Source organism: Pelobates fuscus, chromosome 11 (genome assembly GCF_036172605.1).
Source record: "Pelobates fuscus isolate aPelFus1 chromosome 11, aPelFus1.pri, whole genome shotgun sequence".
NCBI lineage: Eukaryota > Metazoa > Chordata > Amphibia > Anura > Pelobatidae > Pelobates > Pelobates fuscus.
In genome coordinates this window covers 71,270,289-71,405,647 of record NC_086327.1, presented here as the reverse complement: position 1 = coordinate 71,405,647, position 135,359 = coordinate 71,270,289, and the positions used below count along the sequence as shown (strand labels likewise).

The 135,359-nt window shown below is 45.5% G+C and overlaps 1 protein-coding gene across 1 annotated transcript; it reads right to left on the bottom strand.

Moving 5' to 3' along the window:
* Positions 1 to 14,743: 14,743 nt before the first annotated feature.
* ATG12 (autophagy related 12) lies at positions 14,744 to 71,742 on the bottom strand. Its single transcript, XM_063437083.1, has 4 exons — positions 71,550 to 71,742; positions 50,076 to 50,212; positions 43,784 to 43,846; positions 14,744 to 15,194 (listed from the first exon to the last, which is right to left on the bottom strand). The coding sequence occupies exons 1-4, from the start codon at positions 71,689 to 71,691 to the stop codon at positions 15,135 to 15,137; spliced, it is 402 nt and encodes a 133-aa protein (XP_063293153.1). The 5' UTR covers positions 71,692 to 71,742; the 3' UTR covers positions 14,744 to 15,134.
* Between the last annotated feature and the right edge of the window lie 63,617 nt (positions 71,743 to 135,359).

The following is a 135,359-nucleotide window of genomic DNA, read 5'->3' as shown; positions in this document are numbered from 1 at the left end:
AACCATCTAGGGGAAACCACGACAGGGCAATGAGCTAAGGGAATATGAGAGTTTAAATAACCCCTTTGCAGATCCGATTGGCTGTACCTAGCATTTGACCCCAAAACCTTCGTGTTCGTCTTTTGCGTCATGTTACCCGCACGTCGATGTAGTCTTTACTGTGGATGGACGTGGGGCTATATAATTGCATGGGTCCGCAGAGGCTGGCATCCACCGACATGCTGCAAAAGCCAGGCGTGATAGCAGAAGACCGCCGAGCGGCACTCCCCTCTATCTTCGGAAGGTAATTTTCACAGTTTTTGTCACTTGGAGACGAACAATACGTGACATTACCCCCCCCACTTGAAGACCGCCCACCGAGCGGGCAGGACCAGGTTTGAGAGGAAATTTGGCGTGGAAAGAACGGATGTTGCAGCTAGCGTGTATATCAGAAGCAGGAACTAAAGAACGATTGGCAGGTCCATAACCCTTCCAATCAACCAAGTACTGCAAAGAACCACGAGAAAATCTGGAATCAATTATGGAGGAGACTTCGTACTCCTCCCGTCTAGCAATAACCAAAGGAGGGGGTGGGACAAAAGGGACAGTATACCTATTGCAGATAAGAGGCTTAAGCAAAGATACATGAAATGAATTGGGTATATGCAAAGAGGCAGGAAGTGCAAGAAAATATGAAACAGGATTGATTTTCCAAACAATACGAAAAGGACCAACAAACCTGGGTGCAAACTTCCTACTAGGAACCTTGAGTTTGATATTTCGCGAGGAGAGCCATACCTGATCACCCACCTGGAAAACAGGGTTGGCACCACTCCACTTATCAGCATGAAACAAGCAGCAGCAGTTTCAAGAGCCATGTGGACCTTAGTCCAAGTATCACGTATACATGTGAGATGCTCATCCAGAGCAGAATAAGCAGTGTCGTAGAACACCGCAGGAAGAACAGTAGGATGATGACCGTTGTTGACAAAAAATGGACTATGTCCAGATGAGTCATGTGTAGCATTATTCCTGGCAAATTCGGCCCAAGGTAGTATGCCAGACTAGTTTTCCTGACAATTCCTTAATAAAACATCGCAAATATAATTCCAACGACTGGTTGGCCACTCTGCCGCACCATTCGTTTGAGGATGGTATGAAGACGAAAATGATGATTCAATATCCAACTGTTTAATTGCTGTTTAAATCATGACACAAATTGGGAACCCCTGCCTGACACAATATTGTGTGAAATACCATGCAGTCTGACAAGTTTGCGTATAAATATATGAACCAGCTCTTGGGAAGAAGGTAACTTTTTGAGCGGAACAAAGTGTGCCATTTTAGAAAAGCGATCAATCACCATTAGGATGGTGGTATAGCCTTTAGAAATTGGGAGTTCCACAATGAAGTCCATAGACAAATGAGACCATGGGACACTGGGTATTGGAAGTGGTTGTAATAACCCCCATTGTAGTTTATGGGGAACCTTAGAAACCGCACAAATAGTAGAAGCCTCCACATATTCTCTGTCTTTTCTAAGAGAAGGCCACCAAAATGATCTGGAGACAGCTAATACAGTTTTATTAATACCCCGATGTCCAGCTGTCACATTATCGTGGAACACTCTTAGTACCTCCTTGCTTTCTCGCAACGGAATGAACAATCTATCTTGAGGTTTATCACTAGGTGCCTGAGACTGAGCCGCCATGAAAGCACAAAAAAGAGGAGAAGACAAGGAAAGTAGATGCAATGATACACTCAGGTGGAATGAAAGGGGAGGTCTCTTGTTCTTGTTCTGACTATGTCAAATTGCCTAGATAGGGCGTCAGCCATAACATTCTTAGGACCTGGTCTGTACGTGATAATAAAGTTAAAGCGTGACAAGAACAATGACCATCTAGCTTGTCTAGAAGACAGCCTTTTAGCATCTCCAATGTATGCCAAGTTTTTGTGATCAGTTATGATCAGGAGAGGATCCTTGGAAAATTCCAAAAGATGTCGCCATTCTTTCAGAGCTAGTATAATGGCCAACAGTTCTCTGTTCTCTGTTACCAATATCATAGTCATGCTCCTCTGGTGACAACTTTCTAGAAAATAACCCACAAGGATGCAAAGGGGTATCCTGACTCCCTCTGAGAAAGAACAGCCCCTACCCCTGTCTCAAAGGCGTCTACCTCTAGTATGAAGGGTTTGCTAGTGCCAGGGTGTACCAATATGTCGGCAGAGGCGAATAATTTTGCCTCTCTAGCTTCTTTAGACCATATAGTACAGTTAACTCCCTTACGTGTCATATTGGTTATGGGGGCTATCACAGTAGAGAAACCTTTGATGAATCTCCTATAGTAATTAGAAAACCCAATATACCTTTGAATGGCTTTTAACCCATTAGGTAATGGCCAGTGTAGAACGCCTTCTAGTTTGCAAGATCGATCTGAAATCCAAATATTATATCCCAAGAACTGTACCTCTGTCTGGTGAAATATGCATTTCTCCAGTTTGCAAAATAGCCCATTTTTAAGCAAAGTTTGCAATACTTGCTTCACATGCCTATGATGAGTCTGGAGATCGCGGGAATAAATGAGAATATCATCCAGATATACTAATACAAAAGTATAAATGTAGTCTTTGAGAACATCATTAATGAAATCCTGAAATATGCCTGGAGCATTGCATAAGTCGAAGGGCATGACAAGATATTCAGTGACCACTTCTCGTGTTAATGCAGTTCTCCATCCATTCCTTAATCCTTACCAAATTGTAAGCACTCCAAAGGTCGAGTTTGGTAACCATCTTAGCGCCCTGGAGTCTGTCAAACAATTCTGAGATAAGGGGAATGGGATAAGCATTTTTGATGGTGATCTTGTTCAATGCCCTATAATCAATACATGGCTGTAAGTCTCCATCTTTCTTGGATACAAAAAAGAACCCCACACCTGCAGGTGAAGATGATTTACGTATGTGACCTTTTTGTAGAGACTCTTTAATGTATTCCCCCATAATCCTACTTTCCTTTGGTGACAAGGCAAAACCACGGCAGGGCAATGAGCTAAGGGAATATGAGAGTTTAAATAACCCTTTTGCAGATCCAATTGGCTGTACCTAGCATTTGACCCCAAAACGTGCTTGTTCATCTTTTGCGTGACGTCACCTGCACGTCGACATTGTCTTTACCGTGGATGGACGTGGGGCTATATAATTGTGTGGGTCCGCAGTGGCCAGCGTCCACTGACATGCCGCAAAAACCAGGCATGATAGCAGAAGGCCGCCGAGTGGCACTCCCCTCTATCTTCGGAAGGTAATTATCTCAGTTTTTGTCACGTGGAGACGAAAAATACGTGACACTTACTAGCAGTAAGCAGCACTTACAGTAAATTCCCCAATTTCCCATAACTTCCACCCCAGCTAGCTAAATATATAAATTAATAAAATAAATGTAATCCCCGAGGGTTTAAAAAAATAATAATAATAATAATAATCAGATCACAGTAAAATGTAGTCCCTGCCAATTAATCACTGAAGTCAGTGATCAATTGGCAGGAAAGGGGTTAATTTTTTATTTAAAATGGGTAAAGTGGTGTGGGATTTTAAACTAATTTAATTTTTTTTCACTCAGGGAGAAGATCAGTGCTGATCTGTCTTCCTGCACTTCACACTGAACGTGGAAGCGCAGGGTTGCAGACGAGGAGTCCCTGCAGAACATGTGCTCGCTCTGACAGCCTATCACAGCTGCAGGGACAGCGCAATCGGGTGCTCCCGGTCTGCCTCGAATACCGAGGCAGACTGGAGGAGTGTGAACCCCACTATCGCAGCGATCTGGGGTTAACTTTAGTAAATGACGGAAATGTTCTGTCATGCGTTCTTACGGTAGGTCTGCCATGACGGAAGATTTCCGTCAAGCGTCGTTAAGGGGTTAATGATGGGGCACAGATGTAAGTAATTGTTTGCACTATATACAGTTAGGTTGAGAAATATTTTGGACACTGATGCACGTTTTCCTATTTTGGCTGTTTACCAATCTCAAGTTGCAGTTAAATAACGAATGTGGGCTTAAAGTGCAATGTCTCAGCTTAGAGTTGATGTTGTTCACATCCAAATTGGAGGAATGGTTTAGGCATTACAGCTCTTTAATATATGCCTCCCCTCCCCTTTTTTCTTTTTTAAAGGACCAAAAGGACTTGTACAACTGACTCAAAATCTGTTTCATGGACAGGTGTGGGTCATCGCTTTGTTATTGCTTTATCAATTAAGCAGGTAAAAGGTCTGGAGTTGATTCCAGGTGTGGCATTCACATTTAGAAGCTGTTGGTCTGAACCCACAACATGCAGTCAAAGGAGATCTCAATGCAAGTACAACAGGCCATCCTTAGGCTGCAAAACAAAAGTCTATCAGAGAGCTAGCAGGAGGTCTTGTAAGAGGTAGTCTAAGGTCTTGTAAGCTGCACTTCTGCATGTATGAAATGTGCATATTACTCAACCCACAGCCATTAATGTCTAAACTGTTGGCAACAAAAGTGAGTACACCCCTAAGTGGAAAAGTCCAAATTGGACCACACAAAATATTGACACTTGAGGTGCCTTGTTGAACTTCCAGTGACCAGTATGAAAGAGTGCGAGAGCGATAACACCAGATTTAACACACCTGCTCCCCATTCACACCTGAGACCTTGTAACACTAACGAGTCACATGACACCGGGGAGGGAAAATGGTTAATTGGGCCCAATTTGGACATTTCCACTTAGGCAGGGCCGGATTAAGAGCACAGTGGGCCTGGTGCTGACAATTATGATGGGCCTAATTACGGAATCTTATCGACCAAAAAAAATATAAAACAGTCATACCTCCCAAGCGTCATGTATCTGATGGAGATGGTGCTGGAGGGAAACTCATAGGATGCAGCTATAAGAAAACACATACTATGCTAATCTCTCTCTAACTTATGCTTTCATCTTTCAAGTAAATCCATAACCCCTAACAGCAGTGTTCAGTGAAGCAGGAAGTCAATGGGTAGGGTAAAAGGGTGTGCCACTGGCGCGAATCATGTGACCAGACCCGCCAAAAGGGGGTGAACATGCTCAAAAAGGGGGCATGTTTGTCCAAAGAATTGGAAGGTCAGCCTGGCATGAATGCATGTCAGGCTGCCTGCCAATCCTGCAGGCTGTCCAACTAAGGGCATACTATGCAGGCAGCACCCTGAGCTTGACATAAATGCGTCTAATGATGCACTCACTCCATGCTTTCTAAGGACTGTACCCTAGCACTCGCTGGTCCACTTGTCTCCTTACCTTCTTACTAGCAGGCAGAAGTTCCTGGTATATAGTCTGAGACAGAGAAAAGGTGTATGTAGTGAGTATAGAAGAAAGGGGACATGCCACAGTGTTAGAGAGACCAACGTCTGCATTACCTAAACTAATTTTATTGTCAGCCAGTCCACACAAGTTTTGTTTCCATACATCCCTCTTAAGCTTCCAAACTTAACCCCTTAAGGACACATGACATGTGTGTCAAGATTCCATTTTATTCCAGAAGTTTGGTCCTTAAGGGGTTAAAGGGACACTATAGTCACTAGAACAACTACAGCTTATTGTATTTGTTCTGGTAAGTAGAATCATTCCATTCAGGCTTTTTGCAGTAAACACTGTCTTTTCAGAGAAAATAACTCCAATGGCCGCTCCTTTAACCCATTAAGGACACATGACGTGCGTGACATGTTATAAATCCCTTTTATTCCAGAAGTTTGGTCCTTAAGGGGTTAAAGGCTGCTAGAGGTGCTTCCTGGGGCAGTACTGCCATTAAGTGTCTCCACCCTCTGCATGCAGACACTGAACTTTCCTCATAGAAATGCATTGATTCAATTTATTTTTATGAGGAGATGCTGATTGGCCAGGGCTATGTTGGACTTGTGCTGGCTCTGCCCCTGATCTGCCTAGTTGACAGATACTGGGGACACAGTGAGACATGGGGACACTGAGAGACATGGGGACACAGAGACCCGGGGACACAGAGATATTTAGGGAAACTAGGAGAAATGGAGACACTGAGACACTAGGGACACTGAGACACTAGAGACATTTGATTAGTTATGCGTGACATCACATGATGTAAATAACAAGGAGTGACATCAGAGAAAATTCTGTAAAATCACCAACAAACTACTCACAGTTTGATTCTGCTGTATAGATGGATTGCTCCCAGTGTCTCAGTCTCGCAAGTCACCCAGTGTCCCTATGTATCACAGTGTCAGTGTCCCCATGTCGCCTAGTCTCCCAGTGTCTGTGTCCCCATTTCTCCCAGTGTCCTAATGTCTCAGTGTGTCCCCATGTCACTAGGATACTGGGGACACAGTGAGACATGGGGACACTGAGAGACATGGGGACACAGAGATATTTAGGGAAACTAGGAGAAATGGAGACACTAGGGACACTGAGACACTAGAGACACTGGGAGACATGGGGACACTGAAACATTTGAGGACACTAAGACACTAGGGACACAGAGACATGGGAACACAGACACTGGGAGACTAGGGGACACTGGCTGGGAGAAAGACACTGGGAGACATGGGGACAGTTGTTGACATAGACATGGGGACACTGGGAGACATGGGGACACTAGGAACACAGACACTGGGAGGCATGGGGACACTGAAACATTTGGGGACACTAAGACACTAGGGACACAGAGACATGGGAACACAAACACTGGGATACTAGGGGGCACTGGGAGACTAGGGGACACTGGCTGGGAACCATCACTTGGGGACACTGGGAGACATGGGGACAGTTGTGGACATAGACATGGGGACACTGGGTCATATAGGGACATGGGGACACTAGGCACACTGAGAGACATGGGACACAGACACTGGGAGACATGGGGACATAGTGTCTCCGTGTCCCAATGTCCCTATGTCTCACAGCATCCCCATGTGTCCCAGTGTCCCCATGTGTCTCAGTGTCCCCATGTTTTCCAGTGTCCAAAAGTGTCTCAGTGTTCCTAGGTATCCCAGTGTCTGTGTCTTAGTGTCTGTGTCCCCATGTGTCTCCTAGTGTCTGTGTCCCCTAGTGTCTCAGTGGCCCCATATATCTCCTAGTGTCTCAGTGTCCCTGCTGCCTTTCCCCCCATCCCTCACTTACCTGAGCTGTAGAGCTGCTGTCTTGCTGCTCTCCCATGGATCAGTGAGTAGTAGAGAGAGGCAGGGATATGCTGTAACTTCCTATCCCTGCCTCTCTCCACACACAGTGACCCCTACTGGCGGTGCTGGTATTGCAGAGTAATCTCCATTTATTCTGAGAAAAATACCTGCATTTGTATTGCCGGTATTACTGCAATACTGGCACGGCCAGGCAGCTTCAAATACCGGCTGTGTCAGTAAAATACCAGTCAGGTGGCAAACCTAAGAGTAGTGTGTAAAAAAAAAAAAAAAAAAAGTTTTATTTTTTTTTTAAATGGCCGTATTCCATGGGCCTGGAGCTGCAGCTCCATCAGCCCCTATGTTAATCCGGCCCTGCACTTAGGGGTGTACTCACTTTTGTTGCCAACGGTTTAGACATTAATGGCTGTGGGTTGAGTTATTTTGAGGGGACAGCAAATTTACACTGTTATACAGGCTGTACACTTACTACTTTACATTGTAGCAGTGTCATTTCTTCAGTGCTGTCACATGAAAAGATATAATAAAATATTTACAATAATGTGAGGGGTGTACTCACTTTTGTGAGATACTGTATATACCAATCCAAATAGTGACCGCACTCCAAGGCCTTGATTTAGAAAATATAAAACAACTTTTAATTCATGGTATGTAAAATAATCTAAATTTCAGCTCCAATTCAGAGCTTTCATCAGGATGACAAAATAATAGAAATGACTACAAAGCAAATCTATAAAGTGCATAATCAATGATAAAATCATGTACGTACCGCCTGCATGTGTGGATGCTCATAGGTATTGGATACACACATGGCTGTGGGGCTCAGGCCTCACCATCGACCTGTTGGCGGAGGCTGATCGGTTGCGTTCCACTACATTGCCGTGGCAACTGCTGGAACGCATACAACTGATCAGTATCAGTGGCCCTGCCAGACCGACTGCCAGAGCAATCATTCCCAGCCAGCCAAATCCTCACTGGCTGGGGATGAAATGAGCAATAAGGCCCCCACTATACATGCTGGAGATAAGCACATAGAGTGGACTCTTCGGTCCTAATAAAAATACAAGTGGATACAGTAGAGCTTCTGTTGCAACATAGAACACATAGCAATTACAGCAGTAGCATATCAACGTAAAGGATGTGGTAAATGTCTGACAAGATACAAAGTACATACATCTTAAGCTACAAGTTATGAATCATAAATTGGTGATAAATGTTCACAAGATCAAAAGCCTTAAGTACAGGCATATTTAAATCACCACATAGGGTAATAATAACAAGGGAAACTAGAATAGCCCAAAATTGAACTAAAAAGAGAAGAGATGACACAAAAAACATGCTAAAGCAGAGCCTGGCGTCAGCAGAAAACTTACCAAAATTGGTGAAAAACCGAAGAGTAATGAGTGAGAGCTGGAATATGTTGTGGTGTAAAAAGTATGTCACCAATATTTGTCATAAAGTGCATCTCTAAACCAAGGCCAACACCAATCTATAGCATAGAAGGAGACTAGACAGTAGTTGAAAAGCAAATCTGAGGAAACCAACTCAGTGTTCATAGGAACTCTGAGGAGACAAACATTAGGAACACCAGAAACGAGTAACTAGAGCCAAGTGAACATCTGTGCATGTCACCTTGATGTATTATAGAATAAGCATCATAGCCCTTCCATTTGAGAATTTAATTGACAAAAATACTGAGAAGGAAACCTTTTCATTAAGACCTCTGGGCCACACTGTATCAAGGGTCCTTATCCAAAATACCTCCTTTTGTAGTAACAGTTTTTTACGATCCCCACAACGTGATGTGGTGTATATCCATACGTTTTAGAGAGGGTAATGGGTGTAACATTGCTAGAAAATATGTGGCTGCAGGGAGTTCCACTTTATTGTCTCTGTAAGCTATTCTTATTCTGGATCTTTGATTTCTCATCCTTTCTCGCAGGGGTAGGTCAGTCTACCCCCACATAAGACAGTCTATAGGAGCTTTTGTGCTTGTAAACCACGAAATCCAAAGTGCATGTGAGTCTATGTCATATTTTATACTGCTTACCATTAGGTGGATGTATAAATATGCTTCCCTGGGATGATATGCTACCCCAAACACCTATAACATCCCGTGTTGACTGATTCTTGTAGAAGAGGGATCCGACCATGAAATCCCATAAACTTTTACCACGTGTGTCACTGTCCTCAAGGGGTTAAGAGAAAATAGTCTGTAATTTTGTTGTCACTAGATTACTTTCTTTGTTTGGTCCCTTGATTGTTTTGCATGACTAGTTCAATAATGTACTGATTAACTATATACAGATTAATGCTAAATTATAACACCAGGCTTCCCCAAACTCCGGCCCTCCAGATGTTGCTGAACTACATGATTCTCAGCCTTTTTCATTCATAGTTCAGTACATAGTTGTAGTTCAGCAACATCTGGAGGGCCGGAGTTTGGGGAAGCCTGATAACACTAATGCAAAATATATATTTATGATTTCTGACTCTATACTGATAAAATGTGTATATTGAAATTATGTTTATAATTTATTCAAATCTATCCATATTTGTTATTATACATTTGTCAGAATTGTAATATGTTTGTGCGATGGCCTTGAGTCAAAGAAGGAATTGTGGGCCATAAAATTGTGATATTGCCTCTTCTTGTTTACTTAGTCATCATATCCTAATATTATAAATAACTACTTGGCACTATTAGATAATTATTATTCATACACCTTTAATACTGTCTCAATGTATATTCATAAGCAGTTGGAAATTATTATTATTATGATATTTATAGCGCGCCGTCAAATTCCGCAGCGCTTTACAATGGGTGGACGAACAGACATGTAGTTGGAACCAGACAAGTTGGACACACAGGAACAGAGGGGTTGAGGGCCCTGCTCAATGAGCTTACATGCTACAGGGAGTGGGGTAAAATGACACAAAAAGGTAAGGATAGTATTAGACTAGTGACAGTTGCAGAAGAGGAATCAGTTGGGAGCTAATAACAGTTTAATTGATACGCTTTTATTAAGTTTTTAACGATTTTTTTAAGGAGTGGAGACTGGGTGAGCATCTAACGGAGGAGGGAAGCGAGTTCCACAGGAACGGTGCAACCCTCCAGAAATCTTGAAGGCGAGCATCAAAGGTGTGAGTACGGACAGAAGATAGACGTAAGTCTTCAGAAGATCGTAAGGGCCTAGACAGGACATACTTGTGTATAAGAGAGGATAGATAGGTGGGAGCAGCATTATGTGGAGATTTGAAAGCAAGAACCAGAATTTTAAATTGAGCTCTAAATTTTATAGGAAGCCAATGTAGGGACTGACAGAAGGATGAGGCATGGGAGGTGCGGGCGGACAGGAAGATTAGCCTCGCCGCCGCATTCATTATGGACTGTAACTGCGCAAGTTGGGAGCACGTAAGGCCACTGAGAAGCGGATTCCAGTAGTCAAGGCGAGAAAGGACAGTGGAATGGACCAACACCTTAGTCGCACCTGGCTTTAAGTAGGGGCGGATGCGCGCAATGTTTTTGAGATGGATATGAAAGGATTTGGCGATAGATTGAACATGAGGCTTGAAGGAGAGGGTGGAGTCAAAGAGAAGACCTAGACAGCGAGCCTGCGTGGTGGAGCTGATGGCAGCACCGTTGACTTGGAGGGAGACAGACACAGGAGTAACAACACTTGAGGGAGGAAAGACCAGAATATCAGTTTGGGTCAAGTTTAGTTTAAGGAAGTGGGCAGCCATCCAGTTAGAAACAGCAGAGAGGCAGTCAGAGACACTAGTCAAGAGGGACGGGGAGAGATCAGTAGAGGACAGGTAGATTTGCGTGTCATCCGAAAAAGAAATGATAATCAAAGCCAAAGGAGCTAATCAGTTTACCAAGGGAGGCAGTATAGATGGAGAACAATAGGGGACCAAAGACTGAACCTTGGGGGACACCAACAGAGAGGAGTTGGGGAGAAGAAGAAGAGCCAGAGAAAGAAACACTGAAAGAGCGCTGGGAGAGGTAGGAGGAGCACCAGGAGAGAGCAATATCTTGTAGACCGATATTGCGGATGAGAAGAAGCTGTTGATGATCAACAGTGTCAAAAGCCGCAGACAGGTCAAGGACAATTAGGATAGAGTAGTGACCACGAGATTTTGCAGCGAGTAGATCATTGGATACTTTGGTCAGTGCCTTTTCCACAGAGTGCTTAGCGCGGAAACCAGACTGAAGCGGGTCTAGCAGAGAGTTGAACTCGAGGAAGTCTGTCAATCTAGCATACACAATTTTTTCAAGGATCTTGGATGCAAAAGGCAGTAGCGAGATAGGACGATAGTTGGATAGGGAGTTAGGGTCAAGATTGGGCTTCTTTAGTATTGGGGTTACAGTTGCATGTTTGAAGGGCGATGGAAATATACCAGAGGAGAAAGAGAGATTGAGAATTTTAGTGAGAGGTGGAGAAAGAGAAGAAGACAGAGTACGGATGAGATGCGAGGGAATTGGATCTAGGGAGCATGTGGTGGGGCGGGAGGACTGGAGCAGAGCAGAAACCTCTTCCGATGTAGAGGGTGCAAATGAACATAGAACAGCAGAGGGAGTGAAGTTAGGGGAAGTATTGTAAGGGGAAGAAGAAAGATCTCTTCTCTGATTGTAGAGATCTTGTCAGTGAAGTGAGTTGCAAAGTCTGAGGCGGTCAAGTTAGTAGGTGGAGGAGGAAGAGCAGGGCAAAGAAGAGAGTTAAATGTGTGAAATAGTCGTTTGGGTTCGCGGGAGAATGTGGTTATGAGGGTATGGAAGTAATTAACTTTTGCAGAGGAAAGAGCCAAGCTGTATGAGTTCAGCATAAATTTATAGTGGAGAAAGTCAGATGCACAGTGAGACTTTCTCCTACAGCGTTCAGCAGTTCTGGAGCATTTTTGGAGGTATCGAGTGAGCTTGGTGTGCCAGAGTTGTTGTTGGGGGGGCCTGCGGCCATTTATATAGCTCCAACTTGTTCCGGATCATTTACATGCGTACAATATTATATAGAAGGTAAAACTTAACAATAAATGAGACAAATACAAATTGGTACGCAAACAATAGCTTGAGGAGCACCCTGCTTGAATGCGCTTATAATCTAAAGGAGGTGGGTTATAAAAACAAAATAGGAAGCAACAGGGTGGAAAGGCAGCAGAGTTGGAAGAGGAGAGTGGCGTGTGAACTCTGTAAGAGAATGAGATGTAGGTTTGTGAAGTAACCATTACCCTCTAGGACAAGCATAGGCAACCTTTGGCACTCCAGATGTTTTGGACTACACCTCCCATTTTTTAATCCTACTTCCCATCTCTACTTTCTTTTATATTTTACCTGTCTCTTTCAACTATATCTCTTACCTATCTCCAATCTTCTGATCTTTCTTTCACCCCCTACCTTCCACTAGCTTATATTCTATTTTTAATCAACAATTTAAATATACATAAACCAAGAAAGAATTATTACACAAACAAATATCTCTAAATCTCTAGATAATGGTCAGTATATTGGTTCTTTTCGGTCGGTATCTTCTATCTTTCTGTTAGCGCTTCCCAGTTTAGGTTTTTACTTCGTATGTAGGCTCTAGTTCTTTTAAGAGAACTATAAATCAACAGTTACGTTTATAACTCCTATACTATTTTTTCAGTATACGGTTAGTCAGATCAGGAATAAAGTGTCCAAAAGTGAACTGCAGTATTTTAAGGTAGCCAATATAGCAGTAATACAGACTATATTCTTGAGATAAATCGAAAAAGTAAAATTGTACTAGTCTAGTAGAAACGCTGTGAACAGGAGATATTGTAGTCTTGTAGATACTTTTCTATATGTGCCAATTCATTTGTAAATGCTTCTGCATAATTCCTTATCACAGAAGAGGCTCAGAGCGTGGATATTACTATACGCTTAGAATCTGAGCCAAGATTTGCTATCCTTCACCTTGCGATTTTTCGAAGCTATGTTGGACCCAGACTGGAAGCTCACTCTGTTATATTGCGCCTTCGCTCACCTGCCACGTGGGCCTCGGCGTGTTGCAGTCACGTTGAAAATTGCTTTGTCTCCCAGATTTCTCAATCTCTCGGGTCTCTCTTTTAATTAGCTCGATATACCAGCAAGGGGTGTCAGCAAGATAATCCATCTCATATTTGGTCAATTGTTTCCTCAGCAGGCTAGGCTAGTCCGTCCAACTTTCTCGGTCCTCTCCTCACTACAAACTGCAGTTCGCCATCTCCACTAGCTACCACATCTATTCATATCACTACACCTGCGCTTGATATCACGTGGACGCTCAGTGTCGTGCATCCTACGTCATCATGCTCTGTAGGGAGATGAATGATTCGATTGTAAGAAAGGGTATTAACCACCGCATGGTATAATTAGAAAAATGGATGAACAGTAAAACCCACGAATGAGTTGCCAAAGTAATGAACAAGCCATATAACTGGCTTGTAAGCGTAAGCATTTGTACATTTAATTGTATGCATTGTATTAATTGTATGTATATGCCAGTTTGTGGCTCTAGTTGAATGGAGAACCCACATATGAATGGATAGGTTAGCAAACAGTTAAACCCACGACATGCCAAACGTGCTTAAAATATTAAAGCAAAGCGCGAGCTGGCATGAAAACCCCCCATGGAGTAAAAAGGAACGTACATCAAATATGAGAACCGAATGGAGCCGAACGACAGCAACGTATATGCAATTAAAGTTAGCAAAAAAAACTAACATACACATATAATGTAACGAATGTACTAAGAAATGTGAAAGACAGAAAGCAAATCCCCGTGGTGTTTATGCCCGAACGTGGCAACAACACAAAACGTTTTTTCCCACGTGTACATATGTAAACGTGCAAGGTCTCGTGGCCATAGCAGGAACTAACAGCAGTAGAGTCTGAGAAGGCCGGAACAGGAGCAGAGATCAGTAAGCAGCAGCGCGGGAGGGACCCGACTCTCAAGAGGTAGGAATCAGATATAATGGGGAGCCATTACTCAAAAGGTTACCACTAGCTCTCAGTGGACTTTATGTGTGCACAGTATGTTGACATACCTCCCAACATTTTAAATGGACAAAATGGGAAACTTTAAGGTTAGTGGTGCAAATGGGAGTCTGGACAGAGACAGGGCTGTTCTAATAAATTTAAGGCGACTTACTAATAATGTATACAACTAAAATGTAATTTAGAACAAGAACAATAAATTTTATTTACACAGACTGATTTCTAAATACAGCTAATGTACCCACAGTAATGTGTCATTAAACTACAATAGCTGTAGAGTTCTGTTATACACCAGACACACCAAAATATGAGCCCATAGAATAGAAGATCATTAGGATAGAAAACAAGCTCAGAGGGCTTTGGACCCATAATAGGGACTGTCCTTCATAAATAATGAAATTTGGAAGGTATGTATTGTTGCACTGATGACTATGAATATAATTGCAGTCTTTATAATAGCTTCTAATAATTAGCCTTCCCAACAAATAATTTAACATTAAAGTTAAATACACTAGAAGGAATTTTACATCTAAACATTCAAATTAAAACTATATTAAGTGCAGACATGGAAAAAAACATCTTTTCGCAACAAAGAAAAAAGTAAATCCAACTGAAAATAATTGTGTATGAAATTTTAAATTGGAAAACGTAATTGATTTTTGCTTTTATGATCCATACTTATATCACATACCATTCAAAAAACCAAACCACTATATATTTTGCATCTATAAATGGACAAGAAACATTGCACTTACGCATTACAATTTATAAGGATCATTTGCTCTTATTTTACTGAGACAGGCTAACAAGTAGAGTCAATAGATAACGTTTGTCATTCCAAGTAATTTGTGAAAAATGATTTGTTGCAGGTCATGCTCTGAACGTTTTAGTAGTTTGGTGTGGCTCTTCATTTCATCATGATGCATGGTTTAAAGAAGGATCATGAGACTGAAGTTCATTAAGTCCTTTTCCTAAACCAGAGGATTTCAAATATGATCCAGGAATTGGTCATCCCCAAGCTTGCGTTTTACAGTAATGTAAAACCAGTTTTCCATCACTTCCAAAACACTGTAGAAGAAAAGTTTAGAAAGGTATGGTTATTACAAATTAAAACTAGAGTTTATTAACTAAAACCTGAATTGTTATAGACTAGCATGTAAATTTCAGGTTTCAGACAAAATTATGGAAATTAGCAAAAAGAAGAAAAAAAGAATTAAGATCTTCGCTGCTTCCCATCTACGCTTTTACTTCAGCATAACATTTGCAATCCCCTTGTTGATTTACCACAATAAAATTTGTAGCGAGAATTTGGTTTACAAATCTGAGTGAGGGAGAGAGAATACATAAAGTTTAATGGTGTATTATGGGTAAATGACACATTATGGAGACATCAGAATAAACCACAAGACAAAAGATCAAATTGTTAACGAATCTCTCCAGAATATTAATTTTAATATATTATATAATATTAATTTAAATAACACACACATTAGGGTCCTGCAGCCTCCAGCAGTCAACTAACAGATCAAGACATAAACTAAATTAAACATGCTATGCAATAAGGGAAACTAAATATTTTCGACTTTTTCAGAATGTGTATAGGGAGGTTGGGAGAGTCTCAGCCAGTGGAAATGTAGCTAGCAGTAAGTGCATTCGGAATGTAATCTGAATCTGACCCGTGGGATATTGCTTTGTATAGCATCATATAACATGAAGCACATCCTGTCAAAAAAAAAAAAAAAAAAAAGTACATAAGAGGTATAAACCCTTAAAGGGACACTCCAGGCACCCAGACCACTTCTGCTCATTGGAGTGGTCTGGGTGCCAACTCCCACTACTCCTAACCCTGCAAGTGTAATTATTGCAGTTTTTCATCAACTGCAATAATTACCTTGCAGGGTTAACTCCACCTCTAGTGGCTGTCTACTAGACAGCCACTAGAGGTCACTTCCTGGTCCGTAGCACAGGAAACATGTGCTAGAGCGTCGCTGGACGTCCTCACGCTGTGTGAGGACCTCCAGCGTCGCTCAAAACCCATAGGAAAGCATTGAAATGATTTGTCAATGCTTTCCTATGGGGAGACATGGATTCTAAAAAAGACTGGACATACCCCATTTGCAATACCTTTGGTTGTCTACTTTTGCAAGGGATATGCCATCATGGGGGTAATTTTCATTCCTGGGCTAACATACGGTCTCAAAGGCAACATAACCAATCTGGCGAATTTCAATGTGAAAAAACTGAAACGCAAGCCTTATATTTGACTCTGTAACTTACACCATAAAACCTGTACATGGGGGGTACTGTTATACTCAGGAGATTTTGCTGAACACAAATATTAGTGTTTCAAAACAGTAAAACGTATCACAATTATAGTGTAAGTGCCATTTGTGTGTGAAAAATGCAAAAAAATTAACTTTCACTGACGATATTATCGTTGTAACACATTTTACTGGCCTGGGTTGTCAGGCAGGTCCCGCAAATATATACCCGCATATCGACCTCCGGTAGACGGGGATTGGACTTTCTGTGTGATGCAGGAGAGCGGCTGCCATCGTCAAGTCTGTGGGTTCATCTAGTATTCGTTTTATCTCCCTTTGTACGCTCTCCCAGTAGGGTTTTATTTTCCTACAATCCCACCAAATGTGTTTTAGGGTGCCGGGGTCCTCCCCGCATCTCCAGCAGGTGTTTGGCATTGTCGGGCTGTATCGGGCGATCTGGGATGGAGTGCGATACCAGTGTGACAGGAGCTTATAATTCACCTCCTGGTATTGGGTGCTGGAGGCGCTTTTGTGTTGTAGGGTTAATATTTTTTCCCATTGTTCGTCCGTGAAGGTCTCCTCCGACCAGTCCTCCCATTGTCTTTTGCATAGGTTGTTGGCAGTGCGGTGGGATGTCTGCAGGTTCTGGTACAGAGCGGACACCCGTCCGTCCGAATCAGGTGTTTGTGTGCATAACTCCTCGTACCATGTTAGTTCTCTGTGTATCTTGTTCCTTCGAGGCAGGTTGTGATAGTAGTGCTGCAGTTGGAGGTGGTGGAATTGATGCATTAGTGTGGGCGTTTCTGTTACCGCGATTTCCCTCAACGGTCGTACTCCCGTATTGTTCAAGACTGCGTGGATCGGTATATATCCTTCCCGGTCTTCGGCCAGCCAGGCTGTTGGTGGGAGACTGTCCCCCAGGTTTGGGTTGTATGTGATAGGTATCAGGGGGCTGGGCTTAGGGGAGATCTGCTGTTCTTTCCTCATTGCAGACCAGTGTGTCAGGGTGTGCGTGAGTGGTGAGGCGTCCCCGAGGAGTGTTCGGGCGTCTCTATCAGCGTTCCAAATCAAGTTATGCAGGTTTTTGCCTGCTGTGTCCCTCCACAGCTGGACCCATCGTTTGTGTGGTGTGTCGACATGGAGTTCTTTAAGTCTCTGTAGGACAGTTGCCTGATGGTATCCGTTGATGTCGGGCAGGGCTAGCCCGCCCCAGCTCCTTGGAAGGCACAGTTTGTCATAGCTAATTCTGGCCCTTTCCCCCTTCCAGACATATTGTATGAATGCTTTCTTAAGCGTCTTAAAGAATACATGGGGAATGGTTTGCGGTGTCGTGTGTAGGATATATAATATCCGTGGCAAGATATTCATCTTTAAGACCGCTATTCGGCCAACCCAAGATATGTGCGGGTAATTCCATCGGCTGAGGTCCTCCGTGATGTGTGTTAGGAGCGGTGCGTGGTTTTGAGTGTATATGCCTTTGGATGTGTGCGTTATCCAGATTCCTAGGTATCTCATTCTGTCCTTGCACCAGTGGAACGGGAACTGTCGCCTCAGCTGTTCGCAGTCTTTATCTGGAACCGTGACGTTGAGGAGTTCGCACTTGGCCAGGTTGAGTTTCAGTCCGGATAACCGACCATAGGCAATTCTTCCATAAGAGGTGGTAATGAGCCTAGTGGGTAGTCGAGGAAGAACATCATGTCATCCGCGTACGCGGCTACTTTATGTTCCTGTGTGTTATGTCTTAGTCCCGTTATCCTCTCATTTCATCTGATGTTTTCCAGTAGGGGTTCCAGCGTGAAGGCGAATATCATGGGCGAGAGCGGGCATCCCTGCCTCGTGCCGTTTTTGATGTCGAATCCGCCTGTAAGTGCTCCATTCACCCTGACTCTGGCGGTCGGACTGCTGTAGAGCGCGGCGATGCAGGGGAGCATACCCATGCCCATACCTGTGGCGCGTAGCGTCTCCAACATAAAGACCCAGTCCACCCGGTCGAAGGCTTTCTCCGCATCTGTGGATGTCTTGCGTCTGGCCAGATGTTGGATGGCAAACAGTCTCAGAGTGCAGTCTCTTGCCTCTCTCCCTGGTATGAAGCCTGTCTGGTCTGGGTGTACTAATCGCGACATCTGGGTTTGCAGTCTCAATGCCAAGATTTTGGAGAAAAGTTTGATGTCCGCGTTAAGGAGCGATATGGGACGATAGTTGCCTACATGTTCGGTGTTTTTTCCGGGTTTGGGAATTACTGTGATGATAGCTGCCAGTGCCTCCCTGTGAAAGGGGTGTCCTTCTCTTATGCTATTGAGTGCATTGGTCAGGTACGGTAGTAGTATATGTCCAAATTTCTTGAGGTATTCCACCAGGAAGCCGTCTGGTCCCGGGGCCTTGCCCGATTTCGCTGTTTTTAGTGCTCTTCGTACCTCTTCTTCGGTGATAGGTGCGTCCAATTCCTCTGCGTCAGCCGGCGCGATGGTAGGTAGTCGTAGGTTGGTCAGGTATTCAGATGGGTGGGGTCGTCGTCTGGTACGTCCAGTGTGTGTGGAGGTCTGTCTCTTCCGTTAGAGGATATCGTTAGTGAGGTGTCGTCTCCCTCCGTGTCAGTTTGTCATCACATGCGGAGCGTGTGCTAAGTGGGTTACCTATGAAAGACATGGGATCCGTTTCGCATGGGAGGCGGCGCTTATATGTGTGGGGGTTTCCTCCGATGCTGGCTGAGCTGTCCTGAGTGACGGGAAAGCTCATCCATGGGCTACTGGCGTGTTAGGCGCGGGGTGACAGCTATTGCTCACGGGTATTCGGTCAAGCTTCATAGGTGTGTGTGTCGGAGTTGGGTGGCAGCCCAGTGCGCTTACACTGTAAGAATTTGCATTAGTTTGTGTACTCATTTCAGCAAATGGTACAAGTAGTAAGCATGACATTCATATACATTCCATGTTACATTCTCCTTCCCTCCCTTCCTCCCCCACCCTCCTTCTTTCCTCCCTTCCCCCCTAATATTGGTACGTTAACCTTTCAATTTGTTGTAGTGTGTGGGTCCCCATTTCCCCGGTTTACTTTCTGCGTCCTATCAAATCTCTTCCCCCTCCCTACCCCCCGCCCCGCTCCGCTACTCAAGCAAACAAGATTAGTTACTTTTTGTGGTTCCATGTCTGGTCCTTTTCCCCTCTCTGCCTACTCCTACCCCTTGCTCCAAGTCTACTCCCCATTCTCTTTCAAACTTAATGCGCCCTAACCATCTGCCGGCCGCCTATTCCGAGTGATGGGTATCCTTCCCTCATGTCCCCCTCTCCCCTATCTCCTCGCCTCTCCCATAGCTGGCCTGATGCTGCTTAGGTTCCCGTCCTCCCCCCCACCCGCCAGCATCTCTGGTCCCGGATCCCGTTATGTCCTTGCTCACGCTTTCTGTGTCTTCAAGCAGTGTGATAATGACACGTGAACCCGGCTCGGGGGTTATGTGTTCGATTCAGATTGCGATCAGTGCATGCATAGTGTCCACATGCATCAGTCCCAAATTACCCCCCTGTCCCGTTCCCCCCCAACCTGCTGATGTTCCCTGGGGTTAGTCGGGGGAGCGAAAGTTCAAGGTGCTAGTCGTGGTTCAGTGTCCCAGTGTCTCTCTCCGCAGGGCGGAGGGTGGTGCTCGTGGCTTCGTGCGTCTAGGAGGTGTCAGAGTTTTTTCTGCGTGTTTGGATCATATGTCATTGTCTCTGTCGTCGAGTGTCTATAGGTCCAAGTGTGTGTGGTACTTATCTGTGAGTCCTGCGTCTTGGTCCCGGTCTGCTGCGGGAGAACGTACACCTCTGCTGATTGGAGTCAATAGATCAGACTCCTGTCCATCTCTGTGGTCTAGTCTGCTGCAGGACGTGCTTGGTGATGTACTGGCTGCGGGAGTCTGTGTGCCTGGCGTCCTTGCGGCGAATCTTCCCTGCGGCGTCTGTGTGGTCTGGGTGCCATTTGGCGGTTCACCTGCTCTGGTGGTCCCAGGACCCAGTCTGTCACTTCAGTGTGAGGTAGACCCATGGTCTGTAGGAAGGCGGGTACCTCTTCCGGCCAACGTAGGGATTTCCAGTCATTGCCCTGCTTGGCGGTCAGGCAAAAGGGGAAGCCCCATTTATATGGTATATTCCGGCTCCTCAGTAGCTGTGTTACTGGTCTCAGGGCTCTTCTGGCTTCAAGCATGAGGGGTGACAGGTCTTGAAAAAGTGACACATCTGCCCCTCTAAATCTCCATGTTTGTTTGGTTCTAGCTTTGTTCATGATAATTTATTTTATCTTGTATTCATGTAGACAGCATATGACGTCTCTTGGTGGGTTTTCAGCAGTGCGGGGTCTCAGGGCCCTGTGTGCCCTGTCAAAGTCGAAGTGCTGTGGTGCGTCAGGGCCCAGGATTTCCCTGAATAGGTCTGTCAGCATAGCGCTGACATCTTCCTCCCCAGGGGCTTCAGGCATGTTGCGGATCCTTATGATGGATCTGCGCCCTCTATTGTCCAGGTCTTCAGCCTGCCTTCTAATCTGAAGTAACAGGGCTCCCTGTCTTGCAATGGCAGTGTTCGTGGCCTCCATTCTAGCTGCAGCCACTTGCTGTGTGTTCTCTAAGGCCTGTATGCGGCCATCTTGGGCGGTGAGGTCCCTCTGCAGCGTGGCCACCTCTGATCTAATGGCCTCATGCAGGTTGGCTGACAGGGCTTGGAGGTCTGATTTTGTGACCATGGCTGTGGTGAGTGCCCTAATATCTGCCCTGATGTCTGCTAGGGAGGGTTCTTGCGGTTCAGGTACCTGTATTGTGGGACGGCCGTCGGCCATCTTGGAGCCCGGTACCGCGCGTGGTTGCCTGGCTGGTGTTCTCAGGTACCAGTCCAGTGTACCAGCGTGCTGTGCCTGTTGGGGTCCTGTGTCCGTCGAGTGTGTGTCTGATCTCTTATTTCGGCCCATCGGTAGGTTATTCTGGTGTGCAGTTGCTGTTTAAAATCTGAGCGGGACGGAGCTCCTCTGCTATGCGGCCATCTCTGTCGGCGTCCAGGCCACGCCCCCCCAGGAAAGAGGACTTTGGACCACTGAGCAACAGACCAGGTCTGTTTTTCTTTAGCCCAGGTAAGACGCTTCTGATGTTGTTTGTTGTTAAAGAGCGGCTTGACAAGAGGAAAACGACATCTGAAGCCCATGTCCAGGATCCGTCTGTGTGTGGTGGCTCTTGATGCACCGACTCCAGCCTCAGTCCACTCCTTGTGAAACTCCCTAACACTTTTGAATGGCCTTTTCCTGACAATCCTCTCCAGGCTGCGGTCATCCCTGCTGCTTGTGCACCTTTTTCTTCCACACTTTTCACTTCCACATAACTTTCTATTAATGTGCTTTGATACAGCACTTTGGGAACATCCAGCTTCCTTCGCAATTACCTTTTGAGGCTTTCCCTCCTTATGGAGGGTGTCAATGATGGCTTTCTGCACAACTGTCAGGTCAGCAGTCTTCCCCATGATTGTGATTCCTACTGAACCAGACTAAGAGACCATTTAAAGGCTCAGAAACCATTTGCAGGTGTTATGGCCTACTTAGCTGATTAGAGTGGGACACTGTGATCCTAGAACATTGCACCTTTTTTCAATATTCTAATTTACGGAGATTGTGGATTTGGGGTTTCCATGAGCTGTAAGCCATAATCATCGCACTTATGACAAATCACGGCTTGAACTATCTCTTGCTTTGCATGTAATGCATCTAATCTCATATATTAGTTTCCCCTTTTACGTTGCATTACTGTGTCAGGATATTTATATCGGCAGACATTTTGTGCCAAGATAGAAATTAAAAGTGTATATTGCCTGAGTCATTCAGAACAGAGCGGACTCCATTTTGGATCTTCAGGCTAACAAAGACACATCATTTCTTCTTGCTTTCAGTAACACTAGCCACTAGCCTGAGCTAAGGAATGCATTATGTAAACAAGCCAAGTGATAAGCAATGAAGCAGGGGGATGGAATGCTCTGTCTAACCCCTTAAAACCGGAGGGCGTACAATTACGTCCTTTTTTAAGCGGCTCTAAATGCCGCCGGGCGTAATTGTACACCCTCCATTTTTTTTTTTTTTTACTTACCGGCGATCGCGGTTGGGGGGACTCCCAGGGAGCCCCCCGCGGCACGTCAATCCTCCTGGGGGCCCCCCCGGCCATGAGAGAGTGAGGTCCTTGCGAGGACCTCACAATCACATGGCCGGGATAGCTGCCTGCTGCATTGCCAGCAGGGGGACTAACTGTAATGACAGTTAGTCCCCCTGCAGGCTGAAATCAAATTAGAAAAAAGTAAAATAAGTGTAAAAAAAAAATATATATATATATACTTAGATCATATATATATATATATATATATATGTTATATATATATATGATCTAAGTATATATATATATATATATATACACACACATACACCGTCTAGGTGTATTTTAATATTAATATATATATATATATATATATATATATTTTAATATCAAATTACACGTAGACTGATACTGATTAAATATATATATAATTATTGTTATATATATATTTATATATAATATAAAAAAAATATGTAAATACGTAAAAAAATAAAATTTAAAAAATAATTAAAAATAAATTAAAAAATATATAGATGTGTTTTATTTCGTTCTAACTGTATTGTGATAATATATATATATATATATATATATTTATATCAAAATACACTTAGAACGAAATAATATATATCTATATGCATAAATATATACGTATATAGTTAGGACCCACCTAGGGGGGTCTGCCTTGATGTTGGCAGGTGGGCTCATTCCTCTCATGGCCATTGGAGGTAACTAAAAGACCTCCATTTGTTTAAAAATACATAGGGATAAAGGAGAGAGCGCAAGTAACTTGTTTTTCTTTGTTTTTTTACTATATATTGGGGCTAATGTATACTGTAGTCATTGCAGCCGCCCAGTAGTGATGGGAGTGAGCACAGGACTTTTCTTTCTGCATTTATATACGTATATATCACTATATATATACCTATATATAAATAAAAATATTTAAAAAAAATTATATATATACATACGTATATATATATATATATATATATATATATATATATATATATATATTAATTCTACACATATATTTATGTAATATTTTTACATAATTAGGTCTCTTAATTAATTACAATTAGCGGGACCTGCCTGACAACCCATGCCGAAAGTATAGGGAATTTAATTTGCTAGCACTATATTTAACCCTATAACTTTCCAAGACACCATAAAACCTGTACATGGGGGGTACTGTTTTACTCGGGAGACTTTGCTGAACACAAATATTAGTGTTTCAAAACAGTAAAATGTATTACAACAATGATATCGCCAGTAAAAGTGACGTTTTTTGCATTTTTCACGCACAAGCAGCACCTACACGGACGATATTATTGCTGCAATACTTTTTACTGTTTCGAAACACACATATTTGTGTTCAGCGAAGTCTCCCGAGTACAACAGTACCCCTCATGTACAGGTTTTATGGTGTTTTCAAAAGGTACAGCGTCAAATATAAGGCTTGTGTTTCATTTTTTTCACATAAAAATTCGCCAGATTGCTTGCGTTGCCTTTGTGACCCTATGGTAGCCCAAGAATGAAAATTACCCCTATGATGGCATACCATTTGCAATAGTAGACAGGTATTGCAAATGGGGTATGTCCAGTCTTTTTTAGTAGCCACTTAGTCACAAACACTGGCCAAAATTGGCGTTTTTTGCATTTTTTACACACAAACAAATACTAACGCTAACTTTGGCCAGTGTTTGTGACCAAATGGCTACTAAAAAAGACTGGCTATACCCCATTTGCAATACCTTGGGTTGTCTACTATTGCAAATGGTATGCCATTATGGCTGTAAATGTATTTACTGGGCTACTATACAGTCTCAAAGGCAACGTAACCAATCTGGCGTATTTCAATTTCAAATGTAACACGCTATATTTGACCCTGTAACTTCCCAAAACACCATAAAACCTGTACATAGGGGGTACTGTTTTACACGTGAGACTTTGCTGAATACAAATGTGTATTTTATTGCAGTAAAATCAAACAGTATTATGACATTGACAGTTAAAATGTCATGTAGAACTAAAAAAAAATAACAAAATTTCTTATTTTCTCCCATTTTTTTCATATTAAATTATGTTTCATAGCTAAATATTTGATATTAAATGAAAGCCCTGTTTCCTCTGAATAAAATGATATATAATAAGGGGGGTGCATTTAATATGAAAGAGGTGAATTACGGTTGGAAAGACAAATAGCGCAAATGCCAGGTTTTGTTTACGTTTTGTTCTGTTCACAACTTGTACATTTGTCTCAGTCCTTAAGGGGTTAAATGTTAATAGAATAAAAATAATTTTAAACACAGACACTAGTGACAGAGAAGACTACGTAATTCATTTTACTTTCTAAATCTTACAAGGTCCCATTGTAAGTAAGGGGTGAAATTGAGTTTAGACATGTCAATTTTAGAAATTACGATCAAAGTGGTTGCCACAAAGACTGAGGCAAACGCTTTGAACTGACAGCAAATTTAAGTTATGGTAGTCATTTTAGATAAGCCAAATGACATCAAAATCGTCATCAGGAAAAGTGAACTCTTTCCTGGATAGGAAAGTTTAATTAGGCAATTGCACCCTCTATGGACGAACAATTTAAATTGCAATCTGCAGGTTGACCACACCTTCAGAATCCTATTGGTTCTACCAACTAATGAAGTACAGAGAGTCTGCAAAACAGGAACCAGCTATTCCAAAAGCTTAGCAGTGATTTAGCAAGGGAATATGACAAGCATAGCAATCCCTTGTAACAGATTCCCCCAATAAGAGACAGCACTCCAAACTGAGGATAAAGTAGAACTCAGGTTTAATGACACACACTCTGCTTTTATGCAATTCTCACCTGCAAGGGAGACGCCCACATCCAATTATACATTATCCAATCACACAATGGTTACATCCCACAGATTCCCTCCCCTTAGCCTGAGAGGTAACCCAATTATATGTACAATTTAAACATACATTTTACCCAACTTTCATAACTCTAAAACCATACATCCAATATTAATAACAGTTACATATTATTAATCAGACATTCCAAATACAAACATACCCAAAAATCATAAAAATCCATCCAGCCATTCGGGAGATAAGTATAAGTCACTTTTGACCGACCGCAGGCACATTTTCATGCCCAAAACAGTAACATGGATTTGGGCTGTGCGGTCGGTCTATTTTACACCGAGAAAACGACTAAGTCCCATTCGAACGAGCGTTCGAATCTTCGAACGGGACTTAGTCTCCAGCCGCAGCGTCGAAGAAGGTATGGGTCAGCAGTGTTCGTGCAATTGGGTAGCCGCAAACAGTTCCATAGATTTGGCTGCGTTCGACCAAGTTAAAATGGCTGCCGCCACGTGTTCGTTTGTCGAATGGCGGCCACTTCGAATGCAGATGAAGTGCCAAAGTCGTCGAAGTGCCAGTTTAAAAGTTGTAACACTGCTCCCAAGTATTTAAAGGGCCAGGAACAGCATACAAAAATCCATTGTGCCCAAATACACTTCTTACAGGGTTAATACACCCCAGGGCCATAGTCGCAGGGCAGGAGGCTAGCAACCAGGCTTCTCCAGTTCACAGTGGCGAGGTTGGTTCCGCCACACTGGTTTTATTTAATTAATCTAAATTAATTAAAATCTAAAAGCATGATATATGACTGGATAAATCACGGTCAGATTTCAATATTTAGAAATCTTAGTTAACTAAAGTATATATAGTTATAAACATTCCATTCTTCAGGTGGAATTAAGAATAATTATATATTAATGTGATTATCACGTGTTAGCATACTGCTGTTTGTATCCAGGTGTATTGATTTGCTCTAAAATAAGATAAGATATCTTTTTAGGCAAATTAAAATTCGGCTTATAGAATCTGGTAGATTAATCATTTCCTGGAACCATCCAATAAGAATAATGAGCTGGTTTGAATGTTATTTTAATTGAAAATTACATGAGAATAGGATATTATATGCCTAGGAGGATCTAGCCAGCATTGAAAGGGTTACTCAGTTGATCTAACCGTTAGCCAAGGTTTTACGACTTTTCGCTGGAAGTTTAGCTTTCTGTGTCTTCGAAGTACCCTCATAAATCAGTTGATGCTGTTAGCTGGTGGATTGTTTTAACATTGGCATTGTATTGCATACTTATGTTATACTAAATATTCACTGATTATTATCATGCATGTTGCCTAATATTATTATTTTATTTGTCACAATAAATTATATCTATTTTTATAACAAATTGTGATTTTATTTGTATGGAATACATTTCACTTACATGATAATGATCTCTAAGATCTAAGAGAATTGAAATAGTGGGCAATTCTCAACTGTATAATATTATCATCCCATAAATATCCCCACAACTGAAATAAATGAACTTTTGCACGATATTCAAATTTTTCGAGTATCACCTGTATATAGATATACTTATGTATATAGATATATTATTTTGTGAGTTTATATATATATATATATATATATATATATATATATCTCAAAATACAGTTAAAAAATAATATATGTGTAATATCGTTCTATTTTTTTTTTTTACGTATTTACATATATGTATTAAAATACACTTCGACATTATATGTGTAAAATATATATATATATATATATATATATATATATATATATATATATATACACACACACACACATACACATACATACATATACACACACACACCATTGTCCAATGCTTGCACTCCAGTAAAAATAGCCCGGTGCTTGTCAGCAAAAATTGATAGAAATAGGCAGGGCCGGACTGGCCCACCGGGATACCAGGAAATTTCCCGGTGGGCCGTCGGCACCTGGGGCCGGGGTGTCCTGGGGCCGCATGGAGAGCTTGGATGGCGGCCGCAGGGGAAGCTCTTCTTGCGGCAGATGGGGGAGCAGGCTGTTCTGTCTCTGCTCCCCCTCCCTCGCGCGCTAGAAAGAGACCGGGGCTGTCTCATTAAGCTGCGCGCGAGGGAGGGGGAGCAGAGACAGAACAGCCTGCTCCCCCAGCGGCCGCAAGAAGAGCTTCCCCTGCGGCCGCCATCTAAGCTCTCCATGCGGCCGCAGGACACCCACATGTCTCCCCGGCCCTAGGTACCAAAAAGTATGTATGTCAGTGGGAGTGCGTGTCTGTCGTGGTGTGTGTGTGTGTGTCTGTCGTGGTGTGTGTGTCTGTCGTGGTGTGTGTGTGTGTCTGTCTGTGTCATGGTGTGTGTGTCTGTCTGTGTCATTGTGTGTGTGTCTGTCTGTGTCATGGTGTGTGTGTCTGTCTGTGTCATGGTGTGTGTGTCTGTCTGTGTCATGGTGTGTGTGTCTGTCTGTGTCATGGTGTGTGTGTCTGTCTGTGTCATGGTGTGTGTGTCTGTCTGTGTCATGGTGTGTGTCTGTCATGGTGTGTGTGTGTCGTGGTGTGTGTGTCTGTCGTGGTGTGGGTGTGTGTCTTGGTGTGGGTGTGTGTCTGTCGTGGTGTGGGTGTGTCTGTCGTGGTGTGGGTGTGTCTGTCGTGGTGTGGGTGTGTCTGTCGTGGTGTGGGTGTGTCTGTCGTGGTGTGTGTGTCAGTCGTGGTGTGTGTGTGTGTTTTTAAACAGTGTTTTACTCACCTTTTTTTTCCCAACGTCGTGTTTTTTTTCCCTAAGATCATCAAGCTTGATTATCTCAGCCAATCTGCACTGACACAGGAAGCGTCTCTAGTGACCGTCTGTCACTAGAGGTGTCACTAGGAAGCAATGTAAACACTGCCTTTTCTCTGAAAAGTCAGTGTTTACATTCAAACGCCTGCAGGGACAGGCTATAGACACCAGAACCACTACATTAAGCTGTGTGTGTGTGCACCTGCTAGTGAGTGAGCTTGCTTGCATGTGTGTGTGTGCCTGCTAGTGAGTGAGCTTGTGTTTTTATGTCAATGAGCTTATGTATATTGAGGCTGTGTATCAATGAGCTTGTGTGTGTCAGTGAGATTGTCTGTGTCTGCATGTGAGTATGCTTACTGTATAATTAAATGTTTTACTCTGAAAGGACCAATATTTTATATTAGAAAAAGCTATATATATATATATATATATATATATATATATTACTCAACCATCTGGGGTGGCAAGACATAGCCCTACATATTACATGCGACAATATATGGCGCAATGTCTTATGGGGCTGGCATAGTTTTTTTTTTCAGGGCTGCTTTGTATCCCCAGTCCGGCCCTGGAAATAGGATAGGAAAAGCACTCTAAGGACTTCATTTAAAGGATGAAAAAAATAACTTTATTCAGCAACTGCCATGAGTGATCAACGTTTTGGTCCCAGTCGGGAAGCGGTCTGGAGGAAAGCCTGAAATCGAAACAAGTGATCAGCTGATATATTTGTGACACCCGGAACGTGAATGCAGGTGATAAATTGGCAAGTGGCCGCTATCCATGTGAGTTGCCTTAAAAATCTCAGAATTCAAAAAAGATGATGACCGACCTTTATTAACAAGTGGCTAGGTTGTCAGAAAAACATCTCACTGAGTGACCGGCCCCCAGGCAACGGCCACGATTGGGTATAATTCAAACATGGCCGATGTAGTGGAGAAGCTAGTGTAACGGATCCCCCAGGCATAAAGGGGTTAAACCGCCGTTTAGAAGATCTTCCCCTTCCAGAGACACAGGCACAGCTACTGCAGAACACCAAACTCCCGAACTGGATACAAAATAGCACTCCAACTCCCGAACTGGAACCTCACGAATAGCTGCTAGCAGACGAACAGGAAAAGCTCCCAAGCGGCTTACACTCCTGGCAGTCAGTCCCTATCAGCATACAGTGAATCCCCCCAAGAACGAGACAAGGCTCCGTGTTGAAGGTCAAGCAGTGGTCTGAGGTGCTGGCACACCCAGACTGGTTTTTATTGCAGTCAGGTACAAACAGAACACACCCAGGGGGAGGTATAAAACAACCAATAACATAATAGTACAGCCCACAGTTTCCCTCCCCTCTGCTTGGGAGATAATCGAGTTTCCTACTAGATCTACTCAATTATCTCCAAGCTAAAACGTACACATTTTTATAACTTTAAAACCATACATCACATTCACATAAAAATAAATATCCACAATCAATCCATTCAGGGGAACAACATATTAAAAAAATGGCATGAATCAGACCAGGGGTTCAAAAGTTAGTAAAAGTATCTTTTGTTCCCCTGGCTGGCAGCATAGCAATCTGGCTCAAACAGGTTTTACAGGGGCCTCTATCCTGGAGACAAAGGGGAAAGTAATCCAATTATCCCGGGCTAGAGGCAGACTCCATTGAGCACATGGTTGCAAAAAGACATAAAACACTTAAAAATACATAAAGTCACCTTTTACACATAACACACAGACATTTCACATATCCCCAGGTAGCTGGGATCTGAGCGCACAAAACTACCGAATAGCGCTCAGATCCTATTCACACAGTTCAATTGCCATGGAGCTAAAAGTCTTTCATTATATGAATGGGCTCCATGGCATAGCTATCTGGGGTATCACCACTCACACAGGGCAAGTACCGAATGACCCCACTGTATTTAAAGGGCCAGAATGAGTGACATACACTCTGGTATGGCCCTTTAAGGGCCATTTAAAGGGCCCAATCTCCCAGGGCCATAGTCCAAAGGCAGCAGGCGGGCAGCCAGGCTTTTCCAATGCAATGTGGCGAGATTGCTCTCGTCACAGCTAGGTAGGGACATAACTTCTCTAGGCCATGGACCCCAAAGCCATTGATTTCCACAGATGGCTGCAGCATCTGTCCAGAGTGTAGGTGAATTGTCGGAAAGAGGAGGAATGAACATGGCTTGCCCATTCCAAGATGTGAGAAAAATGTGCCACATGAGTAAGTCAACTGTTGCGTGAGTGTCTAACGTGATGCATGATTCGTCTGAGGTGAGTAGGCGGGAAATGAAAGATCTACCCTGTGGAATGATCCTCATGGCAAAATTGAGCAACCTCAGCAGAGATTGAAGTTCTTTCCGGTTGCAAGAACCTAGCTGTAAGTACAGCTCAATATTCGTCAGGGTGCGCTCAATCTTATCCTGGGGAAGACTTGCTTGCATGTGAATCAAGTCTAGTTGACTCCTCAGGAAATGCATAACCGTGTCTGTACCTATGTTTTAAGGGAGACTGGATACCCAGGGACTCAAAAAGAGCCAACATGTGTTTAAGGGGGTTAGGGGGTAGTGAGTCATCTAAATAGTGAATTACAGTCAGACATCTGCACACACATTAAGTAGTAACAATATTGTTTATTTAGACATGCATATCTAGGCAGATCGGTCACACCTTAGAGTACTTTGCCGCAGTTGGTGGGGTAGGGGGTTAGGGGGTAGTGAGTCATCTAAATAGTGAATTACAGTCGGACATCTGCACACACATTAAGTAGTAACAATATTGTTTATTTAGACATGCATATCTAGGCAGATCGGTCACACCTTAGAGTACTTTGCCGCAGTTGGTGGGCTGCATACATCTTGGTCATTTATGTATGTCTAAATCTCCAATGTTTTACATATATAGTACTTAGTTAGGTCTCCTCTTGTATTATTTTGTCTTGTATTTTCAGTTCATGTACAGTCTTGTCCTGTCCTGTTCTTGTTTTCCTCATGTATACAAGACATGTTCTGGGTTCTGCTTTCTGTCCTGCTCCGGTTCTGGGTTCTCCTAGTTTTGTCTTGCTTTCTTGTTTGGTGTCTATTCTATTCTTGCCTATTTTCTGTACTGGATATATGTCTGCTGCAGATCCTCCCTATCCAGTTCCTGGGAGGTCTGCTTATTGTCATCTGGCACCTGGGATCCGCAGAAGCTGCATCAGGGCCCTGGTATGTGGCCGCACAAATGCTGGTGCTCAACACCAGGGGGCGTGCGGTTACCCTGCACCAGGCCCTGATAATCCATTTCCACACAGTGACTCCTACTATCAAGATCAGGCATACTGGGTCCCGGTCACCGGACCACCACCCCTGACCAGTAACTTGAAAGCGTTGACAATGTCTGTTTTACTGAGCCATGCTCCTGTCCCAGCTGCCTAAATGGCCTAGATGGCATTGTCAATAGTGGCATATTGCAGGAAGAATTCATCGGAGGGTATGAGGGAATTGAGGCTGGGGATAGCGGAGGAATGTGGTGCTGATAAATCGATGATCAGTCTCTGTTTATGTGAAGTTTTTCCCGTGACAACCCCAATAGGGTTAGTTCTCCATGAAGTGAAAGGTGGGGAAACAAACGGCCCGAACACAAAACCCTGTTCTAATTCAATTCTTATGAGATCACTCACTAACTCTGGAGCTGTAATTGCTGTTTGTAGATTATTACATTCCAGTATACCAGATGGCAAGTGTATGATACCTATGTGAAATCCCTCAGACAACCCTTCGGTGAGAAAATGAACCAAGTGTTGTGAGGGGTGGTGTTGTAACAGCACAGCAAATAACGTGACGTTGATGCAAGTGTGGTACGGTTTAGGAAAGTTTTATTTGGACACGTGGTTTTTGCGTGAGCCCGTAAACAGTGAGCACAAACGTGTAACAATCTACAGCAACTAAAACCACAAGTGCCCGCATTAAAATTGTTGCATATTTGGGATTTGCCCAGGAAAACTATGTCCCTACCCAGCGTATCCTTCAAAATTCTGGTTGGTTGTGCAGAGTTTGGGCCTGAGTGGCCCTGCTCAACTTCTGCTGTATTAGGGCAAAAGTTGGTACTATGTGCTGTGGATGCACAAACTGCACAAGCCAGAGTCTTGAGGCCTGCAAAATGTCTGCAGAATAACTCGGTTTAACTACAGCATAAATTGAAGTAAGTTGGACACTGAGTCAGACCTGCAGACACATTTGCAGAAAAGGAACGGTGGTAGTCATAAAAGGCTGTTCAACCGTATTTGTGCCCCAGATCCACCAGCATGTGCATATATACGTCCAACTCTTCTCTTTTCTCAGGATATACAGAGCAATACACATCCCTATGAATCCCCAAAACACAAATTCAGATATAGACAGTTTCTAGTTTAGCCTAGGATCTCTTGTCCTCAGCACCACTGAAATGTCCCCATATGCAAAGGTCCTGTTCTCAAGGACATCCTGGGAGGCAATGAGGAGCGAGACTAGGTTAACATCCTTGCCTTACAGAATGTCCCTTTTGAGATTAGCCAGGACTATATGCGATGGGTTGATACTCTCAGGGACCCTAAATGTGGCAAGAGAGTTACCAGGCGTGACAGCTGATCCTGCTGAATCAGGAATAGCAGGCCCTGCACGCACATGGGAAGAATTTCTCCAGTCTATCACTTATAGTTCCAATAGAAGGTCATCATAGCATGAAGAGCCAGCATCCGAGTCCCACTAGGCCCTTTCCCTGCATCAGAGTTGTCTGTGTTAGTTTTGAGTAGTCTGAATAACTCCGCTTTCCTGACAGTAGCTGGGAAAGGAATCCAACTTCTACGGAGCTCTGCTGTGAGGCATGGAATAGTCCATGATCTAAGTGAAGATGGACTAGTCACATCAGTTCAGTGGGCAGGGGTACAGGACCTGGCAGGGGTACTAGGAAGGGACAGCTCCTCTGGTACTTCAGGAACTTGAGACATACTGAAAATATATACATACACTGTAATTACCATGAGTGGGACAATGTGGCCTGGTACTGGCTGGCTAGCTAGCTAGATGCCAAGCCGCAAAAAATTATACTACCACAAAGTGACAGATGAGTCCCTACTAGTTGGCAAGCAGCATGAGAGGCTCTAACTATGGCATTGGCCTGAGGGTAATTTGAGGCCACTGAAGCGGTGTGGCGGGGTGTTGGTATCTCAGTGCTAACTAAAGCATAACAATGTTTTGGGCCGATGGGCGTATACCTCTGAGTATGAGGATGGGTGTTGGCCTTGTGGGACCACTAGCCTATGCTTTAAGACCAGAAAACATAACCTATTTGGACACCCAAATACCTTATAGCCAGTACTATCTGCTAACAGGAGTAAGGTATAGGAATTGTAAATGTCGTAATGATTCTTGCAGAAACTAGAGAAAAGAGGGTGTAGATGATACGTGCTGCGACCTATAGATAAGATGTAATGAGTATCTGAGCATATTAATATATGTGAGTGGGCCAGACCATGGGCCGAGGAATAGTAAAGGAACCTACCCCAAAACCTAGATGCGAGGAGTGAAATTTGACAGAAGCTGATACGAAATGGAAGCACCTGTATAAATGCTACAGTCTGGTCTGACCAAGGATCTGAAATGTTAATGCAATATCAGAAAGGGTTATTTAACCCCTTAAGGACACATGACATGTGTGAAATGTCATGATTCCCTTTTATTCCAGAAGTTTGGTCCTTATGGGGTTAAATAAGCCAAACAACCAAATTACCAACCTAAAAGGACAAGTTTGTCAAAGCAGGAACAATTTCTTTGACTAATCTTCCCCAAACGCACCTGTGGGAAGAACATCATTATGACAAAAAAAATGTCAGCTCAAATGGCATGATGATATACTATAAATAGCCAATCTAAATAGAAATAATCATATACCAATATTTGTAGACCTGTAATAACATTTGTAACCAGTAGGGGGCACCGTGAAGTAGGGATCGACCGATATTGATTTTTTTCGAGCCGATACCGATATTCTGTAAACTTTTGGGCCGATAGCCGATATAATTTGCCGATATTCTGTACATTTACCATTTTGGAAAATAAAAACTATTTCTAAAGGTAAATGCACAAAATATACATGCCACGTGTAGTGGATGCAGTGTGTTTAGACAGGGGAGCTGTGTGTGTTTGTGTAATGTGTGTTTGTGTTGTGGATGCAGTGTGTGTTGTGGATGCAGTGTGTGTTTGTGTAGTGTGTGTTGTGGATGCAGTGTGTGTTTGTGTAGTGTGTGTGTTTGTGTATGCAGTGTGTGTTTGTGTAGTGTGTGTTGTGGATGCAGTGTGTGTTTGTGTAGTGTATGCAGTGTGTATTAGTGTAGTGTGTATATAATGAAAGCAGAGTTTTTGTGTAGTGTGTGGGTAGTGTGCGTAAAGTGAATGCAGTGTGTGTAAAGTGAATGCTGTATATACTAAATGCAAAGTGTGTGTGTCTGTTTGTGTAGTGTGTGTATATAAGGAATGCAGAGTGTGTATTTGTGTAGTGTGTTTATATAATGCAGAGTGTGTGTGTTTGTATAGTGTGTGTATATAATGCAGTGTGTTTGTGTAGTGTGCATTATATAAACACACTAGACAAACACACACTGAATTATATAAACACACTGCACAAACACACTGTGTATATAATGCAGTGTGTGTTTGTGTAGTGTGTTTATATAATGCAGTGTGTTTGTGTAGTGTGTTTATATAATTCAGTGTGTGTGTATAGTGTGCATTATATTATATACACACACTATACACACTGCATTATATACACACACACACTATACAAACAAACACTACACAAACACACTGCATTATATACACAGTGTGTTTGTGTAGTGTATGTGTATATAATGGAGTGTGTGTGTGAGGGGGCATTTTTTATAAAAAAAAATTTATATTAAAATTATTATTTTTTATATTTAATTATTATTATTATTGTTGTCCCCCCTCTCTGTTTCATACTTGGCCAGGGAGGGGGGTATAGCAGTCCCTGGTGGTCCAGTGGCTTTGGCTGAGCTGTGGGTGGGAGAGGGGGGTGCAGCAAGCGTTTACTCACCTCCGAGCAGCTCCTCCAGTTCCCCAGTGTAAGTCTCGCGGCCAGCGTGCCGCGAGGAGCGTTGCCATGGTAACCCATGGCAACACTCTGACGGCCGCGGGTCTCGCGAGAGTTACACTGGGGAGCTGGATGAGCTGCTGGGAGGGGAGTAAACGCTTGCTGCCCGTCGGGCTTGTAATTAGCCTGGCGGTCCTAGGAGGTATTATCGGCAATATCGGTATCTATATTGGCCGATACCGATATTGCCAAAAATACAGAATATCGGCCGATTAGATCGGTAAAGCCGATAATCGGTCGATCCCTACCGTGGAGCCAAAGTGACAGGTATATCTACTATTCATCTGAACTCATGTAAGAGAGGAATTAGTAACACATGTCAATGGGGAAGAATCGTGCGAACATTCTATGCCTTTACCCAATCGTTCGCATGTTTCACAACAATCTTACTGGAAAGGTTAGTATGAAACATGGTGAACGATTAAAACGTGCAAACGTAGTGAAAGGAACCGAACGATGTTTGCAAGAACAGAAACTCGTACCCATAGGAGTAAACTAATTATATGAATAGTGCCGAAACACCTACAAAACATACGAATGAAATAAGAAAAGGAATAGACCCAAACCGCGATGACGCTGAACGACCTTACGGTAAGGGTCTGACTTACGGTTGAAAAACTAGCCTCACCCAGCAAACCAGAGGTGGCAGCAGGCTTGTAGCGTTTGGTGAGCGGTTAGGTAAGTAGGACAAACAGGAGTCAGGAACCAGGACCACGAGGAAAAACAGGTAAGATACAGCAAAATGGCAACTTGACCGGAAGTAACCCCTTCAACTTGCCAGACCAACAAAGGTAAAGTGGGAAAGGATTGGCCTCCCACAACTACAGGCCCAGCCTTAAATATATACATACATATATTTATATATATATATATATATATATATACACACACACACACACACACACACATACATACATACATACATACATACACATATACGATCTAAGTATATATTTTAGTTTAAACAGTTTTTAAAACATTTTACTTTTTTCAGGCAGCAGGGGCACTACATGTAATTACAGGCACTCCCTCTGCTGGCACTGCTGTGGACGGGACCTCGCGATCACATGGCCCAGGAGGGACGGAATGGCAGCAGGTAAGTCCCCCCACTGCAATAGCCGGGTTTAGAGGCGGGTCCCCTAGGACGGCATAGCACGCCCGCCATCCTTAAGGGGTTAAAAAACAAAACAAAACAAAAAAACACCAAAAAATATACAAATCCAATGGCCTTTTTTGAAGATACAACAAAAGAAATGTGCAAACGTATAATCTAAATATATATTTAAGGCTGGGCCTGTAGTTGTGGGAGGGGCTTGAATCCCCTTTAAAAGGGCTGGCAATCCTCTCCCACTTTCCCGTTGTTGGCCTGGCGAGTTGGAGGGGTTACTTCCGGTCAAGTCGCCATTTTGCTGTATCTTACCTGTTTTCCCTCGTTGTCTGCTACACACAAAAGGAATAGCGACTGGTTATATAAATAAACAAATACATAGAGTGTGCACCACAAGAGATTTAAGTAGAAAATAAATTACTATATATATCAATGAAAATAATTATAGTTATAAGTTTAATATGATAGATAATACATAAATAAGCAGAACAGATCAACTCCAAAGGCAATGTTAATACATTATATAGATACAGAAAGTACCCAAAATAGCAACAAAATATGTGCAATGCTGTACAAACAACTGCAACTAAGTTGCTATCCAAAGGTAACTGTATACAAATGAGCAGGATCAAAAGGATACTGATAAAAATCTCCTAAACTCCTAAAAAGGGGTCATGTCTACTAAATGGTGAAAAGGGGAAGCAGCGTTACAAACCTTCGAAGGAGCAATGAAATCTAAAATAAAAATAAAACTCTGCAAAAATAAAACCACAAAGCACAATGTAAACCAGAAAATAAAAATAGATAGCAGCAAAAATACACAATGATGAACAGACACTCCTCACGTACTGACAGGGTTCTGTTCCTACGACCCGGTTGTAGAACGACTTGGTCAGTAAGTGAGGAGTTCAGGGACTCCCTGCTCTGCTGCGTTCTTCTATGTTCAGGGATAACGCAGCAGAGCAGGGAATCTATCAAATTCCCACGATGGCTCGCACTTACCAACCTGCGAGAGAGCTGGTCTTAACTGCGAGCCATCGTAAAACAGGTAGGTCGCAAAAGGAGAACCACCTGTACTTATCCGTCGGGGGCCCCTCCACGGATATGAAGTGATGCTATTGATAGGGATACAGAGGTGTCAAAAAGATCTGGATGTTTAAGTTGCCAGCGACCTTGACCTTGAAGCCTGATGTCACACTCACAGATGTACTTGGAGCTGCACTGCAAAATCCGACGGTAAGCAGGAACAGAGTCTCTCTTGCCTCTGTCTCCTGCAGCTGTTAGAAGAGACTCTGTTCCTGCTTACCATCGGATTTCACAGTGCAGCTCCAAGTACATCTGTGAGCTAAGTGCAGAGGAGAGAGCCAGACCCATTCTGCATCCTCTGAATTAGTCCGGACAGAGCCCTCCTCAGCAGCAGCCGACTCACCTTATCCTGGAGACACAAAAGTGAAGGCAGGTAGAGAACTGGGGTTGTGGCTTGGAGCTCTCTGAGATATACCTAGGTGAGGAGCCAAACCATTTAACTTTTAGGTGTCTGCCTGCCTTTCCTGTCCAGACTAGAGTATATCCCATGTGTAGTGCACTGCCACTAATCTGGAGGGAAAAAGTATATACTTTTTTTCATTTTACAAAAAGTTAAATTTATAAACAATTTCCTGGTTGTTTAGCTCAGTGGAGCTAAACGTAAGAGGCAGGTAATTGCCCAGAGCACCTGCTTTGTAAAGACTTCTCATTAGGAAGTCTGTAATTGGAAAGCCACAGAAAGTCTGAGCTGGGTTGGGGAGGGGGGGGGGGGGGGGGGGGGGAGGGGCCTTACAAAGGTTTCAGACAAGAGATCTTCATCTTTTGTGAGCAGTTTTTAGATATACCTCCAATTTAAAAACTGCTTAATTAGATGCATGTTTTCATAGGGTAAATATCTACTAAACAGTGATTTTATCTGGACAGTGGAGTATCTCTTTAACATTTACCATTTATCCTCTTGTTACAAGGCTATTTTTTAATTTAAATTTATTTATTTTAATAGTGGCCTTCATTTTAAAGCCTTTAATTTTTTAATTCATTTCAATTCAGTCGGTCCATGTTGCAAATTGCCACATTGTAAAATATGTTATTATACATGTAATAAAGATAAAACTTTCGTTAAACAAATACAACAAATACATACATATGTAAAAATGCAATTCTAAAACAGGTCACGAGCTGGTAAGCATTATGGAATACACAATACAAGTGTAATTTAATTTTTGAGATTTGATGTGCACCTGCCGAAACAAAAACAGGTTTTAAAAAAAAAAAAATATGTATTAATTTATCGCATTACACATTTTTCAAACTACATTTTTATTGCATTGCCAGGATTACAAATATTGAGTAATTAAGCTACGAATCATAGGATGTTATAGAAAGCGGTATTCTTCAGGTTGGAAACCTTTATATATATATATATATATATAGGTTCACTTCATGATTAACAACTAGAACACAAAGTGCACTGCAGTCAGTAAATCATGAATTCATACTGCAGAATTATTACTCATTTTAATAACAGGATGGCACACCAATTTAAGACTTCAACATGAACACTATTTAATAAAACAGAAAATGAAAATAGAAGGAAAAAAAAAAAGAGTAAAAAACACTTCAGACACCATAACAACTTCATCTAAATTAAGTTGTTATGGTGCGAGGGACTACTGTCTCACTCTTACCTCAAGGTGTTAAACTGTTCTTGAAGCTGGCTTGGAATAGATAAGTTTCTTTCCAAGCCAGTTTTGTGAATGGGGAGTCACTGATTGGCTGAGAGTGACAGCTGACCACTGACCAACAAATCAACCGCGGCACTCTGCACTTTCTGAAAGTGAAAGTTCAGAAGCTGGATGGCAACAGGGGGGATGGGGGGAGTTGAGATCAAACCGTTTAACCCCTTGAGGTAAGAGTGTGCTGGGGGCCTCCTCACATAATTTAGATAAGGTTGTTATGGTGCTTTAAGGTGACAAACCGTCCCATTAACCCCTTAACACCGCAGCCAAATGTACAAGTTGTGAACGAAACAAAACGTAAACAAAACCTGGCATTTGCGCTATATGTCTGTCCAACCGTAATTCACCTCTTTCATATTAAATGCACCCCCCCTTATTATATATCATTTTATTCAGGGGAAACAGGGCTTTCATTTAATATCAAATATTTAGCTATGAAACATAATTTAATATGAAAAAAATGGGAGAAAATAAGATTTTTTTTGATTTTTTTCGTTCTTCATGACATTTTAACTGTCAATGTCATAATACTGTTTGCTTTTACTGCAATAAAATACACATATTTGTATTCAGCAAAGTCTCACGTGTAAAACAGTACCCCCTATGTACAGGTTTTATGGTGTTTTGGGAAGTTACAGGGTCAAATATAGCGTGTACAGTGATCATCAGTCAGTGTGGTTTAATATAAGAACAGTGACTGAGTCACACCACACAAAAACAAAAGTTTTAGACTTTAGAAAAACAGACTTTTCCAAAATTAGAATATGTGTAAAGGAGTCAATATCAGACTGGAGCAATTTAAATGGAGTCCAAAAGAAATGGGATTATTTCAAAGTTGCACTACTGAAGGCAACAGAAAATTGCATTAGGCTTGTCAGTAAAAGCAAAAAATTCAAGAAACCACTGTGGTACTCCACAGATGTAGCCAAAATAGTAAAAAACTAAAAGTTAGCATTTAGTAATTATAAAAAAACCCAGAGTGAGGAAGACAGAATGACCTATAAGATTAGGCAGAAAGAGGCTAAGCAAGTTATAAGAGCTTCCAAATCACACACAGAAGAGAAAATAGCACAGTCAGTAAAAAAGGGGGACAAAACCTTTTTTAGATACATAAATGAGAAAAGAAAAGTAAAACAAGGATTAGTTAGATTAAAAACAAAAGAAGGAAGGTATGTAGATGAGGATAAAGGTCTAGCTGACTGCCTCAATGAATATTTTTGTTCGGTATTTACAGATGAAAATGAAGGAAAGGGACCTCAGTTAAGAAAAAGGATAAATGAGTCATTTATTACACGTGAGTTTACAGAGGAAGAGGTTCTATTTCAACTGTCAAAAGTAAAGACAAATAAGTCAATGGGACCTGATGGAATACACCCAAAGCTATTAAAAGAGCTTAGTGGTGTACTAGCAAAACCATTAACAGATTTATTTAACCAATCATTGATAACAGGAGTAGTCCCAGAAGATTGGAAGTTAGCGAATGTTGTGCCCATTCACAAGAAAGGTAATAGGGAGGAGTCGGGCAACTATAGGCCAGTAAGCCTAACTTCAGTAGTGGGGAAAGTGATGGAAACCATGTTAAAGGATAGGATTGTTGAACATCTTAAAACACATGGATTTCAAGATCAGAGACAACATGGGTTTACTTCAGGGAGATCATGCCAAACTAATCTTATTGATTTTTTTGATTGGGTAACTAAAATTATAGATCAGGGTGGTGCAGTAGACATTGCTTACCTCGATTTCAGTAAGGCTTTTGACACTGTTGCACATAGAAGGCTTATCAACAAACTACAATCTTTGAGTTTGGATTCCAATATTGTTGAATGGGTAAGGCAGTGGCTGAGTGACAGGCAACAGAGGGTTGTAGTCAATGGAGTATATTCGAAGCTTGGGCTTGTCACCAGTGGGGTACCTCAGGGATCTGTACTTGGACCCATTCTCTTTAATATTTTTATTAGTGATATTGCAGAAGGTCTTGATGGTAAGGTGTGTCTTTTTGCGGATGATACTAAGATATGTAACAGGGTTGATGTTCCAGGAGGGATAAGCCAAATGGAAAATGATTTAGGTAGACTAGAAAAATGGTCAGAGTTGTGGCAACTGACATTTAATGTGGATAAGTGCAAGATAATGCATCTTGGACGTAAAAACCCAAGGGCAGAGTACAGAATATTTGATAGAGTCCTAACCTCAACATCTGAGGAAAGGGATTTAGGGGTGATTATTTCTGATGACTTAAAGGTAGGCAGACAATGTAATAGAGCAGCAGGAAATGCTAGCAGAATGCTTGGTTGTATAGGGAGAGGTATTAGCAGTAGAAAGAGGGAAGTGCTCATGCCATTGTACAGAACACTGGTGAGACCTCACTTGGAGTACTGTACACAGTACTGGAGACCCTATCTTCAGAAGGATATTGATACCTTAGAGAGAGTTCAAAGAAGGGCTACTAAACTGGTTCATGGATTGCAGGATAAAACTTACCAGGAAAGGTTAAAGGATCTTAACATGTATAGCATGGAGGAAAGACGAGACAGGGGGGATATGATAGAAACATTTAAATACATAAAGGGAATCAACACAGTAAAGGAGGAGACTATATTTAAAAGAAGAAAAACTACCACAACAAGAGGACATAGTCTTAAATTAGAGGGACAAAGGTTTAAAAATAATATCAGGAAGTATTACTTTACTGAGAGGGTAGTGGATGCATGGAATAGCCTTCCAGCTGAAGTGGTAGAGGTTAACACAGTAAAGGAGTTTAAGCATGCGTGGGATAGGCATAAGGCTATCCTAACTATAAGATAAGGCCAGGGACTAATGAAAGTATTTAGAAAACTGGGCAGACTAGATGGGCCGAATGGTTCTTATCTGCCGTCACATTCTATGTTTCTATGTTTCTATGTGTTACATTTGAAATTGAAATTCGCCAGATTGGTTACGTTGCCTTTGAGACTGTATAGTAGCCCAGGAAATAAATTTACACCCATAATGGCATACCATTTGCAATAGTAGACGACCCAAGGTATTGCAAATAAGCGAAGTCCAGTCTTTTTTCGTAGCCATTTGGTCACAAACACTGGCCAAAGTTAGCGTTTGTATTTGTTTGTGTGTGAAAAATGCAAAAAACGCCAATTTTGGCCAGTGTTTGTGACTAAGTGGCTACTAAAAAAGACTGGACATACCCCATTTGCAATACCTTTGGTTGTCTACTATTGCAAATGGTATGCCATCATAGGGGTAATTTTCATTCTTGGGCTACCATAGGGTCATAAAGGCAACGTAAGCAATCTGGCGAATTTTAATGTGAAAAAAATTAAACACAAGCCTTATATTTGACGCTGTAATTTTTGAAAACACCATAAAACCTGTACATGAGGGGTACTGTTGTACTCAGGAGACTTCGCTGAACACAAATATTTGTGTTTCAAAACAGTAAAAAGTATTGCAGCAATAATATCGTCCCTGTAAGTGCTGTTTGTGCGTGAAAAATGCAAAAAACGTCACTTTTACTGGCGATATCATGGTTGTAATACATTTTACTGTTTTGAAACACTAATATTTGTGTTCAGCGAAGTCTCCCGAGTAAAACAGTACCCCCCATGTACAGGTTTTATGGTGTCTTGGAAAGTTATAGGGTTAAATATAGTGCTAGCAAATTAAATTCCCTATACTTTCGGCATGGGTTGTCAGGCAGGTCCCGCTAATTGTAATTAATTAGGATACCTAATTATGTAAAATTATTACATAAATATATGTGTAGAATTAATATATGTATATATATACATATGTGTATATATACGTATATATATATATATTTTTTTTTTAATATTTTTATTTATATATAGGTATATATATAGTGATATATACGTATATATTTATGTATATAGATATATATATTATTTCGTTATAAGTGTATTTTGATATAAATATATATATATTAATATCAGAATACAGTTAGAACGAAATAAAACACATCTATATATTTTTTAATATTTTATTTTTAATTATTTTTTTTATTTAATTTTTTTACGTATTTACATATTAATTTTTTTTATATTATTTATAAATATATATATAACAATAATTATATATATATTTAATCAGTATCAGTCTACGTGTAATTTGATATTAATATATATATATAATTCTATATATATTAATATTAAAATACACCTAGACGGTGTATGTGTATGTGTGTATATGTGTATATATATACTTAGATCATATATATATAATATATATATATGATCTAAGTATATAATTTATTTATTTTTACACTGTTTTAAAACATTTTTATTTGATTTTCAGCCAGCAGGGGGACCAACTGTCATTACAGTTGGTCCCCCTGCTGGCAATGCAGCAGGCAGCTATACCGGCCATGTGATTGTGAGGTCCTCGCAAGGACCTCACTCTCACATGGCCGGGAGGGCTCCTGGAGGGCGGACGTGCCGCGGGGGGCTCCCTGGGAGTCCCCCGAACCGCGATCGCCGGCGTGGGACCGCCAGCGACCGGGTAAGTTACTAAAAACCGGAGGGCGTACTATTACGTCCGGCGGCGTTTAGAGCCGCTTTTAAAAGGACGTAATAGTACGCCCTCCGGTCTTAAGGGGTTAATATACCATATGCATGTATGTATACACTTATATACAAATATAAAAAATTAAAATAAAATACAGCCGAAACAATTACCTCATACAATGTTCCTACTTCTTGGTCAGGGGATGGAGAAAATGACTGATTAACGTAGATAAACTGAAATAAAAACATATACAGTTATAAAAATAAAAAAGAATACATATGAAAGTTGAAATTGTGACGGTCAACATTATAGCAATATAACAAATCAAGCAGAATCTAGAAGTATGATATGTGTATTTGGCACATTAAAGGGACACTGTAGGCACCCAGACCACTTCAGCTAATTGAAGTGGTCTGGGTGCTGTGACCCTTTTGCACTTAGTGCTGCATTTACATTGCAGCTCTAAGTCTGCCCTCAGTAGCTGACTAGCTGGCACTTCCGGAATCCAAACGGACTTTTGGTCCATTATCTTGAATAATGCTTTCCTGTGGGGAGGTCTAATGCACGCGCAGCCATTGCTGCGCATGCGCATTGGGTCTCCCCCACCGGCTGACGTCGGCAATGGAGGAGGGTGGCACGAGGGAGGGACCTATTAACCTATAGTCCCAGGAAAACGGCTTTGTTTTCCTGGCATTATAGGACCCCTTTAAATGTGACAGGCACATTTAACATTGAGTGTTTGTATGGTGTGCTTTCCTACGCGCTCCTCCCCATCCTGCCTAGGTAACAGGGTGTTCGTTTTAGTTTCTTTGTCTTGATGTATGACTGCTAGCGCAGGTGCCAATTATAGTAGTGATGGTCAGGATTATAGTTGATCCAGCACGCAGAATTGTATCACACCTAAAGGCTAAGGATAACGTCTAACCGGATCTTAGAATGGCCGGACTTAACGTACCCGAGAAGGGACACAGAATGAGACACAACGATAAGGAAAGCCAGAAGTCAAGGATACAAGAAATCAAGGAAGTCAAAACAAAGCCAAAGTCAAATACCAGAAAAAACACGATCAGGAACACACTCATTCTCTGATAACCAGCTAGTGGAAACCACGACAGGGCACTGGCAAAAAGGTAATTTGGGTTTAAATAACCCTCTTTAGGCTGTAATTGGCTGTCTCCGACCTCTGACCCCAAAATGTGCATGCACGTCTATGACGTGACGTCGCACGCACGTTGGCGCCATCTTTAATGTGGGCAAAGGTACGTTTATTATAAAATCCTGAACCGCAGTAGCCGGCGTTCCTAAGAACGTCGCACCCGCTGGGGACCGGAACAGAGGGAGACCGGGCAGCTGGCTAAACATCATGGGAGTAGTAGCAGTTATGAAATACCTGGGACAGACATTTAAGTCCACCAGTTACAATTAAATAAACCACCCTCTGTCCATTTCATTATTTTTTTCCCAAACGTCCAAGCGGAAGTCATAACTAGTAGGATGTGTTTGTCCATTTCTCACAGGTCAGGTAGAATTTCTCACCCCTCCTAGCTTTATAAAGGTCCACCACAAGCTCCCCAGTATTTGCCTACCTCAAAAAAAACAGGTCAGGTAGCAGAACTCTACCTAACCTTGGCAGAATTGGTAAAGCTATTCCCTATTTCTGTGTTTTGGATACACATGGCGAGGGAGCTGCAGCTCCTGTCAGCTCCCTCCTCCTCCGCGCCGGTCCGTGCAGCACCTCGGTCAGAAGAGCTGAACGGACGGCGCGGAGGAGGAGGAAGCTGACAGGAGCTGCAGGACAGGTAAGTTACAGCTCTGCCAGCCCCCCTCCCCCCCACTGAACTACCAATGCCACTGGACCACCAGGGAAGGAGAGCCCCCCTCCCTGGCCAGCTAGCAAGCAGGGAGGGGGGAAGAAAAAAAATAAATAATTAATAATATAATAATAAAATAATTAAATTAAATAAAAAAGAAGAAGAAATAATTAAAAAAATAAAATAATTAAAAAAAAATAATAATAAAATTGCCCACCCCCCACCAAGGCTCTGCAACACACACACACACACACTCCACTCATACACACACACACACACACTCCACTCTCACACACACACACACACACACACACACACACACACACACTCCACTCTCACACACACACACACACACACACACACACTCCACTCTCACACACACACACACACACACACACACTCCACTCATACACACACACACACACACACTCCACTCATACACACTCTGCACTCTCTCACACACACTCTGCACTCTCACACACACACACTCTGCACTCTCACACACACACACTCTGCACTCTCACACACACACTCTGCACTCTCACACACACACACTCTGCACTCTCACACACACACTCTGCACTCTCACACACACACTCTGCACTCTCACACACACACTCTGCACTCTCACACACACACACTCTGCACTCTCACACACACACTCTGCACTCTCACACACACACTCTGCACTCTCACACACACACTCTGCACTCTCACACACACACTCTGCACTCTCTCACACACACTCTGCACTCTCACACACACACTCTGCACTCTCACACACACACACTCTGCACTCACACACACACACACACTCTGCACTCTCACACACACACTCTGCACTCTCACACACACACTCTGCACTCTCACACACACACTCTGCACTCTCTCACACACACTCTGCACTCTCACACACACACTCTGCACTCTCACACACACACACTCTGCACTCACACACACACACACACTCTGCACTCACACACACACACACTCTGCACTCACACACACACACACTCTGCACTCACACACACACACACTCTGCACTCACTCACACACACACTCTGCACTCACTCACACACACACTCTGCACTCACACACACACACACTCTGCACTCACTCACACACTCTGCACTCACTCACACACTCTGCACTCACACACACACTCTGCACTCTCTCACACACACACTCTGCACTCACACACACACACACACTCTGCACTCACACACACACACACTCTGCACTCACACACACACACACTCTGCACTCACACACACACACACTCTGCACTCACACACACACACACTCTGCACTCACACACACACACACTCTGCACTCACACACACACACACTCTGCACTCACACACACACTCTGCACTCACACACACACTCTGCACTCACACACACACTCTGCACTCACACACACACTCTGCACTCACACACACACTCTGCACTCACACACACACTCTGCACTCACACACACACTCTGCACTCACACACACACTCTGCACTCACACACACACTCTGCACTCACACACACACTCTGCACTCACACACACACACACTCTGCACTCACACACACACACACTCTGCACTCACTCACACACACACTCTGCACTCACACACACACACACTCTGCACTCACACACACACACACTCTGCACTCACTCACACACACACTCTGCACTCACACACACACACACTCTGCACTCACACACACACACACTCTGCACTCTCTCACACACACACTCTGCACTCACTCACACACACACTCTGCACTCACACACACACACACTCTGCACTCACACACACACACACTCTGCACTCACTCACACACACACTCTGCACTCACACACACACACACTCTGCACTCACACACACACACACTCTGCACTCACACACACACACACTCTGCACTCTCTCACACACACACTCTGCACTCTCTCACACACACACTCTGCACTCACACACACACACACTCTGCACTCACACACACACACACTCTGCACTCTCACACACACACACTCTGCACTCTCACACACACACACACTCTGCACTCTCACACACACACACTCTGCACTCACACACACACACACTCTGCACTCACACACACACACACTGCACTCACTCACACACACACACTCTGCACTCACTCACACACACACTCTGCACTCACTCACACACACACTCTGCACTCACTCACACACACACTCTGCACTCACTCACACACACACTCTGCACTCACACACACACACTCTGCACTCTCACACACACACACTCTGCACTCTCACACACACACACTCTGCACTCACACACACACACACTCTGCACTCACACACACACACACTGCACTCACTCACACACACACACTCTGCACTCACTCACACACACACACACTGCACTCACTCACACACACACACTCTGCACTCACTCACACACACACTCTGCACTCACTCACACACACACTCTGCACTCACTCACACACACACTCTGCACTCACTCACACACACACTCACTCACACACTCTGCACTCACTCACACACTCTGCACTCACACACACACTCTGCACTCACACACACACTCTGCACTCACACACACACTCTGCACTCACACACACACACTCTGCACTCACACACACACTCTGCACTCACACACACACTCTGCACTCACACACACACTCTGCACTCACACACACACTCTGCACTCACACACACACTCTGCACTCACACACACACTCTGCACTCACACACACACTCTGCACTCACACACACACTCTGCACTCACACACACACTCTGCACTCACACACACACTCTGCACTCACACACTCTGCACTCACACACACACACACTCTGCACTCACACACACACACACACTCTGCACTCACACACACACTCTGCACTCACACACACACACACACACACTCTGCACTCACACACACACACACTCTGCACTCACACACACACACACACACACTCTGCACACACACACACACACACTCTGCACTCACACACACACACACTCTGCACTCACACACACACACACTCTGCACTCACACACACACACACTCTGCACTCACACACACTCTGCACTCACTCACACACACACTCTGCACTCACTCACACACACACTCTGCACTCACACACACACACACTCTGCACTCACACACACACACTCTGCACTCACACACACACACTCTGCACTCACACACACACACTCTGCACTCACACACACACACACTCTGCACTCACACACACACACACTCTGCACTCACACACACACACACTCTGCACTCACACACACACACACTCTGCACTCACACACACACACACTCTGCACTCACACACACACACACTCTGCACTCACACACACACACACTCTGCACTCACACACACACACACTCTGCACTCACACACACACACACACTCTGCACTCACACACACACACACACTCTGCACTCACACACACACTCTGCACTCACACACACACTCTGCACTCACACACACACTCTGCACTCACACACACACTCTGCACTCACACACACACTCTGCACTCACACACACACTCTGCACTCACACACACACTCTGCACTCACACACACACTCTGCACTCACACACACACTCTGCACTCACACACACACTCTGCACTCACACACACACTCTGCACTCACACACACACTCTGCACTCACACACACACTCTGCACTCACACACACTCTGCACTCACACACACACTGCACTCACACACACACTCTGCACTCACACACACACACACTGCACTCACACACACACACACTGCACTCACACACACACACACTGCACTCACACACACACTGCACTCACACACACACTGCACTCACACACACACTGCACACACACACACACACTGCACTCACACACACACACACTGCACACACACACACACACTGCACTCACACACACTGCACTCACACACACACTGCACTCACACACACACTGCACTCACACACACACACACTGCACTCATACACACACACACTGCACTCATACACACACACTGCACTCATACACACACACACTGCACTCATACACACACACACTGCACTCATACACACACACACTGCACTCATACACACACACACTGCACTCATACACACACACTGCACTCATACACACACACTGCACTCATACACACACACACTGCACTCATACACACACACTGCACTCATACACACACACACTGCACTCATACACACACACACTGCACTCATACACACACACACTGCACTCATACACACACACACTGCACTCATACACACACTGCGTGGTGTGGATATGGGGAGGGCATACACACACGCTGCACTCATACGCACACACTGCATTCATACACACTGTAAATAAATATCCAATTAATGTAATTTTTTTAGGATCTAAATTTTATATAGAAATTTACCAGTAGCTGCTGCATTTCCCACCCTAGTCTTATACTTGAGTCAATACGTTTTCCCAGTTTTTTGGGGTAAAATTAGGGGCCTCGGCTTATATTCGGGTCGGCTTATAGTAGAGTATACACGGTAATTTAAATTCCAAAATAATTTCAGAAGCAAACAGGTTTCCTGAAATGCATTAAAAACATTTTTTTTGATCAAATACCAGACTAAACAGTCAGAAATCATACCATTTGTTCCCCTGAATCCAGCTTCAGATACTTTTTGATGAAGTCCATCAGGCCTTGGATTGTTCGTGTTTTCTCTATGGTCCATTTTTTATTTTTCATTATTGGTGTATCTCCAACAGCTTTTAAAAGAACATCAACTACAAGAAATAGGAACAATTTAGATCTACTAATATTTAACAATTTTACAAGATAGATGTGTATGTATGTATATATTTTATTTTTAAAGAAACACTACTGCAAGCATCATTACAACAACCTCTTGTGGTGGTGTTGGTGCCACAAGTACTCTGCTGCCTGGAGTAAATTTGTGAAATCTTTTTAGATCAGCAGTACAGGACAAAGCTCACTGGCTGAAAGCATTAGCTGAGTGCTTTCAACCATTGAATGTGACCTTGCATTAGCAAGGCTTAGGTCAATAAAGACAACTTGCTTTTCCAGTATAAAAATACCAGATGAAGCACAGGGGACCAACATAAGTTGTCAAACGGTTCTAAAACAGTTTCACAAATTAGACAGTGAGAGCGCCAGGGCATTCAGATGCTGGCATCACACAGAAGGCTTGCCCTGTTTAGGAAGGCATTCGCAAGCAGGACAAATAAATATAGAGTAACACCTGCAAAGATGAGGAAATTGCAGTCTCAATATTTTACATTAAATGCATCATATACAGTCAGGTCCATAAATATTGGGACATCAACACAATTGTAATCTTTTTGGCTCTATACACCACCACAATGGATTTGAAATGAAATGAAGATGTGCTTTAACTGCAGACTTTCAGCTTTAATTTGAGGGTATTTACATCCAAATCAGGTGAACGGTGTAGGAATTACAACAGTTTGTATATGTGCCTTCCACTTTTCAAGGGACCAAAAGTAATGGGACAATTGTCTGCTCAGCTGTTCCATGGCCAGGTGTGTGTTATTCCCTCATTATCCCATTAACAAGGAGCAGATAAAAGGTCCAGAGTTCATTTCAAGTGTGCTATTTGCATTTGGAATCTGTTGCTGTCAACTCTCAATATGAGTTCCAAAGAGCTGTCACTATCAGTGAAGCAAGCCATCATTAGGCTGAAAAAACAAAACAAACCCATCAGAGAGATAGCAAAAACATTAGGTTTGGCCAAATCAACTGTTTGGAACATCCTTTAAAAAAAAAAAAAAAAAAAAGAACGCACCGGTGAGCTCAGCAACACCAAAAAACCCAAAAGACCACGGAAAACAACTGTGGTGGATGACCAAAGAATTCTTTCCCTGGTGAAGAAAACACCCTTCACAACACTTGGCCAGATTAAGAACACTCTCCAGGAGGTAGGTGTATGTGTGTCAAAGTCAACAATCAAGAGAAGACTTCACCAGAGTGAATACAGAGGGTTCACTACAAGATGTAAACCATTGGTGAGCCTCAAAAACAGGAAGGCCAGATTAGAGTTTGCCAAACAACATCTAAAAAAGCCTTCACAGTTCTGGAACAATATCCTATGGACAGATGAGACCAAGATCAACTTGTACCAGAGTGATGGGAAGAGACGAGTATGGAGAAGGAAAGGAACTGCTCATGATCCAAAGCATACCACCTCATCAGTGAAGCATGGTGGTAGTAGTGTCATGGTGTGGGCATGTATGGCTGCCAATGGTACTGGTTCTCTTGTATTTATTGCTGATGTGACTGCTGACAAGAGCAGCAGGATGATTTCTGAAGTGTTTCGGGCAATATTATCTGCTCATATTCAGCCAAATGCTTCAGAACTCATTGGACAGTGCTTCACAGTGCAGATGGACAATGACCCGAAGCATACTGCAAAAGCAACCAAAGAGTTTTTTTAAGGGAAAGAAGTGGAATGTTATGCAATGGCCAAGTCAATCATCTGACCTAAATCCGATTGAGCATGCATTTCACTTGATGAAGACAAAACTGAAAGGAAAATGCCCCAAGAACAAGCAGGAACTGAAGACAGTTGCAGTAGAGGCCTGGCAGAGCATCACCAGGGATGAAACCCAGCGTCTGGTGATGTCTATGCGTTCCAGACTTCATGCTGTAATTGACTGCAAAGGATTTGCAACCATGTATTAAACAGTGAAAGTTTGATTTATGACTGTTAATCTGTCCCATTACTTTTGGTCCCTTAAAAAGTGGGAGGCACATATACAAATGGTTGTAATTCCTACACCGTTCACCTGATTTGGATGTAAATACCCTCAAATTAAAGCTGAAAGTATGCAGTTAAAGCACATCTTGTTTGTTTCATTTCAAACCCATGGTGTTGGTGTATAGAGCCATAAAGATTAGAATTGTGTCGATGTCCCAATATTTATGAACCCGACTATCTCTGTGACATGTGAATTATTCAATGCATTAGCCTACGTTTATAAATTTGTGACAAGTTCACTTTGAATAGACAAATGTCATCTCAAATTCACAAATATATTAAATTATATATAAAAATTAAAATGAACAGATTCTCAGGAAACAAATATTTGCTAAGGAGATCATGAACAAAACCTAAAAGACCATATATAATAAGCAGAATAGTCAATTAAATATGTCTATGAGAAGATGCCAATTGGCCCAGCCTGGTAGTTTGCTGTGCATGTGCTATAGCTTCTCAATGCTTTGCTATGGAAAGATTGATGATCTCAGCCATACATCCAATCTAAGAGGAGACAAGCACGGCGTGGAACACATTTCTCATGCGATCAGAGGGAAGACTGTCACTTAAACACACACTCTCACTGATAAACACACACATACATATTTTCTCATAAACTCAAAATTATTACTGGTATTTTTTTTTTTTAAACTAACACCACCCAGCTATGATTTTGTACTCTTCCTTCAGTTCTTGCTCGGCTCCCTTGTGTGCGGTTTAAGGATGCCGGGACCAGAGAGATTTTATATCCTGGCATTACTGCAGGGGGAAGGAGCAGAGCAAGAACTGCAGGAAGAGTAGTTTCCTTGCACGTCTGGCTACATTCTACCTGGGCCCTCTGACCGTCCAAATCCTTGCTCTCTGGACTGGCCGGCCCCCACCATGCTCCCTGGGTAGGCCAGCCGCCTCCGCTGAAAGGTAATGGACTCACAAATCCCAAAGACCAGGAGAAAAAAAAAAATTTCTTAGGCGCCATGGCAACCTGGGATTTGTCAGGTCCTGCCTTACATGTATACATAATGCAAAATTAAATAGAATCTTTTTTTATTCATTTGTAAAAAAAAAAAAAAAAAAAAAAAAAAAACTACTTTTTTCGTTTCACATTTAATAGTTTTTACACACAAGTGCAACTAAAGAAAACAAAGTCAAAATAGATTCACTAATTAGTCCTGATTGTTAAAATGCCCAATATGTCTAAAATGTATTTCAGAAGCTATAAAAACAAATACTGTAAGGAGTGAATCATGGTTTTAAAGCTAAAATTTTGCAAAATTTGGCATGCTGAGATTACAACTTCTATAGCAGCTCATGATTGCAAATTACCTCTCAAAGGCCACATCTATTTTTAAATATGAGCGGCTCACCAATTCATATTATGAACAAGTGCATACTATTTGCCGTGAAAGGGGGAATGTTTGGCGTAAACTTATCAGGGGGTAGTACCCAGTCATCTGCGTCACGGGCAACGCGGTCACGGATTCCGGAACCAAAACCCAGACAGACCACAAAGAGAGAGAACACAGAGAGAGAAACTTGTAATATCGGTCCTTAGAATAGTCAGGCTATACAAGCAGAGAATGCGTCCAAGCTATGCGTCCAAGCCAGGACAAGTGAGGTAGCTTCCATTCTTTTAGGTTTTTCTTGACGTTGTTGAGCATCTGAGTGAAGTTGAGAGATCTTGGGATATCCAAGTCCCCAGGTATTTGATTGCTCTGTCGGACCAGTGAAAGTGGAAGTTCTGGCGCAGAACATCAGCTCTTTTTCCCAGGATATTTATAGTTAGCATGTTGGATTTAGTGAGGTTGATCTTTAAGTTAGATATCTTGCCGTATAGTTTAAATTCTCGCATGATGTTGGGGAGGGTTCTCTCAGGTAAAGAGACGAAGATCAAATCGTCAGTGGTCACTTTATGTGTCGAGGGTCCTGCTTCAATTCCTCTAATATCTGGGTTTCTCCTGATCACCTGGAGGAACGGTTCTAAGGCTAGGACAAACCGTAGTGGCGATAGCGGGCAGCCTTTCCTTGTCCCGTTGCAGATATGGAATGCATCCGTATAAGCTCTGTTGATGCAACCTTCTCTTATGGGTCGACATACAGCGCTTTGATCCACTTGTACATGTTCGGTCTCAGTCCCAGAGTACAGAGAATGCTAAATAGGAAGTCCCAGCTTACTCGGTCAAAGGCCTTCTCTGCATCAGTAGGAGTGCGTGATGGATCAGGGATAGAGTTCTGGAGGTACTGTCCCTTGCCTCCCTGGTCTGGAGGCAAGGGATGGTAGGTAAGGTGTCAACACAGTTGCCAGGATTTTGGCAAAGAGCTTTAAAATCGCAATTCAATAGGGAGATAGGCCTATCTAGAGTGGGGTATGGAGTAGTCGGTCGGTCGAGTGCATGGCCCTCCACCAGTCAACAAGGGGAGCAAGTGGGGAAAGGTATTGTATGTTCTCAGGTGCGTGTCTTCAGCTTGTCAGGGCTGACGTTCCAGGCTGTCATCGCAGTGGGTGAGGGCAGGCAAGTTGTCAGTACAGAGATCCTGGTTAAGATGGAACCCCAGCTGCGCGGGTGGTCATTTGGCGATGTCGTCAGTCCCTCTGGGGTAAAGCCAGAGGCCAGTGTATCTGGCAGTTAGAAGTCTGAGGGGCTGGCCACTTCATGTTCAGTGGGGGGATGGGTAGAAGTTTCCCCAGGTGAACGAATTCCGTGTGGGTGCGCACCACCACGGGTCCCCCTGGTACGGTCACTGATAAAAGCGAGCGGTACCTGGTTCCTGCCAGGTCTGCCACGTGCAGTGCCATGCCCCTGAGTATGTCCTTCTGCCGTGTCAGAGAATCTCCTACTTGAGCGTGGGCCGACCGGAGTTGGTTGCATGTGGCCTCTATGCAGCCCACGCGGTCGTCAAGGCCGTCTAGGGGGGTCGTCAAGGCCGTCTAGGGGGGCTTGAATATCCAGCCGGATAGAGACCTGCAGTTTGCTGCTGGCGGCAGCCAGGTCAGCTCGTGTGGGTACGGCTTGTAGAAGTCTGCCTCAATCTCGGTTGTCTGGAGCAGGCGACATTTCCTCTGGGAGGAATGCCGAAGAGTGAGTCCGTGTCTAAGGCTTCCTCCGATGGAGGTTTGGAGGCCAGATCCGACGTCGTGGAGAGGTACTGGCGTAGAGAGGGGGTAAGAGACTCCTTTTTGGGAACGGAAGCCCGATGCATCTTGCCCATGGTGGTGAGTAAGGATAGGATTTTTGCCTAAATAACACAAGGAGGTTGAGGAAAGAAAAGTTAAGCAGTCATCTTCGACTGCCGCCAGGCTCCGCCCCCCTCTTCTTTGGTTGAGTACATGCCTCTTGTGGTCATCAGACTGCTGATAGAAGTACTTCCTCCTTAAACCATCTTCAAATAGTCTAACACTTACGATGATTCCCCTGGCACTGGTCTGTAGCTCTCCTTTTACAAATAACAATTATTTATTTAGCGCCACCATACGTGGCAGAACTGTACAATAGGTTAATGACAAATTTTTAAAAGAGACACTATAGGCACCCAGACTACTTCATCTCATTGAAGTGGCCTAGGTGCAGCATCCTTGAATCCCTTAGTCCTGCAATGTAAAACATTGCAGTTTTATAGTAACCCCATTTTTACATTACAGTACTAAGATTGCTTCTAGTGGCTGTCTACAAGACAGCCACTAGAGGCGCTTCCAAGAGATCGCAGGAGTGCGATCTTAACCCCTTAAGGACCAAACTTCTGGAATAAAAGGGAATCATGACATGTCAGACATGTCATGTGTCCTTAAGGGCTTAAAGGACCACTATAGTGCCAGGAAAACATACTAGTTTTCCTGGCACTATAGTGCCCTGAGGGTGCCCCCACCCTCAGGGACCCCCTGCCGCCGGGCTCTGGGGAGAGGAAAGGGATTAAAACTTACCTTTCTCCGGCGCTGGGCGGGGAGCTCTTCTCCTCCGATCCTCCTTCTCTCCTCCCTTTCGGCTGAATGCGCATGCGTGGCAAGAGCTGCGCGCGCATTCAGCCGGTCTCATAGGAAAGCATTATCAATGCTTTCCTATGGACGCTTGCGTGCTCTCACTGTGATTTTCACAGTGAGAATCACGCAAGCGCCTCTAGCGACTGTCAATGAGACAGCCACTAGAGGCTTTGAGGGCTGGATTAACCCATTTATAAACATAGCAGTTTCTCTGAAACTGCTATGTTTATAAAAAAAATGGGTTAACCCTAGCTGGACCTGGCACCCAGACCACTTCATTAACCCCTTAAGGACACATGACGTGTGAGACACGTCATGATTCCCTTTTATTCCAGAAGTTTGGTCCTTAATGGGTTAAGCTGAAGTGGTCTGGGTGCCTAGAGTGGTCCTTTAAGACAGCCCTGCTGTCAGCATGCATTGCCGTCAGAGCCCACCCTGCCATGAGCCACTTAGGGACTTAGCTCGTCCGTGAGAGAGCCCGTCCTGACGTCAGCCATTTTCTATCATTCATAGTACAGGAGTGAGAGAGTGGAGCTGATAGTTAAAAGATCTGTTATTGTCAGATAGGTAAGGAAATAGAAAGCTCTGTTAGGTAAGGGCACTGAAATGCTCTATAAGGGACATTAAAAGACTCTGTCAGGGGCAAAAAAACTTTTAACTGTATTTTTGAAAAAAAGTGTTCAAATCTTTTTGCTCCAAGTCTAACTCAAAAATCCTGCATAAGATCAGTTCTTTCTAAGAGCATTATCAAAATCAGCATCCTTTTCAGTCATGTTGTGAGATCTGAATTTTTTTAAAAGGGTTCACATTTTTTTTTTCCCTAGCAATAAACCACCATGAATTTGGAAAGCTGGTTAAAGCAGGGAACTCTTCAGGGAAAATTATTACTACTTCTACTTGTTCGGCACTTATAGAAACTGAGAAAGAAGATACAAGTAAAAATCCTGAAAACACGCCGGTCCGTTCAGCTCTTCTGTGAGCTCACAGTGTAAATCTCGCGAGAGCCGCGGCTCTCGCGAGATTTACACTGGGAGCTGACCGAGGTGCTGAACGGACCGGCAGAGGAGGAGAGAGCTGACAGGAGCTGCAGGAAGGTAAGTAACATCTCTCTGCAGCCCCCACAGCCCCCTCCTACACAGTGCCCATCCACTGGACCACCAGGGAAGGAGAGCCCCCCTCCCTGGCCAGCTAGCAAGCAGGGAGGGGGGACGAAAAAATGTATATATAGCAATAATAATAAAAATAATAAAAATAATAAAATAAAAATAATAATTAAATAAATAATAATAATTAAATAAATAATAATAAAATAAAAAAATAATAATAATAAAAAAATGTAATGAAACAAAAAAAAATATTAAAATAATTAAAAAATAAAAATGCCCACCCCCCACCAAGGCTCTGCATCACATTCTGCATTACACACACACTGCATTCACACACACACACTGCACTCATACACACTCACAGCACTCATACACACACACTGCACTCATACGCAGCATTCATACACACACACACAGCATTCATACACACACACTGCACTCATACACACACACACACACTGCACTCATACACACACACTGCATTCATACACACAGCATTCTCATACACACACACTGCACTCATACACACACACTGCATTCATACACACACACTGCATTCATACACACACACTGCATTCATGCACACACACTGCATTCATGCACACACACTGCATTCATACACACACACTGCATTCATACACACACAGCATTCTCATACACACACACTGCACTCATACACACAACATTCATACACACACACAGCATTCATACACACACACAGCATTCATACACACACTGCACTCATACACACACTGCACTCATACACACACACACACACTGCACTCATACACACACACACACACTGCACTCATACACACACACACACACTGCACTCATACACACAGCATTCTCATACACACAGCATTCATACACACACACTGCACTCATACACAGCACTCATACACACACACTGCATTCATACACACACACTGCACTCATACACACACTGCACTCATACACACACACACTGCATTCATACACACACACACTGCACTCATACACACACACACTGCACTCATACACACACACACTGCACTCATACACACACACACTGCACTCATACACACACACACTGTACTCATACACACACACACTGCACTCATACACACACACTGCATTCATGCACACACACTGCATTCATGCACACACACTGCATTCATACACACACACTGCACTCATACACACAGCATTCATACACACACACTGCACTCATACACACAGCATTCATACACACAGCATTCATACACACAGCATTCATACACACACACTGCACTCATACACACACACTGCACTCATACACACAGCATTCTCATACACACACACACTGCATTCATACACACACACAGCATTCTCATACACATACACTGCACTCATACACACAACATTCATACACACACACTGCATTCATACACACACACTGCACTCATACACACACACTGCACTCATACACACACACTGCACTCATACACACACACTGCACTCATACACACACACTGCATTCATACACACACACACACACTGCATTCATACACACACACTGCACTCATACACACACACTGCACTCATACACACAGCATTCTCATACACACACACACTGCACTCATACACACAGCATTCATACACACACACTGCACTCATACACACAGCATTCATACACACACACTGAACTCATACACAGCACTCATACACACACACTGAACTCATACACACACACTGCACTCATACACAGCATTCTCATACACACACACTGCATTCATACACACACACACACTGCACTCATACACACACACACACTGCACTCATACACACACACTGCACTCACACACACATCATTCTCATACACACACACTGCACTCATACACACAACATTCATACACACACAGCATTCATACACACACACTGCACTCATACACACACTGCACTCATACACACAGCATTCTCATACACACACACACACACTGCACTCATACACACACTGCACTCATACACACAGCATTCTCATACACACACACACACTGCACTCATACACACAGCATTCATACACACACACTGCACTCATACACAGCACTCATACACACAGCATTCATACACACACACTGAACTCATACACAGCACTCATACACACAGCATTCATACACACACACTGAACTCATACACACACTGCACTCATACACAGCATTCTCATACACACACACTCACACACACACACACACACTGCACTCATACACACACACTGCACTCATACACACAGCATTCTCATATACACACACTGCATTCATATACACACTGCACTCATACACACACTGCACTCATACACACACTGCACTCATACACACACTGCATTCTCATACACACACACTGCATATAAATATTCAATTAATATAATTTTTTAAGGATCTAATTTTATTTAGAAATTTACTAGTAGCTGCTGCATTTCCCACCATAGTCTTATACTCGAGTCAATAAGTTTTCCCAGTTTTTTGGGGTAAAATTAGGGGCCTCGGCTTATATTCGGGTCGGCTTATACTCGAGTATATACGGTATGTCATCATTTTGAGCAAAACCATGCAGACATTGCCTTTTTTTAAGTGAAAGCTAAAGAAGTATCAGAAGAGTAAACAATTTATGAGCAAAAAATTTCAACATGCTAATGAAAAAGCCACAGAGGCTTCTTACGGAGTGAGTTACCGCATAGCACTTGCAGGAGAAACACGCACAATTGGGGAATCACTAATAAAACCATGTGCAAAAGAAATAGTGTCATGTATTTTAAGTGAGAAGTGGAGTAAAAAAATGGAAGCTGTGCCACTTTCCAACAACACAGTTTTGCACCGTATTCATGATCTTGCTGAGGACATCCATACTGAACTAATTTCTTGACTGTGTCAACGTGATGGGTACTCACTGCAATTAGACGAGTCTATTGAGTCAATGCCTTCTTATGGGGTCGGCCTTATGCGCTTGCGGCACATGTGCATTAGGTTCCTGCATTGGATTACGGCTTTTTTAACCTTTTTATCTGCCGGAGTGGGTGACCAAAGGAACTTTGTATTCCGAACACTAGAGATTTTCTTGAAGACTTTTTTTTTACCACCTTTCTGTTAAACATCAAATCATTTTCAAAAAGTCTAACACATATTATGATTCTCAAGGGCAGGCATTGGTCTGCAACTCTCTTTTTACAATAACAATAATTTACTCCAACATATTTAGCAGCACTGTACAATAGGTAAACTAGACAAAAATTAAAAGGCTTATACTAACCACCAAAACTATCCTGCTGCAATGGCTATAATTGTAGGAATATTGCAAGTGTCACGGAGGTAACATTTCTACTTCCCTCTATTATTTAGAACAGTAAACTCTTCCACAGCGTTTACTGAATGGGGAGCAATTAAAGGGAATCTCCAGTGCCAGGAAAACGATCCGTTTTCCTGGCACTGGAGGGTCCCTCTCCCTCCCACTGTCCAATCCCTGGTTACTGAAGGGGTAAAAACCCCTTCAGTCACTTACCTGAGGCAGCGGTGTGATGTAATTCCAGTAAAATACAAGTTTAGCAGGCTAAGATTGCCACAAGGCATATGTATGTATATGTGTTTGTAGTATCAGTTAGTTAATTACACGTAGCTAAGATACTGTTATCACTGTACTGACCAGGTGCAGGAATGTAAGAACTGGAATTACGCGTCCCTCTCCTTTGTATCAGATGAGCCACGTGGTTAGACCGGATGGATGAGTTTAGACTCTATTCATTAAATAGGTTAAGGGTATGTGTGGGTGTAGTTAATTGTGGGAGGAGCTACAGTGCTATATAAGGAATGTACTCTATGTATTCAGTACTCAGACTTTGCTGTATTTTGGTGACGCTAGTCCCTCTGAGTCCCGATCGGTGATCCAATAAAGAATCTCTTCCTTCCTGAAGAAACCTGTGTCCATCTCTCTGTGCTTGGCTTCCGTCAGTTTCTCCGGTATCATTTGGTGCATTGGCCGGGAAGCTCATCGTTCAACGGTAGCTGAGAGGCAGAGGCGTGAGACGGTCTATCTTTGCCCACGTTCTCTACGGCTGCACCCCTGAACTTCTGCGTGGACCTCCCTTCGTCTCGGCGCCACTGGTCTGTTGTCCAGGAGATCATCGGCCTCTACGTGAGAAGTGCTGGGGTGTCCCCGTCGATGAGTGTGAACTCAGGTTCAGGAACGAGGAGGTAAGACAACTGCTGTTTTAGACGGCAGGACCCACTAGGGGTATACCGATTGTGCGGTAGGCCCAAAGGGGTTTTGAATCTGTGTATCTGCCCCCTCTGTCGGAGGGAAGGAGCGAAGGCGCACCGCTCGATCGAACGCTCTTTAGTCAGACCGTTTGATTTGGTTAGTCAGGCGGGGTCCTGGTGTAAATAGCCCTAGCCGGACACCGGTGTCTTGTCTAGACTAGCGTTCTAGGGTGTATATTACGTTCGCTAGGTCGGAGGGACCGGGAGACTAAGCGGCGCCTGTGTAAATTCGGTTCGCTAGTTCTCATCCTATCTGGGCTAAGTGGGAAGGCGTGTAAATTTGGAACCCACTAGACTTTTGATAGTGCGACTAAGAGGCGCCTGTGTAAATTCGGTTCTCTAGCTCGCTATATATGTGGTGATTGGGCAGTGTGGCTAACCAAAACGGGTGTATATAGTTTTAGGTAGTCCATTCAAGGTACTGGCCAATAGTTTAGTTGGGAATTGTAAATGTGTTAACGATTGTTTTAGTAAAGTGTATATCTTGTTAGATAGCGCGAGCTCAGCCGTCTAGCGAGAGTGTTAATAGTGTGTTGCTGTATTATAGTGCACGGTACCATAACCCTGTATATTTACTGACATTATATAATAAGTACTAATCATTGTCGTCCATTGCATGTTTAACACCATAACCACTAATAATTGTATTGTGACCTTAACTTGTGCTTTGACCTATGCTAACCGTACTGTAACCGCTATTTGTAAAAGACGATGTTACTGGGGTGTGTTATAGACGGGTAATTCGTATATAGAGAATTATAGCGTGGGTGACTGTATAGTTACGCCAAAGGGCATAATATTGATTATATAGTGACTGGTGTAACAGCTGTGTGTGTACGGGAATTCCCTGAGTGTTTATTGTTATTGTGTACGTTTCACTTGGTAACCGTACCACGTGGTGCTGTTGCCAGAGGAAACGGGTGTGACTGTTGAATAGTACGCGTGTATAGTATTCGTTGTCGACGACGTTCCATTGTTAAGTATGGGTGCGTCGCAGTCAACGATTCCGGATCCCTTAGGATGTATGGTTAAGAATTTTAAAAAGGGATTCAAAGTTTGTGATTTTGGGGTAAAGATGTCTCCTGTACGTTTGGTCACTTTGTGTACTAGGGAGTGGCCTACTTTGGTTGCGGCATGGCCGCCACGTGGCAGTTTGGATCCAACTCTGGTACAGCGCTTACACGTGGCTGTATCGGGTAGGCCTGAACTTTACGGCCAGTTTCCTTATATTGACTGTTGGAGACAGGCCGTAAATGACTCGCCAAAATGGCTCCAGACATGCCACGAGGAGCAGTGTCGCCTCATGGTAGCTAGGACTTGCTCGTCCACTAGGACTGGTGTTAGGCCCATTTTGGACACGCCCCCTGAGTCCGAGATCCCTTTGCCGCCCCCTTACTTTCCGTTAAGAAGAAGTGACGCAAACGCAGGAAGTCCTGCACCCCTCCCCTCATTACCCTCATCCACTTCCGCTTCCTCCTCCAGTACAGGATCCACCCCCCCTCGTACTAAATCTCCCCTTCCGGAACCAGAATCCACCCCCATTAGAAACGAATATCCTGATTTGGCGCCACTTCAGACTTCCGGTCAAGCTTCATCTAGCTCGGCTCGAAGTGTTTTATTTACGACCTTTTCCCAAAACCGACCTCCCACATCCCCATACCCTATCTCTCCCCGACCGGAACCCATGACTGACGCCTCTCTACGTAGCCCCATCCAAACCCGACAGTTGACTGGTGCCCAACAATTAAAGCACTATCAGATGCCTCTTCGTCTGAATCCCGGGTCAGCTTATATCGATGCCGCAGGTCAAATGGCACACGCTGACCCAGTCTTCGTATATGTCCCATTTACCACAACCGATCTTTTAAACTGGAAGACCCATAATTCCTCGTATACTGAGAAACCACAAGCTATGACTGATCTGTTCACCTCAATAGTACAGACGCATAATCCGACATGGGCTGATTGCCAGCAGTTACTAATGACTTTATTTAACAATGAGGAAAGGACAAGAATAAATCAAGCAGCCATTAAAGCATTAGAGGATAGAGCCCGTGCTTTGAACCAAGCCAATCCAGCAGCATGGGCCGCGACACACTATCCCAACACCGATCCCGATTGGAACGTAAATGGTGCTGATATGGTTCAACTCAGAGCCTATAGAGACGCTATAATTGCTGGCATGAAAGCCGGAGGAAAGAAAGCCATTAACATGTCGAAGACAGTTGAGGTGATCCAGAAAAGCGATGAAGCGCCCAGTGTCTTTTATGACCGATTATTGGAGGCATACCGCTTGTATACCCCCTTTAATCCGGAAGACGCAGACAATTCCCGAATGGTTAACTCCGCCTTTGTCAGCCAAGCATACGGAGATATTAAGCGCAAGCTACAAAAGTTAGAAGGGTTTGCAGGTATGTCCATCACCCAACTAATGGAGGTAGCAAATAAGGTCTATATGAACAGGGATACAGAAAGTAAGAAAGAGGAAGAGCGCAAGATGCGTAAAAAGGCTGATATGCTAGCGGTAGCGATCGCAGGCGTAGATAAACGGGGCCCAGATAGAGGCAATAATAGATGGAGTAGGGAGCCTTTGAGTAGGGATCAATGCGCGTATTGCAAGGAAGAAGGGCATTGGAGGAACGAATGTCCGCAAAGAGAGCAGTACGAGAGAGACCAACCCAGGGCAGGCTACGGAAACTTTAGAGGTAGAGCGAGAGGTAGAGGAGGCCCCGGAGGGAGTAATGGTTATAGAGGGAGTAATGGGAACAGAGGAAGTGTTAGGGAAGACAGGTATATTCCAGCAGCGCAAAGGTCCCGCGATAGAGAAGGTAGGGACTTTGTAGGATTGGCTGACACTGTCATGGAGGACTATTGATACCGACCGGGCTCCATCCCCCTTGGTCGAGCGGAGCCTATGGTCGATGTATCAATAGGGGGGAAAAGGAGTGCGTTCATGATCGACACTGGTGCTGAACATTCAGTGGTGACTAATCTAGTTGCTCCTCCATCTGGAAGGACTATTACTGTGATAGGAGCAACTGGAAGAAGTGCTGAAAAACCGGTTCTTAAAAGTCGACTCTGTACATTGGGAGGCCACGTAGTAAAACACCAATTCCTTTATATGCCTGAATGTCCAGTCCAATTGCTGGGACGTGATATGCTATCAAAATTACAAGCGCAGATTACGTTCCTACCAAATGGAACAACATCCTTAAAGTTTAATGGACCTTCAGGTATTATGACTTTATCCGTACCAAAGGAAGAAGAGTGGCGACTTTATACAGTGTTGACTAGCCAAAACCCTAGGAGTGATGAGACATTGTTTAACATACCAGGAGTTTGGGCAGAGAACAACCCACCAGGACTGGCCCGCAATATTCCACCAATAAAAATTGAACTGAAACATGGGGTTTATCCAGTGAGCCTAAGACAATATCACATTCCGCAGAAGGCTAAGAAGAACATCCAATCCTATCTGGATAAGTTCATACGGTATGGTATCCTAAAATTCTGTACTTCCCCCTGGAACACCCCATTGCTGCCTGTTCAAAAGCCCGGTACAGATGAGTATCGACCTGTACAGGACTTAAGAGCAGTCAATGATGCGGTTGTTAGCATACATCCAGTTGTACCCAATCCATATAACCTGCTTGCTTTAATTCCGGGCGGGGCTACTTACTTCACAGTCTTAGATCTCAAAGATGCCTTCTTTTGCCTCCGAATTGCCGCAGAAAGCCAATGTATTTTCGCTTTCCAATGGGAGAACGCTGTAACGGGCTCAAAACGCCAAATGACTTGGACAAGACTGCCCCAAGGGTTTAAAAATTCACCTACCCTATTTGGTTCAGCTCTAAGTCAAGATCTACTGGATTTCGAGTCTATCCCAGGAGAATGTGTATTGTTACAATATGTAGATGACTTGTTGATAGCAGCAGTTACAAAAGAAAAATGTCAGCAAGCAACGCACGATCTACTACATATTCTCTGGAAGGCAGGATACAAGGTGTCCAGGAAGAAGGCTCAGTTGTGTTTGCCAACTGTCAAGTATCTGGGATTCCATATCTCTGAAGGTCAAAGGATTATGGGGCCAGAGAGAAAAGAAGCTGTCTGCCAAATACCAATACCCAAGAATAGAAGACAAGTGCGAGAATTCTTGGGGGCAGCAGGCTTCTGTAGGATATGGATTCCCAGCTATGCGATACTGGCAAAACCTCTGTACGCAGCCATCAAAGGTACAGAGCACGACCCCTTCTTATGGACCCAAGAACAGCAAACGGCATTTGAAGATGTGAAGAAGGCTTTGATGAGTGCCCCAGCATTAGGTCTACCTGATCACACACGACCATTCTACTTATATGTACACGAGCAAAGAAGAATGGCTGTGGGAGTATTGACACAGTACTTGGGATCATGGCAAAGACCTGTTGCCTACATGTCTAAGCAACTGGATGCAGTGGCCAGCGGACTTCCACCTTGTCTAAGAGCCGTAGCTGCAGCCGCCCTGCTAGTAGCTGAAGCCGATAAACTCACTCTGGGTCAAGAACTTTATGTACGAGTCCCACATGCAGTACAGACGTTGTTGGATTACAAAGGAAATCATTGGTTTAGTAACAGCCGTATGACCAAGTATCAAGCAATGTTGTGTGAAAACCCAAGAGTGCATTTAGAGACTGTAAACACCTTAAATCCAGCTACCCTTTTGCCGCAACCTACTGAAAGTCAACATGATTGTTTGGAAGTAATGGATGAAGTATTTTCAAGTAGACCAGATCTTCGTGATTTTCCCATCCAGAACCCCGATGTTCAATATTACACCGACGGCAGTAGTTATGTGAAAGAAGGGATCCGCTATACAGGATATGCAGTGACAACAATAGACAAGGTGATAGAAGCTCGGCCACTGGCGAAAGGAACATCAGCACAAAAGGCAGAATTAATAGCACTAACACGAGCGTTACAATTGGCTGAAGGTTTAAGAGTAAATATCTATACGGACTCTAAGTATGCGTTTTTAACCACTCATGCCCACGGAGCTTTGTATAAAGAAAGAGGACTACTGAATTCAGAAGGCAAAGAAATCAAGTACGCAGCTGAAATCCTACAACTATTGGAAGCAGTGTGGGAGCCGAAAGAAGTCGGTATCATACATTGTCGAGCGCATCTGAGAGGAGATGGTGATGTAACCAAGGGAAATCGGATGGCAGATAGTGCAGCTAAGCGTGCTGCTGAATCAGGAAGACAGGAGTATGTGGGGCATATAGCTGCTCTTATACCAACTCCACTGTCCCAATGGACTCCAGTTTATACAGCTCAAGAAGAGGAGTGGTTAAAGACTGAACCGGGAAAGTATTTGGAGAACAAGTGGTATCAGCTAGAAGATGGAAGAATAGTCATACCAGCATCACTAGCGGTAGAAATTGTCCAAAATTATCACAACGGGACACATTCTGGGAGAGACAGTACTGAAGAATCTCTCAGGAAACATTTCTACATACCAAGATTGTCCAACTTGACTCAGGCCATTGTACGCAGATGTGTAACGTGTGCTAAGAATAATGCAAGACAAGGACCAGTAAAGCCACCAGGAGTCCAGTTTATGGGGGGACTCCCCATGTCCGATCTACAAATAGACTTTACAGTAATGCCTAAATCGGGTGGACATCGTTACCTGTTGGTAATTGTGTGCACCTATTCAGGCTGGGTAGAAGCATGTCCTACTCGTACAGAGAAAGCAGGAGAAGTTGTAAGATTCCTGCTACGAGAAATAATACCCCGATATGGACTACCCTGTTCTATAGGATCGGACAATGGTCCAGCTTTTGTTCATCAGTGCCTACAACAACTGACTCATATGCTTGGTATAAAGTGGAGGCTTCATACTGCATATAGACCCCAGAGTTCTGGTAAGGTAGAGAGAATGAATAGAACTATAAAGAACCAGTTGGCTAAAATGTGTCAGGAAACCCAACTTAAGTGGAACGTTCTCTTACCCATAGCTTTATTGCGAATCCGCAGTACCCCTACCAGAAGGATGGGCCTCTCTCCTTTTGAAATCATGTATGGGCGACCACCTCCCGTACTTGGTAACTTAAGGGGGGACTTGAGTCAGTTGGGAGAAGGAATTACCCGGCAGCAGGTTGTAGAGTTGGGTAAGACTATGGAGGAGGTACAGAAATGGGTACAAGATAGATTACCTGTGAATATTTATCCCCCTGTTCATAGTTATCATCCAGGAGACCAAGTGTGGATTAAAGAGTGGAATAATGTACCGTTAGGGCCCAAGTGGAGAGGTCCTTATGTTGTTCTTTTGTCTACCCCTACAGCGATAAAAGTAGCCGAAGTAACTCCGTGGATACATCACTCCAGGGTTAAACCAGCAGCAGTCGATTCTTGGCAAATTACAGCAGATCCAGAGAATCCCTGCAAGATCCGGTTGAAACGCACTACTCAGTCGGAGTAACGAGGAATTATTGTGGATTACAAATTTTATTGTTACAGGTGTGAGTGAGAAGGCCATAATAAAGCCTGTCCGCTTACCAACACATAGTGTATAAGCCAGGAAAGTCTCGAAGGGACACCTGTGAAGACGAGCAGAACTCCATTCCCTGCAGCCCTCACATCCTGGAAGCTGAGGTTCCATCGCACGGACGAAGACTGAGGATGACGGCGAAAGATGTGCTTTTGATTGTGTTTATTTATATGTGTTTTTATATTCAGGAAGGTAGAGGTACCGACACTCCTAGCTGTGAGGTATGCATTAAGACTACGAGAACAGGTAACCATATTTCCCAAACCCTAATTTGGCATTCACAATACGAATGTAAAGGAGAGGTATCAAGATGTAGATACCTAAATATAGACTATAGTGTGTGCCATTTAGGAGTAGGAGAACCTAAGTGCTTCAGTCCAGAGTATCAACCTCGTACAATTTGGTTGACTCTCAGGAATGGAGATCCTCAGGGGACCCTAATTAATAAGACGGTGTTAGAATCCGTACATTCTTCGGGTGTTCTGCTATTTGATGCATGTAAGGCGATATCAAGTGGTAGAAAACCGTGGAATGTATGTGGGGATCTTAGATGGGAGAGGACGTATGGGTCTAATGATAAATATATTTGTCCCAGTAGTAAAAATAAATATGTGAGTCCTAGATGCCCAAATAAAGACTATAACTTTTGTCCATATTGGTCTTGTGTGGGGTGGGCGACTTGGGGACAGACAGTAGATAAAGACATGATAGTGACTAAGTTGCCGACTAGCCCTTATTGTAAGTCTATGGAATGCAACCCAGTCCATATACTTATTAATAACCCCGACAAGTTCCTAGATAAGTATGGAAATTTATTTGGGTTTCAGATATACGGGACGGGTTTAGATCCTGGGACATTATTGTTTATAGGAATAGAGACTGATACGGTATCCTCCCAGACTCATCAAGTATACCATTCCTTTTATGAAGAGATGAGTATAGATAATAAGATCCCCCATAACGCTAAAAACCTGTTCATTGACCTAGCTGAAAGTATTGCCGGTAGTCTTAATGTTACCAACTGCTATGTGTGTGGAGGTACTAACATGGGAGACCAATGGCCTTGGGAAGCAAAGGAGGTAATGTCCGGTTCTGAGGCAGTTGACCAACTAATATCTACACAAGCCGATTATCATTTGAGTGTTAGAGGTAAATCTGAGTGGAGATTAAAGACCTCCATCATAGGTTATGTTTGCATAGCAAGGAAAGGAATAATGTATAATACTTCTGTAGGAGAATTAACTTGTCTAGGGCAAAAAGCTTATGATGATGATACTAAAAATACAACTTGGTGGTCGGCTTCAAATGTCTCAGAACCATCTAACCCGTTTGCTAGATATGCCAGTTTAAAGGATGTGTGGTTTGATTTATCCATCACATCTACCTGGAGAGCCCCAGCAAATTTGTACTGGATCTGTGGTAAGAAAGCCTATTCGGAGTTGCCACAGGACTGGGAAGGGGCATGTGTGTTGGGTATGCTCAAACCATCCTTCTTCTTGTTACCGATTGAAACAGGTGAGACTTTAGGTGTTAAAGTGTATGATGTGAATCATAGGAAGAAAAGGGGACCCTTAGAGATAGGCACCTGGGAAGATAATGAATGGCCTCCCCAGCGTATCATAGATTATTATGGGCCAGCCACGTGGGCAGAAGATGGTACCTTTGGTTATAGAACCCCAATTTATATGCTCAACCGTATTATAAGATTACAGGCGGTGGTTGAGATTATTACTAATGAGACCTCACAAGCACTCAATCTTCTAGCGAAGCATAATACCAGGATGAGGACAGCAGTGTACCAAAATAGATTAGCCTTGGATTACCTTTTGGCAGTAGAGGGAGGTGTATGTGGGAAGTTTAACCTGAGCAATTGCTGTCTTCAAATAGATGACGAAGGGCAAGCAATAGCTGAGCTTACTAGCCATATGGTTAAACTAGTGCATGTGCCTACTCAGGTATGGAAAGGGTACAATCCAAGTAGTTGGTTTGGTAGCTGGTATGAGTGGTTTGGAGGGCTTAAGGCAGTGGTAGGTGGAGTCCTACTGATTTTACTGTTGTGTCTACTCCTACCGTGTCTTATACCCTTAGTAGTTAGGTCTGTGCAAAGCCTGATAGGAAGTATAGCAGAGAGGAAGGCTGCTGCACAGATAATGGCGATATATAAGTATAAGGCTCTAGATCAAGGAGAACCAATGCAGGAAGATGAGTGTTAAAAGATTCACATCATAAGATAAGTCTGGTCTGGTTCATGGTAACCTGAGGTATATGCAAACCAAGGTTAAGTGATGCCTCAAGTAATTGTGAAATATCAGAGGCATCAAAGGGGGGAATGTGATGTAATTCCAGTAAAATACAAGTTTAGCAGGCTAAGATTGCCACAAGGCATATGTATGTATATGTGTTTGTAGTATCAGTTAGTTAATTACACGTAGCTAAGATACTGTTATCACTGTACTGACCAGGTGCAGGAATGTAAGAACTGGAATTACGCGTCCCTCTCCTTTGTATCAGATGAGCCACGTGGTTAGACCGGATGGATGAGTTTAGACTCTATTCATTAAATAGGTTAAGGGTATGTGTGGGTGTAGTTAATTGTGGGAGGAGCTACAGTGCTATATAAGGAATGTACTCTATGTATTCAGTACTCAGACTTTGCTGTATTTTGGTGACGCTAGTCCCTCTGAGTCCCGATCGGTGATCCAATAAAGAATCTCTTCCTTCCTGAAGAAACCTGTGTCCATCTCTCTGTGCTTGGCTTCCGTCAGTTTCTCCGGTATCAGCGGCAATGTCCCTCATCGCTGTCTCCGCCTCCGCGACGCACCTCCGATCCATTGCGTCGGCCGGTGGGTGAGACTGATCTCGCCCACCGGCCGAGGGGACCTAATGCGCATGCGCGGCAATGCCGCACATGCACATTACGTCTCCCCATAGGAAAGCATTGAAAAATAATTTCAATGCTTTCTTATGGGGTTTTGAGCGACGCTGGAGGTCCTCACACAGCGTGAGGACGTCCAGCAACGCTCTAGCACAGGTTTCCTGTGCTAGAAAACAGGAAGTGACCTCTAGTGGCTGTCTAATAGACAGCCACTAGAGGTGGAGTTAACCCTGCAAGGTAATTATTGCAGTTTATGAAAAAACTGCAATAATTACACTTGAAGGGTTAAGAGTAGTGGGAGTTGGCACCCAGACCACTCCAATGAGCAGAAGTGGTCTGGGTGCCTAGAGTGTCCCTTTAATTGCCACTTCCATAGAAACGACAGTACCACTTACAGTTTTAAGCGTTTGAAACCAGCAAGTTTAAAGGACAAGCCAAATAAGCGAGGCTGCGGGTGGATAATCACACAATACAGTATTATAAAAGAAACAAGGTTATAGTGTTGTGTGTAGAGACTCTCTGCTCTAATCTTTCTTTTTGTAAAGTTCTATATTATTTTAAACTACTCGCTCACTTTTACGTTTACTTTCGCAAATCGCTTCCTCCGTCTGTGCAGACACTGTAGGCAAGTTCAGCTGTTCGGCCGTAGTAGATGAATTGTTATTGCCTGCTCCATCTGCATGTGGACTAAGTTGTTTTCCTATGTCTTCCTCCATGTTTGTAGTCCAATAACACTTCGGGGAGGGTAAAACGTCAGCAGCACAGCGACAGGAAATCGCGTCAACAGCCAGGCGCGATATCTCTGAAAAGAATTATGGGTAGTGTACATAATGTGTTATGGAAATTGAGAGTACTTGTGAATGTACGGCGTATACTGATATAAAAGGGATCAGTGGGAATTTGATAGAAAATCGGCACTTAGTTTTATGTGAACGCATACTGTGCGTTCGAATAGAAATCTGAATGGCTTGTAAAGAGCAATGGCAGACCGACCTGGCAATTTCTGTGTTTTTTGCTCGGCGGCTAATCAGTGCTATTCCTTTTAATCTGTTCCCGATTTCCAGTAACATGGACATTACTGGTCGGTCAGTCCAAGGGGATTATACATGAAGAGCAATTCTAGGTAGAATTTCTACCCATTAAAGCGGCACTGTAATCCGTCCTGAAAAAAAAAGAATATTTGATGAAGATAGAATCTTTATGAAATACGCATATTGACCGAGTGGAATTTTCACTGAAATTCTAACCCAATCGAGATACACAGGGACAAAGTAGGGACTACTTTGTCTCTGTATATTTCCTGCACCTGACATGTCTAGAAGTGTGGGTCCCCCAGCCATAACCAATGACAGCTGTAGGGAATTGACTTCTATCTATAGAGGATTGGGTTTGTTCCTCCTTTACCTTAATGCTGTAGTTCAGCTGTGACATCAGCTTCTGGTGCTGAATAGGACCCGCTGGAAGAAGATGGTGGTGCCTGTGAAGGACAGGTTCAGATAGGTAAACCTTTGCCTGCCCCCGCTTGCCACTGGACCCCCCAGCGGCATGTCACCGTCTGGGATCTTTGCTAATTCTGCAAAGTAACCAGGCAGTGATAGTACCGCTTTGACATTGAAGGCAATTGTCCAAGTTTTGAACCGAAACCTAGAATATAAACTATATATTTTTTCAACTGTTTACCTCGTTCGTTTTAAAAGCTCCTATATAATTTTGTTCAGGACAAATACGACTTTCATTTTACATCAAATACTTATAGATGAAAAATTTAATATCAATAAAATCTAAATAAGTGTGAGAAATTAAGAAATTACGCTTTTTTCCCCAAGTTCTGCATATCTGTGAATGTCATACTACCGCTAGCTTTTACTGCAATAAAACGCATTTGTGTTCTGTGATCAGGGCCGTCTTTAATATTGATTGGACCCTGGGCAAAGCATTTGCCTGGGCCCCCTGGTACCCTCTCCCCAGGTGTGCAATCCCGTCCTCCACCCCAACGCAGTGGCAGTCCTAATGTAGAGAGGTGCAAGAATTTTTTTGAGCCTCCCTATCGCACAGGTGATTAAAAGGTAGTTCCCCATCTGTTGTGCAACTCCAGCAATGCATTGACAGCTGGGGCTCTACCATTTACCCATGTTTGAAGGTTTGTATTTAGCACTAAGCTGTTTTTATGTGTTTGAATGTAAACAGGTTTTTGTATGGAATGTATGTGGTGTTGGCGTACTTGCATGCATGTATTTATGTGTAGTGTTTGGTTTTTGAATGCAGGGGTGTGTTTACATATAATTTTGGTGTGTGTTTGTACGTAGTGTTGGAGTTTGAATGCAGGGGTGTATTTGTATGTAGTGTTTGTATATGTGCATACATCTCCGCATTCACACACTCACACACATAGATATTTATACACACACACACACACACTGAAAAACATGCAGACACACCGATATACACACTGGCACACATGTAGATATACAGACACATATACACACATGCAGATACACAGACACACACAAAGACAGCATACAGATACACACTGATACACATACAGACACACAGATATACAGACACATATAGACAGACAAACTGACACATACATACTGACATATGGATACCGACACATACACTGACAGACATGCTGACACACACACAGACACATACTGAGACATACTGACATACATTCACAGACACACACACAGACCTACTGACAGACACACAGACAGACATAGTGGCACACACACACAGACATACTAATACCCAGGCAGACATACTGGCACACTGACACACACACAGACAGACCTACTGACAGACACACACACACAGACCTACTGACAGGCACACAGACAAACTGACACACATACACATACCTACTGACACACACAGACCTATTGACAGACACAAACACAGACCTAGTGACAGACACACACACAGACCTAGTGACAGACACACACACACACACAGACCTAGTGACAGACAGAAACACAGACCTAGTGACAGACAGAAACACAGACCTAGTGACAGACAGAAACACAGACCTAGTGACAGACAAAAACACACACCTAGTGACAGACAAGACACACACACACACAGACTGACACACACACACCTATTGACAGACACAAACACAGACCTAGTGACAGACAGACTGACACACACACAGACAGACTGACACACACTGACACACACAGTCCTACTGACAGACATAAACACACACATACTGATGGGCAAACTGTAAATACACATGTAAAGCCCCCCTCCAGTTTCCTACCTTCCCTGGGGTTCAGTGTGCTGCCTTGGGTGGTTGGGAGTTGGGGACTGGCTCTCTTTGCTCAGTCCCCCTCCTCGCTGCCTCCTGGCTCAGCCTCCCTCCCGCGCGGGTCATCATCTCTGAGGGAGGAAGTGACTCCCGGACGTCACTTCCTCCCAGGCTGCCGTAAAGCAGGAGGCCCGGTCGTGCTGTTAAATGGCCACAGCATCCGACCGGGCCCGTGCTGAAAAGTGCTCACCGGGTGGCCCTAAGTGTATTGGCCACCCGGTGAGCACCCTTAGAGTATGGGCCCCGTTGCAGCCGCAATACAAGCACCGCGGGCCCCTGGGTAGGGAGGGAATTTTTCTTATGCAGGCTATGGGCGGCGGGGCCACGGGGCAGCTGCTTTGGGCCCCCCAGGAGTAACTGGGCCCGGGGCAGCTGCGTTAAAGACGGCCCTGTCTGTGATGTCCCATGAGTACAAAGATGCCCAAAATGTACAGATTTGCAGGATTTTTGGAAGTTCCAGGGCCAGGTATGACCTGTAGTTTTCATTAACCCCTTCCTGGCGTGCTATGCTAAAAGGATAGATTTGACACCCTTAGCCAAGATACTTACCCTCTGCACCAATTACAGTCAGGGGACCTGCCTCCCAATCCATACAGTCCACCCACACAAATCAAGCTAATCCAAGTAATTTGATTGTGGTGACACTGCATGGTGTGGTGAAAACTCGGTTGTAAGGCAGATCCCCCAATATATAAGTAAAGAGAAACTATAGTGCCAGGAAAATGAAGTTGTTTTCCTGCCCCTATAGCTACCTATAGGGTTCCCTCTCTTAAACCCCTTCTGTCCCCTGATTCCAGCGTTGATGTCCCTTGCAACTGCCTACAAGCTTCCTGGTACACCCACAATCTTAGTACAGACAAACTCTTTGGTACACACACAAACTTTGGTACAGACAAACTCTCTGACAAACACATATGCTTACTACAGACAAGCTTACTGACACACATGCTCACTGACAAACACATGCTCACTACTAACAAGATTACTGACATAAGCCTACTACACACAAGCTCACTGACACACATGCTCCCTACAGGAAAGCTCACTGGCACACACATGCTCACTGACACACACATGCTCACTACAGACAAGCTCACTGACACACACATGCTCACTGCAGACTCACTCACTAGCAGGCACATACACACACAAGCTCACTCTCAGTCATGTGTTGCTGAGTAAACCTACCTGGCACTGAATGCTCTGGGAGCACTGGAAGGTAAAGTTCCCACTTTTCAGCTTCTTCCTGTCGACGAGGTCAGCTGCTTAAAGGGACACTATAGTCACCTGAACAACTTCAGCTTAATGAGGTTGTTCAGGTGAGAACTATAGCTCCCTGCAGCCTTTCTCATGTAAACACTGTATTTTGTCAGAAAATACAGTGTTTACATTGAAAGCTTCACTCTGAAAGGTTCACTCTGAGTTGCAGTCACTCAGAGTGAACCAGAGGGACTTCGGAGTTGATGGAGGTATAATATGCCTCCATCCACTCAGATCTGCTGTCAGCAGAGCACAGGGCAGCAATGTGCACAGCATCCTGTGATTCAGTATCTCCTCCCTCTGCATGCAGACACTGAACTTTCCTCACAGAGATTCATTGATTTAATTCATCTCTATGAGGAGATGCTGATTGGCCAGGGCTGTGTTTGAATCATGTTGGTTCTGCCGCTGATCTGCCTCTTTGTCAGTCTCAGCCAATCCTATGGGGAAGCACTGTGATTTGATCGGGCTACCACATGTCAGCAGACTGCTTTTTTCTGAGTCTAACAGCATGCAGATTTACAGCTTCAGGCTTGAATACAGTAAGATTTTTACTATATTTATGGAGGCATATGGGGCCCAGGGGGACTAGATGGGGGTGTTAACACTTTAGGGCCAGGTATACATGTTTGTGTTCCTGACCCTTTAGTGATCCTTTAAGTCTGGGGACTAAGCTTGAGGACAGGGGTGAAACTTGAATGCAGAGAAGAGCAGAAGAGACACAGAAAGCTCCCTCCCTACAGTGCTCCCTCCGTGTGACATTGTAACACTGTTATCTGACATAAATCTCTGAATCACACCGCACACCCTGCAGTTTGCCTGGCCCTGGTTGTAGTTGCAAAACATCTGGGGGGCCAGAGTTTGGGGAATCCTGCTTTACAGCATTAAAAATAACCTCTCAAGACCTATATTGTACAAACTTGTCTTATGCCTTCCATGTACTGACAAAATTTATATTTTCATCTACAGGGCACTACAACTCCCACCGGAAGCTTGGCTCCGACTGTCTCTCTATCATGGTAGTATTACAAAGCTGGTGATAAAACCTGATGGTGATGTGTCACTGAAGATGCTTGGTGATGCTGGCTTTATGCCCCCGGGGAAACTCACGGGAGCTTAGCTCTGAGCTGGATGTCCTCCTAGAGACCTCTGTGTTGGACACACAAGTTACCATGACTCCCTTACCTTTCTGTTTAATAGACACTCTCCAGTTGAAGCAGTCTTTCAATGCATATATTGCACACAGCATGGGTGGACCAAATGATAGTATAATTTTTTTCTCATCATTGCACTAAGATGAAGGTTCTAGTTTCTGAATACGCAGCACCATGTTCTGAGTTACAATGCCTTGTGTTCACCAAATGGCTTTACAACTCAAGCTTGGCACCTCCTATTGCTCACCTGTACGACATTGCAGACCCTGTAGCTATAGCTTGTCTGCCTAGTCCAAATGGCTTCTTGCAAAACAAAGTACAGTTGAAAGAAGTTACCTGGCTTGGTTAGTGTAAATACTGTATCTTAAATATAAGGGGCAGTTATAATAAAACAATGTAACAAGCCATTTGTATGTTGACAGGACTGCTTAAAGGACCACTCTAGGCACCCAGACCACTTCAGCTTAATGAAGTGGTCTGGGTGCCAGGTCCAGCTAGGGTTAACTAATTGTTTTATAAACATAGCAGTTTCAGAGAAACTGCTATGTTTATCAATTAGTTAAGCCTTCCCCCTAATTCTCTAGTGGCTGTCTCACTGACAGCCGCTAGAGGCGCTTGCGTGATTCTCACTGTGAAAATCACAGTGAGAGCACGTCAGCGTCCATAGGAAAGCATTATGAATGCTTTCCTATGTGACCGGCTGAATGCGCGCGCAGCTCTTGCCGCGCGTGCGCATTCAGCCGACGGGGAGGAACGGAGGCGGAGAGGAGGAGGAGAGCTCCCCGCCCAGCGCTGGAAAAAGGTAAGTTTTTACCCCTTTCCATAGCCGGGGGGGAGTGGGTCCCTGAGGGTGGGGGCACCCTCAGGGCACTCTAGTGCCAGGAAAACGAGTATGCTTTCCTGGCACTAGAGTGGTCCTTTAATTAAAAGCAAATAAAATGACTTCCTACTTATTTTCATTATTGTATTGGTGGCTTCTGGCTTCACACTTCTCATAGGTACTAGATGTTCTGAGAGCTCCATATGTTCAGAACTTGAACTAAAAGTTCATCCTTCATTGTATGTGGGTCGTGTGGACTTGCCACACAAAGGGAGTATCTGATCTTGTTTGTGTTTGGCAGATACCTTGTGGGACCACTGCGGCTACTCTTCCCACCAGAACTGTATTAACCTTAAGACTTCCACCTAGGGTTTGGACATGGGCTGGTAGGGACCTGTTTGGTCCTGGAACTCTTTCTCCCTGACTTCTTGAACCAGGAGTACATCACCTGGCTGAGCCCCCTCACTTCATTGAGGGAGCATTTGTGGTCTGCACCTCCTTCAGCTACTTAAGAGCTCCCTAGTGCTCTTGGTCATTGATGGAGCACTGGAAGCTGTTAAAGTGGTCTGCATCTGATATTGGTGCCGAACACAATACTAAACCACCAGGGATCCAGCTTGCTTTCCACTAGACAATGTGAGGATATTTATATGGTGATGATCTTAACATTATAAACATTATCAAATTGATATATTGGCACTGTTCCCCTTAATTTAATGCTAAGAGCTACTCACTATTTTAACGCTTATAGACCCTGGAGTACACTTTATTGGAGGATTTGTATTTCATACATTACAAACCAACTATAAAAATTTAGTTTATTGTGACAATGTAACATGCATGACAATCAGTGAATATTTAGATATAACAAATATACAATACAGCAGTTTACCAGTTTTCAGATAGTTCAATAGCAGTGGCGTCGCTGGGGGGGGGGGGCAGAGGGGGCCATGGCCCCCCCACGTCATGCTGTGCCCCCCTTGGGCCCCCCCAAATGCCAGCAATCTGCTGGCCATGTGTTTAGATTCTATTCCTTCAGGCTGTAACAGTCTGTGACAGCCCGATGGAATGCAGGAGAGAGCACTGACAGGATCCTCAGCACAGGCCCCACCCCCAAACAAAGCCCCGCCGCCGTTAAGCAGCAGCCCATGCTGCTGCTGCTGCAAAGGCCAGAAGATGGCTGACCCACAGCAACAGGTAGGCTTGGGGGATGTTTGTGTGTGTGTGTATGGACTCAGCAGCATCTCCTCAGAGCAGCAGGGAGTGTGACAAACTGCCTTTTAGCATTGGAGAGGACTGATCGCTTGCCTCCTGCCCTGCGACTATGGCCCTGGAAGGTATTGCCATTTGAGACTTGTATTTGGGCACAATGGATGTTTGTATGCTGTTCCTGGCCCTTCGAATGCAGTCATGGCAGCGGCCATTTTAATCCAGTTGAACGTGGTGAGCTGTACCTTCGACATTGCGGCTAGAGACTAAGTCCCGTCCGAAGATTCAAACATATGTTCGAACGGGACTTTGTCATTTCTGGGTGTAAAACAGACCTCTGGTAGACAATATAACACCACGGAAACAACCCCGGTTTCACTTCGACAAAAGTCGAAGTGAGTTCGACGATTCGAACGCCGCCTTCGGATGGGACATATAACTTTTCAGGGCAGAAATAGACCGACCGCACAGCCTGAAACTGTGGAACTGTTTTGGGCATGAAAATGTGCTTGCGGTCGGTCATAAAGGACTTCCAGCTAACTCTTCTTTTATGAAGATTGAATGTATAGTTTTAAAGTTATAAAAATGTATGTTTAAATTGCACGTTATAATTGGGTTACCTCTCAGGCTAAGGGGAGGGAATCTGTGGGAGGTAACCATTGTGTGAGTGGGTAATGTTTAATTGGATGTGGGCGTCTCCCTTGCAGGGGAGAATTGCATAAAAGCAGAGTGTGTGTCATTAAACCAGAGTTCTTCTTGACCCTCAATACGTAGCCTTGTCTCGTTATTGGAGGGAACTGCTATATCACACTGGGGATTGCTATGCTCTGCATACTCCCTTGAGCTTTTATCACTTAGCTCTTGTTCCTGATACCCTCTCCTGGAATGCTGGAGGCTCATTCCAGGGTGGACGGAAGACGGCGCGGCTCCAGTTAAGCTACGGCGGTTGTGGAGTCTGCGGTGGTTGTGGTGTCCAGTGCAGTGCATGTCCTCGGCGCAAGCTAGGAAGCGTCCATCAACGGAAGGTGTCCGTTACAGGGAGCACTGATTGTCCCAATTTATTATACACACAACCCTGTATTATACAGAGAGCACTGACTGTCCAGGGATATTATACACAGACAGTAATTGATAGCTGTGCATGCAAAATGTCCTTGGAATTTTTTTTCAAATGTTGGCAATAGTGTTGTCGCGAACCCGAAATTTTCGGTTCGCGAACGGCGAACGCAAACTTCCTCAAATGTTCGCGAACCGCGCGAACCGCCATTGACTTCAATGGGCAGGCGAAAACCAACAGGGACTCTTTCTGGCCACAAAAGTGATGGAAACGTTGTTTCAAGGGGACTAACACCTGGACTGTGGCATGCCGGAGGGGGATCCATGGCAAAACTCCCATGGAAAATTACACAGTTGATGCAGAGTTTTAATCCATAAAGGGCAGAAATCACCTAACATTCCTAAATCACAATGGATATGGATTGACACCTGTCCTCATAGACCCTGATGCACATGGACACAGAGCAGAATAGGGACTGTTCCCCCTACATAGGGTCACTTGGCAGGTATGGCGTGGTCGTGGGAGGAGGAGGAGGATGACTTTCACCTCTTCCCCTGTTAGATTCCCGTTGTGCTGTGACATCACCCTTATACGCTGTGTAAACCATACTTTTTAATTTATTTTGCAAATGCTGCATCCTTTCCGACTTGAAATTCGGTAACATTTCCGCCACTGTCTGCTTATACCGGGGGTCTAGTAGCGTGGACACCCAGAACAGGTCGTTCTCCTTCAGCCTTTTTATACAAGGGTCCCTCAACAGGCACGACAGCATGAAAGACCCCATTTGCACAAGGTTGGATGCCGAGCTACTCATTTCCCGTTCCTCCTCCTCACACAGAGCAGAATAGAGACTGTTCCCCCTACATAGGGTCACTTGGCAGGTATGGATTGACACCTGTCCTCAAAGCCCCTGATACACACTGACACAGAGCAGAATAGGGACTGTTCCTCCTACATAGGGTCACTTGGCAGATATGGATTGACACCTTCCTCAGGGACCCTGATACACACTGACACAGAGCAGAATAGGGACTGTTCCCCCTACATAGGGTCACTTGGCAGATAGGGATTGACACCTGTCCTCAAAACCCCTGATACACACTGACACAGGGCAGAATAGGGACTGTTCCTCCTACATAGGGTCACTTGGCAGATATGGATTGACACCTATCCTAAGGATCCCTGATACACACTGACACAGAGCAGAATAGAGACCGGGGGTCTAGTAGCGTGGACACCCAGCACAGGTTGTTCTCCTTCAGCCTTTTTATACGAGGGTCCCTCAACAGGCACGACAGCATGAAAGACCCCATTTGCACAAGGTTGGATGCCGAGGTACTCATTTCCCGTTCCTCCTCCTCACACAGAGCAGAATAGAGACTGTTCCCCCTACATAGGGTCACTTGGCAGGTATGGATTGACACCTGTCCTCAAAGCCCCTGATACACACTGACACAGAGCAGAATAGGGACTGTTCCCGCTACATAGGGTCACTTGGCAGATATGGATTGACACCTGTCCTCAAAACCCCTGATACACCCTGACACAGAGCAGAATAGAGACTGTTTCCCGTCCTTAGAGACCATGATACACACTGACACAGAGCAGAATAGAGACCGGGGGTCTAGTAGCGTGGACACCCAGCACAGGTCGTTCTCCTTCAGCCTTTTTATACGAGGATCCCTCAACAGGCACGACAGCATGATAGACCCCATTTGCACAAGGTTGGATGCCGAGCTACTCATTTCCCGTTCCTCTTTCTCACACAGAGCAGAATAGGGACTGTTCCCCCTACATAGGGTCACTTGGCAGATATGGATTGACACCTGTCCTCAAAACCCCTGATACACACTGACACAGAGCAGAATAGAGACTGTTCCCCGTCCTCATAGACCATGATACACACTGACACAGAGCAGAATAGAGACCGGGGGTCTAGTAGCGTGGACACCCAGCACAGGTCGTTCTCCTTCAGCCTTTTTATACGAGGGTCCCTCAACAGGCACGACAGCATGAAAGACCCCATTTGCACAAGGTTGGATGCCGAGCTACTCATTTCCCGTTCCTCTTTCTCACACAGAGCAGAATAGGGACTGTTCCCCCTACATAGGGTCACTTGGCAGATATGGATTGACACCTGTCCTCAAAGCCCCTGATACACACTGACACAGAGCAGAATAGAGACTGTTACCCCTACATAGGGTCACTTGGCAGATATGGATTGACTTCTGTCCTCAAAACCCATGATACACACTGACACAGAGCAGAATAGGGACTGTTCCCCCTACATAGGGTCACTTGGCAGATATGGATTGACACCTGTCCTCAAAACCCCTGATACACACTGACACAGAGCAGAATAGAGACTGTTCCCCACCTACTGAGACCATGATACACACTGACACAGAGCAGAATAGAGACTGTTCCCCCTACATAGGGTCACTTGGCAGGTATGGATTAACACCTGTCCTCAGGGACCCTGATACACACTGGGGGGAGCTACTGTCCTCCCCAACCCCTGCGCGGTGGGTGGGGGCCATAAATCACAATTGGGGGACCTACTGTCCTCCCCCCTCGACCCCCATCCCTGCGCGGTGGGTGGGGGGCATAAATCACAATGGGGGGGACCTACTGATAGGAGTGGAGTATTGTTCATATCAGTTTAATACCGTCTCCTATCAGTGGACGTGTATATGGCAGCCATTTTAGGAACCGCACACCTGGGACCCGAGCAAGGTCACCTCGTTCAAGCTGCTCTGGTTCCTTGATGAGCCAACTGCCCGCGAGTTAACATGTCCCGTGGAGAAGCACTCTGTCCTGTAAAGCCTCACCACAAAAAATTTAAATAAATAACAGCACTCGGAGTGGTGAGTTTAGTAAATGTTCATATCAGTTTAATACCTTCCGCGTCTCCTATCAGTGGACGTGTATATGGCAGCCATTTTAGGAACCGCACACCTGGGACCCGAGCAAGGTCACCTCGTTCAAGCTGCTCTGGTTCCTTGATGAGCCAGCTGCCCGCGAGTTAACATGTCCCGTGGAGAAGCACTCTGTCCTGTAAAGCCTCACCACAAAAAAATTAAATAAATAACAGCACTCGGAGTGGTGAGTTTAGTAAATGTTCATATCAGTTTAATACCTTCCGCGTCTCCTATCAGTGGACGTGTATATGGCAGCCATTTTAGGAACCGCACACCTGGGACCCGAGCAAGGTCACCTCGTTCAACAGGCGACATGATTTGGCCCTGTAAAACTATCCTGGATATTCTCTACAATTTCTATGGATATGGCAGTGATTTCTGTAACAGGGAGATGGAAGAAGATGCTTGGTCGGTCCTCTTACTTGAAATTTGGGGCACTGCGCGGGCAAGCTAATGTGCCACCAGATAGGAGTGGTGAGTTTAGTATTGTTCTGATCAATTTAATACCTTCCGCGTCTCCTATCAGTGGACGTGTATATGGCAGCGATTTTTAATTGTGGAATCACCTCCCCTTTTTAGGCCAAGGTTGGAAGATGCTTAGACCACTGGTATATTGGTGCCATCTTGGAGGATTTTTTTTGGTTTGGTTTTTGAAGCCACAGTGCTGCACCAGTGGGCCTAAAAATTAGGCATGTACACATGCCTGAAAAATTTGGTATTGTTGCAGCCGCTGCTGTAGCAGCGGCCAGAAAAATTAATGTTTGTTTCACAGGCAGAAAGTGCCCTAAAACATGGCGGCTTGAACCCTAGTTGGTGGCAGATATGTCACGCAAGTCAAACGTCATTCAGAGCTAAAATACAGCAGCGTGTGGACCATTTTTAGCCCAAGGCAGCTCATCTCATCAGGCCTTTTTTAATCGAATGTATCGCCCAGTGTCAGTCCCTTCGGGATCCATCCCTCATTCATCTTAATAAAGGTGAGGTAATCTAGACTTTTTTGACCTAGGCGACTTCTCTTCTCAGTGACAATACCTCCTGCTGCACTGAAGGTCCTTTCTGACAGGACACTTGAAGCGGGGCAGGCCAGAAGTTCTATCGCAAATTGGGATAGCTCAGGCCACAGGTCAAGCCTGCACACCCAGTAGTCAAGGGGTTCATCGCTCCTCAGAGTGTCGATATCTGCAGTTAAGGCGAGGTAGTCTGCTACCTGTCGGTCGAGTCGCTCTCTGAGGGTGGATCCCGAAGGGCTGTGGCGATGCGTAGGACTTAAAAAGGTCCGCATGTCCTCCATTAACAACACGTCTTTAAAGCGTCCTGTCCTTGCCGGCGTGGTCATGGGAGGAGGAGGATGACCTCCACCTCTCCCCCTGTTAGATTCCCGTTAGAACACTGTGTGCCAGACATGCCATGACTTCCTTTTGCACAATCGAGTACAGGTTGGGGATTGCCTTTTGTGAAAAGAAATTCCGGCCGGGTACCTTCCACTGCAGTGTCCCAATAGCTACAAATTTTTTGAACGCCTCAGACTAAACCAGATTGTATGGTAAAAGCTGGTGGGCTAATAGTTTGGACAAGCCAGCTGTCAGACGCTGGGCAAGGGGGTGACTTGGTGACATTGGCTTCTTACGCTCAAACATGTCCTTGACAGACACATGACTGTGGGCAGATGAGTGGGAACTGCTAAAGGCGGGAGACGGAGTGGCGGATGGTTGAGAGGGGGCAAGGAGGACAGCAGTGGTTGACGTGGCTGAAGATGCTGGACCAGGAGGAGGATGGCGGCTTAGAGTAGGCGTGCTGCTTGTACTCATGTGTTGATCCCATAGGCGTTTGTGATGTGAGATCATGTGCCTACGCAAAGCAGTTGTACCTAGGTGGGTGTTGGACCTCCCACGACTCAGTTTCCTTTGGCACAGGTTGCAAATGGCATCGATGTTTTCAGAGGCAGACACACAAAAAAAATTCCACACTGCTGAGCTCTGCAATGACGGCATTCTGGTGGTGGACACAGCATGCGTTGATTGGCGTGCTGTCGGGCTGACCCCGGGTGCCGATGCATGCTGTCTGACTGTGCCACTAGCTCCTTGCGACGACCCCCCCCTGCTTCCAACTCGTCTCCTCCTCCTCTCTGTCTCCCCATCTGAACTTTCGCCCTGTTCTTCTTCTTGCCGAGCGGGCACCCACGTGACATCCATGGACGCATCGTCATCATCAACCGCTTCGCTTGTATCTGACAACTCAAAAAAGGAAGCAGCAGCGGGTACAACATCATCATCATCACACCGTACCTCCATGTGTTTAATGCTGCCTGCCTGAGACATATCCCTGTTATCTACATCCTCTAGAAATAATGGTTGCGCATCACTCATTTCTTCAAACGGGTGTGTGAATAACTCCTCTGACATACCAAGTAAAGCGGCATTGGTGCTAGTTTTGGTGGTGGCGGCAGGCGGGTGAGTGGTATCTTGAGAGGTGCCTGAAGCTAAGCTGGAGGAGGATGGTGCGTCAAGGTTCCGAGCGCAGGCTGTACAAGATTGGGTGTCCTGTGTTAGCCAGTCAACTATGTCCTCAGAACTTTTCAAGTTCAGGGTACGTGGCTTCTGAAAACTGGGCATTATTCTAGGGCAAAAGGGAATCACAGCACCACGACCACGACGGCCCCTGCGGGGTGGCCTGCCTCTGCCTGTCATTTTTTGGGGGATTAGTGGTACTATGCGTGCAAGCTACTGTGAGACCAGATATGATTGGCAATGTGAACTGTAACAGTTCTGCAGAGCACACACTGTAGGCCTGACACAACCGCTTGAAGACAAGTAACTGCTATTCAATCTATAACAGTGAAAAAAATTTTTTGGTTTTAAATGCACGCTATAGAGACACCAGATATGATTTGCAATGTGCACTGTAACAGTTCTGGAGAGCACACACTGTAGGCCTGACAGAGCCGCTAGAAGGACACTGACTGGCTGCTATTAGCTTACACTAGAAACCTTTTTTCTTTGTAAAAGCACGCTATAGAGATACCAGATATGATTGGCAATCTGCACTGGAACAGTTCTGCAGAGCACACACTGTAGGCCTGACAGAGACGCTTGAAGGACACTGACTGGCTGCTATTAGCTTACACTGGAAAACTTTTTTCTTTGTAAAAGCACGCTATAGAGATACCAGATATGATTGGCAACTGTCAAAGTACGCTGGCACAGGTCTGCAGAGCACACGCTGAAGGAGGCCTGACACCCAGACGCTTGCAGACAACTAACTGCTCTTCTATTACAGTGAAAAAAAATTATTTTTTTTAAATCTAAAGCTTAAGCTATTGTAAAAACAGATATTGAGTGGTGGCACTGGGCAAGAGGGCACAGTATCCGATGTGAACCTCACACAGAAGCTGGCAGGCAGGCAACTGGTCTTCTATTGCAGTGGGAAAAAAAATTTGGTTTTAAAAGCACGCTATAGAGACACCAGATATGATTGGCAATGTGCACTGGAACAGTTCTGGAGAGCACACACTGTAGGCCTGACAGAGCCGCTTGAAGGACACTGACTGGCTGCTATTAGCTTACACTGGAAACCTTTTTTCTTTGTAAAAGCACGCTATAGAGATACCAGATATGATTGGCAATCTGCACTGGAACAGTTCTGCAGAGCACACACTGTAGGCCTGACAGAGCCACTTGAAGGACACTACCTGGCTGCTATTAGCTTACACTGGAAAACTTTTTTCTTTGTAAAAGCACGCTATAGAGATACCAGATATGATTGGCAATCTGCACTGGAACAGTTCTGCAGAGCACACACTGTAGGCCTGACAGAGCCGCTTGAAGGACACTGACTGGCTGCTATTAGCTTACACTGGAAAACTTTTTTCTTTGTAAAAGCACGCTATAGAGATACCAGATATGATTGGCAATCTGCACTGGAACAGTTCTGCAGAGCACACACTGTAGGCCTGACAGAGCCGCTTGAAGGACACTGACTGGCTGCTATTAGCTTACACTGGAAAACTTTTTTCTTTGTAAAAGCACGCTATAGAGATACCAGATATGATTGGCAATCTGCACTGGAACAGTTCTGCAGAGCACACACTGTAGGCCTGACAGAGCCGCTTGAAGGACACTGACTGGCTGCTATTAGCTTACACTGTAAACCTTTTTTCTTTGTAAAAGCACGCTACAGAGACACCAGATATGAGTGGCAACTGTCAAAGTACGCTGGCACAGGTCTGCAGAGCACACGCTGAAGGAGGCCTGACACCCAGACGTTTGCAGACAACTAACTGCTCTTCTATTACAGTGAAAAAAAAATATTTTTTTTAAATCTAAAGCTTAAGCTATTGTAAAAACAGATATGAGTGGTGGCACTGGGCAAGAGGGCACAGTATCCACTGTGAACCTTACACAGAAGCTGGCAGGCAGGCAACTGCTCTTCTCTTACAGTGGAAAAAAAATGTTGGTTTTAAAAGCACGCTATAGAGACACCAGATATGATTGGCAATGTGCACTGGAACAGTTCTGGAGAGCACACACTGTAGGCCTGACAGAGCCGCTTGAAGGACACTGACTGGCTGCTATTAGCTTACACTGGAAACCTTTTTTCTTTGTAAAAGCACGCTATAGAGATACCAGATATGATTGGCAATCTGCACTGGAACAGTTCTGCAGAGCACACACTGTAGGCCTGACTGAGCCGCTTGAAGGACACTGACTGGCTGCTATTAGCTTACACTGGAAAACTTTTTTCTTTGTAAAAGCACGCTATAGAGATACCAGATATGATTGGCAATCTGCACTGGAACAGTTCTGCAGAGCACACACTGTAGGCCTGACAGAGCCGCTTGAAGGACACTGACTGGCTGCTATTAGCTTACACTGGAAACCTTTTTTCTTTGTAAAAGCACGCTACAGAGACACCAGATATGAGTCAAACTGCAGCGAGGGCGGGGTTGAATGTGCCCCCCTACTTTTGTCCCTGGCCCACCCTGTGCCCCCCCCCCCCTAAAAAATTAATCCTAGAGACGCCACTGTTCAATAGTAATGTAACGGAGCTCCGTGTACTCCGACCGAGTACCCTCCGTTGATGGATGCTCCTAGCGCTTACAGAGGACTCCAAGCACTGCAGACGATACCACAACCACCGCAGGCTCCACAACCGCCGTAGCTTAACTGGAGCCTCGCCGTCTTCCTTCCACCCTGGATCGGATTCTGTCCTCCAGGACCGTGTGGGGAAGACCTCTCCTCCAGGAGAGCGTATCCGGAACAAGCTCTTAAAAGAGCTAAGTGATTAAGCTCAGGGGAATATGCAGAGCATAGCAATCCCCAGTGTAATACAGCAATTCCCTCCAATAACGAGACGAGGCTACGTTTTGAAGCAGAGGCGGCTCTCTAATTAGGCGGTTTAGGCGGCCGCCTAAGGCCTCGCGCTGGCTGGGGCCTCGCGGCCGCCTAAACTGCCTAATTAGAGAGCCGCCTCTCCTCTGTACCTCATTAGGGGCTCGGTCGGGTGCTGCAGCCCTTTGGCAGACCGGGCCCCTTTAAAGTTGCAGGGAGTGCTGGGAGGAAGTGACTGTTACTTCCTCCCAGCTTACAGACCGCGCGGGATGAGAAGACACAGGCTGCAGGCAGCTGGGAGAGAAGGAGGAGGCAGCTGGGAGAGATGGAGGAGGCAGCTGGGAGAGATGGAGGAGGCAGCTGGGAGAGATGGAGGAGGCAGCTGGGAGAGATGGAGGAGGCAGCTGGGAGAGATGGAGGAGGCAGCTGAGAGAGAAGGAGGAGGGAGGAGAGAGAGCTCTGCAGCTTCAGACTCCCACCAGGATCAGCCAGCCCCAGAAAGTCACCTCCCTGCAACCAAAAGGTATGGAAGGGGCAGGGTGGGTGGTTATTCCACCGGACCAACAGGGAGCCCACTGGACCACCAGGGAAAGGTAGGCTCTCCCTCCCCATCACCCCCCACCAAACTCAGGCTCACCCCCGACCACCATCACCACCCACCACCCTCAGCCTCACCCCCACCACCCTCAGCGTCACCCCCCACCACCCTCAGCGTCACCCCCCACCACCCTCAGCGTCACCCCCCACCACCCTCAGCCTCACCCCCCACCCTCACCATCACCCCCACCACCCTCAGCCTCACCCCCCACCAACCTCAGCCTCATTCCCCACCACCATCACCCACCATCACCACCCTCAGCCTCATTCCCCACCACCATCACCCACCATCACCACCCTCAGCCTCACCCCCCACCACCCTCAGCTTAACCCCCACCACCATCACCCCCACCACCATCACCCCCACCACCCTCAGCCTCACCCCACCACCATCTCACCACCCTCAGCCTCACCCCCCACCACCCTCAGCCTCACCCCCCACCACCCTCAGCCTCACCACCCACCACCCTCACCCCCACCACCCTCACCATCACCCCCACCACCCTCAGCTACACCCACCACCACCACCATCAGCTTCACCCCCCCACCACCGTCACCATCACCCCCCACCAACCTCAGCCTCATTCCCCATCACCCACCATCACCACCCTCAGCCTCACCCCCCACCACCCTCAGCTTAACCCCCACCACCATCACCCCCCACCACCGTCACCATCACCCCCCACCACCGTCACCATCACCCCCCACCACCGTCACCATCACCCCCCACCACCGTCACCATCACCCCCCGCCCACCGTCACCATCACCCCCCGCCCACCGTCACCATCACCCCCCGCCCACCCTCAGCTTCACCCCCCGCCCACCCTCAGCTTCACCCCCCGCCCACCCTCAGCTTCACCCCCCGCCCACCCTCAGCTTCACCCCCCACCACCCTCAGCCTCACCATCCCCCATAACCCCCCACCACCCTCAGCCTCACCCCACCCTCAGCTTCACCACCCCTCCGCATCACTCCCCCCACCACCTTCAGCATCACTCCCCGTCACCCCCCTCAGCATCACTCCCCGTCACCCCCCTCAGCATCACTCCCCGTCACCCCCCTCAGCATCACTCCCCGTCACCCCCCTCAGCGTCACTCCCCGTCACCCCCCTCAGCGTCACTCCCCGTCACCCCCTCAGCGTCACTCCCCGTCACCCCCCTCAGCGTCACTCCCCGTCACCCCCCTCAGCGTCACTCCCCGTCACCCCCCTCAGCGTCACTCCCCGTCACCCCCCTCAGCGTCACTCCCCGTCACCCCCCTCAGCGTCACTCCCCGTCACCCCCCTCAGCGTCACTCCCCGTCACCCCCCTCAGCGTCACTCCCCGTCACCCCCCTCAGCGTCACTCCCCTCAGCATCACTCCCCGTCACCCCCCTCAGCATCACTCCCCGTCACCCCCCTCAGCATCACTCCCCGTCACCCCCCTCAGCATCACTCCCCGTCACCCCCCTCAGCATCACTCCCCGTCACCCCCCTCAGCATCACTCCCCGTCACCCCCCTCAGCATCACTCCCCGTCACCCCCCTCAGCATCACTCCCCGTCACCCCCCTCAGCATCACTCCCCGTCACCCCCCTCAGCATCACTCCCCGTCACCCCCCTCAGCATCACTCCCCCTCAGCTTCCCCCCACTCACCATCACCCCCTCCTTCTCACATTAGCCCCCCCACTCTCACATTAGCTCCCCCACTCTCACATTAGCTCCCCCACTCTCACATTAGCTCCCCCACTCTCACATTAGCTCCCCCACTCTCACATTAGCTCCCCCACTCTCACATTAGCTCCCCCACTCTCACATTAGCTCCCCCACTCTCACATTAGCTCCCCCACTCTCACATTAGCTCCCCCACTCTCACATTAGCTCCCCCACTCTCACATTAGCTCCCCCACTCTCACATTAGCTCCCCCACTCTCACATTAGCTCCCCCACTCTCACATTAGCTCCCCCACTCTCACATTAGCTCCCCCACTCTCACATTAGCTCCCCCACTCTCACATTAGCTCCCCCACTCTCACATTAGCTCCCCCCACTCTCACATTAGCTCCCCCCACTCTCACATTAGCTCCCCCCACTCTCACATTACCCCCCCACTCTCACATTACCCCCCCACTCTCACATTACCCCCCCACTCTCACATTACCCCCCACTCTCACATTACCCCCCTCTCACTCTCACATTACCCCCCTCTCACTCTCACATTACCCCCCTCTCACTCTCACATTACCCCCCTCTCACTCTCACATTACCCCCCTCTCACTCTCACATTACCCCCCTCTCACTCTCACATTACCCCCCTCTCACTCTCACATTACCCCCCTCTCACTCTCACATTACCCCCCTCTCACTCTCACATTACCCCCCTCTCACTCTCACATTACTATCACCCCCTGCTTCCTCTCACATTACCGTCCACTCCCTCTCACCATCACACCCCCCGCTCCCTCTCACCATCAGCTACCCCATACACATAGGGTCTCAGACAAAAACACAAACATGCTCACAGAGACATACATTCGCACATACACAGGTAGACAGTGCGTCAATGTGTATATGTGACACTTTTTTGTTAGTGGGGCCTCATGTTTGCGTTTCGCCTAAGGCCTCATAAAGTCTAGAGCCGCCTCTGTTTTGAAGGGTCAAGAAGAACTCAGGACTGGGACACCCAGCCTGCTTTTCATTACAAAAAGGTACACACAGGACACTCCCAGGGGGAGGATGAAATTAACCAATCACATACATGGTACCACCCCCACGTCTCCTCCCCTCAGATAAACATATAACATAATTATAGCATACAGTAAAAATACAGTTTTTACACATACACTGTAACTTTAAAACTATACATTCAATCTCAATTACATATTTGAACTCAGCACACTTCAAACATAAACACTTCCAAAAATCAGCCAAATCCCCCCAGTGGATCAAAAGTTAGCTGGAGGTCCCTTTATGACCGACCGCAAGCACAATTTCCTGCCCAAAACAGTTCCATAGATTTGGGCTGTGCGGCCGGTCAATTTCATGCCGAAAAAAACGACTAAGTCCCATTTCAAACGGGACTTAGTCTCTGGAGCTGAAAAACGAAGTGTAGGAGAAGGTAAGGGTCAGCTGTGTTCGGTAAAATGTGTAGCCGATTTCAGTTCCATGAATTTGGCTACACATACCGCTGACCTCGTTCGAATGAACAAAGATGGCCGCCGCCACGTGTTCGTTTGTCGAATGGCGGCCACTTCGAATACTTCGGCACTTCGGCTGCATCCGAAGTGCCCATTTAAAGCTGCAGCACTGTTCCAAATTATTTAAAGGGACAGTCTTATAAAATCCAATCTAAAAGAGTCTTTAACAGGTAATACCTTCCAGGGGTCATAGTCTTATAGGGTATTGTTACCCAAAGTCCCAATATGGCCCCAGACAGTTCTTAAAGGGCCAGCAGCAGCCCAATATAGGTTAATAAGTTTTCAGGGGCACAATCTTCCAGGGACCATAGTCATGAGGCAGGAGGCTGGCAAATAGGCTTCTCCACAATCCAGGGAAGCAGGGCAATTTTCCATTTAAAGGGCCAGTTACAAATAGCGATTTGTAACAAGTAACATATGCAAACTTCAACAGTTTTACAACCGGACACTCTCTTGAAATCAGCTTGCTAAACCTTTCTTAGTACAGGACTCTTCGCATCAGCACAGCGTAAAGCAATAAACTTTGGCTACAATTCTCACAAAATACACTTTTTTTTTTTTTTTTTATTATATTGCAATGACAAATACAATAGTTCTCAGACCAGTTAACCATTCGTTCTCATCCAATAAGAATAATTCTAACCGGATTTTAACTTTCCTAATTAGACTATTATCCCTAATTTCAGGTAGGTTTTTTTTGTTTTTGTTTTTTTACAAATTATCAGTAAATATTCCTCCTGCAGTAAGGAATTTATATAACTAGATATCACTAAATCAGATTTCATAATAGTTGAAATCTAACCAGCCTTTTTATCCAGATGTTTTTAGTAAAATTAATTCAAATTAAATAAAACCAGCTTCTTTGTGTAGAATTTCTTTTAGACTTGGAGATATATCCCAGGAATTGTGAATGCAGGTATAAATGAGAATTGTGGGGAAATAGGAAAGTTTTCAGTTGGAGAGACAAGTTTTCTTTCTTTTTTTTTTTTTGGGGGGGAAGTGCGAAAGTTAGGTGTCCTCATTCCTACACCAGATGTTGGATCTAAGATCTCTGCCGTTCGCCTTTTGTCCTTAATTTTTAAAGGAGAATCTTCCTTTATGTCAGTGGTTCCCAACCCAGTCCTCAAGTACCCCCTAACAGTCCAGGATTTAGGGATTACCCTGTGGTGTCTAAGGTGTTTTTTAGAAAAAGGGGAAAAAAAACACTTTAGACCATGGGCGTCAGCAGAAATTATTCCAAGGGGGAGGGGGGGGGCATAATTGTAATTACTTCCATGCTTTGCCCCTTTTTGACAATGTCATGAAGGGGAGGCGCACAATCATTTTTACATAAAGTGCAGGCATGCAAAGGGTTGAGAAACCTGATGCATCAAGTTGCCATTTGCTGATTTGATACACACACTGACATACATACCGCATAAAAACACAGATGCACATGCACAAACACAGGTACAAACACTGACACACATCTAGATACAGATACACACTGATACACATGCAGATTCACACACACATATACAAACACTGCCACAGATGCACAAGATACACAGATACAAACACTGACACACATGTAGATACAGAGACACACAGAAGCAAACACAGACACACCTCTAGATACCCAGATACAAACACATGTAAATACACAGACAGATACAAACACTGAGGTTCAACTTGCTTTGTGCATTTTTTTTTCTATACGCATGACCTTTTTTTATCCTACAACAATTTCTGACGACTCAGACAAAGATGGTCCTATTCTGCTATACTGCCCCCAAGCATCCTGCACTGCCCCCCCCCTCCCCCCGGAGCCTCTCCATGTGTCCTGTTCTGCCGCCAGCCCCTCCATATCTTCTTTTCTGCCCCATGTGTCCTGTTCTGCCCCTGCATGTATCCTATTCTACCCCCAAGCCCCTCCATGTGTCCTATTCTGCCCCCCCCCCAGCTCCTCAATGTGTCCTATTCTGCCCACCAGAACCTCCATGGGTCCTATACTGCCCCCCCAGCTCCTCCACGGACCTATTCTGCCCCTAGCATACCCCTTGTGTCCTATTCTGCCCCACCAGAACCTCCACGTGTCCTGTTCTGCCCCCCCCAGCCCCTCCACGTGTCCTGTTCTGCCCCCCAGCCCCTCCACGTGTCCTGTTCTGCCCCCCCAGCCCCTCAACGTGTCCTGTTCTGCCCCCAGCACCCCTTGTGTCCTGTTCTGCCCCCCAGCACTCTCCCCGTGTCTTGTTCTGCCCCCCCAGCACCCCCACGTGTCCTGTTCTGCCCCCCAGCACCCCCACGTTTCCTGTTCTGCCCCCCAGAACCCCACGTGTCCTGTTCTGCCCCCCAGCACCCCCACGTGTCCTGTTCTGCCCCCACAGCCCCTCCATGTGTCCTGTTCTGCCCCCCAGCCCCTCCACATGTCCTGTTCTCCCCCTCAGCACTCTCCCCGTGTCCTGTTCTGCCCCAGTACTCTACCCGTGTCCTGTTCTGCCCCCCAGCACCCCCACGTGTCCTGTTCTGCCCCCCAGCACCCCCACGTGTCCTGTTCTGCCCCTAGCACCCCCACGTGTCCTGTTCTGCCCCCCAAACACCCCCAGGTGTCCTGTTCTGCCCCCCAAACACCCCCAGGTGTCCTGTTCTGCCCCACCAGCACCCCCACATGTCCTGTTCTGCCCCCCAAACCCCCCACGTGTCCTGTTCTGCCCCCAAACACCCACATGTGTCCTGTTCTGCCCCCCCAAACACCCACATGTGTCCTGTTCTGCCCCCCAAACACCCACATGTGTCCTGTTCTGCCCCACAAACACCTACATGTGTCCTGTTCTGCCCCCCAAACACCTACATGTGTCTGGTACTGCCCCCTCCAGCACCCACATGTGTCTGGTACTGGCCCCCCAGCACCCACGTGTCCTGTTCTGCCCACCCCCCCAAACACACACATGTGTCCTGTTCTGCCCCCCCAAACACCCACATGTGTCCTGTTCTGCCCACCCCCAAACACCCACATGTGTCTGGTATTGCCCCCCCAGCACCCACATGTGTCCTGTTCTGCCCCCCCCAAACACCCACATGTGTCCTGTTCTGCCCACCCCCCAAACACCCACATGTGTCTGGTGTTGCCCCCCCCAGCACCCACATATGTCCTGTTCTGCCCCCCTACCACTCTGTGTTCTGATCTGCCCCACACACATACACTTACATTTTTCCTTTGTGGGCTGGAAGGGGAGGAGTGGAGACAGTGCAGTTCCTGCTCTGTTGTACTTGGGGAAGCAGGTCAGTCTGCATCAGTAAGGGCAGTGGGTTCCACCTCTGGCTGTATTTAACCCCGCCCCCGCTGTCATTTAGCTCCACCTCCATGCTCACTTTTCCGCCCCCTCCATACGACTTTAGGCTGGCTTTGCAAATTCAGCATTGCCGTCCCCTGCGTGTGCTAGCCTTGTGCAGCCGTCGGCGCCCTTGTTGCCATGGCGCCCTGTGCGGCTGCACAGCTCACACACATGGTCAGCCGTTTAAAGTGCAAGTACAGAAATCCAGGGGGGGCAAGTGCCCCCTCTTGCCCCCCCCCGCGGACGCCTATGCTTTAGACACAACAGTGTAATCCCTAAATCCTGAACTGGTAGGGGGTACTTGAGGGTTGGGAACCTCTGGTTTATCTTCCCAATAGAGTAAGGTGGGTGTGTCTTCCCTAGAGGCTATCAATAGTTTGGTCAGTAAATGGCATAACACCACCAGAAATTTGTCAGGAGTTCCAATTATCCTTTGTGTAAGGGGTTAACTGTATTTCGTGATGCAATTGATGTAATTTTTGGCTATCTTTATGCCTATCCATCAAAGACCTGTCAGACTTCAGAGACTTTCTTTAGATGTATCCTTTTTGTCCATAAAATTCGAATTTTGACACCACTGAAGCCTTGTTTGCCTTTCCTTACAATGGAACTCTGTATCAATGCATAATATTTAAAGTTAAATTAACTTGGTGTTCTCTGTAGTCCTGTTTCTGGTTTTCTTGTGTGAAGCTATATAGTAATGTGATATGCTGTCACATTACTATATATTAGCCCATGAAGTTGACAATGCTCTGGTAGAATGTGTTCTTATCTTCATTGGAGGAGATTGACCTTTAGAGATATATGCTTTCCTGATCATTAGCGAAATCCAACGTTTCAATGTAGATAAAGAGGCCGCCTCACCTTTCTTAACTCCTGAAGGTAAAATGAAGAGTTAGTCAGTCTTTCTGTATGATTCAGAATGAACTAGGTTCAGTTCATGACATCCAAACGTTGCCACCTAACTTCCTCTTGACAAGTAGGATTGGGGTAGAATGATGGAAGGACCACTTCTTGAGAGAGATGAAACTGAGAAATCACCTTAGGAAGAAACCTTCAGACCTTGGAGGTTTTTCGTGGCCACCTTCATCAAGGGAGCTAGTTCCTTCAAGAGGAAGCTGCTTCTTGTGCCTCCTTGGTTGTTCACATACGAAGCAACTGCTTGGTTTTCCGTTTTGACTAGTACCCAAGATTTTTTCGATCATCGGGAGGAATACCAAGACGGCTTTGGAAATAGCTGTTAGTTCTCTTAGATTTGAGTGTAGGCGACTCTCTTCTCAGGTCCACTTCCCTTGTGTCCATGTGGAATTGAAGTGGGCACCCCATCCAGAGAAACTGGCATTTGTTGTAATAGCGTTCCAAGGAGGTTCCTCCAACGGGAAGCCTTTTGCCAAATTCTTCTTACCCATCCACCAGTCCAACCCTTTTCTTACTGGCAGGGGCAGAGCTATTCTTTGCTCCCAATCTGTTTCTACTGTGTCGAATTGAAGAAGGAAGAAATTCTGAACAGTGTGAAACTTCCATTGGGCCCATTTTACCAGCCCAATCGTTGAAGTCAAAGAAACAAGGAGGCTCGTGACTTCTCTGGCTGAGCCAGTCTCGAAACCTTGTGGTTTTATTATTTTGTCTCAGATCCTCACAGCCCTCTCTGGAAACAGGAACACATGGGCGGAGATAGTGTTTATTACTGCTCTGAGGAATATGATCTTTTGTGAAGGAATTAGGAAACTTTTCTCTATGTTCAGAAGCCAACCGTAGTCTCAAAGAATGTTCATCGTAACCCAAGTATGATGAGCCACTATCCTTTGAGATATTCCTATGATAAGGATATTATCCAAGTAATGCAAGATTGCGATACCTCTCACTCTTATGAAGGCAATCAAGGTGACAAGAACTTTTGAGAACGTTCTTGGTGCCAAGCTGAGGCCAAATGTCAGTCCCCAGAATTGAAAATGCCTTCCTAGAGCCCAGAATCTGAGAAACAGCATATGATCATGGTTTGTAGAGATTAGGGATTAGGCGTCCCTCAAGTCTATAGATGTCATCCAATCCCCTCTTTTGATGCTTTTTAAGATGGTCTGTAAAGATTCCATCTTGAATGTTCTTACGTCGAGCATGGAGTTAACTCCTTTCAAGTTCAGGATGAGACGCCACTTTCCCTGGGGTTTTGGAGCCAAGAACACTGTGGAGTAAACCCCTTGGAACCTTTCCTGTTTTGGAACTTCTTCTATAACTTTTTGTTCCAGAAGAGTAGAAGTGCAGGCCCTCATGGCCCTTCGTTTGATGCCTGCCAACACCTTTGATTTCTTGAAGAAAGCAGATTTTGGGTAAGAGGCAAATTTTATCCTGTAACCCTCTCTTATGATGGAATTGCCCCACACATCCGTAATATTTTACACAGCGGGTAAAAGAACTTCAGTCTTCCTCCCACAGTCCCCGAATGGGCAGTTCTTCCCAGAGGTTCTAGCCCCTCTTCCTCTGGAAGCCTTATTGGTCAATAATGTGAGAAGATTTTCCAAGAAAAATTTCTGGAATACTCTCTTCCTGGTCTATAGCTTCTGCTATCCCAAAAGGACCGATCCTTGAAGCGCTTAGTCTCCCAAGAGGAGTGCGGTGTAAGGGGAGGAGGGACTCTTTATACCTATCAGTCTAATTAATCTAATTAATTCCTGTCCTGTGACTGCTAAGGGAGGTGCTACCCATAAGTGATGCTACCATGATTATCCAGAAAAAGGGCAGATATGCAAACTCTCTGCTACGGCAAATCAAAGCAAATCCCTGATTGCAGAAACATTGGACCTTTGCGAAATTCCATTGTAATAAAAGAAATATCTGACTAAAAGAAATCTCTGAAGGAAAATTCTCTGAAAAGACAAAAGATTGTAGATTATGGCACTAGACCTATAGGATGAAGACATCTGACTTTTACTTCCCAGTGGGTAAAATGCCACTACAGGCAACTGGGTCCTTTACAAATAGCAAACAGAACTTCCTCTAAGAACATTCCTTTGTTCCGCAGTCCAGCCAACCTGAACTGCTTCATATCTTTTTACAAAAGTCCAGACACTTTGAAAGAAAACTTAATAGAGCTATCTTCCAGAAAGACTTTCATGAACTTATTAAAGCCTGTTTTTAGTCCAGAAGCCAGATGGTTAATTCAGGTTCCTCCTTGATTTAAAAGCAGTGAATGATTTTTTATTTATTTTTTAAGGAAAAAAACCTGTTTGCAGACTAAACTCTCAGCAATAGTGATGTACCGAATGGTTCGCTGGCGAATAGTTCCCAGCGAACATAGCGTGTTCGCGTTCGCCACAGCGGGCGAACATATGCGCGGTTCGATCCACCCCCTATTCGTCATCATTGAGTAAACTTTGACCCTGTGCCTCACAGTCAGCAGACACATACCAGCCAATCAGCAACACACCCTCCCTAGCAGACCCTCCCACCTACTGGACAGCATCCATTTCAGATTCATTCTGAAGCTGCATTCTTAGTGAGAGGAGGGATAGTGTAGCTGCTGTTGATTTGATAGGGAAATGGATAGCTAGGTTAGTGTATACAGTGTCCACTACAGTCCTGAAGGACTCATCTGATCTCTGCTGTAAGGACAGCACCCCAAAAAGCCCTTTTAAGGGCTAGAACATCAGTCTGCTTTTTTTTCTGTGTAATGTAATTGCAGTTGCCTGCCTGCCAGCTTCTGTGTCAGGCTCACAGTGGATACTGTGCCCACTTGCCCAGTGCCACCACTCACTCACTGGTGTCACAATAGCTTGCATTTAAAAAAAAATTCACTGTAATAGATTGAATAGCAGTTAGTTGTCTGCCAGCTTCTGTGTCAGGCTCACAGTGGATACTGTGCCCACTTGCCCAGTGCCACCACTCACTCACTGGTGTCACAATAGATTGCATTTTAAAAAAATGTATTTCACTGTAATAGATTGAATAGTAGTTAGTTGTCTGCAAGCTTCTGTGTGTCAGGCTCGCAGCGTATACTGGGCCCACTTGCCCAGTGCCACCACTCACTCACTGGTGTCACATTAGCTTGCATTTAAAAAAAAATGTTTTCACTGTGCTAGATTGAATATCAGTTAGTTGTCTGCAAGCAAGCGTGTGTGTCAGGCTCGCAGCGTATACTGTGCCCACTTGCCCAGTGCCACCACTCACTCACTGGTTTCACAATAGCATGCATTTAAAACCCCAAAAACTTTTTTCACTGTTATAGATTGAATAGCAGTTAGTTGTCTCCAAGCGTCTGTGTGTCAGGCCTACAATGTGTACTCTGCCAACCTTTGCCAGTTCAAAGTGCCACTCTTATCTGGTGTCACAATAGCGTGCATTTAAAAACCCCAAAACGTTTTTCACTGTAATAGATTGAATAGCAGTTAGTTGTCTGCAAGCGTGTGTGTCAGGCTTGCAGCGTATACTGTGACCACTTGCCCAGTGCCACCATTCACTCACTGGTTTCACAATAGCGTGCATTTAAAAACCCAAAACCTTTTTTCACTGTTATAGATTGAATAGCAGTTAGTTGTCTCCAAGCGTCTGTGTGTCAGGCCTAAAACGTGTACTCTGCCAACCTTTGCCAGTGCACAGTGCCACTCATATCTGGTGTCACAATAGCGTGCATTTAAAACAAAAAACCTTTTTCACTGTTATAGAATGAATAGCAGTTAGTTGTCAGAGTACATGCTGGAGGCCTGACACACCAGCTTGAAGACAACTAACTGCTATTCAATCTATAACAGTGAAAAAAGTTTTTGGGTTTTAAATGCACGCTATTGTAACTCCAAATATGAGTGGCAATGTGCACTGGCAAAGGTTGGCAGAGTACACATTGTAGGCCTGACACACAGACGTCAGGCCTACAATGTGTACTCTGCCAACCTTTGCCAGTGCACATTGCCACTCATATTTGGTGTCACAATAGCGTGCATTTAAAACCCAAAAACTTTTTTCACTGTTATAGATTGAATAGCAGTTAGTTGTCTTCAAGCTGGTGTGTCAGGCCTCCAGCATGTACTCTGCCAACCTCTGCCAGTGCACAGTGCCACTCACATCTGGTGTCCCAATAGCTTGCATTTAAAAACCAAAAAACTTTTTTCACTGTTATAGATTGAATAACAGTTAGTTGTCTCCAATCGGGTGTGTCAGGTCTACAGCGTGTACTCTGCCAACCTCTGCCATGTCACAGTGCCACTCATATCTGGTGTCCCAATAGCTTGCTTTTAATAAACAAAAAACTTTTTTCACTGTTATAGATTGAATAGGATTTAGTTGTCTGCAAGCGTCTGTGTGTCAGGCCTACAACGTGTACTCTGCCAACCTTTGCCAGTGCACATTGCCACTCATATCTGGTGTCACAATAGCGTGCATTTAAAACCCCAAAACTTTTTTCACTGTTATAGATAGAATAGCAGTTAGTTGTCTCCAAGCGGGTGTGTCAGAACTCCAGCATGTACTCTGCCAACCTCTGCCATTGCACAGTGCCACTCATAGCTGGTGTCCCCATAGCTTGCATTTAAAAAACAAAAAACTTTTTTCACTGTTATAGCATGAATAGCAGTTAGTTGTCTGCAAGCGTCTGTGTGTCAGGCCTACAATGTGTACTCTGCCAACCTTTGCCAGTGCACATTGCCACTCATATTTGGTGTCACAATAGCGTGCATTTAAAACCTCAAAACTTTTTTTACTGTTATAGATTGAATAGCAGTTAGTTGTCTTCAAGCTGGTGTGTCAGGCCTCCAGCATGTACTCTGCCAACCTCTGCCAGTGCACAGTGCCACTCCAAACCAAAAAACTTTTTTCACTGTTATAGATTCAAATCTATAACAGTGAAAACTGACAGTGAAAACTGACGTCGGAGAAACTGACGGAAGCCAAGCACAGAGAGATGGACACAGGTTTCTTCAGGAAGGAAGAGATTCTTTATTCGGTTCACCGATCGGGACTCAGAGGGACTAATGTCACCAAAAAACAGCAAAGTCTGAGTCCTGATCATACAGTGTAGGTCCCTTATATAGGCATGTAGCTCCTCCCATAATCAGTTCAACCTACACATACTCTTATCTAATCAACCGAATAGAGACTAAAATCCTGTTTGACCACATGGCTTGCCCAGCACAATGGAGGAGGGGAAATACTCGTATATCCTGTATTCCTACTTATGCTCCTTACACTACTGATTGTATCTTAGCTACGTGTAACTGACTTAACTGGTACATCAACATATGCAAATGCACATACCATGTGGCAATCTTGTCCTAGTAAATTTATTTTTACTGAGATTCCACCACATTCCCCCCTTTGATGCTTCTGATATTTCACAATTCCAGATGCATCACTTAACCATAGTTTGCTTACACCTCAGGTTGCTATGAACCAGACCAGACTTTGCTACTAATGATGTGAATCCCTCAACATTCCTCTTCCTGTACTAGTTCTCCCTGATTTAGAGCCTCATATCTATATATGGCCATTATTTGTGCAGCAGCCTTTCTCTCTGCTATATTTTCTATAATGCTCTGCACAAACCTAACTACCAAAGGAATCAGACATGGTAGGAGAAGGCACAGCATCAAAATTAGCATGACTCCACCTACCAATGCCTTAAGTCCTCCAAACTGCTCATGCCAATTACCAAACCAACTACTTGGATTATACCCTTTCCATACCTGGGTAGGGACATGCGCTAGTTTAACCATATGGCTAGTAAGCTCAGCTATTGCTTGCCCTTCATCATCTATTTGAAGACAACAATTGCTTAGGTTAAACTTCCCACATACACCTCCCTCTACTGCCAATAGGTATTCCAAGGCTAATCTATTTTGGTAAACGGCTGTCCTCATCCTAGTATTATGTTTCGCTAGGAGATTGAGCGCTTGTGATGTCTCATTGGTAATTATCTCAACCACTGCCTGTAACCTTATAATGCGGTTGAGCATATATATTGGGGTTCTATATCCGAAAGTACCATCTTCTGCCCAAGTGGCTGGCCCATAATAATCTATGATACGCTGGGGAGGCCATTCATTATCTTCCCAGGTACCTATCTCTAGGGGTCCCCTTTTCTTCCTATGATTCACATCATATACTTTAACTCCCAAAGTCTCTCCTGTTTCAATAGGCAACAAGAAGAAGGATGGTTTGAGCATACCTAACACACAGTCCTGTGGTAACTCCGAATAGGCCTTCTTACCACAGATCCAGTACAAATTTGCTGGGGCTTTCCAACTAGATGTAATAGATAAATCAAACCACACATCCTTTAAATTGGCATATCTTGCAAACGGGTTAGGTGGTTCTGAGACATTTGAAGCCGACCACCAGGTTATATTCTTTGTAGTATCATCATAAGCTTTTTGCCCTAGACAAGTTAGTTCTCCTACAGATGTGTTAAACATTATTCCTTTTCTTGCTATGCAAACATAACCTATGATGGAGGTCTTTAATCGCCACTCAGATTTACCTCTAACACTCATTTGATAATCGGCTTGAGAAGATATTATTTGTTCAATTGTCTCAGAACCGGACATTACCTCCTTTGCTTCCCAGAGCCATTGGTCTCCCATATTAGTACCTCCACACACATAGCAGTTGGTCACATTAAGACTACCAGCAATTCTCTCGGCTAGATCAATAAACAGGTTCTTAGCATTATGGGGAATCTTATTTTCTACACTCATCTCTTCATAAAAAGAATGGAAAACCTGATGAGTTTGGGATGCTACGGTATCGGTCTCTATCCCTATAAATAATATTGTCCCAGGATCTAAACCCGTCCCATATATCTGAAACCCAAATAAGTTACCGAACCTATCTAAAAATTGTTCAGGATTATTTATAAGTATATGGACTGGGTTACATTCCATAGACTTACAATACGGTTTGGTAGGCAACTTAGTAACAATCATATCCTTGTCTGCTGTCTGTCCCCAAGTTGCCCACCCCACACAAGACCAATATGGGCAATAATTATAATCCTTATCTGGGCATTTTGGACTTACGTACTTGTTTTTACTACTGGGACAAATATATTTATCGTTAGACCCATACATTCTCTCCCACTTAAGATCCCCGCATACATTCCACGGTTTTCTACCACTTGATATCGCTTTACACGCATCAAATAGCAGAACACCTGAAGAATATACGGATTCTAATACCGTTTTATTAATTAGGGTCCCCTGAGGATCTCCATTCCTGAGAGTCAACCAAATCGTACGGGGTTGATACTCTGGACTGAAGCACTTAGGTTTGCCTACTCCTAAATGGCATACACTATACTCTATACCTAAGTATCTACACCTTGATACATATCTTTTACATTCATATTGTGAATGCCAAATTAGGGTCTGGGAAATATGATTACCTGTTATAGTAGTCTTAATGCAAACCTCACAGCTAGGTGTGTCGGTACCTCTATCTTCCTGAATAATAAAAAACATAAAAATACACATTATCAAGAGCACTTCTTTTGACGTCTTCATCCTCAGTCTTCGTCCGTGCGATGGCACCTCAGCTTCCAGGTTGTAAGGGCTGCAAGGAATGGAGTTCTGCATGTCCTCTCTTCCCTTCACAGAGGTCCCTTCGAGACACCCTGGCTATGTCACGTAGGTGAGTGGTCTGGCTTTATTATGGTCGACAAAACACTCACTTTCTGATCTCTTTAAACACACTTGTAATCCTAATATCTCCTCGTTACTCCGACTGAGTCATGCGCTTTAACCGGATCTTGCAGGGATTCTCTGGATCTGGTGTAGCTTGCCAAGAATCTACTGCTGCTGGTTTAACCCTGCAGTGATGAATCCACGGAGTCACTTCAGCCACCTTTATTGCTGTAGGGGTAGACAAAAGAACAACATAAGGACCCCTCCACTTAGGCCCTAACGGTATACTGTTCCACTCTTTAATCCACACTTGATCTCCTGGATGATAGCTATGAACAGGGGGATAAATATTCACAGGTAATCTATCTTGTACCCATTTCTGTACCTCCTCCATAGTTTTACCCAACTCTACAACCTGCTGCCGGGTAATTCCTTCTCCCAACTGACTCAAATCCCCCCTTCAGTTACCAAGTACAGGAGGTGGACGCCCATACATGATTTCAAAAGGTGAGAGACACATCCTTCTGGTAGGTGTACTACGAATACGTAACAGAGCTATAGGCAAAAGAACATTCCACTTAAGATGAGTTTCTTGACACATCTTTGCCAATTGGTTCTTAATAGTTCTGTTCATCCTTTCCACTTTCCCAGAACTCTGGGGTCTATATGCCGTATGAAGCTTCCACTTAATACCAAGCATATGAGTCAGTTGTTGTAGGCACTGGTGAACAAAGGCTGGACCATTATCCAATCCTATAGAACATGGTAGTCCATATCGAGGTATTATTTCTCGCAACAGGAATCGTACAACTTCTCCTGCTTTCTCTGTACGAGTAGGACATGCTTCTACCCAGCCTGAATAGGTACACACAACTACTAGTAGGTAGCGATGTCCACCGGATTTAGGCATTACTGTATAGTCTATTTGAAGATCGGACATAGGGAGTCCCCCCCATATACTGGACTCCCGGTGGTTTCACTGGTCCTTGCTTTGCGTTATTCTTAGCACATATTACACATCTTCGTACAATGGCTTGAGTCAAGTTGAACAATCTTGGTATGTAGAAATGTTTTCTGAGAGATTCTTCCATACTATCTCTTCCAGAATGTGTCCCGTTGTGATAGTTCTGGACAATTTCTACAGCTAGTGATGCTGGAATGACTATTCTTCCATCTTCTAACTGATACCATTTGTTCTCCAGGTACTTCCCAGCTTCAGTCTTTAACCACTCTTTTTCTTGAGCTGTATAAACTGGAGTCCATTGAGACAGTGGAGTCGGTATAAGTGCAGCTATATGTTCCTCATATTCCTGTCTTCCTGATTCAGCGGCACGCTTAGCTGCATTATCTGCCATCCGATTTCCTTTGGTTACGTCACCATCTCCTTTCAGATGCGCCCGACAATGTATAATACCAACTTCTTTCGGTTCCCATACGGCTTCCAGTAGTTGTAATATTTCAGCTGCGTACTTGATTTCTTTACCCTCTGAATTCAATAGTCCTCTTTCTTTATACAAAGCTCCGTGGGCATGAGTGGTTAAAAACGCATACTTGGAGTCCGTGTAGATGTTCACTCTTAAACCTTCAGCCAATTGTAACGCTCGTGTTAGTGCAATTAGTTCTGCCTTCTGTGCCGATGTTCCTTTTGACAATGGCCGAGCTTCTATCACCTTTTCTATGGTAGTCACTGCATATCCTGCATAGCGAATCCCTTCTTTCACATAACTACTGCCGTCCGTATAATACTGGACATCAGGGTTCTGGATAGGAAAATCACGAAGGTCCGGTCTACTTGAGAACACTTCATCCATCACCTCCAGGCTATCATGTTGACTCTCAGTAGGTTGAAGGCATCCCTCCAATGGCCATTGGAGCAACTAAATGACCTCCATTTGTCTAAATATACATAGGGATTAAGGAGAAAGCGCAAGTAACATTTTCTTTTCTTTGGTTTTTACTATATATTGGGGCTGATGTGTGTTGTAGTCCTTGCTGCTTAAGCGCAGGACTTCTCTTTTTGTATTTGTATTTACTTTGTATCACACAGCCTGGTTACAATGCTGCTACCCATCCCATGTGTTCCCTATTAAGGGTTAATAAGTAAAGGGGTGTATATAAAAAATACCCCTTTCTGTCTCATTAGAGATATCTTTGCCAGAAGCTCAAGGAAGCAGGCTGAAGGGTCAGTGTTAGGACCCGCTTAGGGGGGTCTGCCTTGACGTTGGCAGGCGGGCATCCCTCCAATGGCCATTGGAGCAACTAAATGACCTCCATTTGTCTAAATATACATAGGGATTAAGAAGAAAGCGCAAGTAACATTTTCTTTTCTTTGGTTTTTACTATATATTGGGGCTGATGTGTGTTGTAGTCCTTGCTGCTTAAGCACAGGACTTCTCTTTTTGTATTTGTATTTACTTTGTATCACACAGCCTGGTTACAATGCTGCTACCCATCCCATGTGTTCCCTATTAAGGGTTAATAAGTAAAGGGGTGTATATAAAAAATACCTCTTTCTGTCTCATTAGAGATATCTTTGCCAGAAGCTCAAGGAAGCAGGCTGAAGGGTCAGTGTTAGGACCCGCTTAGGGGGGTCTGCCTTGACGTTGGCAGGCGGGCATCCCTCCAATGGCCATTGGAGCAACTAAATGACCTCCATTTGTCTAAATATACATAGGGATTTTGGAGAAAGCGCAAGTAACATTTTCTTTTCTTTGGTTTTTACTATATATTGGGGCTGATGTGTGTTGTAGTCCTTGCTGCTTAAGCGCAGGACTTCTCTTTTTGTATTTGTATTTACTTTGTATCACACAGCCTGGTTACAATGCTGCTACCCATCCCATGTGTTCCCTATTAAGGGTTAATAAGTAAAGGGGTGTATATAAAAAATACCCCTTTCTGTCTCATTAGAGATATCTTTGCCAGAAGCTCAAGGAAGCAGGCTGAAGGGTCAGTGTTAGGACCCGCTTAGGGGGGTCTGCCTTGACGTTGGCAGGCGGGCATCCCTCCAATGGCCATTGGAGCAACTAAATGACCTCCATTTGTCTAAATATACATAGGGATTAAGGAGAAAGCGCAAGTAACATTTTCTTTTCTTTGGTTTTTACTATATATTGGGGCTGATGTGTGTTGTAGTCCTTGCTGCTTAAGCGCAGGACTTCTCTTTTTGTATTTGTCTCAGTAGGTTGTGGCAAAAGGGTAGCTGGATTCAAGGTATTAACAGTCTCTAGATGCACTCTCGGGTTTTCACATAACATAGCTTGATACTTAGTCATGCGGCTATTACTAAACCAATGATTGCCTTTACAGTCTAGCAACGTCTGTACTGCATGCAAGACTCGCACGTAGAGTTCCTGACCCAGAGTGAGCTTATCAGCTTCGGCTACCAGCAGGGCGGCTGCAGCTACGGCTCTTAGACAAGGTGGAAGACCACTGGCCACTGCATCCAGTTGTTTGGACATATATGCAACAGGTCTTTGCCATGATCCCAAGTACTGTGTCAATACTCCCACAGCCATTCTTCTTTGCTCGTGTACATATAAGTAGAATGGACGTGTATGATCAGGTAGACCTAATGCTGGGGCACTCATAAAAGCCTTCTTCACATCTTCAAATGCCTTTTGCTGTTCAGGGGTCCACAGGAAGGGATCATGTTCTGTACATTTTATAGCTGCATAAAGAGGTTTCGCCAATATCGCATAACTGGGAATCCATATCCTACAGAAGCCTGCTGCCCCCAAGAATTCCCGCACTTGTCTTCTATTCTTGGGTATTGGTATGTGGCATACAGCTTCTTTTCTCTCTGGCCCCATTATCCTTTGACCTTCAGAGATACGGAATCCTAGATACTTGACAGTTGGCTGACACAACTGAGCTTTCTTCCTGGACACCTTGTATCCTGCCTTCCAGAGAATGTGTAGTAGATCATGTGTTGCTTGCTGACATATTTCTCTTGTAACTGCCGCTATCAACAAATCATCTACATATTGCAATAGTACACACTCTCCTGGGATGGACTTGAAATCCAGTAAGTCTTGACTTAAAGCTGATCCAAATAGGGTGGGTGAATTTTTAAACCCTTGGGGCAGTCTTGTCGAAGTCATTTGGCGTTTCGAGCCCGTTACAGCATTTTCCCATTGGAATGCGAAGATACACTGGCTTTCCGCAGCAATTCGAAGGCAAAAGAAGGCATCTTTGAGATCTAAGACAGTGAAATAGGTAGCCCCGCCCGGAATTAAAGCAAGCAGGTTACATGGATTGGGCACAACTGGGTGTATACTTACGACCGCATCATTGACTGCTCTCAAGTCCTGCACAGGGCGATACTCATCTGTACCGGGCTTTTGAACAGGCAGCAATGGGGTGTTCCAGGGGGAAGTACAGAATTTTAGGATACCATACCGTATGAACTTATCCAGATACGATTGTATATTCTTCTTGGCCTTTTGTGGGATGTGATATTGCCGTAAGCTCACTGGATAGACCCCAAGTTTCAGTTTGATTCGAATTGGTGGAATATTGCGAGCAAGTCCTGGTAGGTTGTTCTCTGCCCACACTCCTGGTATATTAATCAAGGATTCATCACTCTTAGGGTTTTGGCTAGTCAACGCTGTATAAAGTCGCCACTCTTCTTCCTTTAGTACAGATATTGTCATTATACCTGAAGGTCCATTGAACTTTAAAGATGTTGTTCCATTTGGTAGAAACGTTATCTGCGCTTGTAGTTTTGACAACAAATCACCTAACAGTTGGACTGGACATTCAGGCATATAAAGGAATTGATGTTTTACTACGTGGCCTCCCAATGTACAGAGTCGACTTTCAAGAACCGGTTTAGCAGCACTCCTTCCAGTTGCTCCTATTACGGTGATAGTTCTTCCAGATGGAGGAGCAACTAGGTCAGTCACCACCGAATGTTCAGCACCAGTATCGATCATGAATGCACTCCTTTTTCCCCCTATTGATACATCGACCATAGGCTCCGCTCGGCCAAGGGGGATGGAGCCCGGTCGTTATCAATAGTCCTCCATGACCGTGTCAGCCAATCCTATAAAGTCCCTACCTTCTCTATCGCGGGACCTTTGCGCTGCTGGATAGTACCTATCTTCCCTTACACTTCCTCTGTTCCCATTACTCCCTCTATTACCATTGCTCCCTCCGGGGCCTCCTCTACCTCTCGCTCTGCCTCTATAATTACCATATCCTGCCCTGGGTCGGTCTCTCTCATACTGTTCCCTTTGTGGACACTCACTTCTCCAATGCCCTTCTTCCTTACAGTATGCGCACTGATTCCTACTCAGGGGTTCCCTATTCCACTTACTATCGCCTCTATCTGTTCCCCTATATACTTCCTTTTCCCTTCTATCTACGCCTGCGATCGCTACCGCTAGCATATCTGCCTTTTTACGCATCTTGCGCTCTTCCTCTTTCTTCGTCTCCGTTTCCCTGTTCATATACACTTTATTCGCTACCTCCATTAGTTGGGTTATGGACATCCCTACAAACCCTTCTAACTTTTGTAGCTTGCGCTTTATATCTCCGTAGGCTTGGCTGACAAAGGCAGAGTTAACCATCCGGGAATTCTCAGGGGCCTCCGGATTAAAGGGGGTATACAAGCGGTATGCCTCCAATAATCGGTCATAAAAGACACTGGGCGATTCATCACATTTCTGCAATACCTCAGCCGTCTTAGACATGTTAATCGCCTTCTTTCCTCCAGCTTTCATGCCAGCAATAATAGCGTCCCTGTATGCTTTTAAATGGGCCATATCTGCACCATTGATATTCCATTCTGGATCAGTGTTTGGATAATGTGCTGCGGCCCATGCTGCCGGATTGGCCTGATTTTGTGTACGGGCCACTTCTTCCAGCGCTTTAATTGCCGCTTGGCTTATCCTTGTCCTTTCCTCGTTATTTAAACAATGTCATAAGCAGTTGCTGCCAATCAGCCCAAGTGGGATTATGTGTCTGGACTATGGAGGTAAACAAATCCGTCATGGCTTGAGGCTTTTCGGTGTATGAGGAGTTATGGGTCTTCCAATTAAATAGATCAGTAGTTGTGAAGGGAACATAAACGAATACTGGATCAGCATATTGTATCTGGCCGTCACCGTTAATGGGTGTCGGGCCAGGTGTCAGTCGAAGTGGCATTTGATAATGTCGGGTTGTAGGGTACCGGTCAATTGTCGGGTTAGTATGCGGCTTTGTTTAGGAACGTCAGTTACGGGTTCCGGTCGAGGGGTAGTAAGACAAGGGGATGGGGACGCTTTACTGAGGGGGAGGTTGGTGAGTAAAATATTCCGGGCTGGGCTAGGAGGAGCCTGACCAGGAACTAGAAATGGCGCCAAATCTGGGTAGGTGGAGTTGAAAGAGGTAGGTACTGAGAGGGGAGGGTTTAAAACAAGAGGGCTGGGCTCTGAGCTAGAGGAGGAAGTAGGTGGGGACAACGGGGCAAGGGGAGGAGCGTTTCCAGCAGCACCTCCTCTTCCTCTTCCGGTGGAGGAGGAGTAAGGGGGCGGCATAGGGATCTCAGACTCAGGAGGCGTGTCCAAAATGGGTGTAATTACGGCCTTAGTGGACAAGCGAGTCCTGGCCACCATGAGGCGACATTGTTCCTCGTGGCATATTCGGATCCATTTTGGCGAGTCTTTTACGGCCTGCCTCCAACAATCAATATATGGAAACTGGCCGTAAAGTTCAGGCCTACCTGATACAGCCACGTGTACACGCTGTACCAGATTAGGATCCAAACTGCCACGTGGAGGCCATGCGGCAACCAAAGTAGGCCATTCCCTACTACACAATGTAATCAAGCGTGCTGGAGACATCTTTACCCCAAAATCACATACTGTATGTCCCTTTTTTTAAATTCTTTATCATACATCCTAAGGGATCCAAAATCGTCGAATCTGACGCGCCCATACTTAACAATGGAGCGTCGTTTCCAACAGAAACTATACAAACACTCTACCAACGGTCACACCCGTTCCCTCGGCAACAGCACCACGTGGTACAGTTACTAAGTGAAACGCACACAACAAAACACTCAGGGAATTCCCGTACACACACAGCTGTTCCACCAGTCACTAAGTAACTAATACTGTGCCCTTTTGCGAAACTTTACGGTCACCCACGCTATAATTCCCTATATTTGAATTACCCGTCTATAACATACCCCAGTAACATCGTCTTTACAAACAGTAGTTACAGTACGGTTAGCATAGGTTAGTACAATTTAAGTACAATTTAAAGTCACAGTACAATTAGTAGTGGTTATGGTGTTAAAACATGCAACATAGACGACAATTATTAGTACTTATTTACAGTATCAGTAATTATACATGGTTATGGTACCGTGCGCTATAATACAGTTACACACTATTCACACTCTCGCTAGACGGCAGAGCTCACGCTATCTAGCAAGATATACACTCTACTAAAAACAATCTTTAACACATATACAATTCCCAACTAATCTATTGGCCAGTACCTTGATGGACTACCTAAAACTATCTACATCCGTTTTGGTTAGCCACACTGCCCAAGCACCACATATAGCGAACTAGAGGGCGGAATTTACAACAGCACCCTTTTAGTCTATTTACTCTATCAAAAATCTAGTGGGTTCCAAATTTACACGCCTTCCCACTTAGCCAAGATAGGTTGAAATCTAGCGGACCGAATTTACACAGACGCCGCTTAGTCTCCCGGTCCCTCCGACCTAGCGAACAAAATATACACCCTAGAACGCTATTCTAGACAAGACACCAGTGTCCGGCTAGGGCTATTTACACCAGAACCCCGCCTGACTCCAAACCAAAATTAAACGGGCTTACTAAAGGGCGTTTAATTGAGCGGTGCGCCTTCGCTCCTTCCCTCCACTGGAGGGGGCAGATTCCAAATAACCCCTTATGGGCCTACCGCACAATCGGTATCCAATACCCCTAGTGGGTCCGCCGTCTAAAACAGCGGTCGTCTTACCTCCTCGTTCCTGAACCTGGGTTCACACTCATCGACGGGGGCACCCCAGCACTTACTACGTAGAGGCCGATGATCTCCTGGACAACAGACCAGTGGCCCCGAGACGAAAGGAGGTCCACGAAGAAGTTCAGGGGTGCAGCCGTAGAGAACGCGGGCAAAGATAGACCGTCTCACGCCTCTGCTTCTCAGCTACCGATGAGCTTCCCGGCCCAATGCACCAAATGATACCGGAGAAACTGACGGAAGCCAAGCACAGAGAGATGGACACAGGTTTCTTCAGGAAGGAAGAGATTCTTTATTCGGTTCACCGATCGGGACTCAGAGGGACTAATGTCACCAAAAAACAGCAAAGTCTGAGTCCTGATCATACAATGTAGGTCCCTTATATAGGCCTGTAGCTCCTCCCATAATCAGTTCAACCTACACATACTCTTATCTAATCAACCGAATAGAGACTAAAATCCTGTTTGACCACATGGCTTGCCCAGCACAATGGAGGAGGGGAAATACTCGTATATCCTGTATTCCTACTTATGCTCCTTACACAACTGATTGTATCTTAGCTACGTGTAACTGACTTAACTGGTACATCAACATATGCAAATGCACATACCATGTGGCAATCTTGTCCTAGTAAATTTATTTTTACTGAGATTCCACCACAGATTGAATAGCAGTTAGTTGTCTCCAAGTGGGTGTGTCAGTCCTACAGCGTCTACTCTGCCAACCTCTGCCAGTGCACAGTGCCACTCATACCTGGTGTCACAGTAGCTTGCACGCATAGTACCACTAATCCAAAAAAAAAATGACAGGCAGAGGCAGGCCACCCCGCAGGGGCCCTCGTGGTCGTGGTGCTGTGATTCACTTTTGCCCTAGAATAATGCCCAGTTTTCAAAGGCCATGTACCCTGAACTTGAAAAGTTCTGAGGACATAGTTGACTGGCTAACACAGGACACCCAATCTTCTACAGCTTCCGCTCTGAACCTTGACGCAACATCCTCCTCCAGCTTAGCTTTGGGCACCTCTCAAGATGCCGCCACCACCAACACTAGCACCACAGCCGCTTCACTTTATCTGTCAGAGGAGTTATTTACACATCCGTTTGAAGAAATGAGTGATGCGCAACCATTATTGCCAGAGGATGTAGATAACAGGGATATGTCTCAGTCAGGCAGCATTACACACGGACGTACGGTGTGATGATGATGATGTTGTACCCGCTGCTGCTTCCTTTGCTGAGTTGTCAGATACAAGTGAAGCAGTTGATGATGACGACGCGTCCATGGATGTCACGTGGGTGCCCGCTCGGCAAGAAGAACAGGGCGAAAGTTCAGATGGGGAGACAGAGAGGAGGAGGGGACGAGTTGGAAGCAGGGGGAGGTCGTTGCAAGGAGCTAGTGGCACAGTCAGACAGCATGCATCGGCACCCGGGGTCAGCCCGACAGCACGCCAATCAACGCATGCTGTGTCCACCACCAGAATGCCGTCATTGCAGAGCTCAGCAGTGTGGATTTATTTTTGTGTGTCTGCCTCTGACAACAGCGATGCCATTTGCAACCTGTGCCAAAAGAAACTGAGTCGTGGGAAGTCCAACACCCACGTAGGTACAACTGCATTGCGTAGGCACATGATCGCACATCACAAACGCCTATGGGATCAACACATGAGTACAAGCAGCACACAAACTCAAAGCCGCCATCCTCCTCCTGGTCCAGCATCTTCAGCCACATAAACCACTGCTGTCCTCCTTGCCCCCTCTCAAAATCCGCCAGCTTGCATTTAAAAACCAAAAACATTTTTCACTGTTATAGATTGAATAGCAGTTAGTTGTCTCCAAGCGTCTGTGTCAGGCCTGCTCATCTGCCCACAGTCAGATGTCTGTCAAGGACATGTTTGAGAGTAAGAAGCCAATGTCAGAAAGTCACCCCCTTGCCCGGCGTCTGACAGCTGGCTTGTCTGAACTATTAGCCCGCCAGCTTTTACCATACAAGCTGGTGGAGTCTGAGGCGTTCAAAAAATTTGTAGCTATTGGGACACCGCAGTGGAAGGTACCCGGGCGAAATTTATTTTCACAAAAGGCAATCCCCAACCCGTACTCGATTGTGCAAAAGGAAGTAATGGCATGTCTGGCACACAGTGTTTGGGCACGGGTCCATCTGACCACTGATACCTGGTCTGCAAAGCATGGTCAGGGTAGGTATATCACCTACACTGCGCATTGGGTAAACCTGCTGACGGCTGCCAAGCATGGAATGCGTGGCTCTGCAGAGGAGTTGGTGACACCACCACGACTTGCAGGCAGGCCTGCTGCCACCTCCTCTACTCCTCCTACTCCATCCTCTTCCATAACCTACTTGGCTGAGTCCTCTTCTGCTGCTGCATCTTGCTCCACATCAACGGCACCCCCCCCAGCTCCCCAGGTACTATTCCACATCCCGGATACGGCAGTGTCACACCGTCTTGGGTTTGACTTGCTTGAAAGCAGAGAGTCACACCGGACAAGCACTCCTGTCCACCCTGAACGCACAGGTAGAAAAGTGGCTGACTCCGCAGCAACTGGAGATTGGCAAAGTGGTTTGTGACAACGGAACAAATTTGTTGGCGGCATTGAAGTTGGGCAAGTTGACACATGTGCCGTGCATGGCACATGTGTGTAATCTGATCGTACAACGCTTTGTGCATAAGTACACAGGCTTACAGGAAGTCCTGAAGCAGGCCAGGAAGGTGTGTGGCCATTTCAGGCGTTCCTACATGGCCATGGCGCACTTTGCAGATATCCAGCGGTGAAACAACATGCCAGTGAGGCGCTTGATTTGCGACAGCCCGACACGTTGGAATTCAACACTCCTAATGTTTGACCGCCTGCTCCAACAAGAAAAAGCCGTTAATATTTGTATGACCGGGGTGCTAGGACAGCCTCTGGGAAGCTGGGAATGTTTTTGCCACGTTACTGGACACTCATGTGCAATGCCTGTAGGCTCATGCGTACTTTTGAGGAAGCGACAAACCTAGTCAGTCGCACCGAAGGCACCATCAGCGACATTATACCATTTGTTTTCTTCCTGGAGCGTGCCCTGCGAAGAGTGCTGGATCAGGCCATAGATGAGCGTGAAGAGGAAGAGTTGTGGTCACCATCACCACCAGAAACAGCCTTATCAGCATCGCATGCTGGACCTGCGGCAACGCTGGAAGAGGATTGTAAGGAAGAGGAGTCAGAGGAGGAATGTGGCTTTGAGGAGGAGGAGGAAGACCAACCACAACAGGCATCCCAGGGTGCTCGTTGTCACCTATCTGGTACCCGTGGTGTTGTACGTGGCTGGGTGGAAGAACATACCTTCATTGAGATCACTGAGGAGGAGGAACGGGAAATGAGTAGCTCGGCATCCAACCTTGTGCAAATGGGGTCTTTCATGCTGTCGTGCCTGTTGAGGGACCCTCGTATAAAAAGGCTGAAGGAGAACGACCTGTACTGGGTGTCCACGCTACTAGACCCCCGGTATAAGCAGAAAGTGGCTGAAATGTTACCAAATTACAACAAGTCGGAAAGGATGCAGCATTTGCAAAATAAATTAAAAAGTATGCTTTACACAGCATATATGGGTGATGTCACAGCACAACGGGAATCTAACATGGGAAGAGGTGAAAGTAATCCTCCTCCTCCCACGACCACGCCGGCAAGGACAGGATGCTTTACAGACGTGTTGTTGATGGAGGACATGCGGAGCTTTTTAAGTCCTACGAATCGCCACAGCCCTTCGGGATCCACCCTCAGAGAACGACTCGACCGACAGGTAGCAGACTACCTCGCCTTAACTGCAGATATCGACACTCTGAGGAGCGATGAACCCCTTCACTACTGGGTGTGCAGGCTTGACCTGTGACCTGAGCTATCCCAATTTGCGATAGAACTTCTGGCCTGCCCCGCTTCAAGTGTCTTGTCAGAAAGGACCTTCAGTGCAGCAGGAGGTATTGTCACTGAGAAGAGAAGTCGCCTAGGTCAAAAAAGTCTAGATTACCTCACCTTTATTAAGATGAATGAGGGATGGATCCCGAAGGGACTGACAGTGGGCGATACATTCGACTAAAAAAGGCCTGATGAGATGAGCTGCCTTGGGCTAAAAATGGTCCACACGCTGCTGTATTTTAGCTCTGAATGCCGGTTGACTTGCGTGACTTATCGGCCATCAACTAGGGTTCAAGCCGCAATGTTTTAGGACACTTTCTGCCTGGGAAACAAACATCAATTTTTCTGGCCGCTCCTACAGTAGCGGCTGCAACAATACCTGATTTTTCAGGCACGTGTACATGCCTAATTTTTCGGGCCTCTGGTGCTGCACTGTGGCTTCAAAAACCAAACCAAAAAAAAAGGCACATAACAGGGATTAAACTGATAGGAATTGTACTACTTAACACACCACTCCTATCTGGTGGCATATTAGATTGCACGCGCAGTGCCCCAAATTTGAAGTAGGAGTACCGACCAAGCATCTCTTTCCATCTCCCGCTTCTTAAAATCGATGCCATATACACATCCCCTGATAGGGTGCCAGCTCGTTATTCTCTTGGTCGCCAGCTCGTTATTGTAACGGCTACCCAGATAGAGAGAGGGTTTCTGCCGTTGGAGACGTCCTTTTTCCCTGCAAGCTGCTGTGGAGAAGTAGGCTGATATAATCCCATCCACGATATCCAGAGCGAAAATCAGGTTCAGCTGCAACAGGAACAGAATAACCTTCCCAAACAATCCCCTTTCAAGAACGAGACGAGGCTACGTTATGAAGGGTCAAGATGAACTGAGGACTGGGACACCCAGCCTGCTTTTTATTAGAAAAGGGTACACACAGGACACTCCCAGGGGGAGGATGAAAACAACCAATTATGCACAGGGTAACACCCCCACGTCTCCTCCCCTCAGATAACCACATAATACAATTAGAACATACAATATTTTGCCCCAGTTCTGGATGTACCCCAAAAACAGGGGGTACACCTTTAAATCCGGCACCGCTTGAGAGATCTTCGTTCGGGGAACACTCTGTCCAAAAATCAGCCCGATTGGGTGAACGGTTCGGGAGTTACAGAGTTTCAAAGTTTTGACCGACCGCACAGACCAACTAGCCGAAAATAGTTCCATGAGTTTTGGCCTTGCGGTCGGTCTCTGTTCGCACGGTAAAACGGTATGAAAATCTTGTCATCCATCCGAATCGCGGGGTTCGCTGAAATCCCCATAGGTGACTGAGTATAACTACCGAATGGTGGGGTGTTCGGTAGTTTCTGTGCGAACTTGTGGAGGTCTGGAGGACTCAGCGGTGTTCGCCTGTTTGCGTATCCGTTTTTAGTTCCATGCGGTTACAGGCAAACACCGCTGTTCGCACACAAGATGGCCGCGACCACGTGTAAAGTCCTGAAATGGCGGCCACCTACATTTCACATACGGACTTCGCACGAAATCAGGCGAACAGAGGCATGAACCGAACAAAAGAAAAGACTAAGTTGGAAGGATCTGTTACACTGCTCCCCTTTTGTGGAACACTCCGGCAGACCCGGATTGATCCTTTTCGGGTCAACTTGGGGCTGTCCGGTTCCTTGTTAGGGTAATAGTTCTGTTTGTCTGGACAGACCATCGGCATTCCCGTTGAACCTGCCCGGGCGGTATTGAATGGAAAAGTTGTAGGGTTGCAGTGCTAGGCTCCATCTCAACAAGCGTCCATTATCTCCAGCTACTCTGTTTAACCACACCAGGGGGTTATGGTCGGTGATTAATGTAAATTCCTGTCCGTACAAATATGGGGTGAGTTTCTTTAATGCCCAGACCAGGGCTAAGCATTCCTTTTCCACTGCCGCGTAGCTCACTTCTCTAGGTAACAGTTTCCTACTGAGATACGCGACAGGGTGCTCGCCCCCATCTTCTCCGACCTGGCTTAGAACTGCCCCCAGTCCATACATGGATGCATCTGTATGAACGACAAATCTTTTGTTAGGGACGGGGGCAGACAGGACAGGTGCATGAATCAGAGCATTCTTTAGGGCCTGAAAGGCTGTTTCACAGGCGGGAGACCACAGGACTATCCTAGGCAAGTTCTTTTTGGTTAGGTCTGTTAATGGTTTTGCGATGGTACTATAGTCAGGGACAAACCTCCTATAATATCCTGCGGTTCCCAAAAATGCTAATACTTGAGTTTTGGTGTGGGGTGTGGGCCAGTTAGCTACAGCTTCAATTTTAGCGGGTTCTGGGCGCTGCTTCCCACATCCCACTCGATGTCCCAGGTACTGGACTTCTGCCATGCCGAAGTTACACTTTTCTGGTTTCAGAGTCAACCCTGCGGCCCGAATCTGATCCAGTACGGCCTCTACATGCCTTAAGTGCTCTCCCCAGGTTTCGCTATAAATCGCAATGTCATCCAGGTACGCGCAGGCGAAATCCTGGAAGCCATCAAGGAGGCGATCCACTAAGCGCTGAAATGTAGCCGGGGCGTTTTTCATCCCAAATGGCATGACCTTAAATTGGTACAAGCCAAATGGGGTGACAAAGGCCGACTTAGGGATAGCCTCCTTGGCCAGGGGAATCTGCCAATACCCTTTACACAAGTCGATGGTGGTCAGATAACGTCCCCTGGCAATACGATCTAATAGCTCGTCTACTCGGGGCATGGGATATGCGTCTGTCAGGGTTTTGTCATTGAGACGTCGATAATCGACACAGAACCGGGTAGTCCCATCCTTTTTGGGGACTAGGACCACCGGTGAGGCCCACGGGCTGTCAGATGGCTCTATCACTCCTAGTCTTAGCATCTCCTGGATTTCCTTCCTCATCTCATCTTTTACTGCCTCAGGGATCCTATAGGGAGTTTGCCGGAGAGGGGGTTGGCCTGGGGTCTCTACATAGTGAGTTGCTAAGGGGGTGTATCCGGGCTCTTGGGAAAATGTCAACCTCTTTTCAGTCAGCAGTTGTCGGATCTGTCCCTTTTCAGCGGGGGTTAGTCGCTCCCCTAGCTGTACGGTATTGAGCAGGGTCTTAGGTTCCGAGTTAGCTAAAAGGTCGGGTATGGGTAAGCTGTCAGGGTCTTCAGTGGCTGGTATACATATGGCTGCTATATCCTCGGGCCTTTCTTGATATTCTTTTAATAAATTTACGTGAAAGGACTTCTGGATCCTTTCATCTTTGCTGCTGGCAATTACATAGGTGGTGTCACATACCTGTGCTACCACTTTGTAAGGGCCCTGCCAGGAGGTCTGGAGCTTATTCCCTTTGACAGGTCTAAGCACCAGCACCTTCTGGCCTACTTGGAACGTTCGCTGGCGGGCGCCCTGATCGTACCAACGTTTCTGCCGGCCCTGGGCCGCATGGAGGTGGTCCCGTGCCATCCGGGCTAACTGTTCCATGCGGTCCCGCATTTCTAGTACATATGGTACGATGGGGACACCCTCATGTTCTGTCTCTCCCTCCCAGTGCTCTCGGATGAGGTCGAGGGGGCCTCGTACTCTCCGGCCATAGAGCAGTTCAAAGGGAGAGAACCCTGTGGATTCCTGTGGCACCTCCCGATAAGCGAACAGGAGGTGCGGCAAGAATCGTTCCCAATCTTTGTATTCCGCTGTAAAGGTCCGTAGCAATTGCTTTAGGGTACCGTTAAAACGTTCACAGAGACCGTTAGTCTGAGGGTGGTACGGGGAACTAAGTAGGGGTTTAATACTACAAACCTTCCATAGCTGCTGGGTTAGGTCTGCGGTAAACTGGGTTCCTCTATCGGACAAGATTTCCTGAGGAAATCCCACTCGGGTGAATATCCCGACTAGAGCACTGGCGACAGTGTCAGCCTGGATATTCGTCAGAGCGACAGCTTCCGGGTAGCGAGTAGCATAGTCCACTACGGTAAGTATGTATTTCTTACCAGAGGGACTGGGGTTAGGTAGGGGTCCCACTAGGTCGACTGCCACCCTGCTAAATGGTTCCTCGATCACAGGCATAGGTAACAGTCGAGCTTTAGGGTGATCTCCTCTCTTCCCTACCCGTTGGCATACGTCACAAGTGCTGCAGTAACGTCGTACATCCTTTGAGATCCCCGGCCAAAAGAAGGTCTGGGTGATTCGGAAGGTGGTACGGTTACCCCCTAGATGCCCTGCCAACGGAATGTCGTGGCCGATTCGGAGAAGCTCCAACCGGTACTTTCTGGGTACCACTAGTTGGCGCTTCTGTGAAGGGGGACCGCCTCTCTTTTTCCCTTCCGTCAGTCTGTACAACCTGTCCCCATCCCATAGGAAACGTTCCTGTTTGCCCTCCCTACTGTCTGCTAATTCTCGATACTTTTGGAGGGTGGGGTCCTCTCTAGTTTCCCTCCCAAACTCCTCTGGGGTGTCCCAAGCTATGGGCCTGCTTGTTGTAGTGGGGTTACATGTGGGTGCTTGGCTTACCTGGGTCTCCCGGCCTGTATTAGGGTCATCTGTGACACGGGCCTGTGAGCGGGTGGTTACGGGACAAGCGGCAGCAGGTGTGGGCAAATATGCTGAGGTCAAGGGGCCAATGTCATTTCCCAAGACGACCTCGGCAGGCAAGTTGTCCATGATGCCAACTGTAGTTTTCCCCGATCCGACTCCCCAGTCTAAGTGTACTCGGGCAGTGGGCAAGCGAAAAACAGCGCCCCCTGCGACCCGAACAGCAACAGTGCGGGTAGACACATTCTCTGGCTTTACTAGGTGCTTTTGGATCAACGTGATGGTAGCCCCGGTGTCTCTTAGGCCTTGTGCTGTTTGTCCATTCACCCGAACTTCCTGCCGATGATGCTGTCGGTTATCTGGCGAAGCAGCTTGTATGGGATCTGCTTCATACAAAATCCCCAGGCATTCCTCAGGGCCCATTTCAGCTTCCACACAGTGAGCTGCAGAGGGTCGTGATGCAGGGGCCTCTGCGTTGGGAGTTGTGCGTCTCCAATTGTTACTAGTGGATCTTAGGGGACAATATCGAGCAATATGTCCGAGGTTGCCGCAGTGATGGCACGTCACTTTCGACAAATCTCGGGGGTAGTTGGTAGGTCCCTGAGGACGGGGTGGTCCTGGTGGGACTGGAGCTCGAAACTCTGGGCGTGAGACAGTGGCTGGGGTACGTGGCTCTATCTTATGAGCTGGTCGTGGAGTACCCTGGCTTACTCTCCTTGTCTCGGCGTATTCATCGGCCAGCCGAGCCGCCTCATTTAAATTAGCGGGGCGCCGGTCTCGTACCCAGTCTTGTAGGTCCGCAGCCAAATTTTGAAAGAAATGTTCCATTAAGAATAATTGTAATATCTCCTCTCCGGTGTTGGCCTTACATCCTTGGACCCAATGTGATGCCACTCTTTGTAGTCGGTTGGCCCATTCCATGTGGGAGTCCACAGCTTTCTTTTTGGACTCCCGGAAGCGGCGACGGTAGGCTTCTGGGGTGACCGCATACCTGGTGAGCAGTGCCTCCTTTACTGTTTGGTACTGCGTGATCTCCTCTGTAGTGAGCGCTCGAAAAGCCTCACTAGCTTTTCCTGATAGTTTTCCCGCCAGGATAGTGACCCATTGCCCTGGCGGTATTTGATGTAGCGAGCACTGTCTTTCAAAGTCCGCCAAATACCCATCAATTTCCTCTTCATTTTCTGCAAAGGTTTTAAATGCATTGAAGGGAATTTTCGTTACTGTAGTAGTGGGTAGCGGGGTAGGAACTGTCTGTGTAGTGAGCTGTCTGGCTCTTACCAGTTCCATTTCTTGATCCCTCTTGGTTTGGATCTCTTCCCTTGTTTCCCGGAGTAGTTGGGTTATTAGCTCTGTAGACGTGACTGGATACAACGCTAATCTCCGCTGCACAATTGCCGTAATCACATCGTCCTCACTGATGGGTGCCCTGGGTTCCGTTACCTCCATGGACCTATCCATCTCGTCCAGCTCCAGCAGGTCAGCTATCAGCTCCCTCCGTGGTCTGTTGCTGGCACTTCTACCACGATTCTCCAATAAATCCTTTAGTGTGGGTCTTTTCAGCTTGGCATACTGAGACTCCATTCAGCACTTGCTCCTTGGATAAAAGGACCATCCCACCGCTTGCCACCAATGTAACGGCTACCCAGATAGAGAGAGGGTTTCTGCCGTTGGAGACGTCCTTTTTCCCTGCAAGCTGCTGTGGAGAAGTAGGCTGATATAATCCCATCCACGATATCCAGAGCGAAAATCAGGTTCAGCTGCAACAGGAACAGAATAACCTTCCCAAACAATCCCCTTTCAAGAACGAGACGAGGCTACGTTATGAAGGGTCAAGATGAACTGAGGACTGGGACACCCAGCCTGCTTTTTATTAGAAAAGGGTACACACAGGACACTCCCAGGGGGAGGATGAAAACAACCAATTATGCACAGGGTAACACCCCCACGTCTCCTCCCCTCAGATAACCACATAATACAATTAGAACATACAATATTTTGCCCCAGTTCTGGATGTACCCCAAAAACAGGGGGTACACCTTTAAATCCGGCACCGCTTGAGAGATCTTCGTTCGGGGAACACTCTGTCCAAAAATCAGCCCGATTGGGTGAACGGTTCGGGAGTTACAGAGTTTCAAAGTTTTGACCGACCGCACAGACCAACTAGCCGAAAATAGTTCCATGAGTTTTGGCCTTGCGGTCGGTCTCTGTTCGCACGGTAAAACGGTATGAAAATCTTGTCATCCATCCGAATCGCGGGGTTCGCTGAAATCCCCATAGGTGACTGAGTATAACTACCGAATGGTGGGGTGTTCGGTAGTTTCTGTGCGAACTTGTGGAGGTCTGGAGGACTCAGCGGTGTTCGCCTGTTTGCGTATCCGTTTTTAGTTCCATGCGGTTACAGGCAAACACCGCTGTTCGCACACAAGATGGCCGCGACCACGTGTAAAGTCCTGAAATGGCGGCCACCTACATTTCACATACGGACTTCGCACGAAATCAGGCGAACAGAGGCATGAACCGAACAAAAGAAAAGACTAAGTTGGAAGGATCTGTTACAGTTATTCTCTTTTTCACTTCACTAGGGACACTTTACTGCACTATGGGCACTTAGACCCACTCTTTGTCTTGCACAGTGTTATTCCTAGCCAGCATCTGTGATGGGAAATCGGGCAGTCATCTAAACGTTTAGATTGAGCTTCAGCTTAGAACACCCTTGAAGGTGTTTAAGGCGATTAGGGCTAGTTTAGAGGATTCTTCTTAGACCTCTCTGAGTCTTTATAGCCCTTCTACCTATCCAGCATTTCTGGAAACTAGCTAAGAGAAAGGGTGGCTGTGTGTCTGTGATACATTTAACTTTATATCACCTTATTGACACTTTTTATGACAGCATCACTCCGGTCTCCATACACTCTGCCTATACCCATCTATTTAGAGGGAATTTCCTTGCCCCTGGCAATATTATATAATAGGTAATAGTATTACCATTATTACACAATTAGCCACTATAGGGGAATGAGTATAGTATCCCTTTGTTATTTATAAATGATACAATAAAGACTTTTGTCCATTACTCAATTTACTTTAACAAAGGGTACTAGCCACGGTATTAGGAAGCATTACTCTGCTTTCCCTTTCTCCCTCTATTATACACCTATGCTCACTAGGATTTGCAGGTATCACTTTATTATAGTTGTCTAACCTTTTCCTATGCCAGTTTTAGATCTCCTTCTTGGGAGATTTTTTCCTTTTTTCAGTTTATTAGCATACCTGGGTACAAGCCCTCGGTGGGGCTGGCACCACCACCTGACCACATTTCCTCGTTTCTTCCACTCATACCGCTTTTTCCATCTTTGAAGGGGTTTGGCGACGCAGAGAGAGGAGTCTGAAGAAGAGGAGTCAGAGGAGGTGGAAGACCAAACACAGCAGGCGTCCCAGGGGGCTTGTTGTCACCTTTCTGGGACCCTTGGTGTTGTTCGTGGCTGGGTGGAGGAAGAGACCTTCAATGACATCAGTGAGGACAAGGAACGGGACATGGCTAGCTTGGTATCCAACCTTGTGCAAATGGGGAGTTTGCGGTTGTGCAAATGGGCTGTTTGCGGTTGTTTGCGGTGCGTTAAACGGGGAGTTTGGTCTGTCACTGTGAAGCGGGCATAACCCTTACACAACATCATAGAGTAGGTCCCCCCCCTCGTTATATTTATGGCCCCCACCCACCGCTCATGGGTGGGGGCGGGTGGGAGGACAGTAGGTCCCCCTTCCATTGTGATTTATGGGCCCCACCCACCGTGCAGTGGTGGGGGCCGGGGGGGAGGACAGTAGCCCCCTCCCTAATCCTTATTTACTGAATATTCCCCTGTATAACAATGTTTGGCATTTAGTGAATATTCCCTATTCTGCTCTGTGTCAGTGTGTATCAGGGTCTCTGAGGACAGGTGTCAATCCATATCTGCCACGTGACCCTATGTAGGAGGAACAGTCCCTATTCTGCTCTGTGTCAGTATGTATCAGGGTCCCTGAGGACAGCTGTCAATCCATATCTGCCAAGTGACCCTATGTAGGGGGAACAGTCCCTATTCTGCTCTGTGTCAGTGTGTATCAGGGTCTCTGAGGACAGGTGTCAATCCATATCTGCCAAGTGACCCTATGTAGGGGGAACAGTCCCTATTCTGCTCTGTTTCAGTGTGTATCAGGGTCTCTGAAGACAGGTGTCAATTCATATGTCAAGGTGTCAATATGTCATATGTCAGGTGTCAATCCATATCCATTGTGATTTAGGAATTGTTGTGGACATGAAATATTAATCTGATTTTTATAGTTAGTAAAATGTCTATTTACTCATGTAGTTCTGATCAGCATTCATAATTTCATAATGTGATTTATTTAGTTTACCTAAAATGGCCGCTAGGGCGAGGGAGTTTTCCCTTAGTCATCGAATAACACCTGCACTAACAAGATGGCACTGGAATCTGGGGGAGACTCGCAAGATGCCAGTGACATCACACCCGGTAGGACGAGCAATGAATCAACCACTTAACCCCTAACCAATAATTGATGCATAAATCAATGTTATCTCTGACAATGCTTATGATGTAATTTTGCTTTATAAGGGCATGCCACCCCCTCTAATAAACATTCCTCAAGTTTTTCATTAACTTGAAACTTGTGTCCGATGTGAATTACTTCAGGGAGCGTGCACGCATTGTTTCTTAATTTGGCCAGGGGCAGATACACAAAATAATCAATTTATTGATTGATTTCCACTTCATTTGGCGCCCAACGTGGGGCTCCGGATTGGCCGGTTCGGAGGGCCGTAAACCAACGGACCGGAGCAGACCTACCGAAAGTGGGACAACCGGAGCCTGATCACCTCCAAATACAGTCGTTGCCTGTTTTCTCCTGTTTTGTGTCGGTCTGTCTCAATGTCCACTTCCGGCTTTCAGAAGGCTACAAGACAGGTAAATTCTTATCCATAGAAACATAGAATGTGACGGCAGATAAGAACCATTCGGCCCATCTAGTCTGCCCAGTTTTCTAAATACTTTCATTAGTCCTTGGCATTATCTTATAGTTAGGATAGCCTTATGCCTATCCCACGCATGCTTAAACTCCTTTACTGTGTTAACCTCTACCACTTCAGCTGGAAGGCTATTCCATGCATCCACTACCCTCTCAGTAAAGTAATACTTCCTGATATTATTTTTAAACCTTTGTCCCTCTAATTTTAGACTATGTCCTCTTGTTGTGGTAGTTTTTCTTCTTTTAAATATAGTCTCCTCCTTTACTGTGTTGATTCCCTTTATGTATTTAAATGTTTCTATCATATCCCCCCGTCTCGTCTTTCCACCAAGCTATACATGTTAAGATCCTTTAACCTTTCCTGGTAAGTTTTATCCTGCAATCCATGAACCAGTTTAGTAGCCCTTCTTTGAACTCTCTCTAAGGTATCAATATCCTTCTGAAGATATGGTCTCCAGTACTGTGTACAGTACTCCAAGTGAGGTCTCACCAGTGTTCTGTACAATGGCATGAGCACTTCCCTCTTTCTACTGCTAATACCTCTCCCTATACAACCAAGCATTCTGCTAGCATTTCCTGCTGCTCTATTACATTGTCTGCCTACCTTTAAGTCCTCAGAAATAATCACCCCTAAATCCCTTTCCTCAGATGTTGAGGTTAGGACTCTATCAAATATTCTGTACTCTGCCCTTGGGTTTTTACGTCCAAGATGCATTATCTTGCACTTATCCACATTAAATGTCAGTTGCCACAACTCTGACCATTTTTCTAGTTTACCTAAATCATTTGCCATTTGGCTTATCCCTCCTGGAACATCAACCCTGTTACATATCTTAGTATCATCCGCAAAAAGACACACCTTACCATCAAGACCTTCTGCAATATCACTAATAAAAATATTAAAGAGAATGGGTCCAAGTACAGATCCCTGAGGTACCCCACTGGTGACAAGCCCAAGCTTCGAATATACTCCATTGACTACAACCCTCTGTTGCCTGTCACTCGGCCACTGCCTTACCCATTCAACAATATTGGAATCCAAACTCAAAGATTGCAGTTTATTGATAAGCCTTCTATGTGCAACAGTGTCAAAAGCTTACTGAAATCTAGGTAAGCAATGTCTACTGCACCACCCTGATCTATAATTTTAGTTACCCAATCAAAAAAATCAATAAGATTAGTTTGGCATGATCTCCCTGAAGTAAACCCATGTTGTCTCTGATCTTGAAATCCATGTGTTTTTAGATGTTCAACAATCCTATCCTTTAACATGGTTTCCATCACTTTCCCCACTACTGAAGTAAGGCTTACTGGCCTATAGTTGCCCGACTCCTCCCTATTACCTTTCTTGTGAATGGGCACAACATTCGCTAACTTCCAATCTTCTGGGACTACTCCTGTTAACAATGATTGGTTAAATAAATCTGTTAATGGTTTTGCTAGTACACCACTAAGCTCTTTTAATAGCTTTGGGTGTATTCCATCAGGTCCCATTGACTTATTTGTCTTTACTTTTGACAGTTGAAATAGAACCTCTTCCTCTGTAAACTCACGTGTAATAAATGACTCATTTATCCGGTGCCTCTTTTAATTAACCTGTGGATTGTCTATCTGCCTCCTGAGTGCTTATATGTATGTGTATGACGGCCGGTGTATGTGATTTGCCTTTTTAATAATTTTAGCTTGACTGCCTAGCGGGCAGGGGGCGCGGACAGCCAGTGAAGGGCTGGGGACAACCTGAGCAAGAGGGTCGTTTCCCTGATAGCCAGTAAAGGGCTGGGGACCACCTGAGCAAGAAGGTTGGGGAAATAGACAGCCAGTGAAGGGCTGGGGACCACCTGAGCAAGAGGGTCACTTTCCTGATAGCCGGTAAAGGGCTAGGGACCACCTGAGCAAGAAGGTTGGGGAAATAGACAGCCAGTGAAGGGCTGGGGACCACCGAGTGTAAGGTGGGGTTTCCACACCTGACCCTCCTACCTGAAACCTGTCCGGTTTCCACACCTGACCCTCCTACTCCGTTACCTCTTACACCTCACGTGTCTGCCCTCGTACCCTCCGATCCGTTGTCTGCTCTTGCCTCGGCCCTATCTGTCCGGTTTCCACACCTGACCCAACCTATCCCCAACCCCTCTACGCCCCTCGCCCATATTCTCCCGATACAGGACCCAGCTATCCACTCATGGTAGTCGGCTCGGACGAGTCCGCGGCCTCGGGCCCACCCAATGCTGTGGGTGGTTCACCGGTGGCCTCAGGTTACCACCCCACCACGTCACAGAAGATTACTCCCCGCAATATTACCACCAATCTCCCCCAGCCCGGGCCCACAACTGTGCGAGTCCCGGCTTCCCTTGACGCAGCTTCATACCACAATCTCTCTAATTTACCCGAGGATGATAACATACCGTATATACTCGAGTATAAGCCGACCCGAATATAAGCCGAGGCCCCTAATTTTATCCCAATAAAATGGGAAAACTTATTGACTCGAGTATAAGACTAGGGTGGGAAATGCAGCAGCTACTGGTAAATTTCTAAATAAAATTAGATCCTAAAAAAAATATATTAATTGAATATTTATTTACAGTGTGTGTATAATGAATGCAGTGTGTGCGTATGTGTGTGTGTATGAGTGCAGCGTGTGTGTATGAGTGCAGTGTGTGTATGAGTGCAGCGTGTGTGTATGAGTGCAGTGTGTGTATGAGTGCAGTGTGTGTATGAGTGCAGTGTGTGTGTGCATGAATGCAGTGTGTGTGTGTATGAATGCAGTGTGTGAATGCAGTGTGTGCAGGGCCGGTGCAAGGATATTTGCCGCCGTAGGCAAAAAAAAATTGGCGCCCCTCCCCCCCCCCATATGTCCTGACTTCCCCTCCTCCTCCCTCAGTGGTCCTTACCTCCCCACCCCCGTGTTCCTTCACCCCCCCCCAGTGGTCCTGACTCACCCCTCCCCTAGTGGTCCTTACCCTCCCCTCCCCTAGTGATCCTTACTTCCCCCTCCCCTCCCATAGTGGTCCTTATCCCACCCCCTCCCTCTCATAGTGGTCCTTATCCCCCTTCTCCCTCCCATAGTGTTCCTTATCCCCCCCATCCCTCCCATAGTGGTCCATATACCCCCCCCCTCCCTCCCATAGTGGTCCTTATCCCCCCCCTCCCTCCCATAGTGGTCCTTATCCCCCCCTCCCTCCCATAGTGGTCCTTATACCCCCTCCCTCCCATAGTGGTCCTTATCCCCCCCCTCCCTCCCATAGTGGTCCTTATACCCCCCTCCCTCCCATAGTGGTCCTTATCCCCCCCTCCCTCCCATAGTGGTCCTTATACCCCCCCTCCCTCCCATAGCGGTCCTTATACCCCCCTCCCTCCCATAGTGGTCCTTAACCCACCCCCACCCTCCCATAGTGGTCCTTATACCCCTTTTTTTTGTTATTATTAAAAAAAAATTTGTTCTTATTATTTTTTTATCATTATTTCTTATTTTATTTATATTTTTATTTATTTTTCGTCCCCCCTCCCTGCTTGATACATGGCAGGGAGGGGGGCTCTCCTTCCCTGGTGGTCCAGTGGCAGTTCAGTGGGGGGGAGAGGGGGGCTGGCAGAGCTGTAACTTACCTGTCCTGCAGCTCCTGTCAGCTCTCTCCTCCTCTGCGCCGTCCGTTCTGCTCTTCTGTCAGCTTACACTGTAAGTCTCGCGAGAGCCGCGGCTCTCGCGAGATTTACACTGGGAGCTGACCGAGGTGCTGACCGGACGGCGCAGAGGAGGAGAGAGCTGACAGGAGCTGCAGGACAGGTAAGTTACAGCTCTGCCAGCCCCCCTCTCCCCCCAGTCTGTATTATGGCAATGCAAATTGCCATAATACAGACCTTGACTCGAGTATAAGCCGAGTTGGGGTTTTTCAGCCCAAAAAATGGGCTGAAAAACTCGGCTTATACTCGAGTATATACGGTACATGGTCATAGACTGTTCCGTCCCCGAGGCAACAGACCGTCACAGAGGCAACCCGCCTCTGGAGTGCATCTACCGAAGGGGCTCCACCGATGTATGTCACGTTCAATCCTTCTCAAGTGGCCACTCTGGTCACTTCCCTCCCAGACCCTGAAAAACAACCTATGCCCTTTTATCGTAGGGTGGCTCAGATACATAAAACATATTCCGCAGCTTGGCGGGACCTTTACAGTTTGTGTGAAATTAAAGCTGGTGATGCCTATTGGCCAATTATGGCCAGGTGTTTTAATGATGCAATTCTTACCACTGACATGGACTTTCAATCAGGTATCACATTCTGTGAACAACTCCGGACTTGGGCCCAAGATAAGCTGGCTAACCAAGCCACTTGTATAAATGATATTGTCCAAGATAAACTCGAGTCTGTAGAGAAATATCATTCACGCCTTACCCAAACTTTCTCTGACCTTGGTTTTAGCTCTTACAACAAAGCACATACTCAGATGTTGTCTGCTGCCTTTGTGGCTGGTTTAAAGGAGAATATACGCAAGGGTTTGGTACTCTCCCGCCCCGAGTATAGAATAATCCCTCTGGATACACTTTTGCTGGTAGCAAAGTGGTTAGAATCAGTGTCACAACCGAGAAGGAATAGTCCTCTGATGCTTGCTGCCCCAGCACCTGTCCCAGGTCTGACAGGAGTCCCCCCATCTCCAGTCTACCCCTTACAGCCACAGGCCACAAACCTCATCCGGGGCCGCATCCAGACCGCAGCTAGAACTTGTTACAATTGTAATCAGACTGGCCATTTCCATAGAGAATGTCCTATGCCCAGGTGGACTAGGCCACTGCTTCCCCGATACTCCAATCCCTCTGGGTTCCCCCGGGGTATTTTCCACCACCACCACCTCCACCGGTTCCGTATTTTCCTCCTCCTGAGTACTCCCAAGCGCCCCCACCCCCTCCAGACGCCCGAGCTTATCCCCCAGCGCCTGCTGAAGGGTATGTTAATGATGATTCACAGGAGGAACGTCCCACATCCAGACAGGGACGTACTGCACGCCCCTCTCCCCAGGCAAGTCTCCCCACTACTTCCACACGCCGGTACACTGGTCCTGACCAGGCACACTTAGATTTATTACAATAGGTAACTGGCAAGCATGTGTCTGAAACCCCTGTTATGGCAGTGTCTACAGGAGATGGGGGGGGGGGGCACTTGCTACAGTTGTCCTACCCGTTGAGGAATATCCTACTACCTTTTTAGTTGACACAGGTGCAGCCCGCAGTATCCTTAGGGAACAAGACCTGCCAGACCCATCCTGCCTGTCAGACTCTGATGTATCATGTGTAGGTGTTGACGGCACTCCCCGTAGTAACCCGTTAACCAAGCTCCTGCATGTAGGTTCTGATATACTCTCCCGGTTTGTAGTTTCTTCCACTTGTCCCATTAATCTTTTGGGAGCAGATGTTTTATCCCGCCTTCAGGCATCCATTACATTCACTGCAGATGGTCAGGTACAACTACTCACACCCCTATCACGCAAAGACACCTCTGTTCTGTGTTCCCTACCCTTGTTGCTGCACCTCACCTCCCCCACAGAAGACCCAAGGGTCACAGATGCCCCCAGTGCTTTGGACAGAATCCCTGTTGAACTTTGGTCTACGGGCCTCGATGACATAGGCCGTCTGCATGTTCCACCAGTTATGGTCACGCTTATCCCAGGGGCCGCCCTGCCACAGAGACCCCAGTATCCACTGAAACATGCTCCGGTACTTGCTATCACTAAACAAGTTGACAGTCTTCTAGCAAAAGGAGCCCTTATACTCCATTATTTCCTGTCAAGAAGAAAACTGAAAAGGGTCAACCTGATCAATACCGTATGGTCCAAGATCTTCGTGCCGTCAATGATGTTACTGTTCGGGACACAGCTGTGGTTCCCAATCCACACACCTTGCTATCTCAGGTTCCATCTACTGCCAGGTTTTTCACAGTAGTTGACCTTGCTAATGCATTCTTCAGTGTGCCTTTGGATGCATCCTGTCAGCATCTCTTCGCCTTCACACATGACCGTCAACAGTATACATGGACAGTCATGCCCCAGGGGGCTCAAAATTCCTCCACACAGTTCGCAAAAGCCATGTCCACTGTCTTGGAACCATGGCAGAGAACACACACAGATGTGGTCTTGCTCCAGTATGTTGATGATTTACTTCTCTGTGCTGACGACCTTTCAACTGCTGAACGTGATTCTGAGGATCTTCTTTGTTACCTGGCTGAAGAAGGGTGCAAGGCCTCCAAATCAAAATTACAGTGGTGCCGGCCCTCTGTGGTCTTCTTGGGACATTGTCTTTCCCATGGCACCCGTCATCTCACCCGACAAAGAATTCAAGCTATACTCAGTCTACCTCCTCCCTCAACACATCAAACACTACACGCCTTTTTGGGCCTGATTACCTACTGCAGATCTTGGATTCCTGAGGCCTCACAACTTATGCAGCCACTTTATGATGTCTTGAAGAGTGAACCATTCTCACTGTCACCACATGCAATGGCCTGTTTTGCAGCCCTGAAAAAGGCAGTTTGTTCCGCACCTGCCCTGGGCCTTCCTAACTACCAGTTGCCATTTAAACTGTTTGTCTCAGAAAAGATGGGCCATGCTTCAGGGGTGCTTACCCAAACACACGGACTCAGACAAAGACCAATTGGCTATTTCTCATGCATGCTTGACCCCGTAGCCAGGGGTAGTCCTTCATGTCTTCGTGCAGTCTTTGCCTTACTGGATAAATGATTTTGTCTTGGGACATCCTTTGACTGTTCTTGCACCACATGACATTTCTGCTATCTTACAGCAAGTCCAGCTTAAACACCTTTTCTCACAACGCCATCTTCGTCTACAGACCTCCCTTCTGCTGCCTGATAACGTCACGCTTTAAAGATGTTATACCTTGAACCCGACCACTCTACTACCACTTCCCAAGGGGGCAGTGCCACACTACTGGTACAGTTTGGACATTAATCCTGACGTCCGGATGGAATTTCAGGTACCCACTACCACGGCTCTTCATGATGAACAACCCGAGTACTTGTTGCATTGTACTCTGTGGTTCAAAGACACCCCAGGCCATGACTTACATTACGAGGAAGAGCTATTCCACTTAGTGGAAATACGCATCACACTAACCGATTTAATGTGGGATTCCAAAGGGAATATGGTTTCATTGGTTCATCTGCCAATGGAAGTATCACACCTCTACCACCACATGTTTCATTCACCAAGTCCCCTGACCTTTCATGGAAAGACCTTGGCCCGCTAGCCAAATCCTGGAATACTGCAACCCAAGAACAACTTGAATCGGCAGGGGTGATTAAGAAAATCATCAATTGCAATACAGTCGGTTATCCCAGGTATCATACTGAAATATGTGAAGACCAACCGCCCATGGGCCAAGATCCAGAGGCTCCCCATGATTGCTTTGAACAGATGAAAATGGAAACTACCCATTTACCAACCGTGCATGAAGTTGCCTTGCTAAATCCAGATAGCACACTATTTGTAGACGGTTCCAGATTCGCTGATGACCAAGGACAATACCATACTGGGTATGCAGTCACTACAAGAAGCCAGGTTTTACAAGCTGCTGCACTCCCACGGTCAAAATCAGCTCAGGAGGCCGAACTAACAACTCTCACCGTGGCCTGTAAACTGTCTGAAGGGACACGTGTCAACATCTATACAGATTCAAGATATGCCTTGGGGGTGGCACACGACTTTGGCCTAATCTGGAAAACCAGAGGGTTCCTCACAGCTACAGGTACTCCAGTGAAACATGGGGAGGCCATTGAAAAACTAATGGATGCCCTACTACTCCCTGAAGAGGTGGTACCTTGTAATGTGTGAGCCCATACTTTATTTCTCAGTTGTGTACATACTTTCTTTTGGGGTTATTTTTTTCTCCCACAACCCAAGAGGTCCATAGCCCTATATGAGCCCTCTCTATTTACTGGATTCCCCACCCCTTGGTATACAGATCTCTACTTATTCTCCTTGATGCAATTTAAAATTGTATTTTTTTTTCAAACTGAAAGGCTTAAATTGCCCAAAAAAGAAACAAGACCTTCACACTGTTTGTTGCAGGAACTTAAGCGCATTCGTTAGGCATGTGCATGGGGAAAATTTTCAGTTCGGTTCGGCATTCCGAAATTCAGAACTTCGGCACTTCGGCACTTCGGAAATTCGGCAACTTCAGCACTTCGGAACTTCAGCAACTTCAGTACTTCGACACTTCGGAACTTCGGCATTTCAGAACTTCGGCATTTCGGGACTTCAGCACGTCTATTGCAGCCGCTTAGTAGATAACTCCCTGTGACAAACTGCCATTTGCCACTGGGCATTGGAGAGGACTTATTGCTAGCCTCCTGCCCTGCGACTATGGCCCTGTAAGGTATTGCCCTTTGAGACTTACATTTGGGCACAATGGATGTTTGTATGCTGTTCCTGGCCCTTTAAATACTTGGGAGCAGTGTTCCAACTTTTAAACTGGCACTTTGAATGCAGTCTAAGTGCCGAAGCCGTCGAAGTGCCGAAGCCGTCGAAGTGCCGAAGTTGTCAAAGTGGCCGCCATTACAGACGAACACGTGGCGGCGGCCATTTTAATCTAGTCGAACGCGGTGAGCTGTACCTTCCCCTACCCTTCGACACTGCGGCTGGAGACTAAGTCCCATTCGAAGATTCAAACACACGTTCGAACGGGACTTTGTCATTTCTGGGTGTAAAACAGACCTCTGGCAGACAATATAACACCACGGAAACAACCCCGGTTTCACTTCGACAAAAGTCAAAGTTAGTTTGACGATTCGAACGCCGCCTTCGGATGGGACTTTGTAACTTTTCAGGGCAGAAATAGACCGACCGCACAGCCTGAATCTGTGGAACTGTTTTGGGCATGAAAATGTGCTTGCGGTCGGTCATAAATGACTTCCAGCTAACTCTTTAACCCCTGGATGGCATTAGCTGAATTTTGGATATGTTTGTAAGTAAAGTATGCTGATTATTAAAATTATGAAAACAATTTATGACGATTGAATGTAAAAAAAAAAATATATATTTATGAAGCCTTGTCTCGTTATTGGAGGGAACTGCTATATCACACTGGGGATTGCTATGCGCTGCATACTCCCTTGAGCTTTAATCACTTAACTATTGTTCCTGTTACGCTCTCCTTGGAGGAGAGGTCTTTCCCACATGGTCCTGAATGCTGGAGGTTCATTCAGGGTGGAAGGAAGACGGCGCGGCTCCAGTTAAGCTACGGCGGTTGTGGAGTCTGCGGTGGTTGTGGTGTCGTCTGCAGTGCGTGGAGTCCTCAGGAAGGGCTAGGAGCATCCGTCAACGGAAGGAGTCCGTTACACTCCCTAATTCCCACGGTATTAGGGAGTTATCTACCAAAAGGCTGAAAGACCTAAATTGGTCTTTCAGACAAATTTACTAAGTAAAAATGACTTAGTATTAGTAAATTTTGCCCCTACTCACTATACTGCAAGTAGGGGCATGTCTAGTAAACAGTGAGCAGCCTGTGGCTGCTCAGTGTTTAAAAAAAAAAAATAGCCCCCCCCGGCGGGTGGGAGCCCTTAAGTAAAACAATGGGGGGGACCTATTGTCCTCTCCCCCGGCCCCCACCCCTGAGCGGTGGGTGGGGACCCTAAATACTAATAAGGGGGGGACCTAATGTCCTCCCCCCTGGCCCCCACCCCTGAGTGGAGGGTGGGGGCCCTAAATGGGTATAAGGAGGGGACCTAATGTCCTCCCCCCTGGCCCCCACCCCTGAGCGGCGGGTGGGGGCCCTAAATACTAATAGGGGGGTGACCTAATACCTTCCCCCTGGCCCCTACCCCTGAGCGGTGGGTGGGGGCCCTAAATTGGTATAAGGGGGGGACCTAATGTCCTCCCCCCTGGCCCCCACCCCTGAGCGGCGGGTGGGGGCCCTAAATACCAATATGGGGGGACCTATTGTCCTCCCCCCGGCCCCCACCCCTGAGCTGCGGGTGGGGGCCTTAAAAAAATATCCCCCCAGGTGACTAGGGGTCCCCAAACCCCTAGTCACCCCATTGCCCCCCCCAAAAAATGATCCCCCTACCTACCCCCCTCACCCTAAAAATAATGAGGGGGGGACATTTAACTAAGAACCTGTAAAAAAATAAAAATAACTTACTGATATGGTACTTTTTCTGCAAACCAAAATGGTTAAATGTCTATCTGTTCCTGTCCAAATTAAAAGAATT

Excerpts from the sequence above, each read along its gene's own strand:
- ATG12 (XM_063437083.1), bottom strand. The coding sequence starts at position 71,691 with ATGGAGGAAGACATAGGAAAACAACTTAGTCCACATGCAGATGGAGCA. Across the intron at positions 50,213-71,549 it reads TTGCGAAAGTAAACGTAAAA|TTGATGTTCTTTTAAAAGCT; the intron begins GTGAGCGAGTAG and ends TATTTCTTGTAG. Across the intron at positions 15,195-43,783 it reads AAGTAGGAACATTGTATGAG|TGTTTTGGAAGTGATGGAAA; the intron begins GTAATTGTTTCG and ends TTTCTTCTACAG.